Below are 144,179 nucleotides of genomic sequence, written 5' to 3' on the forward strand. Positions count from 1 at the left end.
AGAGTCAGGCAGAGTCTAGGTTTCCTGAATCCACAGCGTCATCCTGCTTGCCAATAAGCACCTTGATCAATTAAATGAAATAGTCTGACAACACATAATGCTCACTTCACCCCCCACTGAAAGGCAGCCACCTCTGAAGCACAGATCTACATGGGGCTAACACTTGCATACAAGCATTTGCAGTTGGCATTTTTATATTTCACTGACTTTCTTACTGCCTGAGGGAGCATTTACAGAGCTCAGAGGGCAAGATCTCTTCTTCTGATGGCATTTCATTTCCTACGGCATGAATTACTGTGGGAAAACCAGATCATGTGTTAATATGGACCCATAAATACCTCCCTGAGCTGTTCAAAAGCTTCTAAAAAACAAAGAAATGCTGATACAAAGATATTTGGCTTCACTCAGGTTTATCCCTCCTACTGCTTATTTTGGCTTCATTCGGGTGCTTGTGGAACCTGAGTCCTGTGTGAAAATTGGCATCTGCTTAACAGCAAAGAGCAACAGGTGCACACTGTGCATGCCGCTGATGCTGCCTGGGGGCCTGAGTGAGACAGAAGGTCGTTACTCAGAGTGGAATTTGGCCAGAACCTGAGGAGCTAACAGCTTCCCTCTTGTTCAAAAAGCCATGGCCACAAAGAGCTCCTGGGCAGGATCTCAGATGTGTGTCTCTGCACTTCCTCCCCTATGTGGGAGAGAATAAATGATATTATCAATAATGGGTCTTTCATTTTTGGATAGTCCTAAAACCGTCTCTGGGACAGGCTTGGTTAATAGAGTTTTCAGCCCCAGGGAGCCTTCCATTGTAAAACTCACAAGGTTCACAAAGCACTGAAGACGTCCCATGAAACGTTGAATTCCTAAGGAGACCTCATCCATAACTACCTGCACCTTTTCCCCCTCACCCTCTGCCAAAACAGAATGGCCCGATCTCTCTCCTGTCCATCAACCGAGAGACAAGCCCCTTCCCCAAGGTTATCCTTTTGGGCTCCTCCCACCTCTCCTTTGCTCCTCCTCTTGGATGAACCATATACTTGCCTTATGGACTAAGGTAGACCATGTTAATGGGAAGCAGGGAGGGTCAAACACAAAGACAGGAAAAGAGACTATGGCCCACACAATGTTTCCATTCACGTGTATTGCTGAGCTTTGCTTTAGAGCAGTGATCACCAACTGGTAGATCGCAATCTCCGGCGGCACAGCGGGGTTGCCGCTAAGACAGGTTCCCTGCCAGCCCTACCCCCACACTGCTCCCGGAAGTAGCCAGTGCAGCCCCGGGGATGGGGGCAGGGGTCTCCCTCTGCGCGCTGCTCCTGCCTGCAAGCACTGCCCCCGCAGCTCCCATTGGAGCCACACACACACACACACCCCGGGGCCGCAGCGGCACATTGGCCCCTTCTGGGAGTGGCGTGGGGCTGGTGCAGGCAGGGAGCCTGCCTTAGTGGCAGCCACGCTACATCACCAACTGGGAACCACTGGAGGTAAGTGCTGCCCGGTGAGAGGCCGCACCCAAACCCCCAGCCCTGAGTCCCCTCCCAGAGCCAGCACCCCAAACCAGCCTTAAGCCCCCTCCTGGAGCCAGCACCCCATACCCCTCCTGCACCCCAGCCCCAAGCCCCAGCCCTGATCCCCCTCCCAGAGCCAGCACCCCCACCCCCTCCTGCACCCCGACACTCTGCCCCAGCCCAGAGCCCACTCCCACAGCCCACACCCTGCACCCCAACACTCTGCCCCAGCCCGGAGCCTCCTCCTGCACCCAAACTCCCTCCCAGAGCTTGCATCCCCTACCCCAGGCTCAGCCCGGAGCCCCCTCTCACACTGTGAACTCCTCAGCTCCAGCCCAGAGCCCAAACCCCAACCCCTTACTCCAGCCCGGTGAAAGTGAGTGAGGGTGGGGGAGACTGAGTGACGGAGGGGGGGGAGGAGTGAGTGGGGTGGGGCATTGGAGAAGTGGGGGGTCGATCCTGGGTTACCCTTAAATTCAAAGAGTGATCTTGGGCGTTAAAAGGTTGGAGATCACTTCTTTAGAGAGAGGGATGGTCGTGTGGTTAAGGCACTAGGCTAGGAGCAAGGGATCTGGGTTCAATTTCTGACTCTGTCGCAGATTCCTTCCTGTGTGACCTTCGGCAAGTCACTTAATCCCTCCGGCTCCCAGTTCCCCAGCTGTGAAATGGGGATGAGAACACTGCCTTTGTCAGGGGCTCTCTCTTACTATGGTCTGTACAGCACCTGGCACAGGGGGCCCTGATCTCAACTACAGCCTCTAGGCGCAATGGTAATAGAAATAATTAGTAAGTGCCTGGGACAGTCCCTAAGCAGTGTCCTGAACATTTACTCTGCCCCCCTTTCCACCTCTCACTGAGGGCTGTACAGATGTATTGTGGGTGTGGGGAGCCGGTTAGACCAGGCATGTAGCCACGTGAAGGTTCTAGCCACTCCATTGCCCCGACCAGCAGTATCCTCATAACGGTCCCAAGGCAGATGTGCTGTTGCATAGTCTGATTGCCAATACAGCAGGCTACAGTACATGGTGAGTGCAAAGCATGTGCCTGAGGGAGATCCTGTCTGTCACAACAAGTAATGTCGTTCCCAGAGAATTAACAGGTGCAGTCATTGCTCCTTCTAGCAGTTGACTGAGCTGCCAGGCAGCCACGTAAAGATGTTCTCCAATGGGAAGGGCCTCTGGTTGTGGTGTGCAAGGTCCCAGCTTCAAGTTCTGCTGTTTGCGTGCGTGTGAGGGGGCACAGGTTGCTACGCTATATCCAACCATGCAGTGCAGTGACTGTTGTCTGAGAAAGCAGAGAACGTGATGGATGCTCCTCCTGCAAAAGGGTCAGTCCAGAATGGAGGTGAGGGGAGAGAGTGCAGGATCAGGAATTGAACAGTAAGGCATTTGCACTGTAATCACTGGGCGGGCTACCCAGCGGGAGCCAGAGGACGCTTTGCTAGCTGGCTAACAGACACTCCTGTGCAAGTTACTGCAAAACTTTTGTGGCTGTGACTTTAAATCATATCGAATTTTTCTTAAATGAAATCCTTTGGGATTGGCTAAAAGTCACAGCTCTTTGGTGGCCCATGTGAAGAGTGCTTGTGATCTCAGTCCAGCTTCCACATGCCCTCGGGCTCAACGTTAATTGGCAGTCCCAGCAGAAAGAACAGGATTTAAACAGGCAGGGAGACTGGTGCCTCTGGTCCAGAATCCTGTCTCTGAGTGTGGCCAGTACCAGCTGCTTCAGAGGACATATTCCAAAGTCTACTTACACCAAGGAATTCACTATTTTTAAGGGGCAAGTGGAACTATTGTGTCACGAGGAAGAATTGGCCTGTGGCTAGCGCATGTGTCTAGGACTTGGGAGAGTGCGTTCTAGTCTCTTCTCTGCCACAGTCGTCTTGTGTGATGGTGGACAAGTCACTCGGGGCTCGGCGTGCAAAGGTCCAGAGGCATTGCAGTCTTCGGCACTGCAAGGCCTAGACGTATGTGGGGGGCTCATCCTGGACACGCCTGCCCACAAGCTGTCTTTTGTATGGGACCCGAGCCTGTAGAATGCTTCAGGATCAGGCCCTCTGGTGAGATAGGTGCGGGAACATGGCCACCACCAGGGCTCCGGCTTGAGCTAGGGCTCTGAGCAGCTTGTTGGCTGTGGGCCAGCATCCGGATCCAGGCAGCTTTGCAAACTCACTGGCAGAAATGTAGGCCCCTTCAGGAGGAGGTGGAAGTTGAGTGGCAGTTTGGAGAATGTCAAAGGTGCACTAGAGCCTTCATGTTGGACTTAGACACTTAATATCTTTGTGAATATGTGTCAGTCTCTCGGGGGCTCAGCCCCCTGCATGTGAAACGGGTATTATAAGCCTGCCCCACCTCCTGGGGTGTTGTGAGGATGACTCCATTAAAGACAGAGCGATGCTCAGACCCTCTGGCAACAGGGGACGTACAAGTACCATGGCCCCATGTCTTTTCACTAGCTCCAGCAGCTCATAAAGGTAGGGGAGCAGATTTCATGTCTGGGCTGTTACATTTCCATGATATTTTTGCACATTTGGGCAAAGGGCCATTTAGGGGGAGGTGCAGCGGGATGCTTGCCATGCCGCTGGCCACAATGTACCTGGTCGGTGACGGACTTCCATTTCCGGAGCTTAGCCAAATCACTTCCAAAATTAAAACAGGGATATGCAAGTCACAGGTTTTATGACACAACTTTTTGCACATAACCCACTCAAAGTCTCCAGCGATTAAAGGCCCAGAGAGCTAAGAAGTTGGTTAGGGGAAAAGAGGAGGAATCAGACATTGAGATAACGCCAATTTGTGTTAACTATACATACCATAAATATTAAACAGACATAATTGGCGCCTTTGGGATACCAACTTTTCTCCCACTCTCAAGGAATTCCTAATGATTAATGCATGCTGGCTGGATTGTTAGCCTGGTGCAGATCACACAGACTGCCTGGCGCCCAACTGGAAGCCATTAATTATTCTTTTTATTACCAACAAAAGTAAAACAAAAAAACCACACCCACCGAAAAAGAAAGACTCTTGTTCAGTTCAGAGCCTACAACAGAAGGAGCTGTCAGGATGGGCTATTTCATGTGATGTCACAGTCATGCTCAAGCGTCATTGGTTAAGCTGTGATAATGTCATGATGCAGCAATCAGAAAACTCTGTACTCGATTTCATAAGCTGTAGCCTGTGGTAATTCCTGGCTCAATAGGAAGCATGGTCGAGTGGTTCAAGCACAGGACTAGGAGTGAGGAGATGTGAATTCTGTTCCTAACTCTTACACGCACTAGCTCTGTGACCTAATGCAAGTCATGTCATTGCGCTGTGACTCAGTTTCCCCCATCTGTACAATGGAATTAATAGCACACCCCATTGTGTGTAGAAAAGGAGGGGTGATCAATTGCAAACAACTTTGAACTCTTCAGTTGACAGATGTTACAGAAGGCACAGCATTCTCTCTCTGCTTTGTTTTATGGCAGAGAGAGAGAGAGAGGCAACCAGCTTAACCATAAAAGTTATTTATTGAATAATAGTGATAACTACACAAGGAGAGGCTAAACGAACATAACGGTTACATTATTAAAGGTTAATACCTGAGGTAGAAAGGAAAACAGAGAGAGAGAGAGAAAGAGGGGGATCTCATCCACTCCATGAGGCTTGAATTGGTCAGAGTTCCCAGGTGAAGGTGGTAGCTCAGGGTCCTGAGTGCTGGAGACAGGCAGAGCCCCCGGCATAATCAATCAGGAGAAGATGAAGTCCCAATGGAACTGATGCATAGTTTGGATCCAAGCATCAGAACACTTACTTGGCCATAGGTAGGGGTTTTTGTAGAGAAAATACAACGGTTCAAGGAGAACACTAGATTTGTTTATGGGTAAACTGATGACTCAAGGGTTTTCTTTAGGTTAGACCAGGGGTCCCCAATGCGGTGCCTGAGGGCGCCATGGCACCCACTGGGGCATCTAAGTGCGTTAGCGTACTGGCCGGCGGACAAGCAGCTGCCGAAATGCCGCCGAGAAGCAGTGTCATCCAGAGGCGTCGCTGCCGAAATGCCGCCGATTTTCGGCAGCATTTCAGCAGCAACGCCTTTGGATGCTTCTGCTTGTCGGCGGCAACGCCTATTGATGTTGCCGCTTGTCGGCTGCATTTTGGCGGATGCTCGTTCGCCGCCATGGTCCTTGTGGCTCGTCGTCTGGTGCCCGCCAGACGAAAAAGGTTGGGGACCACTGGGTTAGACAATAGGAGCTGATCACTCTTGGCTATGGGTGGTGTTTCATACCAGGGAGCTCACAGTGCAGTTAGGCTGGTTCAATAATTTGGATATCAATCAAGGATTCATTACTACAATTGGTCTGATAACTGCTGAGCTGGGTGTGTGCAGGCGTAGGTTCATTAACATCTGGAGCAGAGATCCCCCATGATGCAGTGCTTCCCTGCTTTTCTGGTCCCAGAGTTCAGTGTGGTTCTCTGTTCTCCATTCTGCATGCTAATGGAGATGTCTCCCTGTCCCATCTTTCATGCAGATGAGGCTAGGGGAGTTGCCTCTGTTCTCTATTCTGTATGCTAATGGAGATGTCTTAATCTTGTCACCCTTGTCAGGAGGGGTCTAGGTGTGTCTCCCAATGCCCTTCACTGATCTCTGCAAGCCTTTTCTCTGATCGGTTTTGGTACAGGCAGAGACTGGTGTGTGGGAGGGGTCTCTTTCATGAGTCAGGCAGGCTATATACTGTGCACTGGTTCCCCAAGAACTGGTATCCTCATAAAGTCTTATTCTAGACAGTATCCAGTACCTGAGCACTGATCATGCTGTCCCAGGACACAACCCAATTCTAACAGAGTAGGATGAGTAATAAGTGAAATGGGACAGGAAAGGGCTAAACACAATTTGATAGATTGGAGATCCCTCAATTTCAAGGATGATCTCTACCACGGATTTACATATGGGTCCTGAAATGATTCAAGAGTCTGATCCTGGAACCGCAAATCCGCCCGCAGTAGGTACAGACATTTTTGGGAGAAAGTTATTTCTTTTTCCTTCCTCCTCTCTCTCACTGCAGCTTCAAGGGCAAGGCGCTTCTCCTCCAAGCGGGCCACTGCCTGATGGAGGATATGGCACCACTGGGGTCGGTTGGTGGCTTGCTTTTCCCAGCTTGTGATGTCTACTATCAGTTTTCTTAAGATACGCTTTCAGTGTGTCTCTGACCACCACAGGATCTTTGACCCTGCGTGAGCTGAGAGTAGAGGACTTGTTCTGGGGGGCAAAAGTCTGGCATCTGCACACAAAGTCCAGCCCAGTGAAGTTGGTGCATGAGGATCATTGCTTCAATGCTGGTGACATTGGCTTCAGTGAGGATGCTGGCATTAGTGCAGCGATCTTGCCACTTGACGCGAAGGAGTTTCCAGAGGCATCGTTGGTCATACCTCTCCAAACTCTTGAGGAGCTGTTGATAGGTCACCCAGGTTTTGCACCCATAGTGGAGTGTAGGAACAACAATTGTTTTATAGACCTGGATCTTGGTGTCCTACCGTAGGTCACTGTCCGTGAAAATGCTTGGGAGCAGTTTCCCAAAGGAAGCACTTGCGCACTGGATCCGGTGCTGGATCTCACTGTCGATTTTTGCGCTTTGAGAAAGTTGGCTCCCGAAGTACAAAAGTGCTCAACTGTTTCCAAAGTCTGACCCTCGATGGTGATTTGTGCTGGGTCATGTGCAAGGCCTGAAGCAGGTTGATAGAGCACTTTAGTCTTCTCAATATTGAGTGAGAGTCCTGGTGAGAAAAGGCCAAGGAGATGGAGCTTTATGCTGCTAAACACGACATGAGGAGTTTCTTTCAGGCAATAAGGGCCATTTACGGCCCATACTCCCTTGGACCCACACCACTTTGAGCCCAAGATGGGTCAACATACTTTAAGGACGGCGAAGCCATCAAAGTCAGATAGAAGGAGCATTTTGAGTTACTCCTGAACCATGAGTCAACAGTCTCTGATGCCACTATCGAATCCATACCTCAATGACATGAAAGAGAATCTCTTGCTGACCCCCCAACCAGTAACACGAGCCATTATGCAAACTAAGAACAACAAGGCAGCAGGGCCAGATGGCATACCAGCTGAAGTCTACAAGTTTGGAGGCGAAGAACTGGAAGGAAGCTCCACAAACTTTTTCTTCATATCTGGTATAATGAGAAGATTCAGAAGACTTGAGGAAACACGATTTATAGATGAACTGAAAGCATCAGAAATAAATTATTCAAATGAAGTGCCTACCACTGCCTCCTACTGCCTGGAATCAGTCATGCCTGTGTTCAGCCCCCCCCCCCCCCCACCATCCGCCCCGGGTGTGGGGGGGGGGTGCAAATGGGTCAATTGCCCCAGGGCCCAGTGATTGAAAAGGGCCCGGGCAGATGGGATAGATACGTTTTGGGTTTTTTTAAATTAAGAAAAAAGAAATCCGGGTTCCTGCTGCTGTTGCTGCTGCTCTGTCCCGCATTGTGACAGTAATAGTTTGCCGGAGCACTGCTGCACCCTGCTGATCTGGCATAGCATCAGCAGCCTGGGAGCCGTGGCGCTTGTTGCCTCCTCTGGTTGCTGGGCCTGCCGTGCTGGCTCTCCGGCTGCGGGGCTGAGGACAGGGAGACTTTAAAGAGGAACAAGCTCCCTCCTGCGCTATCAGATTTCCTCACCAAGCAAACACAAGCCAGCAAGTTCAGCCACCCAATCGAGCCGCCCTAAGTTTGCAGAGAGGCAGCCATGGCTAGGCACCGCTTCGCTACCACTAGCACTGGCTGCCAAACCGCTATCACAAGCGCAGAATGAGGGGCCACCTCCACCGCTCAGCCAGGGAACGAGGGGCCAGTTTTCCCTCTGCCTTCGCCACGGGCTGCTTCCTCAGAGATCTCCCAATAGCTGTGGTGCACTATCTCCTCATTGCCACCTCCTCATTGCTCTGGGTGTTGACATCCCACAGCACCAGCAACGCAAATATCGTATTGTATATTTTAACTTTGTTGGTCATAGTCGGTTACATCTTGCATATCAGTTTTTTCCTTGTCTTTAGATTACACATGAATCATGATTAGGTGTTTAATTAGCCTATTTGATACTTTAGGTGTTTTCTTACTTTGTGCTCCTTTAAATGTTTTATATATCAATTAATTTCATTCCATAATGTATGTATTTAATTTAAATATATAATTCAAAACAAATTCTACATCTTATATTTAGGCTCAGGATATGTTTAATACTGGTGCTGTAACTGGAAAAAAAAAGTTAACTAGATCAAGCAATGCCACAACTTACACATAGTGGGTTCAAATGTGTTATCAATAGGATAACAAGTAGCGTAGTAAACTTCAGCCATCCCTTTCTGGGGGGGCCATTTACAGTTCTGCCCCAGGGCCCAGAATTGCTGTTGGTGGGCCTGCCTGTGTTTCATAGGCTCTATATTGTATACAGAGTCTCCTTACAGGGGCCTATACTTTGGAGAAGGAAGATCTGTGGGTTGTGTCCCCACTTGCCCCTGTAGCAAGGCTCCTCCTTCGTCTCGCCGGCCCAAGCACATCCCCCGCTGGTGATGATGGGCCTGGGGTAAATCAGCCCCACCCCAGTCTGGGCAGCATTTGTCCTCCCCTCTTCTGTGCTCCTTTGGCCATATTTCCTAGGTAGGCTTCAGGGTAGACCTATGGGGTGATCCTCCACAAAACAAAAGGGGAATAGTCTCAAACACAAAAAACAAAGGATGATACCTTCCCCTGCCTCCTCGCTGGGGCTGGATGTCACCCTGTAGTCTGCCCCAGGGTGTCAGTCCTTCCCCTAGCAGGCACTCAGGCCTGTCTGTTTCCCCTATGGGGAGGAGCGCAGCCTCCCCTCCTGGAGAAGCTTACTTCTCTGTGGACACTAGCCTGGTAGCGGCTTGTCTCTCACTCCCTCCCGGTTTTAAAAGGTTTCAGGCAACCCTTAACTGGATCCAGGTGTTCCTAATTGCCCTGAGGTAACACCTTCTCAGCTTATAGGGAAGAGGGCCTTTAACATTCTAGGGCTAACATATCTGCCTTCCTACACCCTCTTGCAGCCATCCGACCAGATTTTGTCACACCCCATAAAGTTCAGACAGGCCATGGTATGCACTATGACAAGTGGGAAGCCCTAGAAAGTCTGGCTTTATTACTAGATGAACAGAACTAGTGTGGTGTATGGCGGTTAAGTGGTGTGGGAAGGGAGAGTTGAATGATGGATGATTCTCCACCCTTTCAAAATAAAAGCTACTGCAGTGGAGGAGCAGGCTGGGCTTCTATTCTGCCTCTTGCACTCCAAGCCGAGCACCTGGTCCAGAACCTTTAGTGCTTCCGTACAAATCAGAAAGGCCAGGGCTAGATTTGGAGATACTCAGGGCTCTGAGACTGTCAACAAAAACCCTCTGCTTTGACTTGCAAAGTTGATCCACTTGACCTGGAAACCAGAGACAGAGACTAACTAAGAAGCAAGCCATAATGGTGGGTTTTGCATTCTGACCGTGACCAGCACTTAAGGTCTGAAGGCTGTTAAATCATGTGCGTCACATTAGCTGAGCAGGAGCTGTTTCGCGCTCACTTGCGTGAACTGTCCTGTACTGCTGTCAGAAACACGCTCGAAATCTGCCTGTGCTCTTCAGCAACAGTAAAACTTCATAAGGCTTGTTACAAGCCAAGTACCTGGGGAAAACTGAAGAGAAGGAAGGAGCAGAGCAGGCTGCCTGGAAGAGACTGGAGGATAGCGGTGAGGGCCCGAGTCCTTGCTCTCATAAGAATGGTAGAGATCAACACCCACTGGGCACAGCACTAAGGCCCAGATCCTTCAAGGGATTTAGGTGCCTAACTCCCATTAATTTCAGTAGGAGTTAGGCACCTAAATGCCTGAGAACGTCTGGACTTAAATGACAACCCAAGGTGCAAGTCAGGGTAGAATTATGCCCCTTACTTTGGGGGGAAGTTGCTCCCTGCAATCCTCAGCTGAATTACCAGAGCCAGCCAGGCCCATAATCACATCTGGCTGCTGTAGCTGTCACTTCCTTCTTTCTCCTCCCCAGGAGCAGATGTTTCAGTTGCTCTCTGCAGAGGTTAGTCCCATTCTCCACGTCCTCAGTACAGAGGCTGGGAAATGGGGCATGTAGGGGGAAGCGCATCACTGACTGCAGAGAGGCTGGGTCGGGTGGGGGAAGAGCTTGAGAAAACTTGCGTCAGCTCTGATGTTTTCCTCTTTTCCCCATCACAGCTCTTAAACCCTCACCATCAGCACGCAGCCTCCCTCTGAGACCGAAAGCCCCTCTGTATTCACACCCTACATGGTGCTGTAATCTTTGTACAGCATAGGACTTGTGAGGTGTCGTTTGAAAACGAATAACTCACTGATCAATAATATCATGGCGAAAAGTACACAGCAACATGCTATATAAAGTTCTGAATTCCCCTGTATGACGCTGTTAGCACATGTTTGAACCCACACAGCCCTGACGAGGCAGGAGTGGCTAAACGGGTCTGTCCTAAACAAAGGAATGTGTTTTACCTCAATTACACTGAAATAGTAAATAGGGTCCCTAAGACAGCAAGAGGGGGAAATGGTAGGAGGCAAGGCAAATCTGCATTTCAGCATACACAGGGAGAAGATTGAGCTTGGGCCCACCTTCACCCCCAGACTCCATAGGGCCTTTTTTACTGTTTGAATAAACTTTGCTTTGCCGGGTAATCCTCAGAAGAATCCACTACAAAGGGTGACTGGACTACAACAGTTAGGGGCAAAAACACCCCAGGGATCTCTCCCAATCTCACTCACCTAAGATGACAAAGGAACCAGTCCTTTGACTTTGGAGCATCCTGACCTGAGACTTTGGTCAGCAACATCACTGGGAACACGTGGTAAGGAAGTTATCTTGAACCAAGTTGAGCTTGTTAAGTTTTAGCTACTAGAAAAAGTATTTTGTCTTTATTTCTCTTGTAGCCATTTTTGACTTTAGTAGCTTCTACTTGTACTCACATGAAATCTGTCATTTTGTAGTTAAATAAACGTGTTTCATTTTTAAAATCAAAACTAATCCAGTGTTGTGTGTAAACTGACCTGTTTGGTAACACCAGTTAAAGTAGCAAACTGTTGGCTATTGCCCCCTTGCAGGGGCAACAGCCCTCTCATATCTGAACTGCCCCAGAGAGGCCTGGACAGTGCAGAACACACGTTTTGGGGAGAAGTCAGGAATGGAAGTGTGCTGGGTCCATCCTGTAAGTGGTAACCAAGGCTGGTGGGAGCAGAGTATGACTGGTGTGTTGCTGGCAGGGCGAGCTGCTGGGGCAGGACTGTCACAATACACAGACACTCAGGGCATGACCCGCTGTTGGGAGCTACAAAAGCAAAGCGTTGTGAGACACCTAGGCTTACGGGGCAGGCAGTGACAGCCTCTCACTGGTCTGGGTTGCACCCCGGAATATGCCACCTTCCCAAGTCCATCTGCCATTGTTCCCCTGCTTGGCGTTTTCCTCCTGGTGGTGATGGGGAGAGAAGGGAGCTCCCTGTGCCCCCTGCCCAGGAAAGGAGGCACTTTCTCACCTCCAACACTCTAGAACCATCCCTGATAATGACTGCGTCAGGGAGAGGCAGAAACTGCTGGAGCTTACAGCCCCCGACAGCCAGTGCTCTGACACTGCTCCCCAATGTGCGCTTGCTGGGAGAGGCAGGGGCAAGAGCAGCTGACTGCTCCTTGCCCCAGAACCACTCCCTTCAGGGGCAAGAGGGCAGCAGCTTTAAGGTCCCCCAGAGCTATTACTCCTATACCAGTCACCTCTACTGAGATAGGGCTAGCAAATTTGGCTTTCCCGTATTATTCCCCCCGTACCAGGGACTCTTGCTGCAGTATCTGTGGCTGAAGCAGTGCATCCCCCGCTAGCTCGCCTATTTGAGGGCATGTACTCCCTCAAGGGCCTGCAGAACCTATCCCACAATTCTCAGCACCGCTCCCTGGCTCTCCTGCCCAGGAGGTCTATGGGACAGGGGTGCGGCCAGAACCCCTGTGTATACCTGTTGAGTCAGGAGTGCAACAGGCACCAGAACCCCGGTTCCTTGACTCACAGTCTCTTGCTCTCTGACCACAAAACCACGCTTCCTGCTCTTTGCACACCGAGGTGGAAGGAATTGTTAAAACCATCAGACTTGTCCATTCCTGTGCGAATTAAGAGGGGAGGTGGAAGGACATGGGGCAGCGCAGGGCTGGTTTCCTGTCCTTGGTAAAATCCACAGCAGCTAGATGTCATTTCACTCCAACGGGAGCTCGTTAAGTTTTCCCCACCTTAGGGGGAAGCGTTTGCTGAACCGGCTTGTCCAAACAATTCTAATTCCAACACCCTGAGCTGGATGAGGGAAGCAGAGCCCCAGGCCTGTCTGCCTCCATATTGTCACTCTTGACAGGCATAATGTACCTCACCTCTATGCCCTGCTGCAAAGCCCAGCAGGGAACTCAGTGTATCGAGTCAGGACGTGGTGTGAATTCAGCAGGCCCTGCTCCCTCAGCCCCGTCTCCTGTCCTCCCCCCAAATACATGCACATGGCTCAGGTATGGTCTCTTGCTGTCACACATGCTATTCTGACAGCTATTATCTTGGCCAAAACCCCAGGGATTCAGCCAGGGCCCTCCATAGCAGAAAGCCTGAGCCTCTATAGCATGAACTAAAGAGCAAGACCCTTTAAGAAGCAGTTTTAGCAGATTCACAGGTGAGGTGGGGTGCGGGTGACACACTAACCAATGCCACTCACTATTATTCTCATGCTCTCCCACTAATGCTCTTGCTCATGTACCCACAGGCTTTGCCCCAGTTCCAAGCACACTGTAAAGCCCTACCAGTAGCTACGCCAGGCTAGGATGTACCCGTGTGGCCACCTGCCTGATACACTAGGCTAAATTCGACCAGTACAAATCCCAGCTCTCCTTGTCTACACTGAACATTTACATGGGTATGGCTGTGCCAACTGGTGGCCCCGATCCCCAGCTAGCACATGCTCACACCTCATGCGGACTCTCGTTCTCCAACACACTCCCTCTATTTCATACCCTTCCCCCCTTGCCAAAGTGTTCTCGTGTGCCTCGAACAGGCCTTCAACTCTCTGCGTTGAAAAATTTACTTCCCCTAGATTATATAACAGGTTCCTCCGAGGATTCATCAGGTCGCTCTTGAGTGTGGAGTGAGCTGCCAAAATGAAATAATAATGGCTGGTTTACACAGAAACCCAATTAAAGGAAGAAGGCGGTGCGGGGAGAAGAACAGCGAGTTCTAAACTGGGTGACTTTTGTTTCCTGTCAGACACCTGCCTACTTGCTTTCCGGAGACAACTCAAATTCCAGTCAGGAGAAAAATCTCCCCAAGCAGGTACTTGTTCCCTAAAGCGCCCTGTGCACTCCGACAGCAGTCTAGGTGGCAAACCAAAGGGCTTTTAATACACCTAGGAAAGGGGCCCATCCAGAGAAGGCAGTTCTGACAGATCCTCAGCTGACGCAACTGGAGCTCCATCCATTTTCACCAGCTGAGGACCTGGCCCCATATTTCACCAGCACAACTAAGTATTGATGCAGTACGGTTATCTGACATGCAATACACACCCCATACTCCTTGAGTGCACCACACAGCAAGGCTTCTACCCACAAAGAGGCCTCTTGCCCCCAGATCCTGAGCGCCCAGGTTTGCTTTCACCCAGGCCTGGGCTCCCCATCTGTCACCTCGTAACACTATGCTGCCCTTCTCTATGGCCAGTTGGGGTCAGGAAGAATGGCGCTGCATTGCTGTGCTGTGAGTCACTACAGGTGCAGGTGCTGTCAAGACTTGCTCCAAGATGGTCCACTCACATTGGTCCTGCCACTGAATGTGAACCCCAGAACCCCAATTTTCCTTTTGCTTCCACCAGCATCAATGAAGAGTAAGGAGATTCGGCCAATGCAATTGCACTGGGGCAAATCACTGCACCTGATATCAGCATCAGGCCCAAAGTGTTTCCCAAGCCGGCGCGCACACTGGTGGATTGTGGCACCTTTTTCTACACTTGTGAAACTAGACCTAGAGAGGCAGCCGGTAGGAAGGAGATGCAGATCTGGGGAGGAGAAAGGGAAGTCTAAAAGGAGTGCGATATGCATGGAGACAGAAAAAGGGAAGGATGCAGAGGGCAAGGGAGGAATAGTGACAGAGGGAAGGAGGGAGAGTATTGAAAAGAAGTGACACACAGAGGGAAGGAGAGGAAAGGCAAGGAGAGAGCTTATTGTCACTGTTAGAACAGGGAGCGGCATGGTGAACCAGTGTCAGGATTTTTAAATACCTGAGGCCAGATTTGGAGTTGGTGTAAAACTGCAGTAAGTCAGAGCAGCACTGATTTTCTCCAGCTGAGGATCTGCTCCCCTAGGAATGTTACTGCAACAAGCCTAAATGAAGAGTCACTGTGTAACCCCACCCTCCACCTGTGAACAGGAGCGCAGAACAAAATCCAGCGCAGCCGAGGGCAGTGGCCCACACTTCCGGCTTCCTCCCAGGCCATGGTCTCCACCAAAGTCGCAATTGTTGCAGGGGGTGGCTGATAGAAAACAGAATGGTAACTCACTATTCAGCCATTGCCAGCTCCTCCTACACTCACTGAGCTCAACAGAGAGCTCCTCAGCCTCTCTTTGGGGCTGGGGAAAAACCCGCGGCGCTAACAAGCAGCTTCTGCTCTGTTCTGGCCACTGTGGTAATAAGAGCTTTAATTAATTTAATTCCAGACTCCTGAGCCATTTCATTTCTTCCTTGACTGGACAATAATGCAGCTAGTCGAGCAGAACATTCAGTAGACAAAGAGAGAGAGAAACAGAGTGAGGCAGGGTGTGCGACGGTCACGGTCAGAGAGCCTGACCACTCCAGGAGAACTGTTGCTTGTATTTTGATAAACCACTGAACTGGTCACTCCCCTGATAAGACTCTCTAGGTCAGACCCTCAGCTGTTGTCAGTCAGCATAGCTCCAATGAAGTCACTCAACAAAGCTTCGTGGATCACATCTGCTGAGGACCTAGCCCAGGAGAAGTTGTATCATCCCCCCGAGGGCCTGATTCTCATCCCCCTTACTCCAGTTTTATCCCAAGCAACCCCTTTAACTCTGGTATAGATCAGGAGTCCCTGCATTACTGTGAGAGGAATATCATACTCTGACTGTCTTAGCTGGCCAAGTGCTTGCCTCTTCCCCTGAATGCAAAAAGGTCAAGTCCAGCTGGAGATCTTAAGTGCAATGAGTCTTAGAGAGGCTCCCAGCAGATGGGAGTTTGCATTAAAAAAAAAAAATCCATCTCACACGTTGCAATCTGTCTCTACATAGGAGAAAAACAGGGATTGAGCTTGTAATGGCAATAGTGCTACTTCCCCTCACCTCCATCTCGCAGACCAAGTCAAGACTTTTTCCGGAGCTCCCTTCATTATGACCAGGTATTTCAGAGGTGTCTGTGATCTCCCACACCACATGTGGGCTGCAAAACTGATCCAGCATCAGGGACCCTTTGTACTAGATGTTGTATGAACCCTTCATGAGAGGCAGTCCATCAAACGCAATGGTAGGAAAGCCAAAGAAGGCAGTGTGGTCTAGTGGGCAGGGAACTGAACCAGGAGTCCTGGGTTCTATTCCTAGTTCAGCTGCTGTGATTTTTGGCAAATTTGCCCATCCGTTATGTATTTAGATTGTAAGCCATTTGAGCCAGGTACCGTCTCTCACTAGGTATTCGTACAGCAACGAGCGCCGTGGGTCCCTAACGGTTGTGGTCTGCAGGTGTTTCTGCAATGCTAATAATGAAGTTTATGCACTGTGTTTCTCTGGATCTGCAGCAGGATGCCAAGAGGGAGGAGGTTGTGGAGATTTCTAGAAGCTTTCCCAATGAGGCAGCTAGAGAGAGAAGAGTTTTATGGAGAACACTGGTTGTGTCGAGCGGGCCGATAAACAAGGAACACATTTGGTATTTTCCTCCCCACTGTCTTTCAAAATTACATACAAATTTTGAAATATGTAAAAAAATTTAACCCAGACTGTAGCTGGTCCAAAAAAGCAAAGGAGCTCAAGGAGAAGGTTAAGGGGTGACTTGACCACAGTCTAGGAGTACTTTTCTGGGAAACAAATATGTTATCATGGGCCCTTCAGTCTAGTCAACAAATATCCACAGGCTGGACGTTGGAGCTAAATAAATTCAGACTGGAAATCAGGTGCACATTTTTAGCAGTGAGGATAATTAACCATTGGAACAATTTACCAAGGAACAGGGTAGATTCTTCATCACTGGAAGTGGATGTTTTTCTAACATAAGCGCTAATTCAACCACAGCTATTGGATTTGAAGCAGGAATTGAATCAGGAAAGTCCAAGACTGGTGTTACATAAGAGGACAGATGATCACAATGGTCCCTGCTGGCTTCAACTCTGTCAATTACAGGTTTAAAGAAATGTCACTGGAAATTTTCGCAATTTTCTCTCCCTCCCCCAACAATTGAGATTTTGAGGCAGAATTACTTTTGCTTCTGACAAGAAGGATCCGCCTATTCTTTCTGCTGGAGAGTAGCAGTAAGATGGCAGCTCAGACAGATACCAGCAATGGCCCTGTGATGGAAAACGTGAAAAGGAGGCAGGTATGTCTAAAAACTATCCCCTACCCACCTACAGAAGAATAGACTCAACAAGGATTTGGGTAATTCATGGGAGCCACACGGGAGGAGGTGATGATCCCTTGTCCTAGGTGCATCCGAAGAAGTGAGGTTTTTACTCATGAAAGCTTATGCCCAAATAAATCTGTTAGTCTTTAAGGTGCCACCAGACTCCTTGTTGTTTTTGTAGATACAGACTAACACGGCTACCCCCTGATACTTGTCCTAGGGAGACACTGACCGAGAATGGAGTGGATTTCTCCTTTTCAGGACTGATGTTAAGCGGGATGTGCCAGTGCTCCTGCACTCCCAGACAGGGGCATGCGCAGGAATTTAAATTTGAGTCCTTTTTGGGGGAGCACACTCTGTGCCCCCCCAGGAGCTCATTGCCCCCCTCCACACCTGGCCCCAGCCAGCGCTTGATCCTCCCTCCTTCCCGCTGGCCCCAGCCCCAGCCAGAGCTTGATCTTCCCTCCCTCCACCCTGCACCAACCCTGGCCCTCACTCTGGAAGGAGCTCGATCTTCCCTGCCTTGGTAGCCCTAGGGCCAGAGAAGTTCTGTGCCCCTGATGATTACTGGGGAAGCATGCCCCTGCTTGCTTCCCCTTGTGCATGCCCCTGCTCCCAGAAGAGTCCCTAATCCTATCGTGTATTCCCTGTGAGACGGAAATCCTTTCATCCCCTGCATGAGACTGTAAGTGATCTGGTGTCTCTGGATCCTCCATCACCAGGGGACTGGCTGTCAGATCATTTCTTCCTATGTAAGCTGGCACCGTTAAACATTTCAGAGAGCAGCCAGAGCCTGTGAGTCCCACTAACTAGACGACCCTCCCCTTCCCCTCCCCCCCCAGCTCCAGGGAAAGAGGCAGTGGTGAGTCTCGCTTCTCATATTCATTTATCTCCAAAGAGAGGGAAAGAACTGATCTTCTAAGCCCTGTGGAGGCCAGAGGGGCACACAGTTCCCTGTGCTGATGAGCACTAGCCCAACCCTCCTGCAGCACTCATGTTCAGCAGCGTTTAAGCAGCATCATTCCACTGGATGTATCAGATCATGGGGGGCAGAAACAGGAAAGTATTTTGCTTTAAGCACTTGATACGTGAGGCAGCATTTAAATGGTTAACAGAGAGTCTGAGGCACAAGAGCTTGGGTGACAAAAGGGGAATGTGTTAGACAGCAGGGGCCTGATTGTCAACACCCACAGCCCCCGCTGAAGTCAAGGGGGGGGGGCATCTCTGACAGTCGGGTCCTGAGTTACACAATTCAAGCAAAACACAAATAAAAATTTACAAAATTGCTAACCAACCCTACCAAAACAAACACTCCACTGCATGCACCATTCTTCCCTGGGAGAATAGACGTGAAGAGAGGGAATGAACCACACGTGACAGTTGTTAGTCACGTTGCTTAATGCACAATTGGAAGGTGCTCAGATAGGATGTCGATAAGCACAGTAGAAGAACCTACGTAGAATGTTTAAGTATGTGCACTCAAGGTTGTACTCCAATAACACCTCAAGAGAATCATATGATTTTGTGCACAATACACAGAGTGATTCTCTCTTGTAAAGTTCCCAGCCACATCCTGCGGTTCTTTTCTTCAGACAATTTTGATGAAAAAAATTAAATTGAAAATAAGCAAAAGCTGAAAGTTTGGCAGCAAAAAGGTTTTGGGGGTTCAGACACTTTCTACAAAAAATTCATTTAGTTAAAAACCCAGTTTTCCTTTGAAAAAACAGTTCTGATGGAACAATTTTGAGCAGCTCTACTTCCCACCCTCCCAACACATACATATAGCCAGGAACCCCCCTGGCTTTATACCAATATATCTGGGTCACATTCAGGGAGGTTGAACCTAGAGCATGAACTCTAAGATCCTCAATAATTAGTGCTTGGCTCTGGAAAGCTAGGCTATGATCCTGTCCTGCAACACCCGCTACCATGGTGATGAACACAGCATAAATGAACGAAGAAGGAGAGAGGAGATGATGTTTTTCCAACGGTGAATCATTTTTAAAAAAGCATTTTCCTAGCCTACGGGCAGCTTGTATTATGTATTAGGAAATGACAACCCCCCAAAGCTAATTTGGCCCCAATGAGCGCCTGCCGTATTGTTTACGTGCTATCTACTTCTATTAGAAATGTTTCTCTCTTCCCAGGAGCCTTTTCTCGCAGTCTCTTATTTGTTTACCTTTCTTTTTTCTCTTTGGATTCCCCCCTCCTTCCTTTCTCGCCCTATGCAAACCACAAAGCCTGCTGATGTCCACGTGAGATCTTCAGACTCATAATATTCCAACAGCTTCCAAAGCTCCCCAGGGCAGAGAGCACATCTCTGTGCTTCAGGCAGGGCCTTGCACAACAACAGCACTGAACAAGTGATGCTTGGCTGGTCAGGGCTGGCTCACGTACTCAGGGTCTAACTGATCCCCAGATTTGGGGTCAGGAAGGAATTTTCCCCTAGCTCAGTTTGGCAGGGACCTTGGGGATTTTCTTCAAGGGGCACTAATCACCTGCTAGGATCGTCTGGGCATATCCTACTGCCACATTCTGGGATATAATCCAACCCAGTGCAGGGGTCGGGGTGTTGTGTCACCCCCACCCTGTAATCTTGGGGGTGCCTCACAACGCTTTGCTGCTGTAGCTCCCAACCTGGGTCGCTCCCAACCAGCCTATCAGCATGCAGCTCACATCCTGAGCAGGTGCTAGACTGCTGGGGTCTGAGCTGCTGATCCAGGGCAGCCTCTCTGCAGCTTCCTCCAGCCTTGGTTACAACCAGAAAGGATGACCCCAACCATGTGCTCTGCAGTGTCTAGCCCTCTCCTGGACAACTCAGAGAAATAGCCTGGTGTGTTTCTTTAAAGCCACAAAAGCTTAACGGGGTGAACACACCCTTCCCTTTCAAACACAGCTCAGAGTTGGTATATGGTGAAAATATACATAGGATTAAGTGAGTTCAAGTATAAGGTGTGAAAATAAGAAGAGTTACAGGTAAAAAAACAAAACAAAACTACACTTCTCAAGCTTAATCTATCAAGATGGTTTCTTTCACCTGTCATTCTTCTTCCCAGCCACCGCTGACTTTCCCTCAGTCAGAACCTTCCACAAAAGTACAAGCTGCTGGCTTCCCTTTCATCTAAGATGACAACATTTTTGCCTAAGCAGGTTTCTCACCTCTATTCAATTTATGGAGACTTCAACCCCATCTTGGTTGAAGGGCCAGACTTCGTCAGCTTGCACAAGCTCTGGCCTCTTGTGTCTGTCTAGTGATGGATGCCAAAGATGGCTTATGTCTCCCAAAGTTCAATGACTGTTTCAAGAGGCAGGATGACCTCATACTGTTCTTTCCTTCTTGTCGGCTTCCCATCCCCTGATGATTTCTATGTAAATTAAGCTCCCATCCCATTGTTCCTCTTGCTGGCCAAGATGTCTTCTAGCTCCTTCCATCTCTCCTACAGAACAGAGCTTCCTGTCCTCCTGCTATGGTAGGACATCCCCTTCTCTTTTTCATAGAATTTAAGGCAGAAGAGACCATTAGATCATCTAGTCTGAGCCATTAGCAAGCGCCAGCAACCTCCACACCAAGCCCAACAACTAGAATTAGACCAAAGTATTCCAGCCCTCAGGAGACTAAACTATTGTGTGCAACAGACAGAGAATAGAGACTGAGGTGCACCAATGCCTGTTGCCCTACAGTGGGCATGGAATTGATTAGCTCAGTGTGACACTAACCACCCCGTGTTCACACCCTACACACTATTACAATAGTCTTTGTACAAAATATGCCTTGAGGTATCATTTGAAAACTAATAACTCACTGATCGTTAATGTTCTTGTATAATGTATGTATGCAGTGGGTATCGAGAGTTATGAATATATGCTGGAATTATAACTAGTGTGTGTAAACCAGGTGTGTTGCAGGGGTTGTAAAACAAGTCCATCCTAAACAAAAGAATGTGTGTGTGCCTCAACTTACATATAAGCCGTAAATAGACCCATCAAGCGAACAAGGAGAGGCAAACCTCACACTAACAAGTGGGGGAGAAGACAGCCGGGCACCTACACCCAGCGGGAGAGAGAAACTTGGTCTGGGTTTTACTTTTCAGAAGATTTCTTTTCAAAGGTTTACTGGTCTATAAAGACGGGGCTGAACATCAAATTGATTGCATACAGTATTACTGCGTTAGAGTGTATAGAGTGAGGGCTTTTCTGAAAGCTAAAGACACAGTGGTTCCTGCCCAGACAGGAGGGGGACAGCTATCTACCTGTCTACGTAGAGTAAGCATGGTAAAATCAGAAATGAATACCTCCACCTTTGCTGCTGAGCTGTATTGTGACTGAGGGAAGGCTGATGGGGAGAGGGTTCTCCTACAGAACATCAAAAAATGGGGGCGTTTTCCTTGGAAAACTCCCCCCAAAATGACACAGCCCCATATTTATTCAGTGTTCATCATTCCTTCTTGTTATGAATCCCTTACAGCTGTGTTTGTCTAACATTATACCAAGGTGAATCTGTCTCAGCCAACCCAGGCCCAAGGCTACGGTAGAGTCACTGACCCATAATCATGCATGTTTACCTCAGCTCTGCCGTTCTCTGATTCCTTAAATTAATGACTGCACAGTTATTTCCCAATCACCATGCAGTCATTAATTATGCAAGTCCCTGACCTTTGAGTGACTGGGGGAGTTCTGAGGGCAGTAGCCATATACCTACAGCATGGTTACCTGACTAAACCTGAGAGACATAGGCAGCGGGTATAATAGGCTGTCACCAGACAACAGGGTTGCAGGTTTTGGCAGTATGCATGGGCTGGGCTTCCACCAAAGGAAGTTTTTATTATGCCCCATGCAGGTTCTGGGGCAGCTAAGGAGGTGGACTCCAGAGAGATTACTGATGAACCCAGGAAGCTGAATAGCACATACCACCTCCTCAGCTGCCCCAGAACCTGCATGGGGCATATGAAAAGCTCAGGTTCTTCAGAAAGAGTTTTTGCTTTTCCCGTGGGACAGCTCGGGGTCTCGGCTCAGGTGGGCCCGGGGCTCCTCCAACCGTAGGGGCAGGGCCGCCGGCTCCAGGCACCAACCCAGCAAGCAGGTGCTTGGGGTGGCCAAGGGGAAGGGGCGGCACGTCGGGCTGTTCGGTGGCAATTCGGCAGCGGGTCCCTCTCAGAGGGAAGCACCTGCCGCCGAATTCCCACCGAAGAAGAAAGTGGCATATTGGAGCTGCTGCCGGAGTGCCACCGATCGCAATTGCGATCGTGGCTTTTTTTTTTCCCCGCCGCTTGGGGCGGCAAAAACCCTGAAGCCGGTCCTGTGTAGGGGTGGGTGGGCTTGCCTCGGGTGCAAGGGGTGGGGTGGCTAGCCTCCCCAAAGGGGAAGGTTCACCTGCTGCCCATGCCCAGAAATCACATACAGTCTATATAACCCCACCAGCAAAACCACCCTGAGGGGAGGGGCAAGCGGAGAATATTATGCTGATGGAAATGAACAAGACTGGATAGGCAGAGTGACATGGCGTGGAGAGGACCAGAAGTTCAGGCAGCCATATTTGTTGTGGTTATATAGGGCCGAATCCTGCTCTCAGTTACACCCTGCCAGCCTACTGACTTCAGCAGTGTGTCACAAGCATAAGAGAAACCAAGATTTGGCCCCTAGATGAGGAGCTCTCTAAACAGGGATTTACATTGGCCAAGTGAGATGACAAAGGCCACAGGTCAGTAAGAGAGCAACAAAAATGAGAAGAAGTTTAGAAAATAGTATCAGTGAGGAAAGAGAGAGGAGAAGGCTGGCAGGGAGGGGAGGGACCTCAATCTTCAAATCAATGAACAGTTGTTATAAAGAGGATTGGGAATCAGTTGTGCTCCCTGTCCACTGAGGACATGAGAAGAAGTCATGGGCTTCATCTGCAGCAAGGGAGATTCAGGTTAGCTATTAGGAAAACCTTTGTAACTCCCAGCACAGTTGAACACTGGGAGAGGTGACCTAGGGAGGGTGTGGAGTCCCTGTCACTGGAGGCTAGATAAACACCTGTCAGGGCTGGTCTAGGTTTACTGGGCCCTGCCTCACTGCAGGGGACAGACTACATGACTTCGAGGACCCTTCCAGCCCTGCATTTATAGGATTTCTGTAACAGTGATAGTGATCTGAGCATGCTTCTTAACTTGGTCACAACCATATCCTAGGGGAAATCCATGCATGGCCTATCTGCCCCACCCCCCAGCTCCACAGACAAAGGGGACCCTCTGCTCACAGATTGCCCCAATCCTGCATGGAAAGGGGACTCAGCCTTCCCTGGCACAGGATGCTGCATGTGTCTCACGATCATACAGGGGTGGGGGTCATCAATGGGTGGTCTAAAGCCTGGGGGAACATGAATCACACTCAGGGTAGAAATGTAAATTCCAAGGTTCATGGTGGATTCTCCATCCCTGGCAATTTTAAACTCAAGATGGGATGTTTTTTCTAAGCTCTGCTCTAGGAATTATTCTGGGGAAGGTCTATGCCCTGTGTTATGCAGGAGGTCAGACTAGATGATCACAGCCCTGGGATTGATGGACACAGCCAGTGGCAATCAGGCCTTGGAGTTTATTTGCCCTAATACATGGATCTAATATTACTTTGTAAACAGGAAGCTCTCTCACAACTTACCTTATGTCAATCAAAGGGTTGTTAGGTGATAGAAAGGCCCGTAAGAAAACCTCAGCACAAAAATGACACCACCATCACTAGGTACGAGAGCCTCTCCACACTGTGCAGAACAAAGTAACGTTGATGGCCAGTGAAAACCCCATGGAGCAATTTATCTATGTAACACTCCAGCCACGTGTGTCATGTGTCCTGCTCTGTGCCTGATCCACAGAGGATAATCCCCCACAACTGCTCCCAGCTAATGGACAGAGGCCCAGGATCCAGCAAAGCACACGGTTAACTTTCGGCTGATACGGAGCCCCATGGGAGGCAATGGAGCTATGCTGGTTTACACCAGCCGATGACCTCGCCCAGCGAGTCTAAAGCAAGTCAGTTGTTAATTCTGGTTTTATTTTTCACTTAACGTTTCTCATCCACACATCTCCTTAAAAAAGCAGACAGGCCTGGTCTAGTTTCCTTGCGTCTTGCATGTAGATCAGTCCCAGCAGATAAAGAAGCCAGATGAGTCAGCTCAGGGTCTTGCTATTCAATTTCCCATCCTTTGGCTCCTTTATCTCAGGGGCATAGAGAGGGGAACTGCACATAAATTCTCTCCTATCTCCCTTTTCTCCTCTGCACACTGTTTTTTTAAGTTAGATTCTAGTGTTGTTTTGCTGACACAATCCAAAAATATAACATATAAAATAGCCCCAGTACCCAAAGTCCAGAAAAACTATGTGAGAGACCATAAATCCCTGGGAATCTTATAGCAGCACAGAGAGATTCAACCTGGCCATACATGGCCAGACCCTCAGGTGGTGAAACTTAGCACAGATCCCCTGTAGTTAATGGGGTAAACCAGTTAACATCAGCTGAGGTTCCAGGCCATGCTGTCTGAGAATTGGCAGTGCTGTTGGGAGCAGTGCTGCCTTCCTGACAGATTCCTAGGTGACAATCTGTGATTTATCCTAATTAGTTTCTAACAGCTTTTATCTGCTAATTCCTACTTTGTCAAGGTCTATAATCCATTAATGATCAAGAGATCTTGAGGAAAACACAATGCATTAAGCAGATAGGACAGTCACCCTTTCCATGCTCCAGCAAAGTTAGGGGAAAAATCCATTTTACCCAAATCTCGGTTTAAACCATCTGCTTCTGTGTTTCATTACTGCTGATTAGCAGATTCTATGGGTCAGATTCACATGTTAAGCAGGAGGGCTGGATTCTATGAGCCACTGAACCAGGCTTACGCTGGTGTCACTCCTCTGGCCCTGGTTCTCCATCTTGCCCAAACTCCACTCAACTCAGGAATGGAGGTAGCACCTTTGTGTCTCATCACATTGGCCCCTGACATGTGAGAGCAGCCCCCCCCCCAAGGGACCATTTGCATCTACCCAAAAGGCAGCAGTGCTGTGGTAATACCTGCTCTCCCTGAATACAGTCCTGGCCCCCTACTCTGCCATTGGAGAGAAGAAATTCACATATCCTAGAAACAGAAGACACCTATTAGGTCATCTTGTCTACCCCCAGCTGATGCAGGGCTGCTCCCTAGATTGTGTGACTTAGTGGCAATGACTCACACATCTGCACCACTCTTCACCCACAAAGCACTTTTATATCTGTTACCTACAAGAATCACTTTACCGACTACTGAATGGACAGAAGCTTAACTGTGAGCAGTATCACTGCAGCACGTTTCAGGACAGGAAGTGAACTAGAATACTGGTGAAACTGGCCTACATTCTCCATTGCTTTGTCCAGCCTGGTTTCAAATGACTCATGTGATGGTGTTTTCATCTACTCAACCATAGTTCAGTGTATCTCACAGTCAGGCATCTTATCAGTGTCCACCCAGTTGTATTGCCTTGGGCCAGCAATTCACCCTGCTCAGGTCCAAATGCCATCCACAGATCCATGCACCTCTCTCCAGTTAGCATCTACACTCAGACAGATTTGGGCCTGTTACATACCCGCAAGCTATCACAGCCCCACCACATTCCTTGCTTTTCATAGTTTTTCTTATCCTGCCTCCTGAGGATGTCTCCAGTCTCTTAATCATCTCGGATAGGTTGTTTGAACAGTTTAATAGGCCTCTGATAAAATATTGTATTTTTAGGGCCCTGCTTGGGTATGCCAATGGTTGCATAAAGGGCCATGCAGCATTCCCTCCAGTCTATCAGTGAGCTGCTGCATTGAGATATGCAACAGCTGGAGCATTGGGTTTATGAGTTTCATTTGGTGCATCTCCCTTTTGCAAAGCTCGGTCTATTCTCTGATCAGGGAGTACAGGCTCCAAGCACAGGTTACTTGCAAACCTTTCCAAGCACTGTTAAAAAAAAAAAATACAACCCACACCAAAACCAGAGGCTGTTGCTGTGGCAACCAAGAATGTGGGTGCATAGATCCAGCCATCACAGCATGAGGTGAGCTCCAGACAGAAGTTTGCTGGAGGGATAAGTGGACCCTCTGAGAGAGCACAGAAATGAAGAAATCAGGACATTGCTGCTCTAATTGATGTCTGTTTTTCCTCCTTGTAACAGGGAGGAGAAATGGAAGGCAGACTGGAGGGTGAGGAAAACAGATGTGTGTTCATAAACCCCACTTGAATCAGTGTGGTAGGCGTATGCATTGGAAGCATTAAGCACTGTCACTGGATGCAGGATAAACTGTTTCAAGGAACAGTCGTGTCAAATATTGTTGTGCACCACACTAAAATACATGGCATGTTTCCTCATCCCTGGCATTGCACATTTAACCAGGTGCATGTTTGGGGAGGCAGAACTTTTCTCGACAGCATACTAAGCTGTTGCCAAGTGCAGGATACTGGATCTGATGGACTAATGGTGTGATCCAGTGTAGCAAAACGTTATGTTCTGACATAACCAATAGTGCTCTTCCCTGAATGGCAGGTACAGGGCCTGTACTTGTCTGTGGGCATATGTTCCAGCTCTATATATCTGCATATTACTGCTGCTCAGACTGTGATCTAGCAGCTGCAGAGGAGTTCGAGAGTGGATCTTTTCTAGTCTCACTTACTACTGCTTTACATCAGTGGTACTCCACCAGTGTCAAACTGGTCTAAGCAGATGGGAATCCGGTCCGCTGATGCGATTGAAGTATTCCACTTGAACTTCATGGGCTAGTTTTCATGGCTATAATTTTTCTGGGAGTGAATTTCAATGCTTGAGAAAGGTCCAAGATAGACCAATCTAGAGAATGAAATAACCTACCCACCAGCACTGCCTGGCCAATGGCACTGCTAATATAACGGTGCTGATAGACTTGATCCTGTGTACATGCACAGAGCTATTTTCCCTGAGCCAGGTCTTGAAGTCCCTACTTAGTCCTTACTCAGCAAAACGTCCATAGATTTCAATAACAGTTGTGCCTCTGTGGGAGTAGAAGCTAGCCACTTTAAAATAACTGTGCTCTGCTTTTCCAAGTCCAGTAGAGCTTCTGGACAACTTACCCAAAAGACAATGAAAGACAACGTGCTGACAATGCTTATAGAGGAAAGGAAAGGCCAAGAGTGGTATAGAAAACTACTTGCCAAGTGCATCGGGCACTGCTTACCAAACACACACATCTGCATGCCAGCTATCCTACTTGGAATCTTATCCTGGATTCTGGGGTTCTAAACTGCAGGACCAGGGCTTTGCAAGTGAACCTTATTGGGTAGGAGTGATTGGTAGAATGGCAATGCTATGCCACTTCTGGTGCTCTTCTGGTCCTCAGTACAACACTACTGCGATAGCCATTGGGTTCCCACTGGTTTTCATTAAATAGGAATGTCACTTGGGCTCGCTTATCCAGGGCAAGATGACAGCCAATCCTCTTGAAAAAGATGGCACACCAAGACAGCTGCTACCTCTTCCTTCCCTCATGATCAGGGTGGTTGCAGGGACAGCATGCACTGGACATGGCTTCCTCACTCGCAGGCTGATCTTGCACCAGTGAAGTCAACAGAGCTTCTTCCACTGACTTCAGCATAAGCTGGCTCCGGCTCTTTTGGAGCAGCAGACATGGGCTGGGCCCAAAAAGAGGTTTAGTCAGGGACACTTCAAGAGCAGGGACCAAATGAGAGCTGCCTTCCACAGCATTTTTAACATGCCCCCTTTGGAGGCCACAACAGCTAGTCTATCACGTTTGCCTGAGGGGGGTTACAGGGTGCTCTTCTCAATGCTACATGCTGGCTAGCACGAGCCAGATTGGAATACGGAGATCACTTTGGTGTCATATGGACAAACACACAGGTATTGGAACCAAATTCCATTGGGACATATGCTCCTTGGGGTCCAGGTCTGGTGTAACTGTCGGGGGGCACTGTGTCCATCGCAGATTTTATAGCACCATTTTCTTGGAAGAGGCCAAATGTCTGCTATGGATTTGAGCCCTCTTCCTTTTACTGTGTGCTTAAATATCAAACACTGCATTTCCAGCATGTGCCTCAATGAAATTATCGCATCAGAACTGGCAGGTATGTATGGGTACTGCAAAACTGATACTATCTGGGCAGTACTATTAGGCATGACACATAGCCCTGTGTGTCAATTCAGTCAACACAGGAAGGCTTTTCTGCTGGGGCACCTCAGATTTACCCCAGTTGTTCTAGGACAGTTCCTCTCCTGGGATAGTGAACTGCAGTCATCTGCCATACTCCCACTGCCTGTCTACCTGCTTCTGCTGATACTATCAGCCACCATTACCTCTGAGTTATGCACAACAGAGATCTTTCACAGCTGACCCAATTGCAGGTAACCATAGCAATCTACTGTGTTCTGTCTCTCCAGAAGCCACAAGCAAGGGGTTTCTACAATAATATTGCCTCTTCCTTACATGCAACATCCATCCCCACTGACTGCAGGTAGATTTGAAGGGAGGAGAGAGGGCAGTTTATACTTCCCAGTCTGATATTTTTGGGTGCTTTGGTCCCCTGGGTTGCATTTCAACTCCTAAAGAGGTGGAGTTAAACCTTGGTTACTCCAGGAGTTCTGAATGGGAAAGGTGCCATGCTGAAACAGTATTTAGGAATTTTTAGTGCGGGCACAAAGAGAAATATACCCAGACACACACAGTACATAAAACTACAGTCTGTTTCCCCTCTAATTGGTAATAAATGTAAATGTTTAGTTATGCCTGAATTGGGAGCTATGAACACCACATCTGCCTGGCTGTTTCTCTGCCTTCACAAGGACTGCAGCATTTATGCCATCTGTAGCTTGGGGACAAGGAGCAAAAGCATGAGTGGGGAGTCTGTGTGCACACGCACAAACCTGAGAGAAACAGCAGTGGGGGTAGGAGGAGAGGGGAGACGCGTATGAGACCAGGGGGCAAAAGAGTAGGAATAGGGAGAGTAGGTGGAGAGAGTACAGGAAGGAAGAGAGGCATCAGAGGGAGAAGGCAGCTAGGGAGAGCAAAGGGCACTAGAAAGGCAGGGATAATAGGAAAAGAAAGATGGAAATTCGGAGAAGAGAGCCACCCTCCTTGAAACATCCTCCATAGATGCCCAGTGTGCACCCCAGAGCAAGCAGAGATGAAGCTAAATGGAAGGAGACTGAGTTGTGGGCCAGATCCTTAGCTGCTGTGAAACAGCATCAAGGCCAGAGCTATGGCAATTGATACCAGCTGAGGGACAGGAACATGGTGGAAGTAATTACTCCTCTTCTTGCTCATTCCTACTTTCCACATGCTAAGGCCCTTAACCTCACTCCCCCTATAGAGCTATGTAGTGAAGCAGCCTACAAATTGGGGCTCTCCCTGGTTATCACTTTCTTGGTATTCAATTGAAATGTGTGTACAGCGCATTGCACTGCCAAGCTCGACTGCTGACAGAAGCCTCCAGGTGCTGCTGTAGTCACAATACATAATGAAGGACATGGTGGGGCTGTCCAGAAGGCACAGCAGTTCCCACCCTCCCTCCCAACACACACCCCAGCCCGTGCACAAGGCCCAATGCATATGAATGGAGCCAGCCACTGGGAGCCCTGGTAAAGTGCTCTGGGCTGCTCTTTTTCCCAGGGCCCCCACAAGCAAACCCAGCTTCAATACTGGGGGGAGGGATAGCTCAGTGGTTTGAGCATTGGCCTGCTACATGCAGGGTTATAAACTCAATCCTTGAGGGGACCACTTAGGGATCTGGGGTAAAATCAGTACTTGGTCAGGCTAGTGAAGGCAGGGGGGCTGGACTCAATGACCTTTCAAGGTCCCTTCCAGTTCTAGGAGATAGGATATCTCCATTAATAATTATAACTCCCAGCAAGCAAAGGGAAGTCCCTAGGCTCTAAAGATGCCACCTCACACCCAATCTGCCTGGCACCATATCAGGAATTATGGGTATGTCAGCTGTGTTCAGAAGTCACACCACCGCATTTGCTAGGTGCTGTCCATTTGCACAGTAAGCTATGATCCAAGGCAGGAAAGGAGGAAATGTTATTCCTGCTTTTCAGTTGGGAAACTCAGGCACAGTGACCTGCCCCAAGTCATGCATGCAACCTGGGAAATAAGCCTATTCTCTTGCTGTCCCTCTCCAATGACTTATTCACAAACCCCGACATAAGGGCAGTGTGAAGTTACTGCACCAGATGAATTACCACCATCATCTCTTGGCTCCTACCCCAAGTCCCAAACGGTTAAAAGAAAACATAATGTGCTAGGAACAAAGGAGATGTTTATGGGCAGAATAAGTTGGTGAAGAAAATTTAAAGCTCTTTTCTCCCACAGAGCTAGCAGTTGAATCCAATGCAATTTCTCTCCCCCCCCCCCCCCCCCACATAAGCACCTACTTCCTATAGAACAATATTTACAGTATATATTGGGCATACTTGTTGCTATCCTTGGTACTGAGCAGTCCTGTTCCATCATATTAACACTACTCTCTGCAGTAATTCTTTTCACGGCTCTCTTTATGCTGCCCTTTTATTTCCTACACTTCCGGGTTCTGCACTTGTTCTGGCTAGACCTGTTGAAATGTTGGCATCTTCTTCCTTTTGACAGGCCTCCCGTTTGACTCTTATTCTGATGCGGCTGGCTTTTACTTTGAAGACAGAGGCTCCTGGATACTGATCTTCCTAGATTCTTCCCAAGGGTCAGAGTATTTTTTTTCTTGATCAAGGCTAAAGCCTAAAATCCAAATGTGTTGATCAAAGCAGCATCTTGGGGTGAGATTTACTGGTAAGAAATAACAGTTGTGTTGGAGCCAGGCCAGGGACGCTAGCAACGAGAACTGTGCAATAGACATATGAAAAAGACAGCATCTGCATTTACACTAGTTAAGGTGGGACGTACGAGAATGATCAACCTTCATGCTCCAGGATGTAAAGCGATCAGCTGTTGTGGTTATCTCAGAGAATCCCCATGGTATATAGGGTTGTAGAATTAGGTTTATTATGGGAGAGGAAGGGGAAGTTTTCTGCTGAAGCATCTGGCATTTTGTCAGGATGCCAGACTCAATGGACCATCAGCCTACTTCAGCAGTGGGGAGAAACCCTGCTTCACAAGTGACCTTGACTGTCTCATGACTGGAGCTGGTGAAGCACAGGCATAAGCTGTGATAACACCCTGGGCCTCCAGGGGGCAGTGCCTGGAGACTAAAAGCAGGGGTGGTGAGTTATATGGGCCTGTGATGCCTGTGCTCCAGGAATATTCAGGGCCTGGGGACCTGGCTCCAACAATGTTCGGGGCAGAGTCTCTCCCCCAGCCCCACCTGCTACCCCCATGTACTTCCCCCAGAGTGTCTCCTGCCCTGGTGCAATTTAAAAGGGCCCGGGGGCCCCCAGCCACTGCCTCCAGCAGTGCAGCAAGGATAAGGTGGCTATCTGCCTGCCCTCACTCCGCACCACTCCCGGAAGCGGCCAGCACGTCCCTGCGGCCCTGGGAGGTGGGGTGTTTCCGTGCGCTGGCCCTGCTCTGAATGCCGACTCCGCAGCTCCCATTGGCCAGGAACTGTAGCTAGTGGGAGCTGCAGGGGTGGTGCCTGTGGGCAGCAGCGCACGGAGACCCCCCTGCCTAGGAGCTGCTGCCAGAGGGGTGTGCGGGTTGCTTTTGGGAGCCACCTGAAGTAAGCACTGCACCCTGCACCCCATCTCTCTGCCCCAACCCAGAGCCTTGCACCCAAACTCCCTCCTAGAACCCTCACCCACTCCTGCACCCCAACCCCCCTCCTGTACCCCAACTCTCTCCCAGAGCCTGCACCCTGCACCCCCTCCTACACCCCAACTTCCTGCCCCAGCCCAGAGCCTGCACCCAAACTCCCTCCCAGAGCCTTAGGCAGGTGTGTGTGTGGGAGGGATGGGGGGATTTGGACCTGTTCTGGGCACCACCAAAAATTATACAAACCTGCTGCCCCTCACTAAAAGAGCATGGCCTGAAGGAGAGGCTGGTGCGTCTAGCAGACAGCATGTGGGTCTAGGAACCAGGTGCTCCTGAGTTCTGGTTCCAGCACTGCCACTGGCCCCACTGTTGTTTTGAGCTAGTCACTAGTTTTCAAGAGCGTCCTCTGCTCTTGGGCAGCCCTGTTGTTGTTGGGTGCACAGTGAGTTGCTGTGCAAAGAGACAGGAGTGGAAGTGAGGAATTGCAGGACGTGGGCATGAACTGCTCACTCAACATGCTTAGGAATGGCAAGAGAAGAGGGGCAGTCCTTACAGAACAGGTGTGAACATAAAGGCCTGAGTGAAAGCAAAAGGAAAGGAGCCTGAGGGAACAGAGACTGGGGCTACACTACCATTTTTTAGGAGCTCTCCTGCCTGTGCCTGATGCCACTCCACCAGAAATAGCAGTGATGGGGGTGTCAGGGTAGACAGCATGCAAGCTCTTACCAGCCTGCTCAGAGCAGGTCTGGATCACATAGCAGGAAGAGTCCAATAGTGCTCCTACCACTGGTGGAACTGCAATGGTGGCAGATGTCCTGAAAAGGGCTAGTGTGGACAAGGCTAGAGTGCTTAAGGTGGGGGGAACAAGAGGGGAAGTGATGATGAAGGCAAAGAGATGTCTGATTTGGAGAAGGGGTAATGGAGGAGAGACAGAAGGTGCTTTCCAGAGGAGAAGGTCCCTGCAGTGCAGACAATGGCTGGGTAACGGCACACAGATGTGGCCCCTGCAGAGACTAGTAAGACACACCCCAGAGCTGCTTGGCCATGGTAGCTGTGGCACAGGCGTTAAAATCCCTTGTGCAACACACTGGAGAGCCACAGGTACTGCCAGGGCATGACAAATCCCTTCAAGCTGCCTTAGTGGGAACATGCAGCATGTCACATGCACTATGAGCACAAAGAAGAACAGGAGTACTTGTGGCACCTTAGAGACTAACAAATTTATTAGAGCATAAGCTTTCGTGGACTACAGCCCACTTCTTCGGATGCATATAGAATGGAACATATATTGAGGAGATATATATACACACATACAGAGAGCATAAACAGGTGGGAGTTGTCTTACCAACTCTGAGAGGCCAATTAATTAAGAGAAAAAAAACTTTTGAAGTGATAATCAAGCTAGGCCAGTACAGACAGTTTGATAATAGGTGTGAGAGTACTTACAAGGGGAGATAGAGTCAATGTTTGTAATGGCTCAGCCATTCCCAGTCCTTATTCAAACCGGAGTTGATTGTGTCTAGTTTGCATATCAATTCTAGCTCTGCAGTCTCTCTTTGGAGTCTGTTTTTGAAGTTTTTCTGTTGTAATATAGCCACCCGCAGGTCTGTCACTGAATGACCAGACAGGTTAAAGTGTTCTCCCACTGGTTTTTGAGTATTTTGATTCCTGATGTCAGATTTGTGTCCATTAATTCTTTTGCGTAGAGACTGTCCGGTTTGGCCAATGTACATGGCAGAGGGGCATTGCTGGCACATGATGGCATATATCACATTGGTAGATGTGCAGGTGAACGAGCCCCTGATGGTATGGCTGATGTGATTAGGTCCTATGATGATGTCACTTGAATAGATATGTGGACAGAGTTGGCATCAGGGTTTGTTACAAGGATAGGTTCCTGGGTTAGTGGTTTTGTTCAGTGATGTGTGGTTGCTGGTGAGTATTTGCTTTAGGTTGGGGGGTTGTCTGTAAGCGAGGACAGGTCTGTCTCCCAAGATCTGTGAGAGTAAAGGATCATCTTTCAGGATAGGTTGTAGATCTCTGATGATGCGCTGGAGAGGTTTTAGTTGGGGGCTGAAGGTGACAGCTAGTGGTGTTCTGTTATTTTCTTTGTTGGGCCTGTCTTGTAGGAGGTGACTTCTGGGTACTCGTTTGGCTCTGTCAATCTGTTTTTTCACTTCAGCAGGTGGGTATTGTAGTTTTAAGAATGCTTGATAGAGATCTTGTAGGTGCTTGTCTCTATCCAAGGGATTGGAGCAAATGCGGTTATATCTTAGAGCTTGGCTGTAGACAATGGATCGTGTGGTGTGTCCTGGATGGAAGCTGGAGGCATGTAGGTAAGTGTAGCGGTCAGTAGGTTTCCGGTATAGGGTGGTATTGATGTGACCATCGCTTATTAGCACAGTAGTGTCCAGGAAATGGACCGCTTGTGTGGATTGATCTAGGCTGAGGTTGATGGTGGGATGGAAATTATTGAAATCATGGTGAAATTCCTCAAGGGCTTCTTTTCCATGGGTCCAGATGATGAAGATGTCATCAATGTAGTGCAAGTAGAGTAGGGGTGTTAGGGGATGAGAGCTAAGGAAGCGTTGTTCTAAGTCAGCCATAAAAATGTTGGCATATTGTGGGGCCATGCGGGTACCCATAGCAGTGCCGCTGACTTGAAGGTATATATTGTCCCCAAATGTGAAATAGTTGTGGGTGAGGACAAAATCACAAAGTTCAGCCACCAGGTTAGCTGTGACATTATCAGGGATACTGTTCCTGATAGCTTGTAGTCCATCTTTGTGTGGAATATTGGTGTAGAGGGCTTCTACGTCCATAGTGGCCAGGATGGTGTTTTCTGGAAGATCACTGATGGATTGTAGTTTCCTCAGGAAGTCAGTGGTGTCTCGAAGATAGCTGGGAGTGCTGGTAGCGTAGGGTCTTAGGACAGAGTCTACATAACCAGACAAGCCTGATGTTAGGGTGCCAATGCCTGAGATGATGGGGCGTCCAGGATATCCAGGTTTATGGATCTTGGGTAGCAAATAGAATACCCCTGGTCGGGGTTCTAGGCATGTGTCTGTACGGATTTGTTCCTGTGCTTTGTCAGGGAGTTTTTTTAGCAGATGGTGTAGTTTCTTTAGGTAATCCTCAGTGGGATCAGAGGATAATGGCCTGTAGAATGTGGTGTTAGAGAGCTGTCTAGCAGCCTCCTGGTCATATTCCAATTTATTCATGATGACGACAGCACCTCCTTTGTCAGCCTTTTTGATTATGATGTCAGGGTTGTTTCTGAGGCTGTAGATGGCGTTGTGTTCAGCATGGCTGAGGTTATGTGGCAAGTGATGTTGCTTTTCTTATGAGCACAGTGCAGGGGTGATAAAGGCAACAAGAAAAGTAGTGTATCCCCACCCACCCACGTGCTTCACTTGGAAGAAACACACCGCATACAGACTCTGCTATGCTGTCTAGAGCAGTTCTCAAACTTTTGTACTGGTGACCCCTTTCACACAGCAAGCCTTCGAGTGCGACCCGCCCCCCCACAGTAAACACAATTTTATATATTTAACACCATTATAAATGCTGGATGCAAAGCTGGGTTTGGGGTGGAGGCTGACAGCTCACAACCCCCCATGTAATAACCTCACGACCCCCTGAGGGGTCCCAACCCGCAGTTTGGGAACCCCTGATCTAGAGGTTATAGTGCATGCTGTGGGGCCTGTATCTACATGGTAGCACAGGCAAAGCCTATACAAATGCTGCTCATAGCATCACATAAGCCTTAGGAAGTATGCTTATCTGGCCCTGTGTGCATTGCACTGGTAGATCTCGAGCCAGTTCATATGTATTGGATGCAGTCTAGTCCTGAACGTTACCTGACACACGGCATTTGAAATGAGTCTTACACGTATATCCCACCCCTGGGGCCAGAGCCTCTGCTGGTATAAATCAGCATAATTCCAGGATCTGCTCCTGGAACACAATGGGCCTGGGGGCACCATTGCATTAGTTCACAGTGATCTGGAAGTGACACGACCAATTTCACCCAGATTATACTGGCTTTCCGCTGGAGTAGTGCAGTGGTGAATGAGACTCAGTGGGCCACTTTTTCAGCTGGAGTAGGTCACCCAATGCAATGCTGATTTACACCAGCTGAGGAGCTGGCCTCACACATGGCCAGCCATCGGCTGGGTGTGCTAGTCCTCATTCTTCACTTGTGAAGGATCTCTGCATGTGGGGTGCTGGTACTTCTGTCAGATCCAAAGCAGCAGCAGCTGGCTTCAAGCACTCTTCGCCTAATTCAGTGAAAATGAGATGTTCGAGGGAAATGAAGCTAATTTAATAATGAATACCTCTAACTTATCAGAGAACCTCTCCAATTCCTTTTTGACAGTCACTGCCTCTAAGTGCAATTTAATAAGGGAATTGCAGTCACTCAGTCATTTGGAATGGAAACAAGGAATGAGGCTCTGCATTTTTTCTAAAAGCTGACACCACCACCAAAGAAGCCTAAACAAAACAAGACAACCGCCCACCTCCCCCACCGCTTTTAGCAGCATTGATGTAATTAAAAATAAAAAGCAAGCTTCAGCCCATAGCAAGCAGGAGAGAGATTTGCAAGTGAAGAAAATGGTGTCTGAGAGCTTAAGAAGCAATGCCGCAAAAATTGTTATAATCGGCAAGGAAAGGTCTGGTGGATTTTTTAAAAACGAATATTGCAAAAAGCTTGCTAGTAGCCATGTGCCCTCATCTGGATGGAGCTGGAATTACTCAGCTACATGTTATAGTCTCGATCCTGCTGATGGAGATTCTCCTATAGCTTAAGGGAAAGGGGGCTGTTATTTTGGGGCAGGAGGATCCAAGTTCTCTCTCTACTTTATTTGTATTGCTGTAGCACATCAGTCATGAACCAGGACCTCACTGTGCCAGGTGCTGTACAAACCGAACAGGAAGTCCCTGTCCCAGTGTGAAATTCTGAATGGCCACCATGTGTAGCACACCACCACTTTAGGTGGCCACAGACTGGCTACACTTGTGAGAGCCAAGATCTTCTGACCCCTATGTGCTCATTACCTACTCTCCTAGGTGGGCAGTGTCTATATACAGATGCACTTTATTGGGCCAGTTTAGAACCAATAACTAGTGTATCATATGCCCTATACACAGGGGTGAAAGTAACGTAAAAGACTTACCGGTATGCCGGAGTCCTGAGCAGGAGGGTGGGGCCTCAACTGGAAGGGGCGAGGCCCTTAAATCCCTGGGCCCTTTAAATCTAGATTTAAAGCGCCCAAGGCTCTGACAGTGGGGGCTGGGAGCTCCGGGCCCTTTAAATCACTGCTGGAGCCCCATGATAGCGGTAGCTGCGGTGGTGGCTGGGAGTCCCGGGGCTCAGGCGGCAATTTAAAGGGCCGGGGCTCCCAGCCACCCCCTGGAGTCCCAGGCCCTTTAAATTGCCGGCCTGGGGAAGCTGCCCCCTGCAGGTACGGTCGGCTGTGTACCGGCTCTTGCTGGTATGCCGTACCGGACCGTACTGGCTTACTTTCACCTCTGCCTATAGAGCTAGCAGCAAATCTCCATTATGCCAAGTCCTGTCCTTTAGGAGGAGGAGGGTGGTCTGATATCTGCCCTGATGCTGCGAAAAGTTCCAAGTGGCTGCAGCATGGAGCATAGTGGGGCCTCATCCTCAAATCACTTTACAAGCGGGGGCCAGATCCTCAGCTGGTTAAAATCAGCCAAATCCCATTGACTTCAGTAGTGCAGCTCCACTGAGCATCTGGCTGTGTAGGGAAAGCTCAGGCACAACTGGAAAGCAGACAGTTGTGGGGCTGAGCGCTAATGCAGGAGTGACACTACCCCATCATTTAAGACAATGGAACCAAGTGCAGTGGCATCTGCGGGGGGAATTTAGGTCAGCAGAAAGTGAATGGGAATTTGTCCTGGTCACTGGGCTCGAGCAGAGAAGGGCCACTAGTGACTATCATGGCCACAAGATCATGACCTTGGTTTTCCATCTCCTCCCTCTGTCACTTCTCTAAAGCAAGGTGTAGGATGTTCTAGGACAGTCGGGCATGAACCTTTCAGTCAAACTTCCTGTCAACTATCACGGGACCTACTCTTCCCGTTCTGAAACATGCCACTACGAGCCTGTCCTTACTGGACAACCTGCTTTTTGCAGTTTTCCTCCCCAGACTGTTCTCAGTATGCAGCACAGTCCAGGGCCCAGTCCTGCGAGATGCGGAGTTTCCCGGGAGATGCTGAGCATCTTTGCTTCCCACTGACGCCTGCCTGAATTGGATCTTAAATTATTAATTGTATTTCCACTAGGAAACGTTGTTTGTTCAGATTTAGTTGGACTAGATATCACAACCTATTAGGGAAACCTCCATTCACATTTAGCTGCTCCCTTATTAACGTTCAGATCACATTCGCCTCAGGTCACCAAATTGGGGGGGAAGACAGAGAGCTGAGGAAATGTAAACAGGGTCATTTCCATGGCTTCTCCACCCCTTCTGATGAGGTGAAAATGGGTAACCTATGGCAGGGCTCCCCGAAAAGCAGCTCTGAGGAGAACGACAGGCAAGTGCCCGCATTCCTCTGGGTGGAGAACCTTGGAGGGGTGTCATATCCCTTATCCAAGTGGACCTGCAGGCGCAATGCAAGTAGGACAGGAGCACATGGTACCACTAGGCCTGATGAAGAGGTAGGGCATCGTCCGCTCATAGGGTCAGGGCAGCCAAGGACTGAATTGTGGCTCAAAGTCCTAATTGAATCCCTGGTTCCCCCTTTCTCTTTACCAAGCCGCAGGCCAGCTCACTTGTACTGGCCAGCACATCAGAGAGGGTTGTGGGGGCTTGGTCAAAGTTCCACCCACTCCTGGATCTTCCCCCCCATGCTGGATCCTGCTCTCCTACAAGGGCTGCAGCCAGCATCACGGGTTACCTGTGTGGGGACACATTACCTCCTCCCCTCTCACACGCTCGTGTGGGCACTTGCAGAGTGCCAGAGGATTTCCAACAGTTCCCAGCGGCCTCTTCCCTCGCTTCCCAATCTCATGTGCGGGAAGAAGCCCATTCCCTGGTGAGCCGGGGTAGCTGGCATCTTTAGGGGACCGTTACACTAGCCTGAAGGAGCTGAGCTCAAAGGTTGCTTTACCTTTAAAGCCCCATTAAAGCAATAGTAGGGAGGGACATTTGGGGACCCTTCTCTGTCCCCTCTCCTTAGAATGCCATTTGTACCCTGCAATGTTTATGTATAGTCACATTTACAGAGGCTGAGTTCGATCCAGTCCTGGCTGATGCTGGGGGAGCAGGAGAGAGTCTACAGCCTCGAAGGCCAGGAGAGGCTGGTCTAAAGCCCACTGAGGCCAATGGAAAGGCTCCCACTGACTCCAGCAGGCTTTAGCTCAGGCCCTTCTAGTGTGTGTATTTTCATAACACTGCTGTTTTGACATGTGCAGGGTTGCCTTCAAGTGGCCTTGAGCCAGTCCTGTATCCCACTCTTGTGCCTGACTATTGCTAGCCCTGGGAGCCAGCCTCCTGCTTTGTGGATGCTAGATGTTGGCTGCTTCCATTTGTGTCATAGCAGAGAGACTGGTCAGTAGAATCCAAATGGGCTTTTCCTTTTTATTGGTACATTGCAGAGTGAGGGCAATTTCCAGAGCTTATTTTCCACTCCATTGAATGCCATGTTACTGCAAATGAAGATATTCCTCGGTTGGGATGATGGAAGATACAGCTGTAAGTGCTTTCTGCTTCATTTGGATAAAGAGTCCCGGAGATTACAAAATATCCCGAGAATGAGGGCCACATTTCATTAAAAGAGCTGTTCCCTGCTAATGAAATTCAGCCTGCTGATGGGAAGCCTGAGGCAGGGATTTCAATAGAGCTCTGCTAACCCAGTCTTTCCCTGGGTACCTGGGACTGCTCATCGCCCCGCTGGCAGCACTCTTGGGGACAGAGCTGAGTGACGTGTGTGGAGGGAGAGGCAGGGTTCTTACTGCGCAGCCTCTGATCCCCTGGCTTGCGTACTAGTTTGGGTCTGAAAACTGTTCTGCTCACCACCATATTGCCCCCTAGCCTCAGGTCATGGCAGTGCAGGGATCTTCACTAGAGCCCCCCCATTGACTGTTTATCCATCCCCTAGCCCTCCAGCCAGATCACCTGTTAGCTCAGTCTCTTCCTGGACAAGAAGAGTCCAACTGACCAACCAAAGACACCTGAACAAACTATTCTGCGGTCCTCCCAACTCTTCACCCCTGCTCCCAGAGACTGCAGAGTTCCTTCTTTGCTCCTTTGGCTGCACCTGGCCTCCCAGGGCCGTCTCCCTGAAGACTTCTTCCTTGCAGTGTTCCCCACTACCCTCAGCTCCAGGGACTCCTGCAGCTTTTCCCAGGAGCCTCCCTTCTTCTTACAGCCTTAGCTCTGGGCCTCCCACAGCAGCCTAACTGCTCCCTAGGGTTCACTCCAGCCTGCCTCCAGGCCCTTCCCAGAGAGCAGGGAACTGCCCTAGCTCCTCTCTCCTGGGTCTTCCCCTTGCTGACTACTCTTCCTTCTCTGTAGTTCACCCTGGCCCTTCTGCAGTTAGAGTCACTAATTGTAATTGAGTCCAGATCAGGATCATCTGGGGAGTGAACTGCTAGGTCACAGGCAAGGCTCTGCCCAACTCTCCTTAAATGGCCAGCCAGCCAGGACTGGATCTAGTTGATAAGTGCATCCCTGCAATTGGGTTTAGGGATAGGATGGTTTATTGGGCATTCAGTCCCATCCCACTGAAGGGCAATGGGAAGCCCTACATCCATGTGCTGTGCACCCATAGTTAAGGGATCATGCAATCAAAGGGCATACAGCATATCACCCTGCTAACTAGTGGGGATGGGTGTTGCTTTAGAGAGTCCAGTATGGCAAACTAAGGGCCTGATTATGATCTCCCTCCACTGACTTCACTATTAATCCTGACTTACATCATGAGATCAGAACAAGACTCAGGCCACGTTTATGTAACACTGACAGACCTCAATCGTCAGGATCGAACCTGGGCCCTTTGGAGCTTAATGCATGAGCCTCTACTGCATGAGCTAAAAGCCACATGGCTCTTAGTTAAGACTATAGAGCAGCACACACACAGTGTGTGGGTTACATCTACAGTACAAAGTAGGGTCAACACAAGTTACAGCAGCATACTGCTGGTGAAGTTGGCATATCACTCATGTGTCCTCAGCTGCTTGTGTCGGTGCTGTGCACACTCACCAGGAGTGCTTGTACTGATGCAAAGAGTGGTGCACCATGGTTAGGTATCCCAGAGTGCCTGTGCATCCATCAAGCACAGTGCCTTTTGGGAAATTGTCAGTGTGTTGTGGGATAAAACAACTCACCCCAGCACCTTTGGAAGCTAGGGGTCAAGCTCCTAGCATGAAACTTCCTTCATTCCATAATGCCATCAAGATCCCATAATTTTCATGCCTTTAAAAAAAGGCCATAAACTCATATAACACTTTCCAGCATCTGCCATCTCTGACAGAAACATGGAGCCCACAGAGCTTTGCTATGTTTATGAAGGTTGCAAATACAGGACACACGATTGTCCTGTATTTGCAGACCAGCAGCAAGCACCACAACAGGCGACATGAGGATTTCTGAATGCTATTTTCCACAGGTGGTGGGGATTTTAACTGATCTCACTCACTCCTTAGGGTAGCAGGAACAGAAAACATAGCTGCTGCTGGCATCCCAAAGCTGCCCAGGTCTGTATGCTGCTAGCCTGTTTACTGTAGGGCTACCATATGTCCGGATTTCCCCGGACATGTCCGGCTTTTCGTTCTATAAATAGCCATCCGGGGGGGATTTTTAAAAATCTAAAAATGTCCGGGATTTCCCTCGTCAGCTATTTATAGATCGAAAAGCCTGGGCAGCCAAAGCCCCTTCCCGGCTCCCCCCATCCCCTGCAGCCTTACCACTCCGCCGGCCCCGCAGCTGTCTTCCCCCTTCTCCACTCCCTGGAACGCTCCGCCCACCTGCTCCTCCCCCTCCCCTGCTTCCCGCCAATCAGAGCTTCGCGGGAAGTGTGAAATGAAGCAGGGGCAGGCCGGCGGCAGCAGCAGGTAAGCTGGGGGGGAGGGGGCGCGAGGAGGAGAGCTCCGGGGAGGTGCGGCCCTGGGCAAGCGGCGCCCGGCGGCCCCAGCACCCCCGGCCCGGACCTGGCCCAGGCCCCAGCACCCCGGCTCGGGCCCCAGCAGCACCGGCCGGGACCCGGCCCGGGCCCCAGCACCCCCGGCCCCAGTAACCCCGGCTTGGGCCCCAGCAGCGCCGGCCCGGCCCTGGCCCGGGCCCCAGCACCCCCGGCCCGGCCCGGGCCCCAGCAGCCCCGGCCCCAGCACCCCCGGCCCGGCCCAGGCCCCAGCAGCACGGGCCCCAGCACCCCCGGCCCGGCTCGGGCCCCAGCAGCGCCGGCCAAGCACCTCTGGCCCGGCCCCAAGCCCTGCAACCCCGGCCGGAGCGCAGCCCGATTCCTGGGCTCTTTAAAGCTGGCCCTGGTCAGGGGACAGGGAGGGGGGGTTGGATGGGTCGGGAGTTTTGGGGCGGGCTGCCAGGGGGCAGGGGTGTGGAGAGGGGTTGGGACAGTCAGGGACAGGGAGCAGGGGGGGTTAGATGGGTCTGGGAGGGCTGTCAGGGGGGCAGGGGTGTGAAGAGGGGTTGGGACAGACAGGTAGCAGGGGGGGTTAGATGGGTCTGGGGTTCTGGGAGTGCTGTCAGGGGGACAGGGGTGTGGAGAGGGGTCAAGGCAGGCAGGGAGCAGAGGGGGTTGGATGGGTCGGGAGTTCTGGGGGTCCTGTCGGGGGCAGGGAGCAGTTGGATAGGGCATGGGAGTCACCGGGGGTCTGTCTGGGGGCAGGGGTGTGAATATGGGGTGGGAGTGTGGATAAGGGTCGGGGCAGTCAGGGGACAGGTAGGGTTGTAGGGCATTTTCAGGAGGGGGCAGTCAGGGGACAAGAAGCAGGGGGGCTTAGATAAGCGGTGGGGTCCTAGGGGGCAGTTAGTGGCAGGGGTCCCAGGAGGGGGCAGTCAGGGGACAAGGAGCGGGGGTTGGAGGTTCTGAGGGGGGCAATCAGGGGGTGGGAAGTGGGAGGGAGTGGATGGGGGTGGAGCAAGGGCGGGGCTAGAGCGGGGCTCCTCCCCCCCCAGTGTCCTCTTTTTTGCTTGTAGAAATATGGTAACCCTAGTTTACTGCCATTACGAGACAGCTTCCCACCCACAAGAGGAAGCTGCAGCCAGAACCTCCAAGGGTCTGGTGCAATATCCTAACAAAAGGGATAGCTCAGTGGTTTGAGCATTGGCCTGCTAAACCCATTTTTCCATTCAGTCCTGCAGCAATTTCATAAAAGAATTACAGGCGGCAATTCTGCTGCCAGTGATGGAGAAGAATGCTACATGCCCCAACAGCACCTAGACATGCCACCAGCAGACCAAGGGAGATACTTCCAAAAATAAGTTTGAGGATACAAGATTTATATATGAATGCTCTCAAACATGCATGCAAGCATCTGCAGAAGCCATTAACCAGGATAGTGCCTATCTGTATGAAATACCAGCTTTCCAGGATTTTGAAAGAGGAATTGAGATGAGAATTTAGTCAGAGGAATCAAAGACAAAAGGAGCTCAGATAAAAAATGCTCAGAAACCCCACATTAACACTAACAGGGGCCAGAGAAATGCGTGAAGTGAGCAAACAAGCTCTCGCGCAAATGAGGATGATAAACACAGGAGACAGCATACACTAAGTTTAACCAAAAAAAACCCCCAACCAAAGAAAAAACCAACCAACAACAACAACACACCACACAGTACAGTAACAAGGCAAGCACACCTAACAATGAAAGCTGTGACTATATAGGACACGAAGCAGGCAAATGCCCATGTCACTATGTGCAGAAACTGCCGAAAGAGGAACCACTATGTAGGACAATCAAAGGAAAGCCACAAACCATCTAGTAGAGGTGAACAAGGATAAGTTGCACAGCAATCAGGGCTGGCTCCAGGCACCAGTCGACCAAGCACGTGCTTGGGGTGGCACCTTGGGGCAGGGTGGCGCTCGAATATTTATTTATTTATTTATTTTTATTCGGCGGCGCAGCGTACGGAGGGGGGGCGGGGCTTCAGGCAGCGTGGTGCTCGGAGGGGGGGGCGGGGCTTCGGGCGGCGTGGTGCTCGGAGGGGGGGCGGGGCTTCGGGGGGCACAGTGCTCGGAGAGGGGGCGGGGGATTCGGGCGGTGCTCAGGGGGGCAGGGCTTTGGGTGGCGTGGTGCTCAGAGGGGCAGGGCTTCGGGCGGCATGGTGCTCGGAGGGGGGGCAGGGGCTTCGGGCGTCGTGGTGCTTGGGGGGGGCTGGTGCGGTGCGGCGTTCGGAGGGGGGCGGGGCTTTGAGCAGCGCCGCGCTGGGGGGGGGCAGGGCTTCAGGTTGCGTGGTGCTGGGGGGGGGCGGGGATTTTGGCGGTGCTCACGGCGGGGGGCGGCAAAAAAGTTAGAGCCGGCCCTGATAGCAATCCAGATAGTGAGACGCTATCAGCCCACCACATGCTAAGAAAACAGAATTGTTTGGTAAGCTCATGCTAGCACCCTGCAAAGTTACACTGAAGCCCTGGCACGAGCAGGAAATAGAATGCCAAATAGAGAGTGGAGCATCTGTAAGTGTAATGGACGACAAGGACTTCCTCATCTTGCAAGATGGAGCAGCAAATCTGCAGCCAAGCAATACTAAATTAAGACTATGATGCACCATCCTTACACCGCTAGGGTCATGTGTGTTATAGATAGAATGCCAAGGGAAGGTACACCAGCTAGAATTTCAGGTTGTGAACTCCAGAGACACACACTTCTGTCAGCCAGAACACGTGAACCTTGGGACATTACTGTGTGAATTGTAGGTGAGAGGCTTAAACTCAATCAGAAGGAGAGTGATGCACACAGCCAAACACAATCAGTTGGCATCTCCAGGCCTTGAATTCTCAGGGACTACAATGATGCTTTTGAAGAACTAGGGTGCCCCCCCAAGCATACTACACTTAAACAGACACGACCAGCCAGCCAGCCAGCCACACCACCTACCACGCAAAATCCCCATCGCATTAAAAGAAGAAGAAAAAAAGAAATTATATACACACACATATACATATATATTACACACACACACACCCAAAAGCAACAAAAATGGAAAAGGGTGACGTTGCCAAAGTGACCGAGCCTACAAAATGGATAAGCAACATTGTATTTTCCTGGCTTTTCTATGGCCACAAATACCCCCCCTCCCCAAGCATTACCCAGATACCTATAAACAGAAGAAATCTTAACTGACCTTGCTAAAGCCAAGATATTTTCAAAGGTGGATGCAAAAAGATGGATCCTGGCAAGTCCTATTAGAAGAAAGCAGTTCTCATCACCTTCCGTATCAGCCTTGAGGTGTCCAAATGGAGGAGAATGCCAGTTGGAACCAAACTGGCTGCAGAAGACTATCAACACTGCCAACAAGCTGTATTACCAGGTCTCAAGGGGATTAACGTTCCAGCTGATGACATTTTAGGGTAGAGGTGTGGAGACACAATGGAAAAGGCAATATAAGATCACAATTGTAATCTCACGGATCTCCTAGGAAGAGCCAGAGGCATCAACCTAAGACTCAACAAGCAGATGAGACTGCAACTCACTGAGCAGCCACACATGGGACACTGACTTCATAAGGCTTGGACCCAGAGCCAGAAAAGGTGGGAGCAATAAAGCAAAAGCCCAAGTCTTCAAACACCAAGTTTCAGCAATGACTATTAGGATTTTTAAGTTACCTAACCAAATTCTTCCCTTGTCTCTAGGACTTATGTGAACCTCTTAGACACTTACTTGATACAGGCACAATGGGGATTTGACTACCCCGGCATGACAACTCTCAACCACATTACACATTTGGTCACCATATACCCTGTGCTAAAATACTTCATGTGAAAGAAGCAGTTACCATACGGTGTGATGCCAGTGAAACTGGACTTGGAGCAGCTCTCTAGCAAAAACAAACAAACAAAACCCACGCTAATAGTCTTTGTAGCAAGATCCTTATCTGACAGAACAATATACACTTACATTGAAAGAGTGTCTAGCAATTGTACGTACAGATCAAATTTGTCACAGGCAAATATGAGGACAAAAATCCATACATAACGAAAGTGATTATAAGCTACTTGAAATTATATCAAGAAACCACTGCTATCAGCTCTCAAATGCCTCCAACGTATGCTATTAAGACCACAATATTACCACTGAGATGGACACTATAAAAAAAGGAACCGACGTTTATATAGCAGACTCCTACGCTGAGCAGCTCTGTCACAAGAATCTGATACAAACAAACAAACCTACAAAATCCCTAACCTAAGAAACACAAAAGAAATAGAAAGTATCAATCAGGCCAGCTACATTCCTATTCCCAGCAAGGACTACAGGATATCCTGTAGCATATGCTCAGGGACAAAGCACTACAAATTCAGACATCTGTTATTTTAACAAGGTGACCAGACACAGGTGAAGAGGCTCTAGAGGCCACTCATGAATACTGGAACTATTGTGATGAACTCAGTATGCAAGACACTGCGCTCAAAGGCAACTGAGTACTTATACCTAATGCCTTAAGGAGGAGGCCCTATTTTGAATATGTCACAGCCACTTGGGGATAGAAGCATGTCTACAAAAAAGCTAGAGATGAAGTATACTGGCCAAATATCACCAAAGAAATTAAAGACCTGATAAGAAACTGCAATACATGTGTGGAATCCCAAGCAAGTTAGTAGAAGGAAACTTTGCAAATCTACAGCATTCCCAACAGACCCTGGAGCAAGGTGGGAATGGATCTTTTTGTTGTAAATAATACTGACTGCCACTCTGACTTTTGGGAATTAGATGAACTGTCAGACACTGCTGCAGCAATGCTAATACACAAATCAATGGAACACTTCAGCAGACGTGGCATACCAGATTGGGTCATCTCAGATGATGGATCACAGTTTACCAGCAAGGAATTTATACACATCAAAGATTGGGAATTTAACCACATCACAGCCTCCCTGTACAGTCAGTCCAATGGGAGAGCTAAGTCAGTCATCAAAATTGCAAAAACTCTTAAAGGAAAAAAAGTGGCAAGCCATCCTAGAATGGCATGACCAGCAACACTGTGCAACGTCTAATGTCCAGATGCACACTGGTACCTCCCGCCAATGTACTATTAAAACCTGAAGTAGTGGAAGGAGTCACAGATCAATTAGAGAAGAAGCACAAAGCTAAAACCTGCTATGACAATCAGGCCAAAGTCCTTCCAGAGATACAACCTGGAGCTCCTGTAAGAAGTGTGACTATTTCTTCAAGAGATCCAGCACATGGAAAAGGGCAACATGAATGGAGCAGATAAATCCCTGCTCCCACTCTGTTGTGGTAGAGGGACATGCATGTTGCCAGCACTGTAAATTCAGCCATCCAATACAATATCCTACAGCCAATGGAAGCCTGACGTGGGGTGAAGAGGAACTGTGAGATCGTCCTAACAATGAAAGATGAAATACAAGGAATTCACTCCTGATCACCCACCCACCCACAGAAGGTGGAAGCTGTAGAACATGCCACCCAACAATGTGAAGGGACAAGCAAAACTAAGACCAATGACAAGCCTAACCAGTAGACTTGCCTGGCACCATGAACAGTACTCCTAAATGACAAGCCACCCACCAGATACAAAACCTTTCTCCTGAATGAATGATAGATAATTGACCTTCCCAAACTACATCAACCGTTGTTGCAAGTTCTGTTAAGTACTGTTCCAGTATCGGTTTTAAGAAGTTATTACAGAACCACATTTTGTTACTTAGGTATATTGTTTTCAACATAACAGGCAAAGTTATAAGACACAGCTTCCCACCCACAAGCTAGAACTGCCAAAGTCCTGAGTTGCACATAGTCAACCCCAGGTCAGAGGGCAGATGACAGAGACAAGAGCTAAGGAAGCAGTCAGCACTGCAGCCCTGTGTGTAACATCTCAGATATATAGAAGAAAGGTCTGTTACTGCAAAGCCTCAGGGATTTGTTTTGATAGAACCAGAACTGCAATAATGCCAGCTGAACTCATTGCAGATTGCCGAGTGGTGTGGGAAAGCATCCTATTGTGGAGGAAGGAATAAGGCAGCCAGTCCTAGAAACCTTTGGGAGAGGGTTGCAGGCTCCTGATGAAAGTTTCAGCACCATCATCCAGAAGGATAAAAGGGAAATCCCTATGTCCGTAACCCACCCCCCACAACCTAACTCAACAGGGAAATGAAAAGCAGATGCCAACACCACCTCTGTTGTACCTCTACCTCTTATCGACTCTTCATTGTCTTACTCGTACGAGATCTTTGTCTTGTTCACTTGGGATGGACCAGGCACCATCTTTAAATGTCAAGATCATAAGGAAAAATGCATGCACACACTTATCCAACTTCTCCTGCACTCCATCAAGCTCATCTGCACTTGCCTGGTGGGACTGGCTAGAGCCTCAAACAGGTCCTTGCTTTCAGCTTGGCTGGAGTTCCCTGCCATGTCTCCCCCCACCCCACTCGCTGTTCCCAGCAGGGGTCCCAGTCTCAGGCTTCTTGGAGGTATCCATGGTGGTTTGTGGGAGGCCGTTGGGGTCTCTGCCAATATGGAGCACTGTTAGTTGTAAAAGCAGTAGGTTTGCAGGGCAGCACCAGATTGCCTGTTGGCCTCCCTGACCTTGTGGGACACCTGCCATGGTTTCTTTGCTTTCCGCTGCTGATCCCGGTCATACACCTTTGCCTGCATCCCCGGTGCAGTCTGGTCATAGATGTCCACATTTCTACAGGTGGTCCATAGCTGCGTTTGCAAAGCCTCTTCTCCCCACATGCCCAAGAGATCCAATATCTCCAGTCTACGCCAGGCAGGAGCATGCCTAGTGTGTGGAGCAGGCATGGCTGGCTGGGCAGTTGAACACAAGAAAGGAGGGCTGCTACATGTGCTCGCCAAGGTGGGCAACCAGGAAAAGGCATTTTAAAAAAATGCATGGGGGAGTTTAAAGGAGGAATGGCTTCCAGTCTGTGTCCAATAGGGAGTGGAGTTTAAAATTGTGCCCAGAGCTATCACAGTCACAGGGAACAGGACATTCTGGGACAGCTACTGGAAGACTGTTAGGGTCAACACAGGTCATGAAGTGTCTACACTTGCTCTGTGTCAACCTCAGTAGGTTGACCATGGTTTGGGTAGCTGGTTTCACTACATTGCTATAATGGGGTGCCTACATTGGCTGGAAACAAATTTGAGTGTAGATACATGCACACGTAAGCACACTAGCCCCTACTTACGGCCTGATCTAACTCCCACTGAGAGCAATGAAAAGTTGCCATGACTTCAATGAGCTTTGTATCGGATCTTAGGACCCAATCCAGCTCCTACTGGATCAGTGACAAGGCTTGATCTCTGTGGGAGCTGCATCAGGCAGTTATTGGAAACTGAACAATAGGTTCATCTGGATTTCTGTGCCCTCTGTTAGCACCTGCCCTTTGAGGAGAAGAACCTAGATTGGAATTCAGCATCCAGCTGGTCTTCTCTTGTCACATCAGGATCCATAAATACACCTGTGTTAGTGAGAGGCAACCTGAGCTGCATGTGTGTGTGTGTGTGTAGCCTGATGTACACCCAGTGCTCTTGTACATTCATCCAGATCTCTGCTCACCATCATCAGACTGGGACTCACATGACAACAGGGTCTCTCTAGGATTTTCAATTCCTCTGGTTTCCAGTTGGGCTAGAAACACTGAGAAAGTAGGTCTGAGCTAGAGTTTTCACTTAGACCAACAGGTGATCTTCATTGGGAGGGATTCTTTCTTCATTAAAACAAACTTTTGGGCCAGTATCAGAATACAAGGCCAGATATCCCTCTCACTTTACATCAGTGTGAATCAGGAGTCACTCCATAGGTCTGAGTGGAGTTATTACCTCTGCCAGATCAAATTATAACTGAAGGAAGCAATCTATTCTAGACTTGCAGGGCTTTAGAAACAGACAAGAGACTCAAGGAGGCTTTATTAGACCCCAATATGAGTGATCACAATTCGCTGCTCAGTTGACATGCGACTAGAAAGTAAATAGATTTCATTTGCCTCATAAAATCACCACCTGTTGCAGTTTCACTAAGTATAAAATTGCAATTTTTAGAAGATTTAACTGTCATTGATCAGAGTGAGCTTTATAACCTGACTGGAGTTAATTCCGCTTTACATTTCCTTATGCAAACATTTATGGAAGTTGGTGATAAATTGATACACGCTCCTGGAACGAAGAGGACAGTTAGAGGATCAAAGTGCATCAACACTTGGATCAGTCTGTGCATCAGGAGCAGGCCTGGCTGGATTAACAAAACATGGGCTGGAGCTGCTTGTGTACAAGGGTATATGAAATAGGGACAAGTAATGGGAACATGTGGCTCATGTGTTCCAAGAGGGAGGAAACGTCCTGCCCAAGTTACAGTTGGGGTGATTCCATTCTGCCCACCACTCCTGCCCCCTGAATTTTCATTGGGATGTAGATCTTCCTCCTGTTCTGATTGTTGTTTAGGGCTAGATCATTCCTTCACCATCTGCCTTGAGCAAGGAGCCTATGCATAGGTATGCTGCCCCAGGAGGAGTCAAACTGCCTCCTGGTATCCACCCTGCCCTGGAGAGGAAGAAAACTGCACCAGGTACATCACCCAGCAAGCTGTGCTGGCTGGCACCTTGGGGGGGGGGGGGGGGGGGGGTAGGAAGGGAGTAGAGCCAAGGCTCCACCCCCTCCTTGCCTAGGGTGACCAGATGTCCCGATTTTATAGGGACAGTCCCGATATTTGGGGCTTTTTCTTATATAGGCTCCTATTACCCCCCACCCCCATCCCGATTTTTCACACTTGCTGTCTGGTCACCCTACTCCTTGCCCCATCTGTCTCCTCACTCCCCTCTATTCAGTGGTGGCAAGTAGCAGCTCTGCAGAGCCTACTTCCCCTTCTCTGTTGTAACCTGTGACACAGGTAGCCCATGCAGGAGCCTGCCTTATTTCCTACCCCCCACCCCCCTGCCTTAATCTCTTGCATGGCCTCAAAGGGCTAGTGACCTTAATATTCACACTTCAGTAGTGCTTACATGCCCCCCAGGTGCTAGGGGCTATACAAACATGGACAGAAATATGGTGCCAGCCCTGAAGAGCTCCTGTCCCATACTGGTAGCACTGCCATGTGCTGTCACAGCACCTGCCCTCATCTGTAAGATACCCGCCCCTGAAACGCAAGCTAAGCAATTCCTATGGGTCCTGTCAGATGAAAGGAGCTATATAATGGTTTCTTAATTTAGAAGCTATAAATCCAAACTTTTCATATCACTGCAGTCTACGTTTGCTCTACTCTAAACAATAACTTTGTTACTGCTGGAAAAGGAATCACAAAGATTGACAGCCATGCCTTTGTGGTTGTGCTTTCACGTACTGCATTTCTCTACAGTAATTGCCTGTTGCTGTGTCCCTTTAGGAGCAGAAATTGGCAATCCTATTGTATCGCAGGAGGGGCTAAGAGTCCCAGTCATGGACCAGACTCTGATGTGCTGGGTGCTATACCAACAGAACACCAAGATGGTGCTTAAGATCCAAAGGTGAAATTCATCCCCCATAAACAGGGCTTAAGTGGGACTTAAACCTTATGCTGCTTCTCTGCTCAGGGAGTGAATTCCACCTCCAATGTTTAAAACAAGGAGACGTGTTTGCATATGCAAACAAACATCTTTGTATACCCAAGAAGCCATGCATGCAAGCAATTGCATGTACAAATATATCCATGTCATTACAAGTGCCTTTTAGGATTTTGGCCCTGCCTTTTTAACATTTTGGCCTCAAGACACTTATCTAAAATTGACAGTTGTGAATTTAAATGGAGTAGGACAGATCCTTAGCTGGTGTTGATTGGCATAGCCATACTGAAGTCCTTGGACCTTCAGTAATTCCCACCCACCATGGATCTGGTTTATCATTCATATTTGTAGAGACAGGAAAACTTGATGTTCATGCACAAGTAATATATGTATATACTGAACAAGCCTTTCTTGGCCACGGGTCAACGATCTCTGTATAATGCTTATACAGTACTTCTCATGAGTAGATCTCAAAGCACTTCATCATTATTGGCATTTTACAGCTGGGGAAACCAAGGCACAGAGAAAGGGACATGCCCACGGTCACTCAGCATTCTAGTGGCAGAGTCGTGACTCTGGAGAGTCCCAATCTAGTGTTCTCTCTACTAGGCCACGCTGCCTCTGCTTTTGCATTAGGTTTGGTTTTTTTATTTAGCATCTCCTGTACCAGCAGGTTACATGCCAGTACTTATATTGCATCCCTTTACTCTGGGTATAGTTTGAGCCTATTGGAAGCAGGGCCATGCAATTCCCACAGTGAAATCTGGATCAAGGACAATGATGTCACCAGACTGTTTCACCGCTGTAGCTGAAATATAAATAAAACATCTGAGGAGTCAGTTTAATAAGCACATCATCTAATACAACAGGCTCTTTGAGGGGCAGCACAGCTTTAGAAAGGATTACAGTAGCTTTACAGCTTGGCTTAGCTTTACATGGGATATTTTACATACACCTCTATCCATTGCATGAGCCAGAGATATGTGAATGCCCAGATAGCAGCCATAGGCAGAAATACTACCTCCCATCTTTTGTTAAGTGACAGATTATGCCCTTACCTCTCAAATATAGAGAGGTAATGCATGATCCATGGTTTGGAAGCTTGAGAGCTGGCCTATTCATAGATTCATAGATTCATAGATTATAGGACTGGAAGGGACCTCGAGAGGTCATCGAGTCCAGTCCCCTGCCCGCATTCTCATAGATCCTGACCACCATCCACAAACAGCTGGGTCACTATCCAGTAGCTGTCTCACTAGGTGAAGCAGACCAATGTTTAGTACTCTGCACTGGTTGCCTATCCTGGGTATATTTCCAAGTCCTGGCCCTTGCCTTTAAAGCTGTAGAAGGGTTTGGCCCAAACTACCTGAAAAACTGCCCCTGTCTGCATCCTCATCACAGACGCTGCACCGGGTGGAAAGAAGGCTGATGGACTCTAGGATCCAACTCATTTGGACACCTGAATGAGATACTTCCCGCAGAGGCTCCCCAACTGGGAATTTACAAATGCTGGAGATCAGGCTGAGGTTCAGGGCAAGAATAGATTTCTAACTGATTGGCGTGGTGGGGGTAGGCAGGAAGAAACTTGTCCAGGAGGCAGCATATCCCATAACTGCTATAGGTGCTGGAACTAGGGGGGCTGGGAGGCAGACACACCCCCTGACTTGAAGTGGTTTCCATTATATACAGGATTTACAGTTTGGTTCAATGGTTCCCAGCACCCCCACTATAGAAACTGTTCCAGCACCCGTGCTGCCAAATGCAAGGTTCTTCCTCTGAACATAAGAGCATAAGAATGGCCCTACTGGGTCAGGCCAAAGGTCCATCTAGCCCAGTATCCTGTCTGCCGACAGTGGCCAATGCCAGGTGCCCCAGAGGGAATGAACAGAACAGGTAATCATCAATTGATCCATCCCCTGTCACTCATTCCCAGCTTCTGGCAAATGGAGGCTAAGGACACCATCCCTGCCCATCCTGGCTAATAGCTATTGATGACCTATACTCCATGAATCTATCTAATTCTTTTTTGAACCCTATTATGGTCTTGGCCTTCACAACATCCTCTGGTAAGGAGTTCCACAGGTTGATTGTGCTTTGTGTGAAGAAATATTTCCTTTTATTTGTTTTAAACCTGCTGCCTATTAATTTCATTTGGTGACCTCTAGTTCTTGTATCATGAGAAGTAGTAAACAACACTTCCTTATCTACTTTCTCTACACCAGTCATGATTTTACAGACCTCAATCATATTTCCCCTTAGCTGTCTCTTTTCCAAGCTGAAAAGTCCCAGTCAAGATTAATCTCTTCTCATACGGAAGCCTTTCCATACCCCTAATCATTTGTTGCCCTTCTCTGAACCTTTTCCAATAGGTCGTTTTTGAGATGGGGCGACCACATCTGCACACAGTATTCAAGATGTGGGCGTACCATGGATTTATATAGAGGCAACATGATATTTTCTGTCCTACTATCTATCCCTTTCTTAATTATTCCCAGCATTCTGTTTGCTTTGTTGACTGCCTCTGCACATTGGATGGCTGTTTTCAGAGAACTATCCACAATGACTCCAAGATCTTTCTTTCTCTGAAGCAGCTGATATTGGCCTGTGTTGGAGACCAGATACTGCTAGATGGTCCCCTTCTCTGATGCAGCCTGGCAACTCCCATGTTCCAATAAAAGTAACTGATACCCATACACTACAGTGGGGAGAGGCTTAGAAATAGTAGGTTTCAGAGTAGCAGCCGTGTTAGTTTGTATCCTCAAAAAGAACAGGAGTACTTGTGGCACCTTAGGCCAGGTCTACACTAACCCCCTAATTTGAACTAAGGTACGCAACTTCAGCTACGTGAATAACGGTAGCTTACCTCGGTCCACACGCGGCAGGCAGGCTCCCCCAACGACTATGCGGTACTCCTCTCGTCTAGCTGGAGTACCGCAGTCGACGGCGAGCACTTCCGGGTTCGACTTATCGCGTCCAGACAAGACGCGATAAGTCGAACCCAGAAGTTCGATTGCTCGCCGCCGAACTACTGGGTAAGTGTAGACCTACCCTAAGAGACTAACAAATTTATTAGAGCATAAGCTTTCGTGCATATATATGCATCCGAAGAAGTGGGTTGTAGCCCATGAAAGCTTATGCTCTAATAAATTTGTTAGTCTCTAAGGTGCCACAAGTACTCCTGTTCTTTTTTAGAAATAGTACTACTTCTACTAGCCATACACATCGATTTTACTGCAGCTTTAGAACCAGCAGGGCTGCTGTTAATTAATACAGTGCCGAAGTTATGTTTGGGGGATTACCAAGGTTTATTGGGTAGAAAATTTCAAATACAGAAAACAGGCTGTAAAGATCAGAAATATGGCTTCAAGTATAAACCTAATTGCTACAGAGAATCCCTCAGAGACCCATTCAGAGTCCTTTTTATTTGCTTCATTCATTAGTGATGTGGCCAAGGTTTGGAAAGCAGTAAATGCACAATTATATGCAGATGATCTGGTGCTCTACATGTCTGGCAGCCCAACTTGAGGTAAGGAGCTAAGATGCTGTTTTGCAGCATTGGGTGGGTACTCAGAATGGTCCCAAAACCTGTGATGTGCTGAGCACTTTCAGTTCCTGTTGGCTTCCCCCTCAGGAAGCCGAGCTCAGCACGGAAATGGAAGTGCATGCTGTTTGCTTGAGAGAGACAAATTTGTACTCCCGGAGAGTAACTGAATACTGTTAAAATGGTGCTGCTTTGGATGCAATTACGCATGCAGACACATCTGGGTGGTGTGCACTATAGCTCTGTGTCTCGTTCATCAAGTTACATAATCAAAGTTAGTGCAGTGAGTACAGAGGACAACAAAATAGAAGCTAGAATAGCGGAACAAAATACAGATAGTGAAAGATGAGTGTTTTAAAATTCCTGCAGACTTAGGACCTGATCCAGCAAAGCATTTAAACATGAGAATAAAACTTTGCACACAAGAAATCCCGACTCCTTTGAAGTCAGTGACAAAACTCCTGCTGATATGCTTCCTTCCCCCTCTCTCCCCCGCACAAGATTTCATTCCTTGATTTCCAAGGAGTTATTCATGCCCTCAGAGCTACAGGTCTGCTTAAGTGCTTTGGCTGGATCAAGCCCTCAGTGATCCACAGTATTATTGGTTACACACATGTAAGGAATTTTTTTGTCTGGTTAAGTCTAAGTAACTGCAGAGATTGGCTTCCCCAAGTAAGGCACTAATCCACAGTTTCATTTTCTGTTCCTAGACAATTTCACTCTCCAGTTGTCATGGTCTACTTTATTTAGATTGCTAATCTAAGCACCTGTCCACAGAGGTCAAGTTACTTGCACTTCATTTAAAATAGTCTGAGCTTTGACACTGCAGAGTTTCCAATGGTGGCCCCAATCCCACTCTTACATTTGTGTGGAGTCTGCCTGAAATCAAACAGGGCCCCCACACAGCTGCAGGAGTCTGCTCACACTGACAAGAATGCCAAGTCACACCCCCTAACAGCCAGGGCCGGCTCCAGGCACCAACTTGCCAAGCAGGTGCTTGGGGCGGCCACTCCGGAGAGGGGCGGCAATTGGGTAGACGGTCTTTTACTCTCGCTGGGAGCGAAGGACCTCCCACGGAATTGCCGCCGGCTTTTTTTTTCAAGATCGCGGCTTTTTTTTTTTTTTTGCACCGCTTGGGGCGGCCAAAACCCTGGAGCCGGCCCTGCTAACAGCAAACCCACTGTAAAGGGCCCAAGCAGAGGAACGCCAAAACACAAAGCAACAGGATCTGTCTCTTCCTTCTATAGGTCACAGAGAAGGAGCAGCTGTAACAGTTTATAACAGCCCTTACCTCAGGATCCTGGTTCAGAGATCCCAACCTTGAAGTTCAAAGTCTCTGCACACAATCAGCCTGAGAAAACCCCACCCATTGTCTACTGTATCTAGTTGGATTGCAAACCTGTCACTCACTATGTGTTTGTACATTGCCTAGCACAATGAGGCCCGAGACTCAGTAGTGGCTCTAAATGCTATTGCAATGCTAGTGAGAAGCCTGCAGGTTCCAATCACTGCAGGGGCCTATATAAACTTAGAAGAAAAAAGGCAAGATCCATAACTGATGTAAAATTACTGTTGCTCTTGTCACAGTTCAGGGCAACTGCACCTGTATTCCCCCTCCTGAGTCCAGCAGGGGCACCTACTCCCAGGCTTCTGGCTCCCAACCATCCCTGTCTTGGGTGGAGACCCTAGTCCCTCTTCCTTCTGACTGGGGTTTTTCCAGATGACACAGTTCCCTGCTTACACTGTGTTGTTCTCCAGCAAGGCAGACCATCTAACCAGGCCTGCGTCTGCACTTTGCTTACTCTTTGAAGGCTACAAACAGTGTAACTGCCAAGGTTGTAAGTTACCACACAGCTTTTTTTGAGCAAGTATATTTATTCTTAAGGTGAAAGCATTACAGAGAAAACAGTAGAAGACTCTACATGCATGCTACTAAGCTCACCAGCGATCACCCCCAACTCCCCCAGGGGTTCTGGCTGCTACACAGTCCTTCAAACTCCACCCAGAAGTTTTTCTGTTTACAAGTTCCCAACCTCCATGGCTCAGAACAAGCACTTCCCCAAATCAGCCAGGCATTTATCCAGTTAGGCCTCTGGTCTGGTCCTCACATAAACAGGGGATCAGCAGACAAAGGGTTTCTCTGCAGGACGCAGCTTCAAAAGGATGGCTCCAGAGGTGAGATATCACCTTCCCTGCTTCCCGAGTATTTCCTAGGAATCTCACTTAACTAGATACAATCAACTCAGGATTGAATAAGGACTGGGAATGGCTGAGCCATTACAAACATTGAATCTATCTCCCCTTGTAAGTATTCTCACACTTCTTATCAAACTGTCTGTACTGGGCTAGCTTGATTATCACTTCAAAAGTTTTTTTCTCTTACTTAATTGGCCTCTCAGAGTTGGTAAGACAACTCCCACCTGTTCATGCTCTCTGTATGTGTGTATATATATCTCCTCAATATATGTTTCACTCTATATGCATCCGAAGAAGTGCGCTGTAGCCCACGAAAGCTTATGCTCAAATAAATTTGTTAGTCTCTAAGGTGCCACAAGTACTCCTGTTCTTTTCACTTAACTTTGTCGGTCTACACATTGTAGCTCACAGCACTTCAAAGTTCACATTAGTCACATCTCCTAGAGAAGTTACATACAACACCACAAACATTTGCATTTTCAATACAATGAGCTCTTAAGATAATAATTCAACAAAGGTTTGTCCAGGATATTGCAGGAAATTGCCACCTTTGTCCTAGCTCTATTGAAGTAAAGGGAGCTATGCCAATTTCCACCACCTTAAGATCCGGCCCTCAATTTCTTTCTGAATATTCTAGGGAAATTTTAAACACATGTTGCTTGATGTTGTCAAACCCCTCTCTAAAGGGAACCAAGCATGAGGAATCGAAGCTGTAGTTGAGAGTCTAGAGCACTGGGCCTGGTCTGAGGCCTGAACTAGAGGCTGTCAGGCCATGTATTAAAGCAGATACTTACAAGTTCATGTTTCAGTTTGTGAACTTGGCAAAGTTGCTGCTAATATACTAGGCACTAGATAGTTACATAAATATATTCCAGCTAGTACAGACACCCCCCCCAAACTAGCACAAGATAGATGGTTTGACAAAAAAAAAAATGAATAGGGATATTTTGTTCAAGATATTAGGAACAAGGGGAGGTAACAAAGATGTCTTGAAACACGTAAGGTGGTACATAGGTTGTTTATCTCAAATCTATACATATTGGGGAACCTCACCTCAATCTTTTATCCAGCCTCGGGGGCAGCAGAAAGTCCCACCACTGACTGAGCTGAGTCCCTTGTAATGAGCATACACATGTTAGTGTAACTGTAGACATTGATCCAGGGAACTAGGACTGTGCTTTGTTGACAATAAATCTGTTGAGTGCCTTTGCCACCAAACCATGTCTGTGGTCTTCCTTTTGAGTCCCATCAAGGTCTGCTGAATTAACATGTTGCTCTATTTACTAACAACATTGAAGTTCCAAGGACAGAAGCACCGAGGCAATGATATTCTGGCCTTCAGTACTTAACCACACCAGGTAGCACTATCGGAGTCTGGGACAGCACACGAAAACCACACACACACGCAAGCCAACGGACGACACAAGCTATTTCAGTTTCCTTTCAAAATCCGTTTTAAACATCTGTCTTTTTTTGCCTTAATGACACCCAGGTTGGGAGTCTGGTTTGATATGGGAATAATGCCATTTGAAGTGTGGATTCTTTAGGCTCCGTTCCCCGTGGCTTGTGCCATTGTACCTTGATCACTGGTATGGAGCCTAGCACTCAGGTCCTGGACAGTACATACTCCTTGAGATCGTGTTATTCATCAAAATTCATTGTACTATGCTATGGCAGAAACCATAGGAACCTTCTGTTTTTACTGAGCCTCACTTACATAATATTAGGCAGCCAGATGCCATGGTGATGAGCATGGGGTAGATGCCAACAGAACCCCTTGAATTCCATTCCAGGTTCAGAAAACTGGTTCAGGGAGACATTATTTAAACCTCCATGTGCCAGCAGATTTCCTTGCACTCCATGGGCGACTCACCCTCAGGGAGAACAGATTACAGTAGCACTTAGAGGTGCTATAAAAAGCACGGCCCCATTGTGCTACGTGCTGCCTCTGCCCCAGAGAGCTACACTCTAAATAAGACAGACCAGGGCACTATTAGACTATAAGCTCTTAGGGGCAGGAACTGGCTTTTTATGTTTCTGTACAGCACCTAGCACATGGTCCATGACTGGTGCTCCTAGGTGCTACCACAATACACATAATAAATAGCCCTGTTTTACAGATGGAGGCCCAGAGAAATGAAGTGACTTTTCCAAGGTCCCCTAAGGAGCCTGTAGCAGAGGTAGGAATTAAACCCAGAGCTCCTGATACTAGTCCAGTGCCGCAGTCACAAGCTCCACCCTTCCTCTCTCTAATCTATTGCTCTGGTGGGCATGCAGCTTTAACATCTGCTGGAGACTCCATACAGCTCCGTAGGCCGGAGTCGCTGCAGCGAAGTGCTGAATCAGTGCACAGCCCAGGCACCGCAGCCTTGCCCCTTCCCAGTTTTGACTGCCCTGGCTTCCTATGGCCCTTTCCATGGAAGAAATGGTGAAGTTGCACCTTGCTGCTTGCAGACTTTCCACGGCAGGTGCACTCCACCAGGGCTCCAGCAACCATGGGGAATCTGGTCTTGTGTCTACTGGACTCTGCAAGGATGTTTCAAATTCAGTCTGAGATTGACTGGGCCTGATTCTCCTCTTGCTCAGATAACTGGGGAGTCGTTCCATTGAAGTAAGTGCAGTTACACCATTGAATAACCAGGGTAAGTGTGAGGAGAATCAGGTCCCTTGTATGTGTGCATGTATCACTATCATCTGGGCTTGCATTTTATGCCTGTTCCTTACTGCATTCATATTTCTCTATTTCTGTTTATGATAAGATGTGTCTGATGCTGGCAGACCGCCCAGATGCCAGCTCACGTCAAGGCCCCTGGGCCTCACTGAACACTGACAAATACATGGCTAGAAACCAGTCTGGCTCACCTGTGTGTTAGTATTGTTAAAATAGAGTTTAGACTTAAGTCTGTTTAGACTTAATGAAATGCTTGCAGGATGCTGCATGTATTAATCTTATTTATAACATCTGTTTCCCAGGTTATAAGGTAATTAAGCATTTGCTCTGTAACTAAGAGATTTTACTAAAACTGTAACCCCCCCAAGTGTGAAATATTAGTTTACCACAAGAGGTGTCATCTCCTCCCCAACAAGAGAAGGAGTACAGATACCAGACAAACTGTTATGGAACATCAATGGACAAGAGACTGTCAATTGCTTCCTCCTCACCCATGAAGAGGGGACGTGCACAAGCCCTTGTCCCATCACAGTCTGCAGTCAAATCTGTGTGTCTATATTTACCTGCTTTAACCTTGCAAATAACTTATTTCTTTTTCTTAGTTAATAAACCTTTAGTTAATTATAGGATTGGCTACAAGTGTTGTCTTTGGTGAGAGATCTAAGGTACAAATGACCTGACGTAAGCGACAGGTCCTTTGGGACTGGGAGCAACCTGAACACTATAGGGATTTTTGGTGTAAAGGACCATCTATTACAAAGGCAGGCGTGCCTGGGTGTCCAGATAGACCGGAGTGCCCAAGGGGACTGTCTGACTCCATGCCAAGGCTGTTACAGTGCTTGGGGTGTTCCCACTTGCTAATTGGTTGATGAAATCTAATTCTAGAACATACAACCAGTTTGGGGTTTTGTGCCCTGCTTCTTGACAGTCTGCCCTGAGGTTGGCACCCACATTCGGGCGCCACTCCAGACAGCCCAACCATGTTCATTGTCAATTCATCCAGAGGCCTTGGCAATTAATTGGAAAGAACACAACACAAATTTAGTAACATTTTGCCAGCAACTAGCAGCTTCAACAAAAAAGCCTCTCTAAGATCTCTTCCCCAGCTGCTTTCATAGAAGTACAAGCTCACAGCAGCTTTCCTGTGCAATTGTCCAGAGAGCATCCTTCAAACAAACATCCTTTGTATTTAACCTTTGCCAAGCAGAGACCCGAACAGACCTTGAACCCTACACTGAACGTTGGAACACTCAAAATCTACAGGCCAGGCCTTCAGGGAGCAACTGAGGATTCCCACGTGACGTAAAACCAATGTAGCCAGCTCTGCCTTATCCCTCCCCCTGCCCCCATGTCTGGTGTAGGCAGGCGTGGCCAGAGCAACTTGCACTCCCACAATCACCAGCTAGCAGAATGATCCCTAAGACTGCTCTATGTTATGCCAGGGGATAAATCAGCCATTGATCCGGTGAGTTGAAAGAGGTCTTAGAACTACATTTCTCACCCGGCTCTGTGCTTAGCACAGCTCAGTCCAACCCAGGGATGTGTCCCCATCTATTGAGGTCTTTATATAACCCCTCCGACCCCGCATCGCATTGTCAGGCATTAAACCTTAGCCCTCCCAACCGCCCTGAAAAGGAAGTGGGTATTATTAAGCCCAGCTTACAGAGCAGGATTAAGTGCCACACCCAAGGTAGCACAGGCAGTCAGTGGCACAGCTAGGGTTTGAACCCTGTTTACCCACATGCTAGTCCAGTGCCAGAACCACAAATCCAGCTTTCTCTAGCAAGTTAATTCCAGTGCTGAAGACTCTCAGTGGAACACCCCCCGAGCACCACAGCAAATCACAGGCATGGGGAGGGTGCAGAGGAGAGAAACTTTTCCATGGACTCATGGCCATTAGATCAGAGTAGTGGTGCCAAATTCAGCTCTCAGTGACACCAGTGTAAATCTGGAGTGAGTTTCAGTGGTGTTACTGCAGCAGTGTAACTTAGAGCAAACTCTGGCCTTTAGCTTGGCTACAAGCAGGGGCAGTGGGATCATAGTAAGAGGCAGACCTGGCACGTCGAGCCATGGAGCCCTACAGAACCTTGGTCCATAATAGCATGGCTCTCGGGGCATAACTTCTTTATGGGACTGTCCTATTTCAGGGCCACTGCACCTGTATTTCCCCTCAGTAGTTCAGCAAAGGCACATGATCTCGGGCTTCCAGCTTCCCAGCTGTTGCCTTTCTTGGTGGAGACCCATATCTCCCTCCCTTCTGACCGGGGTATTCCCAGGCTGCACAGTGCCCTGCCTTCACTGTGCATTTCCCAGTAAAGAGAGTCTGCCCACACAGACCTGCTCGCTTTCTCTTCAGCCACTGATAACAGAGTGATTGCCACAGATATAAAAGTTACCACATGTTTTTTTCTAAGCAAGCCTCAAGGTCAAAGCCAACTCCATGCTTCAGACAGTTTGGCTAGAAAAAGGATTAACAAAAATTAAAGATATAATACAAGATGATAGACTGGCCTCCTTTGATTGCATTAGAAACAAATACCACTGTGTCACAGCAGCCTCTACTCACCACTGGAGCACCTCCTTCTGGTCACCTCTGGGGATTAGCTCAGCCGACCCAACGTGCTCTTCTCACGGTTCCCTGGCTGGCTGTCTCACTCTTTTGCTCTGCAGCCACTCTCTTGCACCTCAGGAGCTGCTATGCCTCATCTTCGTGGCTTAGCCCTCCGGCCACATCACAAGAGTCATCTCCTTCCAGGGTGCTATCACCATCATCCACACCTACCCAGACAGTCCTTAACTCCACTGCCCTGGCTGAGCTACTCCCCCAGTGCCTAGAGCAAACAAGCCTAGACAGTCATCAACTTCACGGCCCAGATTCTGTCACTCATTCAGTGGCCATCAGGGTCCAGCCTCTACTCAGGGCTCCAGTCCAAGGGTCCTATCTCCAGCAGCAAAAATATATACTAGCACAAACCCTCCTGACACTCTCATGGAGTGCTTCCTACAATGCCTATCCCAGGTTCACATTCTTCACCCTTCTGGCTAAACCCCTATTGCCTGGGTCTACTAGACAAACCCTTCCTCTTGGGGTCAAATCCCTTTCTCTCCATCATCCAAGGGAGAGTGAATGCAGCTCCTTGGTTTTATAGCAACCCCGCTGTTCCTGCACAGGCGAGCTTCCATTAATTAGGTCTCTCCTCTAAGGGTATGTCTACACTAGGAAATTAGCTCAAATTTATAGAAGTCGATCTTTAGAAAGCAATTTTATACAGTCGATCGTGTATGTCCCCACTAAGCGCAGTAGGTCGGTGGAGTGTGTCCTCAATACCATGGCTAGCATCGACTCACAGAGTGGTGCACTGTGGGTAGCTATCCCACAATTCCTGCAGTCTCCACCACCCATTGGAATTCTGGGCTAAGTTCCCAATGCCTGATGGGGCAAAAACATTGTCGCGAGTGGTTTTGGGTACATGTCGTCAGTCGCCCCTCCCTCCGTGAGAGCAACGGCAGACAATTCTTTCGCACCTTTTTTCTGTGCAGACGCCATACCACAGCAAGCATGGAGCCCGCTCAGCTCAGCTCACTGTCACCGCTGCTGTTGTGTCCTGGGTGCTGCTGGCAGCAGACGGTGCAGTAGGTCTGCAAACCATCGTCATACACCGCTTCCGCTGCAACTCTGCTCTCCTGCTGTTGTAAATGAGCTCAGTCTCAATGAGGAAATGATGACTGAGCTCAGTAGAGTAAATGAGCTCAGTCATCCACCACTTGTGCTGCAACTCTGCTCTCCTGGTGCCATGAATCCACCTCGCAGGTCCTCTCGTCATTCGGTATAAATATCTATTCTTGTGGCATCCGTAGGCATCCACCACGTCCACTGCAACTCTGCTCTCCTGCTCTTCTGCAGATGCCATACCATGGCTAGCATGGAGCCCGCTCAGCTCACCGCTGCTATTGTGAGCATTGGAAACACCTCACGCATTATCCTGCAGTATGTGCAGAACCTGCAAAAGCAGGCGAGGAGGCGATGACAGCGCGATCACGATAGTGATAAGGACATGGACGCAGACTGCTCTCAAAGTACGGGCCCTGGCAATTTGGACATCATGGTGGTAATCAGGCAGGTTCATGCCGTGGAACGTCAATTCTGGGCCCGGGAAACAAGCACAGACTGGTGGGACTGCATAGTGTTGCAGGTCTGGGATGATTCCCAGTGGCTGCGACACTTTCGTATGCATAAGGGCACTTTCGTAGAACTTTGTGACTTGCTTTCCCCTGCCCTGAAGCGCAAGAATACCAAGATGAGAGCAGCCCTCACAGTTGAGAAGCTTGCAACGCCAGACAGCTACCCGTCAGTCGGGAATCAGTTTGGAGTGGGTAAATCTACTGTGGGGACTGCTGTGATGCAAGTAGCCAACGCAATCACTGAGCTGCTGCTATCAAGGGTAGTGACTCTGGGAAATGTGCAGGTCATAATGGATGGCTTTGCTGCAATGGGATTCCCTAACTGTGGTGGGGCGATAGACGGAACGCATATCCCTATCTTGGGACCGGACCACCTTTGCAGCCAGTTCGTAAACCGCAAGCACTGGTGGATCACAAGGAATGTTTCACCGACATCAGCGTGGGATGGCCGGGAAAGGTACATGACGCTCGCATCTTCAGGAACTTTGGTCTGTTTGAACAGCTGCAGGAAGGGACTTACTTCCCAGACCAGAAAATAACTGTTGGGGATGTTGAAATGCCTACAGTTATCCTTAGGGACCCATCCTACCCCTTAATGCCATGGCTCATGAAGCCATTCACAGGCACCCTGGACAGTAGTAAGGAGCTGTTCAACTATAGGCTGAGCAAGTGCAGAATGGTGGTAGAATGTGCATTTGGACGTTTAAAAACACGCTGGCGCAGTTTACTGACTCGATTAGACCCAGGGCCGGCTCTAACTTTTTTGCCGCCCCAAGCACACAAAAAAGAGCACCACCTTGCCATAACACACACCCTCCGAGCGCCACGCTGCCCCACCTTGCCCCGCCAAAATAGTCCCCCGAGCGCTGCATCGTGCCGCCGAAACACCCCCCGAGCGCCGTGCCGCCGAAACACCCCCCTGAGTGCCACGCCGCCAAAACACCTCCCCGAGTGCCGTGCCACCGAAACAACACCCTAGCACCACACCGCTGAACACACCCCGCTGCCAAGCGCTGCGCCATGCCGCTGAAACAAAAACACCCCACCCTCCTGAGTGCCGCCCGGATGAAATAAAAACAACAACAAAAAAAACCTCAAGCGCCGCCCCACTGAACCAAAAAAAACCCAAAAAACTCCGAGCACCCCCCGCCACCGCAAATTGGCCGCCCCTTACAAGGTGCCGCCCCAAGCACGTGCTTGGTCGGCTAGTGCCTGGAGCCAGACCTGGTTAGACCTCAGCGAAACCAATATTCCAATTGTTATGGCTGCTTGCTGTGTGCTCCACAATATCTGTGAGAGTAAGGGGGAGACGTTTATGGCGGGGTGGGAGGTTGAGGCAAATCGCCTGGCCCCTGATTATGCACAGCCAGACACCAGGGCAATTAGAAGAGCACAGCAGGGCACGCTGCGCATCAGAGAAGCTTTGAAAACCAGTTTCATGACTGGCCAGGCTACGGTGTGACAGTTCTGTTTGTTTCTCCTTGATGAAAACCCGCCCCTTGGTTCACTCTACTTCCCTGTAAGCCAACTGCCCTCCCGCCTTTGATCACCGCTTGCAGAAGCAATAAAGTCATTATTGTTTCAAAATCATGCATTCTTTATTAATTCATCACACAAATAGGGGGATAACTGCCAAGGTAGCACGGGAGGGGTGTGGGAGGAGGGAAGCACCGGGTGAGGTGGTGGAGGAGGGGAGGAGGGAAGGACAAGGCCACACTGCACTTCAAAACTAATTGAATGCCAGCCTTCTGTTGCTTGGGCAGTCCTCTGGGATGGAGTGGTTGGGTTCCCGGAGCCCCCCATGTTCTTGGACATCTGGATGAGGAGGCTATGGAACTTGGGAAGGAGGGTAGGCAGTTACACAGGGACTGCAGCAGCAGTCTGTGCTCCTGCTGCCTTTCCTGCAGCTCCACCAGACACCAAAGCATATCAGTTTGCTCCCCCAGTAGCCTCAGCATTGCATTCTGCCTCCTCTCATCGTGCTGCCACCACCTCTCAACTTGCTCCCGCCACCTCTAATCTCGCTCATCCCTCCTGTCCTCGCGTTCATTTTCTGCTTTCCTGGACTCTGATATTGTCTGCCTCCATGCATTCTGCTGAGCTCTTTCAGTGTGGGAGGACTGCATGAGCTCAGAGAACATTTCATTGCGAGTGCGTTTTTTTCTCCTTCTTATCTGCGCTAGCCTCTGGGACGGAGATGATAGGAGGAGCGTTGAAATATTTGCAGCTGCGGGAGGAAAAAAAGGGAGAGTAATATTTAAAAAGACACATTTTAGAGAACAATGGGTAGACTCTTTCACGGTGAACCAAGCTGTTAACATGACATAACACATGTGCTTTCGGTACAAGGTCGCATTTTGCCTCTTATATTGAGGGCCTGCTGGTTTGGTGTGAGAGATCACACACACAGGGCCGGGCAACAGAATTAGGCTTGCAGGCAGCCATGGTAAGCCGCAGTCTTTTGCCTTCTTCAACCTTCATAACATTTGGGAATGGTTTCAAACAGCAGCACCCTCCTTTCTCATACTAAGCACCCATTGGGTTGGCCATTTAAAAGTAGGAGCTGTACTGGCTGCGAATGCATCCCAAGTCTTCAGGGCAAATTAATCATTAAACATTCTTGCTTTTAAACCATGCATTATATTTACAAAGGTACACTCACCAGATGTGCCTTCTCCAGCTTCATGGTCCATGATCCTGCCTTGGGAGAGTTGGGAGGGTATTGGCTGCAGGGTGATAAACTGTTCCTGGCTGTCGGGGAGTTTGCTTGCATGCTGTGCGCTATCCTCCTCCTCCTCCACCACCTCCTCATCTTCCTCGTCCCCAAAATCCTCATCCCTGTTGCATGAGACTCCCCCCTTGCAGGTGTCCATGGACAGGGGTGGGGTAGTGGTAGGGGCCCCCCTAGAATTGCATGCAGCTCATCATAGAAGCAGCATGTCTGGGGCTCTGACCCGGAGCGGCCGTTTGCCTCTTTGGTTTTTTGGTAGGCTTGCCTGAGTTCCTTAATTTTCACGTGGCATTGCTGCGGGTCCCTGTTGTAGCCTCTGTCCATCATGCCCTTGGAGATTTTTTCAAATATTTTGGCATTTTGTCTTTTGGAACAGAGTTCTGATAGCACGGATTCGTTTTCCCAAACAGTGATCAGATCCAGTACCTCCCGTTCGGTCCATGCTGGAACTCTTTTGCGATTCTAGGACTGCATGGTCACCTGTGCTGATGAGCTTGCCACTGTCGAAGAATAACAGAGTTCTCACTTTTTGTTTGGGTACAGCAAATCAGATACTTTATTTTCTCTCTATCAATTGCATAGAGGGAGAGAGCTAAACAGGTCTCTCAACAGGTAAACAATTACAGCAAGCATTTATACCTTTCGTTACAGACAATAATGAGCATAGGTCATTCTGATATCTTGTTTTGCTCACTAATGTAGACTCTTAGTCTACATTCCATATTATCTACACAAGATTGCAACAACTTCTCACACAGTTCTTTCCCACTCGCCTCACACATTCCTCGCTTCTACAAATCTCGCGTTATTAGGGTTACAGTTAGCCTAACTCTTGCTAACGTACTGTCATGCATTGCATCCCCTTCCTGTCAGTTCTTTCTCTGCTTCCACAACCCCCCCTTTTGTACTACTAGTACAACAAACATTTTCAAATCTCTATTTGCATTAAGTCTTGGAATTCAGATTCTACTTCAGATGCTTCAACCTTAGGGGTTTTGATTGGATGTAATGACAATGCATGATTAGCATGGACATGAAAGATACTACTATTATTACGTCCTTTACAACAACAATAACATGCTCCTACACTAGCTAACAACAACACAAGCAATAACATTCCCATAGCGATAATATGATGGGGTTGTTGTACAATCTTAGTCATATAACACAATACATCATACTTAGTACATAAGGTGGATACTCTATAAGCTGTCTGAAAGGCATACTTTTCAACTTGATATATAATTTGAAGCATGTGAATTTGCCCTTGTACTTCAGAGATTTTCTGAACCTCTGGTAACAGTGAAAGCAAATTTTGAAATCGATCAGGTACTAAACTAGTCCAATTAAAGGGTATCTGGAACCTAAAGACTACTTGCAAAATTCTATCTGCAGGCCAGTAAATAATATGATTGCCTGCAGTGGTAATGAGATTAAAATATATGTCTTGCAATGTGGTGGTTTTAACATATACACAGCTATCATTAGCTTGAAAAAAGTAAGTGTCCTGTCAGGGTAGTTCCTTGTCCCCTACCCTCCCAGCAAACGTAGTCATGAAGAGTAACAACTTCTCCTGGCTTCAGTTTACGGATACACTGAAGCTGTGGGGGTTCTAACGTCCATTGACTCCCTAACCCCATCCAAATGTCAGATGTAATCCCAGGAGCACTGACTAAAAATCAATTGGGCATACCAGGAGGTCTAATTTCCCAGATGTCTCGGTGAATTACCCAATCCCACATGCATCCTCCCCATGGACCCAGCAGGATTCAGTATGTGGGAGCCCACAACCCCCCAACCAATCCATATGCTTGGAAGGAGCACTGAGAACGTCTGCACTTCCACCCAGAAAGTCTCCAAGAATGTCTCCATGGCCACAGATCAGGTGGTACTCCTGATGTGTCTGTAAGGGCAGTGGGCCAAGCCTGATGCTCTAGATCATTCCAAATGGCCATTAGCGGGTCATTCAGGAAATCCTGAATTTCTGAACATGCTAGATGCCACTGCAATGCCTTCCCAGCCTCAGTGATATTCAATACCATCTCTGTCAGCAACTTCTGGGTCATTGAACTAAGGGCGGAAATAACATGTAACTCACCAACTCCAGCCTGTACCTGCGTTAGTTGTGCTCCAGAAACAAGGCCAATGGCCTTCTTTAGTTGCCCCAATTTCTCATCATGTTCTTGGTTCTTAAAAATATTCCAAACTGCTGCTGCACTATTGGCCCCATCCCATAGGGATCCGGTCAAGTCTCTCTTCTTTCTAGAAGAAATAACCCAAGCCCTCTGTTGTGCTAATCTAATGGCAGCCCCCTGTGAGCAATTTGGGTATGTAGAGGTAATCTGGAAACTGGATAAGGGCAATGAAAATTTAACAGTCCCTAGTGTAGTGTTAATCACAGTCCATTGATATCCTAATACATCTCTCTTTGGTGTAGTACTATACCACATCTGTTGGTTGAACACCTTTATGTATTTCCGGGAGGCATTGATATTAATGGCATAAGAAGGGGTGTATTGCAATAAGGTACAGGTCACATTATTAGTCACTGAAATAATTTCTATGCAGGTAAAATTTCCAGTGGCAAAACAAACTCTGGGTATTCGTTTAATTGTTCACTAATTGGGTGACCAAATAACAATAAGGGCCTCTCTCTTTTAACACAGTGCAAATTCCAGGAACATTCGCTATAGAACCCATCAATTGCAATTACAGATTCTTGGGGTTCACTGGTAGTGATATCATATACTTTTATCTTCCCTGATCCATTCAATTGTTCGCTTATATGGGATATCCTGAACCTTAAACATATTTTTTTCAAACAATATTTAAATAAATCACTAAAGTGTGAAGGCCTTAGTCATTGGTTTTATCAAATATATGACATTGTCTGTATTTGGATGTGTTACAGGGGTAATAGTGTAATGGAGGAGATGGCAGGGGCAATGGCAACAAGGTGCCTTTGATACTTATCATTTAAAATCCAATTAGGGAGGGCAATACATACTGAAGGACTTATCCAAAACACAGGGTGCAGCCTGTAGAATAAACCCCAAAATCCAATCAATACCACGTTCCCAAGCATGGGCCCCACAAGTTTCTTCCTGCCAGTGTATAACTCTTTGTTTCTTCACCAGGGTCAGTACTTAATGTTGCTTGTAGTCAGGAATCCCTGGACTTTGTGGTTTCAATGAAGCAAGTGTTTCTTCTTCTCTTTTCTTGAAACAGTGTGGTTTAGCATCATACAGGGGAGAGGTTACTAGCACATCACCTTGTCTTTTTTTTTCCTGCTGTCCAGAAGGCACAGCAGAGCTAGAAATAGGCTTATTATCAGTCGGAGAGTCCTCCCGAGGTGGAGGGGTCTTTTTACAGTGAGAAGCATGGGTCCAAGCAGGCAGTCCTTGGCACTTCACAGCGGTGTTGGTGGTTAACAGGACTTGGAAAGGGCCTTTCCAGTGTGGAGCCAAAGTAGTCTTTCGTTGATGGACTTTACGTAGACTCAGTCCCCTTGTTTCAATGAATGGCAGGGCTGCTAGGGTCTTTGGTTAGCACTGCTTTTATCTGTGAGAAAAGAACAACCTAACACATTTCATTAATGCCTGGCAGTGTTTTGCAGATCTCATAGTTGCTTGGGCACATTCAGGCCCCCCTTTTCTTGGCTGTCAGCCAAGTCTTAGCTGTGGGCAGTGCCCTTGGATGGGGCCAGCGTCTTATCTTTGGACTGAGCTTGCTAGCTATTTTTTCCAGTTAACTCGTTCTGTTCTTTTTCCTTCTCCCCTCTTGGCTTCTTTTAACCTACAAAGGAAACTTCCACTCTTCACTCATACACCTTTTCCCAACAATGAACACATACACATTGCCATTATACAGTACATTAGTCTTATTATTCAATGTATGCCATGTACACCCTTCCAGTAAAATAACTTTATTACAGAGCTTTGGAGCAACAAACCAGGACAAGCACACCCACTTTTGAGGAGTCCACTCGGTACAACCTCTGGTGTCCAATAGCTTTCCTCCCTCCCCAGCCTCTGGCTAGAAATCTGAGGTAGCCAGAAGGATCCCATGGGCAATATGGGGAGTGGGTTAACTTTCCATGTCCTTGCTTCCAAAGACTGTTGGTATGCAAATTTTAACAACAATTTTTCAATTAAAAAAATCTGGCCAATGAAGTTTCTTTTTCTTACTTAAGCAAATGTATTAGACTTTAGTATATCACATTTTCCTGATTTATCCAAACACTTTGTATTCCAAGTTGAATAAAACAAGTATCTGCTTTTTGATTTAACCCTTCTATTTAATTTTCTCTTGTGGCAAACACACTGCTGTTACAGCATATGCAAACACAAATGGTTAAATTCTGACAAGTCCCTGAAGGACTGGTACTTGCTTAGCTAGTGCTTCCTTTTCTGCCTGGAAGTCCTGTCTCAAGGCTTGCAACTTGCCCTGGGCATAGGTTTGAGTTGCTGCCTGGTTCATGATCTATGCTCTTAATTGCTCAATACTAGTTATCAAGTACACAACTCTTCCCTTGTCTCCAACTTCTCTATTGCCCAGTCCTGCTACGACTGGGGTAGATCCACCTGACACCCTTCCCGGTCAACCGGGGTGGAGAGAGGAATGCTAAACCCCTCTCCGGTTCTCAGACTTACTGCAGCTGAGAGTAGGCACACTTTCATACTCACACACGTACGTCCAGACTGGCCACATCTGTGTATAACATTCAGAGAAGGTGCTGTGCAATCTCCAACTTGCTTCCTCTCTTGGGAGGGCAGTGCTTTTACACCCTGAGGTCTCCTGGGGCATCTTTTCAGTGATTCCAGTCCAGGCTGGCTGCCTGTGGCTTCTTCAGCGTCCCCAAACCACGCCGGCTCCAGGGTTGCAAAGGCAGACTATTGGGTCTCACTGGACAGTTAAGCTTTGCAAATGTAATCTCAGCACTGTAACTTGTATTGCCTTTGGTTTGACTATGTCTATATTTTTCACAGCCAGCTGGGGCCGAAAGCAGTTTTTCTTTGTACTTAGCCTGGTCTGCATTGATTTTTGACCTTGAACGCAGATTAACTTTCTCTTTATCTCTGGACCAAGCTGAATTTCAAATTAATCAAATTTCGGATGCATAGATGTCTCTATGCATTCGAAGAAGTGAGGTTTTTACCCAGGAAAGTTTATGCCCAAATAAATCTGTTAGTCTTTAAGGTGCCACCAGACTCCTTGTTGTTTTTCCGTTCCTTTCCTCAATAGACAAATTGCTCCCATTGTGTGTCAGAGGCTTTTTAGTGATTAAAAGCTCCTCTGAGATGTATGATCTTATCTAGATTGAAGGGACCTTCTAGTGGGCATTGTTTAGATGAATTTTCACGCGTGTAATGATTCCAATTCTCTAAATACCTGCAGGTTTTAGGACCATAATGTACGTACATGAAATAAGCTGGGGTATCCTTAGAGGGTGAGAGGGAATCCTTAGATTGTCCTCCACCCATTTTCCAATTACACACACAGGGAGGATGCCCTGTCCGCTCTAGCGGCACATAAACTAAGGATCTCTCCCTACAGGGTACTCACACATGAGAGGCTAACGAGGATGGCCATGACCCTCCTACACCTCCCTTCAGCAAAGAGCATCGGCTAGTCTCAGAGAGACGGCGCCGCTTACTCTCGTTGCATCCAGTGAGATGATCAGACTGTCAGTGGCTCACACAGAGAGGAAAAGGGGAGGGAAGATGGGTTCACACACTCCTAGATCCAGGTAGCCTCCTCGACGGACGATGCCAGGCAGAGTTAGCCCACCGTGGGTCGGATCTCCTAAAAGATCTTCTAGTTACCAGGCTTGCGTTAGAGTAGTTCTGGTCACGAGCCAAAAGACTTTGCAGAGTACTCTGGGCGTCTTCCGGTAACTCTCAACACACACACACCAAGGCCTCTATTCCAGGTACTATTCCCAAGTACCTCGATGCATCACTCGAGGCGGTAACAACCCCTCCTGAGGCGGTAACAACCCCTCAGCTCCGGTGCATACCTATGCACCTCACATATGCATACAGGGGGCGGTAAACAATTCCCCTAAGCCGCTCTGCATCTGACCTGGCTGCACAGTCAATAAGTTCGGATGGCGTGAGCCCAACAGGGACAGACGGCCCCACGGACAGTCCTCCTCTGACACCCCAATAGAGATTTCAAAAGGTCTCCTACCTCTATTGTGGCGCCATGAGGTTCTAAGGGGAACGATCCGTAGCAGCTGCCGGTACCTCTGCGGGTGTTGCCATCCCGGACGAGCCCCCAAATTGTCGGAGAATAACAGAGTTCTCACTTTCTCCCTTTTTTTTTTGCAACTTTAAACAATACCAATTCATCTCAAACTTATAAAACACAGATCCCACAAAAACCAATAATCTATTTGTCCCGGTGCCTGGTTTTCCAGTACCAGGCGCAAGGGAGTTAAGTAAGTCGGAATGTCAAAAGATCCGGATTCGGGCCAATCAGTGCACCAGGGCTGGCCAATCCTGGGTGCAAAGCTGCAACAAGCATCTCTTCGACATTCTTTTCTGAACACCGGGTAAAGGCCATTTACTTAACATATAATTCAAAAGGCTATCCTTAGAGGGTTTTACCAGAGACCCACCCATCTGCCTGCTGACACTCTAACAGAGAATTACACAGAGAACAGAGGGAATTATGGCCTAATAGGATCCTATTACAGGAATTTCTACTAATACTGACCGCTACAGGGGACGGGACAGAAGGATCCCAATTTGACCTCAGAGCTTCATCGCACGCGATGGCTTCCACTCTGAGGAATTACGAATGAGAGGCTCAGTTCTGTCCACACACCTAACGCCCAAATGTATAAGACAGAAATTCTTTAACCGGAGTCGCCAGTAACTGTCACCGAAATATTGGGTCCACCTAGCTGAGAGTCAATAACAGCCAGACAGGGATAAGGAAAGGTTGCTTTATTCTTGCACCTTGGTACAAAGACTCTGTCTTACACACATTTTACCATTCCAATTTTATCCTGGGGATTTGAAATCCCCATGCTTATAATTACTTACTCCTTTCCTTCCACTATGCCCTCAAAGTTTCCAACCTGTTTTTCAATCTCTCTATCTATTGCCTGCCTGCTTGGGCCCGATCCTGCTTTTCTCACTGAACTGTCCCTTCCATGGGCACCGGCTTTTTCATTACCAATTTAGATAAGAGGGTGGGCTTCTCAACTAGCCCCCACCCTTCCTGGTCTAGGGGTATGAGTCTCGCTTGGGGTGCAAGAGGTCCCGGGTTCAAATCCCAGACGAGCCCCCAAATTGTCAGAGAATAACAGAGTTCTCACTTTTTGTTTGGGTACAGCAAATCAGATACTTTACTTTCTCTCTATCAATTGCATAGAGGGAGAGAGCTAAACAGGTCTCTCAACAGGTAAACAATTACAGCAAGCATTTATACCATTTGTTACAGACAATAATGAGCAACAGCTGCATTTTGTTTATACATAGGTCATTCTGATATCTTGTTTTGCTCACTAATGTAGACTCTTAGTCTACATTCCATATTATCTACACAAGGTCGCAACAACCTCTCACACAGTTCTTTCCCACTCGCCTCACACATTCCTCGCTTCTACAAATCTCGCGTTATTAGGGTTACAGTTAGCCTAACTCTTGCTAACGAACTGTCATGCATTGCATCCCCTTCCTGTCAGTTCTTTCTCTGCTTCCACACCATGCTGGCCAAACAGGAAATGAAATTCGAAAGTTCCCAGGGCTTTTGCTGTGTACCCGGCTAGTGCATCTGAGTTGAAAGTGCTGTCCAGAGCAGTCACAATGGAGCACTCTGGGATAGCTCCCGGAGGCCAATACCGTCAAATTGCGTCCACACTACCCCAAATTTGACCCAATGTTGATTTCAGCCCTACTCCCCTCATCAGGGAGAAGTACAGAAATAGATTTTAAGAGCCCTTTAAGTCGACAAAAATGGCTTTGTTGTGTGGACGGATGCAGAGTTAAGTCGCTCTAACGCTGCTAAATTCGACCTAAACTCGTAGTGTAGACCAGGGCTCAGCCTAAATATCCCCAGTTTGTCGCTTAGTAGGATAATTGGCCCATCTGGCCTACGTTAACCCCTTCTGGGTGAGCGTGGGGAGCACACCCCATCAGACACTGTCTCACACACCGTTCCTTCTCACGGCTCAAGAATTCATACATAGATGTGGGGACAATTGGTCTGTTTTAACTCTCTCCCCTCTAGAACATATTAAGAAATATGGAAATAAAAGTCCCTTTGTAGGAATTACTTACACGTGGCTTCATGCTTTGCAGTACCCTCTCAATCTCCGTCTCAGAGGAAAATGGGGAAAAGAACTTACCCGTATTACCACAACAGAAACCTGGGAAGACATCTGACCTAATATGGATACTTCACATTTTGGATTCTTGTAACTCTTCCAGAACCAGATGTTAAACATGTATGACTGGACTCCAGCGCATTTGTTTAAAGCCAGATTGCATCTCCAACACTCTGCACATTGCCAAACAGCCACATGCCAGCCTTTTATCCAGTCTCTGTGCCTGTCAGAAAATGCATGTGTTCTGGGACACTAGATTCAGTGCTCTCTCAAAAACTTTCAGTGTCGCTTCTCCAAGCGTGTGTATTTCAGGGGTGCTGGATGAGTTGGCATTACCAGTTAATGTTAAGAAATGGATTGCATTAACTAGTCTAGTGGCCAAAAGAGTTATTCTGCAGTTCCTCCCTCATATACAGACTGGCTGAATGAGCTCTCTACTACCACATTAATGGGAAAAAATGACTCTGTCTAATAGAAACGCTTGGAAAAACTACAGGGATGTCTGGTCACACATGAAACTATTGCATGCCTTTGCAGCTTAGTATATATGAGTTGTGGGACTCGTAGACTGTGTTCTCACTTATTTATCTATTTAGTCACTTTAATAATGAATGCTCTGCATGACCTTTACCGATTCAGCTTTTGGTTTTTTTTTTTCAGTTTTTTGCAACTATTAACCACTGGACTTTTTTATATGTGATTTCCTCCTTGTGTATGTTTTGTGTGCTTATATGCTTATATTTTATATAAAAACAATAAAAATCAAGCTAATAAACAGTAAAAGATCCTACGTGCATGCTAACAAACTTACCAGAATTCATCCCAACTCTAACATGGGCTTGGGCAGGAGCAGCCTTTCAACTCTCCGCCCTAGGGTTTCCTTGTGGTTAAAAAGTCATCACAGCTTCAGCTCAGAACAAGCACTCAGTCCTATGGGGCCTGAGTAGGCCAAGTCCTTCCTCAAGGATTGGTGCCCTCTGTGAACCAGAGGTCCTGTCTGGTGGCTAGCTCAGGAAGGAAGCCCTGAGTCAGTTTAAACTGAAGCTATTTATCCAAAAGTCTTTTCTTTGTCTGTTGGTCTCTGGAGAATCCAGTTTGAACTAGTGTATGCGTATCTCTCCGGTGGGTGGCTTCAAAGACTGATAATGGAGAAAGTTCATTAGCATCCCCGTTTCTATTAGAGAAGGTACATTCAGTGCCACAGTAACACAGACACAACTGCATTTTTAATACAATGTATTCCCAAGGTATTAATCCGAATTCAATAAGGTTTAACTTAATTCCATAAAGTTCGGTCAGGATATTGTCAGTCTGTCACAATGACCACACCCTATGGCCCCTCCACAGCCCATACTGCAGGGGAGAAGATGCTCCTATACCTTAAAACCATGTCACTTTCGGACAATTTCCATCTCCTCCATGCTGCTTTTATACCAGAGGGGGAACATCTGTTTTGAAGTCCTTTGGAAAGAAAGAAGATCTAGAGAGGATCTGAAAAAAGGTTTGTAAGGGGGAGAGTAAGCAGTGAAAAGAGACCACCACACTCAAGTTAAGCTTTGGGGCCAGATCCTCAACTGAGGTAAATCAGCATAGCTCCACTGAAGCCAATGGAGGAGCTACAGATCTTTACACCAGCCCGGCCACTTTCTCAGGAAAGACGGCACAACAGGGCAACTGGACAAAGTTTTAAAAGTGCACGAGACTGCTTAGACCCCAGGAAACTCTGGGCTTTAGATGCTCAGCGATGCAGTCGGAACAATTTCCCGCTGCCCTGGCAAATAATTTATTGTGACAGCCATTTTTTAAAAATCCCATAAAAGACCCATAAAATATAGTTATCACAAAAAAAATTCTCCTCCTACCCACAAGCTGCAAAATTGTATATATACTTCACTGCACATAAACTACCCGATGCTCTGTGACAGCTTTAATCTCTCTCACTCTCTCTCTCTTTCCAATTTTGTGTGTCTTGCGGGGGGGGGGGAGGAAGGGGGATTGAGGACCGAGGTTTAGAATGGGAGGGGGGTGCAGGCACCCCTCATTTTCCTGACAGCTGGCAACTCTACCAATCAATTCTTCCTGAGCTGCTTTGCAGGCATCTTTTTAGAGGAGTTGTAAAAGCCAGATCTGGCCACTTGTGATTGCTATAGCTACTTCTTTATTACTTGTATTACAATAGCACCAAAAGGCATAAAGCCTGCCCCGTTGTTGAAGTATTGGCCTAAGCTTCAGGAACTGTAAGTTCATATCTGCTGCAAACTCCCTGTGTTACCTGAGTGAGTTACTTAATAATCTATCCATGCCTCAGTTTCCCACCTGTAAAATGGGGATAGAAGTTCTCTCTTTGTCTGTCTTATCTATTTAGATAGTAAGCTCTTCAGAGCAGGGACTGTCTCCTATTTCTTTCTGTACAGTGCCCACCACCATGGGGCTCTGAGCTTGGTTGGGACTTCTTGCTGCTATTACAATACTCATTATGATAATAAACCAGTAGTGAAGTGTGCATGGCCACAACTGGAGTGATTCAACTAGCGTGACATATTTTTAAAGGAGTCAGATGTGTATTTGGAGCCAAAGGTCCTGACGCTCCTCTTTCTGACACTGGAGTAAATCAGAAGTAATGACTTTGAAGTCAATCTGGTTACCCTGATGTAAAATTGATGGGAGAGGGAAGCATCCCTAAGCACTGTATAGATCACAGGGACCCAGGTGCTTGGCCTTCTGTTTGTGCCTCTGTGCTCCTAGGTAGGAAGAATAAATTAACCAGGAGGATACCAAGGTTTTAATGAACTTTTAGGGCCATCAATCCCTAGCCTAGAATTGATTCTTAGCACCAGGCATTTTCCAGTGCAGTAATCTCAGACTGCCTGGCCAGCTGCCCCACATAAAGAGAGAATCCCCAGCAGCAGTGCTCATCAGTTATCTGCGATGTGTGGCACAGCAGGAGGGGAAGAGACGGGAGGATCCGGGAGAGAACAGTGCTCTTCAGGGTCAGTCTGCAAGGAGAGGCAATCAACGCTCCTGCATGAAACCCACGCTCAAAGGCAGGCAGGGTTCTGTACATCAGCTGGGGGTTAATAATAACAATGATTCTGTTTTCACACCGGTAGCATCTTTCACCCAGAACCATCCCCAAGCGCTTCCCAGGCTATGGCTCTGCACCTGCAACCTGCTCTGCCAGCACGGAGCCCTGTGTGCCGCACTGGAGCATGGTGAGTGGACTGGAGCTCTCAGCACGAAGGCTGGCCTCCTTGCATGCTTCATAACGAGCCCTTTCCTACAGCCCAGCCACATCCCGTGTGGCTAATGAAACATGAGGAGAGCCCCGCTGAAAGCAAGGCTGCAGGGTCCACATTAGCAGAGTCTGGGCCTAGAAACAGACCCCTCCAGGGTGGAGGGTGGCAGCCAAGGGGAATATCTCACTGCACAACACTGCACAGATTGGCCAAGGAAGTGGGCCAAACCCAGACTCTATGGGAGTGTTGGGGGATCTCTAACATACCCACAGGGCAGATGGGACCTCAGGGGTCCTCTGAAGACAGCCCCCCGCCCCATGCACTGGACATTTTGTACTCGGAGGGGTCTCGGATGTAGGACTAATACACACAGACACCTGACCATGGGCCATGATTTTGCTCTCATGTAAAGCAGAGTAAATGTGTTGGCTATTGTGGAATCCCCCAGCGTCCATGCTGCTCTAACCACAGCCACCATCCAGCCCAGCAGCTCTTCTTTTCTCAGTGCTTGGGAGCAGGGACAGGCGCTAGCCAGGTCCCCACTGGCCCTTAATTCTGTGGTACAAGAGGATCCTGGATCCAGCTGGTGAGGCTTGAGGATATTCAGGACTCACTTGTGCCTTGAAGGGGAGCTCAGGGTGGGATGGTGCCTCTCGGCTCTGGGCAGTGTAGCGGGAGCAGAGCTGCTGTGCTACCCTTTCAGAGGGTGCAGCATGTGTTCCAGGGTGGGTGGGGGGTCAAGGTGGGGACCATTCTACTGGGCAGTTACAAGGCTGGTAGATCACTAGCCGGGCACAGCCCATGTATTCGCTGAGTGAAAGGGCTGGAATTGTGCCCAGCCACTGCAGAGGGGCAGGTTTCTTGTGCTGTCCCCCTGCCCATTCTGCATCTGAAGGGGCACAATCAGGTCCTAAGCTGTAATTGTGCTGGTGGAAGGCAAGAGATTGCCCCCCAAGCCATAATGTTAATGGAGCTACCCCAAACGAAGAGCACTGCTGTGAATGGATACCTAGGGCCAGGTGGTTGCCCAGGACTCTAGGAGGAGTGTACTCCCCTGCACAGTCTCCCCTGAACTTGGGTGAGTGGGTGGAGCAGAGATTGGAGGGCAGGGGAGCCTCAGGTCTGCCAGCAATGCCCCAGGTAACACAAATGGCTACTGGTACTGGGCTTGCTATTCCCCACTGCCCGGAGCTGAGATCTCTGAGGACTAGTTCTTTGACGGCGGCATTCCTGGGGCAGTGCAGCAATGTTCCCCCACCCCTCTCACAGGGCCGACTGCAATAGTCCCCTCCAGCCCATGGGGAGTGGCTAGAATGAACAGTGAGATGTTGAGCCCCTTTCTGGGGCCTCAGGTTTCCCCACAGAGCAAAGTCTGGCAGGCATCCCCCCATGCCTGAATGAGGCTTTGGCGGATGGGTCTCCACAAGGGAATTTCGGAAGAAAGTCCCAGCGGTACTACCCCTTCCTCAGCTGGAACAATAGCAGCCCCAAGGGAACTGTTCTTTCAAAAGCAAGGCTGAAAGGACTCGCATGATGCTCTAAAAAGAAGGTAACAAAACTTCACCTCAGAGCCCCCCGGACAAGATAACTCAATGACACTTTGTTAGAGTGGGACTAGCTATGCCAACGTGTGAAAAAAGAGACAGATCCATGCAGTGTGTACACACACACGTACACACACATTGCCCTCGCATTTCCAAAGTGCTTGCTTGGGTCCCAGCTCCAATCTCTCAGTGCCGCAGTAAATTTAACAGCCCTTTCTTTACGAGGTCACACTGTATTGTGCTCTGTTCTTCTTGTCCTCAGCGGTTCCCCGAATGCCTCTGCAGGCTGTAGCTGCTTTTTATATTGCCTTGAAATAAAAAGCTCTCTCGTCTACACCAGCGTGGTGTTCTCCATAATATGTAACCTCTACCACTGCTACTTACTTTATAAGGGCAAGAGATTGCGCACACATGCACTCCTGGGGCCCAATCTACACTAACACTCCCACCCCTGCTGGAGTGGCACTGGGGTTAGCAATGGGTGGATATTTTTCACTGTCATAGACACTCAGGCAACACCATGTTTTGTTCAGCCCAGTTAGCATATGCTTCTGTGCACAGGGGCCAGCCAAACTGTGTTATAATCTGGCCACAACTGACTTTCAAGTGCATGAGCTTTAAACCCCATTGGGAACCCCACGTAGACGTGCCTAATCCAGCTAACGGACTCCTCGATTCTGAATTGCAATATGCAGAACAGCATGACCTGAAAGCAAGCTCACTTCAGAGCACTATTCCCATCCAGTACAGCAAGGATGGGACACTCGTGGTAGCAGCTCAGGGCACTCCTGTTCCTCCCTCCAGGGCATAGAAAGCAAAGGCTAGGTCCTTCTCCATTGCAGTCAATGGGAGCTTTGCTACTGACTTCAATGGAAGAAGGATCTGCACCACATGAAATTAATAGGCAGCAGGTTTAAAACAAATAAAAGGAAGTATTTCTTCACACAATGCACAGTCAACCTGTGGAACTCCTTGCCAGATGATATTGTGATGGCCAAGACCATAACAGGGTTCAAAAAAGAACTAGATAAATTCATGGAGGATAGGTCCATCAATGGCTATGAGCCAGGATGAGCAAGAATGGTGTCCCTAGCCTCTGTTTGCCAGAAGCTGGGAATGAGCAACAGAGGATGGATCACTTGATTACCTGTTCTGTTCATTCCCTCTGGGGCACCTGGCATTGGCCCACTGTCAGAAGACAGGATACTGCGCTAGATGGTCCTTTGGTCTGACCCAGTAGAGTCATTCTTATGTTCTTATGTAAGATTGGGCAGTGCCACTTGCTCTACCATGGTCTGGATGTCAGCGTTTAACTGGGACAGAAACCAGGGCAGGCACTTGGTAGGAGGAAATCCTGCCCTGCATTTTTCATACCTCTCTGGAATGGCCTTTCAATGCATTTCCTGGGAGATGAAAACCCAGACCGGATTGCTCTGCCCATCCCCAGCTCCCTGGATTGCCATTTCAAAACTCACAAGCCCAGAGGAGTCTTAAGTTAACTACATTTGCAGATTTCAAAGGTCAAGCCCTGCCACAAGAAATTAAAGCTAATGCGAGGACTTATTTAAAAAATTAATCTTTATTACTCTCGGTGCCTGAGCCACTAATAAAAACGTGCTCCTCGGTTACCCTCCATAAAAGCAGATGATAAACAGAACAGAGGAAAGCAGATGGTAAAAAAAATCTCCCACATCCAGGATCCTAGACTGTAGCAAACATGTAGCAGGAACAGCTTATTATATACCCTCACCCGTCAATTACCCAGTTACTACGCATCCTTCACCTTTCTCAGTAATTATTCCCCAACTCAGCGTTTTCCCCTTAATCACTTCCTCCTTGTACCGTCGTTTTATGTCTCTAGGAGATCATCATTCCTTGATCCACGGAACAGCCAAGATGGTGCTTTTATGCAACACCTTCCGTGCTTCAGGGAAGAGCACTGTATAAAACAGTGATTAATGATAACTCATTACTGGGAGTGAAGTGACTATAGAGGTAAACAAAGCAGCTATTACGTTCAGGGCAATAGCTCATGATACTGAGGCTGGGCTTACAGAAGGGGGGATGTTGGCCAGGACACTGGGGGTATCTTCTACTCTGTTCAAATAGTACCCTAGGGTCTTTGACTTCCATCTGAGCTGCTGCTTATAGAAGCTGGGAGGAAGGTTGCGATTTTAGGGTTTTATATCATAAAATCATCAAAGGTTAGGGCTGGAAGGGACCTTGAGAAGTCATCAAGTCCAGGCCCTTCTGCTGAGGCTGGACCAGTAAACCTAGACCTGGGGGGACAAACTACCGCCCGCAGGACCCTTCCCTCTGGCCCCCGAGCTCCTGCCAGGGAGTGGGGTCAGGACAGGCTTGCGAAGGAGCCAGCCCAACTCCCCAGCAGCATGGTGAGCGGGGTGGAGGCTAGCCCCTGGCCCCTCCCCTTCTGCTCCCCTCCCTTCCCTGCCTCCCTCACAGTCACAGTGCCTGGGCAGCGTGGCTGCAGCTTCGGTCGGGTGGCACGGCTATAACACCACCAGACCTGGTGCTCCAGGGCGGCGCAGTCAGGGGGCGGGTAGCAGGGGGAGTTCTGGGGGAGGGGGCGAAGAGCAGGGAGAGGTTGTAGGGGGGCGGTCAAGGGGCCTAGGCCCTGCTGCCGGGGACGGGGCAGGGCATGCCAGGGCAAGCCAGGGCCCCCCTGCACCTCCAGCATGCTTGGCCCCTGTCCCCAGCAGCCAAGCCCAGACAGGTAGCGAACCCTGCCTGACTGCCAGGGAGAGCAGCCAAATGAGCACAGGAAATGCACAGGGAAAGGACTGAGCCTCTCCTTCCCCCCCCACAGGTAACGTGAGGCAGGGAGAGCAGGGAGGGTTGGATAGGTGGCGGGGGGGCTCCAGGGGGTTGGAAGCAGGGGAGATTGGATGGGGGCGGGGGTCCTGGGGGTGGTCACGGGTGGGGAGCAGGGGGGATTGGATAGGAGACAGGAATCCCAGGGGGATGGTCAGGGGGCAGAGAGCAGGGGTGTTTCGATAGGATTTGGGAGTCCTGGGGGAAAGTCAAGGGTGGGGAGCAGGGGGGGCTGGATGGGGCAGGGGTCAGGCCACGCCTTGCTGTTTGGGGAGGCTTAGCCTCCCCCAGACTTCCCTACCCATCCCTCCATACAATTTCTGTACCCGATGTGGTCCTAGGGCCAAAAAGTTTGCCCACCCCTGACCTAGATCATCCCTGACAGGTGTTTGTCCAACCTGTTCTTAGAAACCTCCACAACCCCCCTCGGAGGCCTGTTCCAGAGCTTAATGACCCTGATAGTTAGACAACTTTTCCTAATCTCTAATCTAAATCTCCCTGGATGCATATTAAGCCCATTACTACTTCTCCTACCTTCGGGGGACATGGAGAACAATTATCATTTTCCTCTTTATAACAGCCCTTAACATAGTTGAAGACTGTTATCAGGTCCCCCCTCAGTCTTCTTTTCTCAAGGCTAAACATGCTCAGGTTTTTTTAACCTTTCCTCACAGGTCGGGTTTTCTAAACCTTTTATCATTTTTGTTGCTCTCCTCTGGACTCTCTCCAATTTGCCCACATCTTTCCTAAAGTGTGTCCCCCAGAACTGGGTGCAGTACTCCAGCTGAGGCCTTACCAATGCTGAGTAGAGCAGAACAATCACCTCCCATGTCTTACATACAACACTCCTATTAATACAAACCAGAATGAGATTAGTCTTTTTCACAGCTGCATCACACTGCTGACTCATGTTCAATTTGTGATCCACTATTACCCCCAGGTCCTTTCCTGCCTAGCCACTTACTCCCCATTTTGTAGTTGTGCATTTGATTTTTCCTTCCCAAGTGAAATGACAGATAGTCCAGCAGCAGCATCCTTTTCCCTCCAGCAATGCACCATAAGCAGTGCCCATGGACCTAGGCTTGAACCTACTGGTCTAGAGATGAGAGTGCTATTAACTGAGTCATGTTTCAAGGCACACCTGGAAGTACCTGTGCTAGGAAGACTTTCTGCCCTGAATCCAGATCCTCAGCTGGGGTAAAACAGCATAGCTTCATTGGAGTCAAGGGAGCTATGGTTATTTATAATAGTGCACAATCCGGCCCCTGGTTCTAGACCAAAGAGATCTGGATGAGTCAGAACATTCAGATTCATTGGGACCACGCAGCATGGTTCAGTTGAACAAGTGCTCAGTTGCTTTGTTGGACTGGTCCTAAAGCACTGTTGGGGAGAGGCAGGCCAGGGGAGAAGAAGGGTGACTGAGCATAAGGGATTGATGGTCACCAGGCACCTACACCTGATGATATCAACCAGCACCTTCAGGCGTACCGCAGTATTCTGTGCTCAGCATTCTGTGCAGCATTGTGCCCACAGCCACACTGCAGCTCCTCCCTGGCCTTTTCTCCTGCTCCCCTAACAAGGTGACCCCAAAGGCACTCAGCCCCGGGGTGTCTCAGAGCTACCCCCCACCCAAACAACACTAGCTAAACACAGACTAGAAAGAACATGCAGCCGGGAGACAGCGCCTGAGAAGGGGGGAAGTGTGCTGGAAACAGCAACTCTGCGGCAGAAAACATTGCCAAAGGGGGCGGGATTGTAGCTGTACAGGAGGCATCTGCTTTCTTAAGCCAGGGGTAGCCACGAGGAGGGAGTCGTTGCAGAGGAGAGCGAGCGAGAGGGGGCTTTCTGAACCGGTTTGACTATGATTGATGGCACTGTGCTGTATTCTCACTGATGTAGAAAATTAGAGAGAGATCGCTTCAGATATTGGCCCGTCTGAGCGACTTGTTGTGTCCATCTCCAGTACCTAGCAGAGCCTCCGGGGAGCTCACCCTCCAGCTTGTCGGCTCATTATTCAGAGTGCTGAACTGGGAAAAGCACCACGGCTTCTCTTCTTTGCTCTTCTGCTTGTCTTGTGAAAGGCGTAAGAAGCTTCTCATGGCTTTCTTAACTTAACCACTTAGGGAAAATTCATTTTTCCTGCTGGGCAAAGTTATCTTGGGTTTGTTGTTTTTTTCTCCAGGGTTCAGAAGTGACAGGAAGCATTTTGTGTGCAAGAGTCTTCCTCAAAAACAGTGGCTCAGACTCAGACTTGTTGGCACAAGTACAAATCATGCAAATAATAATAAATAATAATGATAATTAATAATGGAGTTACACTCAGGATGAATTTGTTCCAGCCAGTGTGTTCCAGCTCTTTTGTACTTTCCCTTCCTTATTCTGTCTGTCCCCTGTGGCTCTCTGTCTTTCTTTCTTTCTCTGCTGGTAGCCAGCTTGTCTTTCTGCCCCTTTCTTCACTTGATCTGTCTGTCCTGTTCTGCCTCCCTATGCCCATCTGTGGCTCTGTCAATCCCGGACTTTTCTATCACATACTGAAGATGTTTCGAAATGTTCCATCATTTTGGAAAGAAACCAATGAAATCACACTCGGCCTCTGCATGCTGCATTTCACCCCTGGATCTCAAAAGCACTTTACACGGGAGGGTAAAGATCCCCATCCCCATTTTACACCCAGGGATGCTGAGGCGTGGAGACTCACCCAAAGTAACACAGTGCGTCAATGGCTAAAAGAAGACTAGAACCCACAGCTCCTGATTCCGCACTTTCCACAGGTCCACACTAGTCTCATCAGGAAATGAGTTGAACTTGCTGCAGATTCCTTGACAGCTCCTAAAATGATCAAATATACATCATACCTTCCAGTTGTGGCTCACGGTCCCCTTGTCTGTTACCCCTCCTTGCCCCTGGCTTTAGTAGCTGTTTAGCTCTCACCGGGTTCCATCCGTCAGTGATGCTTTCTGGATCCTTACCATCTTCTGGATCTCATAAGCCAATCTTGCCTTGTCCTCTGGCACCAGGCCTGTCTGTGCTCTCTGCCGTGTCATATATTGGATAATGAGCAAGGGCAGGAATCACGAACAGTGATTTATTTGTTAGGGGAAACTCATGGGCATTCCCCTCCACTCTCCACATTAGCTGTTGTTTGGGCCACATGCAGGCTGTTAGACTTGTAACTGCTCACATCCAGTTTGAATTTGGCCCCTCAGTTTTAAACACCCAATATCTATCCAGGCAGGACTGTATCTCCTTCCCCCCTCCTCTAGATTCCTGTGGTTTCCATTATCCCCTGGGGCAGGATGTGGACAGAGCCGGGCAAAGACCATGAAGCGATTAAGCTTGGTCTGCAGGTTTGAGATCTCTGTCTGCTCCCCCTAACACTCATACAGCTGCCATCAATAGATCACTGGGTGTAAACCCTGGATATCACCACGCAACATGCTGGGAGCCTCAATGCAGCATTATGCATGACATATGCACTTTAAAAATAGCTTCTGCTTAAAGAAATATTACAGGCACCAGCAAGAGGCCAGACCAGGACATCTTACACCTTGACAACCTCCAGCTGATGGGATGCCCCTTTAGGGCTGCTGTCACTCAGGCATACGTCAGAGCAGAATAACAGGATGTAAACCCTGCCCCTGCTGCCGATGAATTCAGCTGGGTTGGAGCTGAAAAATCTGGGCCAACGTATATAGGATGGACAGGCAAGCGCTCCAAACACGATCTGCCTATTTGCACGTGAACACGCCGCTGTGCACGCCATTCCCAGGAGCACCTCAGCCACTGGAACTGACTCCAACCAGGTGCCTGAATGGAGGGAATATGGACCAGGGGAGGCATTGGGCCACGAACATACGCACAAAGACCTTTGACCGCTCCTAGCCCAGCTCTCCCCAGATATCAGGGAGAAGTTAGAAAGCAGAGGAACACAGAGGAGGGGAGAAATAAGATTAGACGCATCCCCTGGCTGGGAAGATATTGGACATTTACAACCAGCAGGTGAAGTTAGGACTGTGGAGCATTTATCCAGCTAAAAGACACGAGCACAAAGGGGGCCCACCGTCTGCTGTCCTTCGCCCCCCCCCCCCAGCTGAAGTCAGTGGAGTGAGCCAGGTGTATCGAGGCCAGTCTCTGGCTGCAAGAGAGGCTGGAAGACATGTGGCATTTGCAAAAGAAAGGAAAGAAGGAGACAGATGAGCGTACAACGCAGTGTAGCATGCAGGGCTGCTCGGCTCAATCAGACGTAATGGAAATCTATGGCACAGAGCTGGCAATTACACATGTATCCCTTTCTGGCCCATTTGTTATAGCCGCTGTGAGTGTCAGCGCTCCAGTTCGGAGGGGAGGAGAGGGGATCATTAACGGAGAGCCGTCAGCAGGAATGCGTCCCCAGCTGGCCCTTATGCCTCTACTGCTGCTGTTCAGCCCAGAGCCCGTGGCGATCCCTTTTCTTTTGAGTGTCTGGCCACCTGTGGTGCGTCATCCATCAGGTGACTTTCTGACTGGGGGGCGTCACTCCCAGTGGGTCAGGCACCTGCCCTGCACACATAGCTCTGTGATACAAGAGTCCGGCTATGCTCTTGTTGTCTGCGCCATTCTCGGTACTGGGTTTACAATGGTGCCAATGGCACCATGGCGCCGAGCCCACACTCAGATGGGACCTCGGGGCAGAGCACAGGTGGGGCCCTCGGGGAGAAGAGCCTGAGTGGGGGGCGGGGCCACAGTCCAGGCACCGGGGTCCACAAAAGATTAATCCAGCCCTGACTGTTCTATTGCACACTCTAAAGCCATGGCCAAAATGAAAGTAGTTTCCCAGTCTTCATCATTATGACGTGTATCACAGTAGAGCCTAGAGGCCCCAGCTGAGATGAGAGCCCCATCATGTTATGCTGTAGAAACCCACAGCAAGGCAGTCCCCACATCAAAGAGCTTACAATCTAAGTAGGCAAGACAGCTAAAGGATAGGAGGGGAAACTGAGGCATGGAGCTGTACAAGGACTTGCCCAAGGTCACATGCAGATCTGGGAACAGGTCCTTGACTCTCAGCCAGGGGCTCTTCCCACTGGGCGTGCAGCTCTCATTCTGAAAATTACCTGGGAGTGTTTGAACAGCCAAGAAGTAGGAAACGGTTTAGAGGCAGCTGATGTGTCGCCAAGGGAGTGAAGAACCCCCAGTGACAAAGGGAGCAATGGTGATTAGGCTGCAGGAGGAGAAGTTATCTGAGGCTAAAGGAGAAGCATGGGCTGTGTCGAGCTCTTGGCATACAGTTCTAAAAGAGCTGTGCCCGGCCCCAGGAAGCCTGTGGCAGAGACAGGGAAAAACCTGGGGTCTCTTGACTTCTACTGCTGTTCTCTAACCACTAGACCCTATTTCCTACCATTACAGAGGCAGCATCTAGCTTCATTGGAAGCGGAGAGTCCCAGAAATGGCACAAGAGCGCCCAGTCTCTAGCTCAGTTTTGTAGATCTTAGAGGCTCTGATAGTCTGAATACACAACTGGGGCCAGGTTGTCAGCTGGTGCATGGTAGCGATGCTAATTTACACCCGCTGAGGATCTAGCCCCTAGGCTTTTTGGTACTCACCTGAACTAAACTTCTGAGATGCCATCCTTGAAGCACACCTGTGCAGTGGAAGTAAATACGCTGGAGAACTCTAAGGCAGGACTTGGCTGCCATCACTGAATTCCTGCTCTGGGGTGGAGCAGAGGGGTGGGGAGGAAAAGGAAAAGCCCTTGGAAGTGCACACAATCCAAGGTGTTGCAGTTCAGCCCAGGAGCTGGGATGTGAGGCAGGGACGGGATCTGGAACGTGGGGCCATGAGATGTAGTTTCCATTGTCAAGGCTCTGAACACTGAGCAGGGCTAGAAACTGGAGACTCACATCCCCTATAGCTTCCATAAGAGCCCACATGTTCCCCACTTCCCAGTGCAACCGCCCCTTTCTTTTGGAACTCCCCAGGGGCTCCTAAGCAGCCACACAGCCAAACCATGGAGCTGTGAGAGCTTCTCCTGCTGAGCAACCATTGCTAGGGAAGGTGGCCATGAGATATCAGCAGGAGCTCTGCCTGGTGTGACACTGATGTGCTTCTACCTACGGAAAGAAAGGGGAAACAATCCATCCACACCAGGGATTTTCATCCTCTCTCTCTCTCTCTCTCTCTGCAGCTCCAAATTCACCTGCTGATTTCTCCCTTGACCCCCTCACCCACTAATGTGTGACCCAGCTTCCATGGCACTTCCAGGGCTCCGGGCAGGAGAGATGTTTCTCTTTATCTTCGTGGCCTTTTCTCCTCTCCTGACTGCTAGGAGAAGTAGACAACTCCACTCTTTAGCTCTCCCTCATGGCTCCCTGGAGCAGGGAAAGAGTCTAGGGACTGCTGAGAAAAGCAGGAACTTCCCCACTGTACCCCACAATTACCCAGAGAGTCTCTCTCTCTCTCTTCCCCCTTCCTCACAGGGGCAGGGTCCATCCCCTCTCAGGCACTGCCCAAGTCACTCCCACTCTGCCTCACGGCACAGAGACCAAGCAGATTCCTCCTGGGGCTAGTTTACTGCTCACCCTGCTTAAGAGGAGGCAGAACAAGAGACGTACCTGTGAGCAATGAACTGGCGGGGGATGATGGAGCACCCTGGTTAGGACCCCCGACAAGCTGCATTGGGATCACCATCCCAAGGTCAGAAAGCCCAGGCTATGGAATGGGGAGCTGTTGTGACCCACTGATGGTTATGGGACCAATTCTCCTCGCAGACTGGTGTAAATCAAGAGTAATCCCACTGAGCTCCATGGGTAACACCAGCATGAAAGCAGGGTCAGTGAGAGGAGAATCAGGAGCTCATACCAGGCTGCACCCCTCAAGTGGATGTAGTGCTAAGGCCTGGGTCCCATGCTTGGGCACCTTGAATTTAGATGTCTGACCCCTCATGTACCTACACCAAGGCAGAGTGCAGAACTGAACAGAACATGGGTGTGGGTGCCAAAGACTCCTGGGTTCAAACCCTACCTCCACTCACTCTGACCACGCTGAGATCCTCAGCTGGGGTAAACTGCCTGTTATAGAGCTACACTGATTCACACCAGATGAGGATCAAACATTAGTGCCCTAAGTTTGGCACCTTTATACCAGGTGCCTGATTATCAAATGCCTCGAGCAGCCTCAGCTCCTCTGGCCTCCCATTCGTTTTCAGCTTCCCTGCAGCTCACTTTCCCAGGCTGTGAAATGGGGATATACCTAGGCCTTAATTCATCAATATTTGCAAAGCACCCATCTGGTCCTGGAATATGGGGGTGCTGGATAAATGCAAAGTCTCAGGATTTGTAGGCAGTTGTGGGACAATATAAGTAATTATTTCGGTATCTAACTTTAGACACTCCAGCCAAGATTTTCCATTTGGGGGGTGGGGCCCAACATGGGGCTTGCTGATTTAGACTGGGTGAGTACTCCGAATTTCCCAAAGATCAGGCCCCTTTAAGGTGTCTCAAAAACGGAAGCACCGCCCCCCACCCCCAAATCACTGTGGAAATCTTGGCCTCTGTGTTACAAAAGCTAAGGGGATGCTAGGCAAGCTTCCAGGGCCTTTATCACACAGGCAGAACAATAATAAATAGTGAACAAAGAAAATTAAACTGTAGCCAGAGCAGTTAAAGTAAATGCAAACCATCACAAGCAGTAAGGCTTTGAAAACAAACACACACACTGGTGCACCAATTCTCCTTTCTAAATGGTGGCGGCCAATTCTCCTATCCCCAGGGGATCCCCACTAGGGATGCTGGGTCCCCCCCACCTCCCACCACCTCCCTTCTCTCCCATTGCTAATGAGTATCTGGGCCACCTCCTCCAGCGCCAGCTAATAGCTGGAAATTAGCATGGAATTGATAGCTTGCTATTAATGACATCTTGGCCTATCAGGCTCACAGCACAGCAAGTGACAGGCTGTGATTTTCCCCCATGTGGTACAGGGCAGAACACAAGACAGCATTAGACATGCTGAAGTTATACTGGTTACTCGGAGAGTTTTATACCCACCTCTGCTCCCCCATCACACACAGAAGCTCACCCTGTGTCCACCATGCAGAAGGTTGCATCTGTTTGGGAAAATACGACAGTGGCCCCTACCTGTGGGAGGACTGAGAACATGCAAAGCGGACCGATGCTCCCACGCCGAGAGCACAGCGGTGCTTAGATGGCTAAGAATCAGGTAGCCCCTCTCACAGCCATTGGGGTCTCGTCAAGGCTTGACCAAGATGCAGCAGAAACAACAGCAACTGCCTCTTCCCCAGATGGGCATGGCGGGAGAGCTGCCCAATGAGCATGCTCCCCAAGAGATGGTAAGCTGTCTGGGGCAGGGGCTGTCTGTTCTGGGTTTGTACGGCACAATGGGGATCCAGTCCATGGTTGGGACTCATAGGCACTGTGGTAATACAGTCATAATGTATTGAGCCAGGTCTTCAGCTTGTGTAATTCAGCATCGACTTCAGTGGATGCCAGCTGAGGATCAGGCTCTTTATCCTTCAGGATCAACCTGTTATTTGGAGGCCTTGTTCACAGTGCAGGTCAGAAGTGACACGAGTTTGGTGGGTCTCAGCCTGGTCTCTGCTCATCATTCATCCGCTTCTCAAAACCTCTGCCCAGCTAGTCCTGCCTGGCAGCTTCTCCAACCCATTAAACGATTGACCCACCCCTCCACCAACTTCCAGTTATGCTCCAGCTGCAGCTGTGTGGGCAAAGGGACGTTTATTCATCTAGCCTGCCCTCACGCCACGTGACACTTCCTGGGAGGTGAGGGCAAGGGGAGCAGCCAATGAATCAGACTGTAGGGGGCAACAGGATGGGGTAGAACCAATGTACAGAGTAGTATATCTATCTATGGTGGCCCCCCCATCACTGCAGTATGGCTAAGCCATGCCAGTACTGCCCAGGCTACCACAGCTACACAGCTAATTATACCCATGCTGAGCATCATACCCCTTGCTTGTAGTGTAGACGTAGGCTGTCAGTGGCTCTCAACCTTTCCAGACTACTTTCCAGTGGCCTTTCCGGAGTCTGATTTGTCTTGTGTATCCCCAAGTTTCACCTCACTTAAAAACTACTTGTGACACTGTATGGAATCGCGGGGACAGTTTAGGATATTATGAATACCAATATTGTAAAATGGCAATGTGTTGTGCCAGATATGCCGTGTAAGGTATCTGCAAAAATGTTATAATTTGCCAAGTATGATCGTCTTGTTTATATGTTTGTAGTACCTTTGTATTATGAGTTATAGATATATAGGGTATCACTGTATTTCCAAACTTGTGCTGTGTTTCAGGGTGACACCAGCAGAGGGAATGGCTGCTTGATGGCCCATGAAGGGACATCAGATGTACAATGAACCCATTGAAGGAGCCAAGGGCTACACCTTACGACTCAGCAAGGCATGCAGGGGCATGCCTATAGAGAGAACTCTACGGCCTTTCAATGTATGTGCTGGGCAGCTTGTGGTTGAAACAAAGGAAGTACCAGACCAGACACATGGCAAAAGGATGATAAAGGGCAGCTGCATCATCTCCATTTTGTCTTCAGTCCTACTTCTTGACTTGTCTTCAGTCCTGCTTCTTGCTTCTGGAGTAACTTTTCTACAAATGAAGCTCTGAACAAAGGACTGAATGACCCATCCAAGCTGTGGATGTGTTCCAGAGGGACTTTCAAGTCAACAAACCCACCAATACTGCTAAGGACCTGATATATGGACTTTGAAGTCTTTGGGTAGGTCTACACTTACCGCTGGACCCGGAGGTAAGCAATCGATCTTCTGGGATCGATTTATCGCGTCTTGTCTAGACGTGATAAATCGATCCCGGATCGATCCCGGAAGTGCTCGCCATCGACGCCGGTACTCCAGCTCAGCGAGAGGAGTACGCAGCATCGACAGGGGAGCCTGCCTGCCGCGTCTGGACCCGCGGTAAGTTCGGACTAAGGTACTTCGAATTCAGCTATGTTATAACGTAGCTGAATTTGCGTACCTTAGTTCGAAATGGGGGGTTAGTGTGGACCAGGCCTTTGTATATATGTGATTTAACAACTCTCTTCTTGTTCTTTCTTTTTTCTTTATAATAAACCTTTAGTTTTAGACACTAAAGGTTTATCTGGCAGCATGGTATTTTGGGTAAGATCCAAACGTATACTGACCTGGTAACGTGGCTGACCCTTAGGGATCAGAAGAACATTTTGTATATTTGAGCAGAGTTTTTTAAATAACTTCTGACTGTACTGACCTAGGTGCTGACTGGGAGCCAGGGAACAGAAATGCAATAAAGGAGGATGTGTGATTTCTTTTTTGCTTCTTGATAACCCGGGTGGGGGATCAAAAGCACAGTTTGCAACTGGTTGGGGAGTTTAACTTCAATGTTACCCACCAATCTTGGGAGTATCTGCTCTCCCTTTTGCAGCCTGTCCTGACCTTGACATTTCCAGTGAGGGCTGCTGTAGGTACAGCGAGTCACTACTTGCTTACAAAAATCAGACATAAAAATACAGAAGTGTCACAGCACACTGTTACTGAAAAACCTTTTACTTTCTCATTTTTACCATATGATTATAAAATAATTCATTTGGAATATAAATATTGTACTTACATTTCAATGTACAGTATATAGAGCAATATAAACAAGATATTGTCTGTATGAAATTTTAGATTGTACTGACTTTGCCAGTGCTCTTTATGTAAAACTAGAGTTGATGTACCCTGTCGAAGACCTGTGTACCCCCAGAGATATGCATACCCTTGGTTGAGAACCACTGGGCTAAGTGACTTGCCCAAGGTCATACAGGATGTCTGTGGCAATGCAGGGAATCGAGGCCAGAACTCTAAAGTCCCAGATAAGTGCCCTAACCCCTGGGCCATCTTGCCTCTGAGACAAAGCAAGGAGCGGTGCAATGTATTTACCTGCGGGTATGGCAGGAGAGCGACATGGGAAGCCCCATCACTTCTTACCTAATAGACCATGGGAAACAGATTCACAGTGGGAGGAAGATGGAAGGACAGGCCACATCTGCTTCTAACGTCTATTAGAGACAGATGGTGGGTGAGGTAATATCTTGTACTGGACCAACTTCTGTTGGTAAGAGAGACAAGCTTTTGAGCTTACACAGAGCTCTTCTCCAGGTCTGGGAAAGGTACTCAGATTGTCACAGCTAAATGCAAGGTGGAACAGATCATTTAGAATAAATAGTTAACACGTATTTCAAGCAGTTAACATATATTCAAGGTGAAGTGGCCAGTTTATACTCTCCAGTCATAGGGAAAAAGGAGAAAAAAAAGCTGTTATAATAAACCATAAATCCAGCATCTCTATTCAGTCCATGATTTTTAATGTCTGGCAAAGTTATGAATTTAAGTTCCCAGACTCATCTTTTGAAGGTGCTGAGTATGAGGACTGAGAAGTCAGGTATAGAATGATCACTTTGTAAAAAGGGTTCACCCCCAGGTGATTATGGGGTTTTTGTCTTTTATCATTTTCCTGTGTGAGTTCCTTCCTGACACAAGGAAGAAAGAAAAGAGAAGAAAGGACAGCTGCAGAATACGGACCCTGGACTTCAGAAAAGCAGACTTTGACTCCCTCAGGGAACTGATGGGTAGGATCCCCTGGGAGAATAACATGAGGGGGAAAGGAGTCCAGGAGAGCTGGCTATATTTTAAAGAATCCTTATTGAGGTTGCAGGAACAAACCATCCCGATGTGTAGAAAGAACAGTAAATATGGCAGGCGACCAGCTTGGCTAAACAGTGAAATCTTTGCTGACCTTAAACGCACAAAAGAAGCTTACAAGAAGTGCAAGATTGGACAAATGACCAGGGAGGAGTATAAAAATATTGCTCAGGCATGCAGGAGTGAAATCAGGAAGGCCAAATCACACTTGGAGTTGCCGCTAGCAAGAGATGTTAAGAGTAACAAGAAGGGTTTCTTCAGGTATGTTAGCAACAAGAAGAAAGTCAAGGAAAGTGTGGGCCCCTTACTGAATGAGGGAGGCAACCTAGTAACAGAGGATGTGGAAAAAGCTAATGTACTCAATGATTTTTTTGCCTCTGTCTTCACGAACAAGGTCAGCTCCCAGACTGCTGCACTGGGCAGCACAGTATGGGGAGAAGGTGACCAGCCCTCTGTGGAGAAAGAAGTGGTTCGGGACTATTTAGAAAAACTGGACGAGCACCAGTCCATGGGGCCGGATGCGCTGCATCCGAGGGTGCTAAAGGAGTTGGCGGATGTGATTGCAGAGCCATTGGCCATTATCTTTGAAAACTCATGGCGATCGGGGGAGGTCCGGTATGACTGGAAAAAGGCTAATGTAGTGCCCATCTTAAAAAAAGGGAAGAAGGAAGATCCGGGGAACTACAGGCCAGTCAGCCTCACCTCAGTCCCTGGAAAAATCATGGAGCAGGTCCTCAAGGAATCAATTCTGAAGCACTTAGAGGAGAGGAAAGTGATCAGGAACCAGTCAGCATGGATTCACCAAGGGCAAGTCATGCCTGACTAACCTAATTGCCTTCTATGAGGAGATAACTGACTCTGATGCGGGGAAAGCAGTGGATGTGTTATTCCTTGACTTTAGCAAAGCTTTTGATACGGTCTCCCACAGTATTCTTGCCACCAAATTAAAGATGTATGGGCTGGATGAATGGACTATAAGGTGGATAGAAAGCTGGCTAGATTGTCAGGCTCAACGGGTAGTGATCAATGGCTCCATGTCTACTTGGCAGACGGTATCAAGCGGAGTGCCCCAGGGGTCAGTCCTGGGGCCAGTTTTGTTCAATATCTTCATTAATGATCTGGAGGATGGCGTGGACTGCACTCTCAGCAAGTTTGCAGATGACTCTAAACTGGGAGGAGTCGTAGATACGCTGGAGGGTAGGGATAGGATATCGAGAGACCTAGACAAATTAGAGGATTGGGACAAAAGAAACCTGATAAAGTTCAACAAGGACAAGTGCAGAGTCCTGCACTTAGGACAGAAGAATCCCATGCACTGTTACAGACTAGGGACTGAATGGCTAGGAAGCAGTTCTGCAGGAAAGGACCTAGGGGTTACAGTGGACGAGAAGCTGGATATGAGTCAACAGTGTGCCCTTGTTGCCAAGAAGGCTAACAGCATTTTGGGCTGCATAAGTTGGGGCATTGCCAGCAGATCGAGGGACGTGATCATTCCCCTCTATTCGACATTGGTGAGGCCTCATCTGGAGTACTGTGTCCAGTTTTGGGCCCCACACTACAAGAAGGATGTGGAAAAATTGGAAAGAGTCCAGCGGAGGGCAACAAAAATGATTAGGGGACTGGAGCACATGACTTATGAGGAGAAGCTGAGGGAACTGAGATTGTTTAGTCTGCAGAGGAGAAGAATGAGGGGGGATTTGATACCTGCTTTCAACTACCTGAAAGGGGGTTCCAAAGAGGATGGATCTAGACTGTTCTCAGTGGTACCTGATGACAGAACAAGGAGTAAAGGTCTCAAGTTGCAGTTGGGGAGGTTTAGGTTGGATATTAGGAAAAACTTTTTCACTAGGAGGGTGCTGAAGCACTGGAATGGGTTACCTAGGGAGGTGGTGGAATCTCTTTCCTTATAGGTTTTTAAGGTCAGGTTTGACAAAGCCCTGGCTGGGATGATTTAGTTGGGGATTGGTCCTGCTTTGAGCTGGGGGTTGGACTAGATGACCTCCGGAGGTCCCCTCCAACCCTGATATTCTATGATTCTATGATAAGAGTGTAGTGGTTGTCAGGTTTCACCCACCTAGTTGTTATTGGGGCATTTAGTGCACTGGATTAGGTACACCTCATGTTGTGATAGGAATGTGTAGGACCCATGGATCCTGAAAGGTGTGTTGTGGGGAGTGTTGATCATTTACTCCTGAGGGAATTAAACATTCTGCACCAAAAAATATTTTAAACTTCTGCAGTGGAGATAGGTCTACAGGTTTTACATCTGTTGTTCTGGCAGGGTCTGGTGCCACTTTGAGATGATCTGTGAGGAGCTTGCTTCTGCTGATAAGCTTGGATTGGTTGGCGGGTTATTTGAAGGCCAGAAGTGGGGATTCAGGAAAGATTTCTTTCAGGATGGGGTCCCTATCGGGTATGGATTGTAGTTGTTTAATGAGACCCTGTATGGGTTCCAGCATAAGGTGGTAGGTGACAACTAGGGATGTGCAGTCAAAGGGAGTTTTATTTCCGTATTGAAGCAGGTTCTCTTGGGGGATTTTAATGACCTGTTCCATCATGTGATCTACTTCTCTGGTAGAGTGTCTTTGTTTGGTGAAGGCAGTTGTAAGTGAGTTATGGTGTACACCCCGGACTTTCTCCTCAGAGCATATTCTGTGGTAGCTGGCTGTAGCTAACAGATTTCTTGGTGTGTTTGAGGTGGTTACTGGATCTGTGCCCCGCTTGTGAGAATGGTCAATAGCATGGTGCAGACCTGCTTCTAACAGACATGGTGAGAAATGGGTGTTAAATCCAATACAGTCTATAGTTTCCCTTGGCCTTGGGCTAGCATGAGTATAAACCTTGCTCATAACAGATGCGTTCTCGGTTTTTACTGGCATTGTGGTGTGTGTCTGGCCTGAGTGTGGTTTCTATAACCCAAACAAACACAAGAGCCATGTGTCATCCCAGCAAGAGAGAGAAGCAGGACAGCCCTTATGGACTAAAGAAAGGCACAGATCTGACCCCTTTAAGAATCACAATTGATCTCAGCCTTAGTATCCCCATCACGGTGTGAAATGCAAGTTGACAATGATACTGTGAAGGAGCACAGAAAGCCACAGACTCCGCTCAATCCTCTTGGTGATCTGCGGGGCACACATAGCAAGATCTCAGTCAGTTTCTGGCCGAAGGTCTAGTGGATAATTCATAGCAAATAATTCAGTGGCTGGATTTCATCCTTTTTCTGACCAGGGAGCTCTCTTTCCTTGAATGTATTCGCTATTTCAAATTCCAACTGGTTAGTTCTGCAAGTTTTATTTTCATATGTGGCTTGACTGCCAGCTGTTTGCTATGAATATTTAGTTCTCAGTAATAGCCATTCAAGCAGAGGTCAGTCCCACCCCAACTAACCTATAAGAAGTGCATGAAACTTACTTACTGCTATGTATTGTCTGCATGGCTCCTGGTGTCACAGCCCAGGTACGTGCGTGCGCGCACACACACACACACACACACACACACAAATTCATGCCCCCCTCCATTCCCTTCTGTAGGCTACCCCACTTATTATGGAAACCAATTTGTCTTTGACCTCACTGGGAGATGCATCAATGCTAGCAAACCACACACGCTCATCCACTCTTCCCCTAGGCCCTGTTACTGCCTAAGCATACAGCTCCCTAAAGGGAAGAGAAATGCCGAATCAGATGCAGGGAGAAGGTAGCAGGGACCCGTGGGCATTGCGGTGTGTGAAGCTTCCTCTGACATAAGACTCCCTCAAGGAACAGACACAGGAACGAGCAGCGAAGCGCAACTAAGGTTACCGTTGGGACCTGGTAGAAATGTCACCCAACAAGAAACATTTCAAGAAAGTTGCCTGGGAGGGAATCTTCACTCCATAATAAAACTATCACCGCAGCCACTTTGGCTCCTCCCTTCCCTGTCCTTTTATTGGCTTCCTTTCCTTTAATAACCCAGCAGTTCTTTTCCGGTGAATGCCTCGCCTCTGAGCTCAGCTGCCTGAGATTATAGAGCAGAAACAGGCCTACCACCAGAGGGATGTGCAAAAGCTACCTGCAGTGCTGGACTCAGGGGTGGGAGTGGGGGGCAAGATTTTCCAGTGATTCTGGCTGGCTTAGTTCTTGGAGGCCCAGTTTGAGATGCCTTAAAGGGGCCTGATTTTTCAGACACTGCGGAGCATCCACATTCTATGCATCCAATAAAGTGGGCTGTAGCCCAGAAAGCTTATTCTCAAATAAATTTGTTAGTCTCTAAGGTGCCACAAGTACTCCTGGTCTTTTTGCGGATACAGACTAACACGGCTGCTACTCTGAAATGTACCTTTAATGACGCTAATACACAGCTCTGACCTAGCACCTTTCATCCACAGAGCAAACCAGTGTTTTCCAAAGAAGTCCGTATCATTATCCCCATTCTACAGAATGGGAAACTGAGGCACAGAGCTGCAACATGATTGGCCCAAGATCACCCAGCAGGCCAATGGAGGACTGGAACCTAAGTTTCCTTAGTGCCAATTCAATGTGTGATCGACTAGGCCACACTGCCTCCCTTTGGGATCCAAACATGGAGGAACCCAAAATCACTTGTGAGAATCTTGGTCACACAGTCCTTACGCTGAAGAGGCCCAAGAACTATGATTGCACTTGGGTGCAAGGATGCATTATGCCCTCTATACCCCTGTATGCCGCTCTACAGCCTAGCCCCTCAAGTGCTTTGGGATCCTCCTGGATGGAAGATGCTGTATAAACCTGACAGAGAGGAGGTAATGGGAACAATATGCAGGTAAGAAGGAGGATGAGAATCACAAGGGAAAGGGGAGAAAGGGCAGAGGAGGGATGCGGAAGAGTCACAGTGATGCAGCCTTTGAAAGGGCGTAGGCTCACCTTCACACGCCAGGGAAACGTGCTGTGCGAGTGCAGTACTGCAGGCCACCCCAGCAGAACAGGGCTGGGGGAAAGGCAGATATGTTAATAGCCCTTTGCAAGGAGTTAAAAATCTCCAGCGTGGCCTAGCCTTTTGCAAAGGAATGTGACATGCAAATTAAATGCTTGCCCTCTGCCTGGGCGGGGCGGAATTGGACAAGGCGTCCTTCAACCTCCAGTGAGAGAGACCGGACTGTGCTATCATCCCAATCCTCCAACCCCAGGGAGGCAGGGAGGCTGGGGACATCGGAGCATTTACAGCAGCAACCAGGAAAGGACATGCTGTGTCAGAGGCAAAGCCAGCCTGCCTAAGGAGTCCCCATTGCCACAGGAAGCCATCCCTGGGCCCGTCTCCCTGTGTGGGCTGGGGCCAGAGAGAGAAGATTGCCTCCGGTCCCAGCAGTGAAGGGGGAACGTCAATTGCAGCAGCTCAGTATAAAGAGCTCATAGGCCACTATACCCATTCCTGTGCCCAGGGAAGCCAGTGCTTCTTTGGTCTGGTGGGTAGGGCAGGGACCTAGGAGACCTGTGTTATATGCCTAGCTCTGCTGTGAGACCTGGAGCAAGTCATCTGGCTTCTCTTTCTGCATCTCATCCTGTATCTGTCTTGCCTGCTAGATTGCAAGCTCTTGTGAGCCAGGACTCACTCTCGCTCCATGATCATATGCCGCCTTGCCCGAGGAGACCCTGATCACAGCGGAGGCCTCTAGGAGCTACCATACTATAGTCATCATCAGCTCCTCTCTCTGGAACTGAACACAGGACTTCACAGCACAGCCTAGTTACGGCCGTGTGATAGGCAGATAGTGTAGAGGTTGGGGCAGTGTGCTAGGAATCAGGAGTGTAGCTCTGCTCCTGATTTGCTCTGGGACCTTGGGTGAGTTACCTAACTTTCCTGTACCTCAGTTTGCCCCCTCTGTACAATGGATACAATATGTCCCTGCCTCACAGGGATGATGCGTGGCCTAATTCATAACGGCCTGTCAAATGTTTTGGAGGTGCTAGAGAAGCACAAAGTGTCATTACTACAGGCAGCCTCTCCAGGACACACTTCTCTATACCATGCCCCTTGTGACCTACACCATCGTCTCCCTCCCAGTGACAGCGTGGGCTGGCAGTAGTAAGGGGGTTAACCCAATTCTGCAGGAGTCGGAGGAGCTGGAAAGCTTGGGGAACGGCTTTGCCATGTGTACTATGGCTGCTGACACGCTATGAATTAAAGTTAATGGGTTTGGGGCCCCTGAATCCCCTAGGACACTGAAAGTCTCAGCCTGGAATTCCATGTCTTGTCACTGGAAAACCAAGTGTTGAACCAATTGACAGAACAGTGACAATCAGAGGGCCTGAGAATCCCCTATGTAAAAACCGTGCCTTGGTACGTTCTCCCTGCTGCCCCAGGGGAACCCCTTTGGAGCACACAGCTCCCTGACCGCGACGCGCTCCCAGCGCATCATTTCTCCAGCTCCCAAGTGATCGATGGAGCGATGAAGAAGGCAGCTCGACTCCTAGCGTGAGTGCTAGCCGGCAGACAAAATCCAGTCCAATCAACCCCGTCGGGCTATAAACGTGCTACTTATCCACTCCGCAGCTGTTTCTTGCATCTGGATGTGCCAAGCACTCAAGAAGCAGCATCTGGCAGTGACTCCTTCATTAGCTGTTTCATACATGTGCTCACATCAGTCACAGGGAGCTGGCCAGGCCGCTGCTGACCATATGGGGCTAGAGTGTGCTTCATCTATGTCAGATTCTTCCAGCAAATGAAAATGTTTCTCCTGCGCGTCCCCAGGACCTGTTCCTTCAATCCCAGCCTAGGTGTGATTGAAGGCTAATCTCCTTCCAACTCTTGGCAAAATGGTGTGCGTGACAAGGGTGATATATGAAGCCTTCCCTAGAGTCAGCCCTTTAATGGCTCTGGTAAGACACCTCCAGATGTTTTCAGATTATAAATGAATTCCTTTTGCAACTAAAGATGAAGCTGGAATGTGTGTCCTGAAAATCCACTTAAACTCATGCCGTCTGTGACTAGAGACCAATCTCCCAGAATTCGACCCTTTCTGCTCCCCCTCAAAGCTGTTCTCGCATTGGGCTGTTGATGCTTAAGGATATGGATGGGTCACATACTGCGCCACACTCCCGTCTGCTCAGTAACCAATTAGAGAGAACAAATAGCTCTGCATGTGCGCACACTGCTTCAGACCACCTGGAAGGGATGTGAAACCTGGTCTTCCTTCGAGATGGAGCGCAGGTGGTTTGTAGTTTATTACTGTGTAAGGAGATAGAGGAGCGGGGACTAGGGGGGTGAAATAGGATGGAAATTGTAAAAATAGCTGGAGTCCTTGGCTAGGTAAGAGTTGCTAAATGGAAAGAAACATTAATTTCCTTTTCCTGTTTTCCTTGTTTTCTGTGAAATTGTCTCTTTACACATCCTCTCCGTTTGGAAGAAGGCATGCATGCATCCGACGAAGTGGGCATTCACCCACGAAAGCTTATGCTCCAATACATTGATTAATCTTAAAGGTGCCACAGGACTCTCTGTTGCTTTTTACAGATCCAGACTAACACGGCTACCCCTCTGATACTTAGCTCATACATAGCATTTCCCATCCCTAGATTCCACGGGATCATCAGGATCAGTACTGCCATTCTACAGCTGGTGAAACTGAGGCAGAAAAGTGATACACCTTGCCCAACCTCACCCAGCCAGTCAGTGTCAGAGGTAGGACTAAAACACACATCTCAGTGCTCTACCCACGGGACCATACTGCCTGTTCTGTTTCTGCTCTTTCCCTTATTAGCACCTTTGAGGATGACAGGGAAATCAATCTAATTGCCTTTCAGAGTAATTGACATGTCTACCCATTATGCTCTGCATCTTTTCCCCATAAACTTGTGCTTTCTAGAGGTCACCCTCCCTTAACTGAGTCTCTTATTTCATTCCCCACCCCCACCCCCATTGAATTAGTAACTATTTCTGACACAGCCTTGTCTGCCTTTCACATTGGACTTCGGGGGCATTACTGTGAGCCAATGGAAATGCATCTTCTGACAGCTTGAGCCTGGTGGAGAGGGAGAAATTAAGGAGGCAGAGGGAAAAAAAGCTTTCCAATTACAGGCAATTAGTGCTAATTAATGCTCACCTACTGTGCACAGTGCTCCAAATGCAGTCACTCCAGTAGGTGAAGAGAACTCAGCCCTGGGACACCACAGACTTCTAGTTAAACAACCTGGGTTTATGCAGTATGCACCCTCTGGTAACTAGGAAGCGTTAATTAATCTAGAGAAAAGGAAACAGCATGGGTAATTCAGAGCCTCCACAACCTGGTTGACTCCCATTGATTTCAAGAGGCTTTGGATCTAGCCCCTAGAAAGCTGTGGTGGAGCTGGGTTTGGTCTGGAGGTGAACGTGTCTTTTCACTCATGTCACACGAGCCCTTTTCACAATCATGTGGATTGTTCGCCTAACTCCTTGCTGGCTGGATGGCACCGCACAGGGCCGCCCAGTGGGGGGGGGGGGCAAGTGGGGCAATTTGCCCCGGGCCCCCAGCCCCGCCTCCGCCTTCCCCCATCGCCTCAGCGCGCCGCGTCAGGAGCGGCCCTGGACAGCGCTGCAGCGGCGTGGCTCCGGCGTGGGCCTGAGCTCCTCCCACTGAGTCAGAGCCATTTGGTAAGGGGGCGGGGCTGCGAGCTCCAGTCCCGCCGGAGCCACGCCGCTGCAGCGCTGTCCGGGCAGCTCCTGGACACGGTGCGCTGAGGCTCCGAGAGAGGGGAGAGGCAGTGATAACCTAGGAGCGGCCATGGACAGCGCTTCGGCGGCGGGGCGGTCAGAGGACGGGGAATGGGGGGTTGGATTGTGGGCGTTCTGGGGGTCTGTCAGGACTTGGCAGGGGGGTGGATAGGGGTCGGGGCAGTCAGGGGATAGGGAGCAGGGGAGGTTGGTGGTGTCCTGGGGTGGTGGTTGGGGGTGGTGGTGAGGGGACGAGGAGCAGGATGGGTTGGAGATTCTGAGGGGGGCAGTTGGGGGGGGCAGGAAGGGGTGGGGGTCGGATGTGGGCAGGGCCAGGCTGTTCGGGGAGGCACAGCCTTCCCTACCCTAAAGCTCATTCAGCAGTTTGAGGCTTGCAGACAGCTATTTAACACAAAGAGCCAAGCTGTTATCTTTTCCCTTAGGGCTACCACCATCCCTTTCACTTCTCAAATGCCAAATTATAGTCTACATTTAATTTCAGTGCCATAGGGAGATTCATGTCAGGGGAGGGTAGCTTGAGTCAAGGAAGCCAGCAGAGTATCAGAAACCTGGAAAAATCTCTTGACTGGATGAGCTCAGGCGTTTGGTCACAAGCTGAGGTGGTTCAAAAGTTTTGGATTTTTTTTAAGCAGAATTTTTTTATTGTTTCTTTAAACAATCAAACTCAGCAAGCAGCAAATATTTGGCCACACACTTCTGAAACCCCAAACCATGTTCTGGTTTTGGCAGACTAACTTCAGTGTAAGGTGATGCATTTAGGGATGACTAACAACAATTTTATTTACAAGCTGGGGACGCATCAGTTAGAAATAACCGAGGAGGAGAAAGACCTCAGGGTCCTTGTAGACCGCAGGATGACTGTGAGTCGACAATGTGACGTGGCGGTGAAAAAAGCCAATGCGGTCTTGGGATGCATTAGGCGAGGTATATCTAGTAGGGATAAGGAGGTGCTGCTTCCGTTGTATAAGGCGCTGGTGAGACCTCATTTGGAGTACTGTGTGCAGTTCTGGTCTCCCATGTTTAAAAAAGATGAACTCAAACTGGAACGGGTACAGAGAAGGGCCACTAGGATGATCAGAGGAATGGAAAACCTGTCGTATGAAAGGAGACTAGAGGAGCTCGGGTTGTTTAGCCTGACCAAACGAAGGCTGAGGGGGGATATGATTATTCTCTTTAAATATATCAGAGGGATAAATACCAGGGAGGGAGAGGAATTATTCCAGCTCAGTACTAATGTGGACACGAGAACGAATGGATATAAACTGGCCGTGGGGAAGTTTAGGCTTGAAATTAGACGAAGGTTTCTGACCGTCAGAGGGGTGAAATATTGGAACAGCCTTCCGAGGGAAACGGTGGGGGCGAAGGACCTGTCTGGTTTTAAGATTAAGCTAGATACGTTTATGGAGGGAATGGTTTAATGGAAAAACATGATTTTAGTCAAAGGAATACTGTGCCATGGCAGGTAAATAGTATAATGGCTAACAAGGGTCAGGCTGGAGACTCTTGCCTACGTGCTTGGGGTTTTACTGATCGCCATATTTGGGGTCGGGAAGGAATTTTCCTCCAGGGTAGATTGGCAGAGGCCCTGGAGGTTTTTCGCCTTCCTCCGCAGCATGGGACAGGGATCGCTAGCAGGAGGATTCTCTGCCAATTGAAGTCTCTAAGCCACAGGATTTGGGGACTTCAACAGCAGAGTCAAGGGAAAGGGCAGGGACGGCTTTGTGGCCTGCATCATGCAGGGGGTCAGACCAGATGATCATAATGGTCCCTTCTGACCTTAAAGTCTATGAGTCTATGAGTTTTCAATTAAAAAAAAACCACAACAAATGTTGAAGGAAAGCAGACATTGTCCGTGATTTTTTCCGCTTTTTAAAAACCCCTAGTTTTCGATCCAAAAAAGTTTTGATGGAAAATATTTGTCCAACCCTTTTAATGAGCTTTAGAGCCTTTTAGCACCAGCTGATGCTAAGAACCAGTGATATCTTGTAAAGGTGATTTGAAAAGAAGTTTTCTCAAAACTGGGTTTGTGCCGAGATGCGGAAGGTTTTTAAATGTTTATTTTTCCCAGGGCCGCCCAGGGGGGCAAGTGGGGCAATTTGCCCCGGGCCCCGCAGGGGCCCTCATAAGACTATAGTATCTATAGTACTGCAACTTTTTTTTAATGGAAGGGACCCCCAAAATTGCTTTGCCCCAGGCCCCCTGAATCCTCTGGGCGGCCCTGGCACCGCAGGCAGCTGCATGCCTACCGCTCTTCACCCGGCTGTTTTCCACACCCCTTCAGAAACATTTTCACCACCTTCCCTTGCAAAAACTTGAGACTCGCATCATGGGTTTTACAGCTAGCCTCATGGGAGGGACAACACGCAGCTGTGCCATCCCAGCAGGAAACCAGCTGAGAAGGCACTCAGAAAGGTGCAATTTCTTTTCCTTATTCCCAGAAAGTACTACTCTGCCATTGGCCCTGACAAATAACAGTTCACTTATCTCCTTGTGCCTGCTCAGCTGTGCCAGCCAGTGCATTAGGGGACCAGAACCAAGGTTCCTGCTATTTCTTGCCCCTCTACACTCACTCCCCACCCACCTATGCATAGCCCTCATGTTCCCCCAGAGCTTGAAGAGGAGATGTAGGGTATCCACATAAGGGCACGGAGGGTGGGTCTTACTCCCCTTTATGCCCCTCTATGCTGTGTAGACTGGCCCACAATATGGCCCATAGAGATTGTAAGCTTTTTGGGACAGGCACCAAGTCTTTGGGGCTCAGATCCTAACCAGAACCTCTGGGCACTACTGTACTATAATTGTTGTGTGAGAATAACTCAAGTGCTTGTTCCACTCCGATGCACCCAGAATCCCCAAACACAAGGAAATCAAGGCAAGGCATGCAGGTAGGTGGTTAATCAAAACATCTAATAGCCATGAACCAGTTAAGTCAATGTTAAAGTTAGACTTAGGACTTACAATTTGTTAGACCACTCTGTTTATTAGCAAAGCGCTCTGCTAATACACCCAGATAATGTGAGCACCATGCAAGACTTAAACTATTTTATTTATACAGATAAAAGGGCATGAACTTAACAAGATAACAAAAGGAAGCAGAACTGATAACTTTATCTGGGCCTAGGCATACATATTTTATTTTTTTACTATTACCGATCCCCTGTTAATGTCCCACCATTAGCTTAAGTGGACCCATTGTTTTATACCTTAATGTTTCTTTTCCTGACAACTATATTTTAACATTCCTTATTCCTACTTAAAGGAACATATGGCATTTCTTTAATCCATTCTATTTTAACAATATAATTCATTCTACTTTCACAATCCCTCCTTTTGGTTAAGCTACGCAATGACCAACAATTACTGGGTTTTACATATTAATTGTTTTTTATCTCTTTGTTTATTAGTGATATTTTAAATTATTATATTAGCACTATGGTTTGGGGCAGCTATTTGCGTGGCATGTTTTACACAATTTTGGATGCAACAGGAGATTAACTGAAAACATACAAAAATTATTCGGATTTTAAACAAGATAGTTAGGGCTTCCTGAAACAACCAGTTTTCTATGCCAGAAAAATTGAACAGGTTACTTAGCCACTTTCATAAAGAACTTGGCTCTTTATGGGGAAGATATGCAATTTGTTTTAAGTGGCTAGCGCGATTTATTACCTTTTTGGTGTTGTTAGGTATATACACACAACATTTTTTTTTAATGAGAGCACAGGTTTCTTTTTTGGCCGCCAGCACTATGTTTAATGCCTGACGGTTTTGGAGGGCCATTTGTCGGATTGCCCCTGTTTTTTTGGCCAGGGCTTTTAAACTTTTTTCGGTTTTATTTGCCATTATTTTAACTACTGCTTGTAACCTTAGGAGCCTTTTTGCATGGTGTATTACTCCCCTAAAGGGCACAGGATAATTTTCCTTACGAGGAGTGGTGTTATTGAAAAACTATTGTTTTTACTAAGGTTACTGTAGGGGGAACATGAGAGTGATTTCTCTGTTTGATTTTAGGTTGAGAAAAAATTTATATTCCCATACACCACTGGCCACAATATGCTGAAGGCAACGGCTTTTTTCCAGATCCAGCCCTGTTCCATTACACACCCAACACCAATGACCTTTTTCCTTCACCACACTTATTTATTTAGATACATTTATTTCCACCATTTCCCAAGCGTCATTGCTGTTCCATGTTTTGTTAAACGGACGAGGTCCTTCAGTGAGGTCTGGGGAATTGAGTGGGATTGCCAGGACAGGAACACCAGTTTGAGAGTGGGCTGGGATGTGGCTGCAGACCCAGCAATTAGAAATATTAAGGGTTTGAGCTATTTACACTTGCTGCTGGATAAAAGAATGGTCATTGTGGACTCCCCAGACCTTAAGACACCAGCAGCCGAGGAACAGGTGCCACCAGAGGCATATGTTGGAGGCAAGGCCCTTCTGGTTTTGACAACCTCAACTGGGGGAACCGCACTTACAGTTTTACGTCCACCAGGCAGCAGGCGCTAGGCTCGCTACTGTTTCTTTTTTGGGCTTGCTTTAGGTTGTTGTTTGCTTTTGGCAACCCTTACTAGAGCGTAGATTGTAAGGTATTGCAGGCTGTTTCTCTACGTCTTCTTCTGGAGTTAAAATTGACTTTGCGTGGTCTGAGGTGATGATTGGTTTGCTAGGGGTGGTGCCTTTTTACACTTACACAACATGCAAAACACCATGTAGCAGGGCGGCCAGAGGTGGGTAGAGTGAAAAGGGAGCCACAAAGGCGCTGGTAGGTGAATGCCAAAGGGAATCAGGATGTAGAGAACAACCTTGGGCAACCCAAGAATTCTTTTGGCTTCTGGAGCAGAGTCTTGGAGCAGGGTGAGGTTAGTGAGGGACTATGAGGGTAAGAGGAGAGTGGAGGACAAGGGATTTAGACATTTTGTCTAGGCACGCCGCGGCACCCACAGCACGCAGGCAGGGGGGCAACAGGTTCAAAGTGGCAGAGAAATAAGCCATGGGACGGTTTTTGTTCTTGTGCATCTGAGTAAGGACTTCAAGTGCACATCCAGTTTGTTTGTGGCAGAAAAGGGTAAAAGGCTTAGAATAGTCAGGTAGCCCTAAAGCGGGGGCAGAAGCCAAACCCTGTTTGAGGAAAACAAAAGCAGAGTTGGCCTTAGGGGGCCACGGCATGGGGTCAGGCACAGAGAATTGAGTGAGTTTTCGGAGAGGTTTTGCACAGGAGGCATATTGGGGAATTTATTGCCTGCAAAATTTAGCCATGCCCAAAAACTTTTGAAAGCTAAGGATAGCTTGGACGCAGGCAGGAGAAAGTGTACGGGAACCCTGGGAGAGGAGAAAACCATCGTATGTGACAGAGGCTTGACAGAGCTGTAGCTTAGAGTGAGAAGCCTTGTGATCCTTGTTTGCTAGGGCAGTAAGGAGCACTAAAGAATTAATTTTTGAGGCAGATAACGAAGGGAAACAGAGGAGTAGATTATTTACATATTGGACAGTGTGGACCCGGACGGGAAAACAAGGTCAGTGAGGTTTTGGGCTAATCCCTGGGAAAAGTAAGATGGGCTTTTAGTATACCCCTGAAGGAGCGTGGTTCATGTGTATTGTTGCCCCCTGTAAGAAAAGGCAAAAAGATACTGGGAGTTAGGGTGAACTGGGACAGAAAAGAAAGCAGAGCACAAATTAACAACAGTAAAATGAGTTGCACTTGTTGGGATAGAAGCCAGAATTGTTGCTGTGTTAGGAATAACAGGAAAGGGAGAGAAAGATTATTGATAGTTAAAACACATTTACCCGTGGGAGTGAGAGGTAGTAAAGGAGCAAAACATTTTTGAGGTTTCCCGGCATCCCGTTATTGCTGTGGGACAAAGTAAGGCTGGGGACTGTCGGGCTGTGCCGACAGGGGGGTTAGATGGTTGTTTACAGAGCTATTAGGCCAGCGCGGACACTTGTTTTTCCAATGTCCAGGCTGCTTACAGTAATTACAAACATTTTAAAAACCCGAAAATTCAGTTTCACAGCCCCTCCCCCCTCTTCCGCGACCACGTTCCCGTCCCCGGTACTGTTTGCCCTGCCCTGGGCCATTAAATTTTGGGAGGACTGTTGTGTTTTTTTAGAGTGCAGTGGCAGTGCAATTTGTTTATGGTTTCGCGTTTTTTACCCAACACTTATTTGCTTTAGCATACTGCCAATAGCAGGTAGGAGGCCATTAACAAACGCATGAGCCAGGGCCCCCTGTTTATTTTCACCCGGCTGCTGAATACCAGAATGTTGCAGAAAAACATCAGTCAGCATAGTCACCCATGTGCGATAGTCACCCAGGCTTTCTTCCTGTCGCTGTTTACAGCAATGTATGGGTGTTCAGTTGGTTTTAGGAGTTTATACTTGAAGGAGCAACATCCGACGAAGTGGGCATTCATCCACAAAAGCTTATGCTCCAATACATCTGTTAGTCTTAAAGGTGCCACAGGACTCTCTGTTGCTTTTTACAGATCCAGACTAACACGGCTACCCCTCTGTTACTGTACTTGAAGGATGGCCTTATGTAGGTTTTTAGCTTGGTCTTTACCATTTTTTTTTTTTCAGTATTTAGCATCAGGACCGGTGTCTGGCAAGGTAGAGTGTTGCTCAGTGACGGGCCAATTGGCTGCTGTGAGCCATTTTTCATGCTCGCTAGGGGTTACAAGTAGCTTGCACAGCTGCAGGAGGTCTGCTCAGAGGCTTTATAGGCGTTGCACATTAACAAAAATTCCTCTGCAAATGTGGTAGGATTTTTCAGGGGCTTTGGAAAGCCTTTTAAAATTGAATGGAGCTTTGTACGAGTCCAGGGTTTATAGCTCCAAGTGGGACCCTCCTGTTGGCCCCCAGTATGCAGGATTCGGAGGGGAACCTGGATAGTTTTAGAGCCAGAGCACAAGCGTTGGGCCCAATCAGTATCCAGGCTATCTTCGCATGTATGGGGGAAAGCAGAGGAGTCAGGCAGATTGGAGGGTTTTGGGGGAACAGGGCTTTTTTTTCTTTGTGGGTCTGAGCGGTACCAGAGGAATGGGTCTGAGCAGTATTGGACAATCCGGACTGGTCTGAACTGGAGACCCCTGGGAATTGTTCCTGAACTGGGGAAGTTGGTGACCGTCTATTGATCAGACACAAGGCTGCCAAGCCAATTAATGAGTCCTTCTTATCGTCATCCCCTTTCTTCGTCCACTTTTACAATGAGATGGGAGTATGAAGGAGGTTGGGATCGATCTGAGTCTTCTCAGAGAATGGGGTAAAGGGGAGCGTCGGTCTGGTGGTGGGAGAGGAGGTTTTTAATAAAGCTTTTAACTTATCATTTGAATTTTTGAGAAAGGCGAGTTTTGATTTTGTTTACCTACGATTTGCCTTTTTCCACCACTGCATGAAACAATCAACCTCTCTTTTAGCCAATTTAGTTTTAGGTTGGCCGAGTTTGTCTTTTAAGACGTCCACTCAGTCTTTGTTCCAAGATCCTAACAGTGGCCACTGAGTTTTGGGATTCCCCTGAGTTAGCCTAGACCATTTTTCCAGAAATTTACAGGAGTCCGGACCCTTCCTAAAATGAGCCGGTGTTCCTTTAGGGAACTGTCCCGACTTAGACGTCTGGTTACCCATACAGGAGGACTTTACACACCAATCGCACAGGAAGGAAATTCGGATTTGTTAGAGCGATGCCCGGTGCAACACACAAAAGGAGCCCACAGGCTACTGCCTCAATCCCCCTTGCTTTCACACCAAGGGTTTTACCCAAGGCGCCGTGCGGCTACAATTGTGCAGATTTCACTCACTCAGACCGTGGGAACAAGAACCCTTTGGTCGGCCAATCCCCGGATGGAGACGCGCCCAGACTTAAACACTTCCACAGGGAGGACGGATAGACACAGAGACAGGACAGTCCTCAGTCCGGACAAAACACAGAAATAATTACCTGACCAGATTCCTGGTGTCAGATCCCAGGATTTCTACCAGAACAGAGTGGGAACCAACAGGTTCGATGGCGTAGACTTCACTGTGGTCGTGCGCGCTTCCGTTCCGGTGGAGGACTGCTCGGGCCAAATGCCCAGGTGCTGGCTGCCACGGTTGTCCTACAAAAATGGTCAGGAATCACATGGCCCCAGTGAAGACGATTGCCATCTCAGTGGGACCTCCAAATTGTCAAAGTCAGACTCAGGACTCACAATTTGTTAGACCACTCTGTTTATTAGCAAAGCACTCTGTTAATATACCCAGATAATATGAGCACCATGCAAGACTCAAACTATCTTATTTATACAGATAAAAGGGCACAAACTTAACAAGATAACAAAAGGAAGCAGAACTGATAAGTTTACCCAGGCCTAGACATACATATTTTATTGTTTTACTAATTATTACCAATCTCCTGTTAATATCCCACCATTAGCTTAAGTGGACCCATTGTTTTATACCTTAATGTTTTTTTTCCTAACAACTATATTTTAACATTCCTTATTCCTGCTTAAAGGAACATACAGCATTTCTTTTAATCCATTCTATTTTAACAATATAATTCATTCTGCTTTCACATCAGCAACAGTCTGAGCAAAATGTAACACCAGTCCAAATGGCAGGTATGTAGCAGCAGGCCCCGAGTACCTGCATACACCCAACGCTATGTACACACATGCACGAACAGCAACAATGAGTTCAGGGAGCAGGAAACAATAAGTGGGAAGGCAACACCCCCCCCCCCACACACACATCGACTGTTCTGATAGTCTGCTTGGTGCTATCCAGGAGCTGAAGGAGGATGTGATCCCTGCACCAAAGCGCTTACACTCTAAACCAGATCTTTATGTGCAATTGCTATTGAGGTCAAAGGGGGCTGTGTGTAAATGGCTCAAGGAGTGGTATGGGCCTTAGTTCAGATGGGCAGCCAGTGGCGTTAAGGGCTCTGCTCTCACATGGAGCAACCATCTATCACGGAGATGGTGGTGTCCACAGATAAGGTTGGGTGTGATAGATACTGCTGCTAAAGAAATGTCTCTCACAGGTCACCGGGAGACTTGTTAGCAGGGCCATAAAGGTGATGGATAGCGTCAGAGAAACATTCAGTCCCTTCTGTAAACAATTCTTCACACCAGTCCTACATTCTGGGCCTTCTCACTTATCCAACTTGTTGCCATCCTCTAGGGCATTAGGCAGTGGGGCTTTTGGAGTCAGGAGACGGAATTGGATGGATCACTGAGCTGAGTGCAATCCCATCTTCCTAACACGTGGCACTGCAGCACTACTTAAGGTGGCTGGTGAAGGAGAACAAACAGGTGTAAGCAGATCTCCTGAGTCACAGTTTGGTGCAGTGGCAGCACACAAGGGCAAAGTCCTTCTTTTGCTAGTCTGCAGCAATGAGGCAGCAAGAAGAACACAGAATTAGGGGTGGAGACACCAAAACACATGTTTTCAACAATTTTTTTCTAAATGTGATTGTGATGGTGGGTCTGGGGACCTGACCCTAATTCTTTTTGCCTGGCCAAAGAAAAACTGTGCAGGGAATTTTAAACAAGAGGCCTGACAAACTAGATACACCCAGTCAAGGTGGTCTGTGAAGGCCTTGACAGGTCATTAAGCATTAGAAAGATGGCTATTGATCATCATTACTGGGGCTCTGTATCCTCAGTGATCCATCTCCTCGGAAAAGCATTGAGTCCAAACCCAACTGGGTGTGTGGGTAACTGGAGATAACTGCTTTGGAAAGTGGGAATAGCTGCCTTGAATCAGCAGCGGCATATCTAGACATGCAAGCTTACCCTGTTGCAAGGGCTTGACAAGTAAGATCTCTGGACACAGTAGAGGGGTTGGCACCTAAATTGCAAGCAGCAGTGCCAATCCGACCAAAAGGACCGGAGAGGAGATTGCTCTTGGGAAATGTAGACTATTCACTTCCCAGTTTGTTCCCTCTGCCTGTCTGCAACCTCATCTAGTTTGGCTCATGAGAAAGGTAAATCTAGAGATTTTAAACACGCTACATGTTTTGCTTTCACTCCATTTTCTCCCTCTTTTTAATACATCTGGTTTCTGTTACAATCTCTGTTGTCTGGGTAATTTCACACAGACACCCTAAGAGGGAAGGAGAAGTGCTGAAGGGTAAAGAGTTCTTGGAACCTCCCTACCCTAATCCGTTTCACTCAAGGAGCATGGACAAAGGTGTCTGCTCCCTGTGAATTGTATTGTTACCAGGCTGCAGCAGGGGACGAGAAAGGAGGAAGCCAAAATACCAAGGAGGAGACAGGCGTTGGTGGGGTGACTGCAGTGTTATTGTGGATACCGCACACTTTTGTACAGAAGTGAGACATGGACCTTATACTCTCATCAGGAAAAGAGGCTCAACAGCTTTCATATGCGTTGCCTTCATCAAATCTTTGGAATCTCCTGGAGGGACAGAGTCACCAACACTGAGGTGCTCAAACGGGCCAGCATACTCAGCATGCAAACACTCCTCAAACACAGACCTTTCCACTGGCTTGGGCATGTGTGCTGAATGAATGATGGGCGCATCCCAAAGGGCATCCTCTACAGTGAATTGGTATCTGAAAAAAGACTCAAAGGATGCCCAACATTGTGTTTCAAGGATGTGTGGAAGCAAGACTTCAAAGAAATGGACATAGATGTGGGCAACTGGGAAGATCACACTCAGGACTCGGAAACAAGAGCTTAACAAAGGTCTCCGGAGTGTCTAGAGGAAGGCATCCAGCCTAGCAGAGAAGAAATGAGCTCACAGAACGCAGAGCCCAAAGGGTCGAGACACCACCTTTAAATGTGACAGATGCGGCAGAGATTGTCTCTCTCGAGTGGGTCTCTTCAGCCACGGCTGCCATAAAACCACCGGAGTAAATTTGTTACCTCTCCGGGTCGCACACTCATGGTCTCGCGAGACTGAAGGATGTTTACTACCTGGATACCTCAAGCTGCTTACCAATGTTTGGTTCGATAGTTGGGGATAAGAGTGCGCACTGATCCTTTCTAGTGCTTAAACGTTGGAGAGGGATATATCTAGTAGCATCTCATGTAGCATCTCAGCTCTGATAGAATGTGAAGTCTGGGTTGGGAGCTGTGTTCTCACATCACACTCCCCATGAGCAATGTACAGTATTTTTAACAAAGAACCTGCAAAACGTGGTCACTGTCAATAGAGACTCTCCTGCCACTAAACTAGAGACATCCCCAAAGTCACTCTATAGAATGCCTGAAGGTCAACAGACTAGGGCTCCGAGGGTCCAGTGGGACAAGCAAACTTCAGAATGAAGTGTCACCACACGGGGCTAATCCTCCCATTGTGCCCCTTAGTGACCTCAACTTTTCTGGCAGAGCAGAGGGAGCGAGGAGTGTCACCAATTTGAAAGCATGTTGAAAGCCAGTGCAGATTTTGGAGATGCCATGATATGATCCTAATCATCAGCGCTGCAGCATGTGACTTCCCACTGCGCAAGAGTGCAGCTTCTGAGTGGTCTTCACTAACAAGCCTCATTTTAATTATCCAATCAGATGGCCCATCTGTCTTAATAGGATGTTCACTTATAGTCCCTCCTTCCATGGAACTCCGCCCACTGACGACCAAGGAACACTCAGTTAGATTAAAGGCAAGTAAATTTAGAACCCCTTAAAGGCAAATATTCTTTACATAGCGCATAGCCATGCTACGAAGGTCATTCCCACTGCAAGGTCATTGAAGCAAATACCGTGGCTGGATTTTTTTTAAAGGCCTGGATAATTCAATATCATCAGTAATATTTGTAGATGCTGGTGTGCAAGCTTAGGCCCCGATCCTGCCAGGAGTGCAAAGCAGGCAGCCCCTTTTGCTCAGGTAGCACCCCATAGATTCAGGGTTCACCCACACGAAGCACCATGCAGAACTAGTGCCTGATATAACCAAGTGAATCAGTCTCATGCTTCAGAGCTTAAAATGATCCCCTGGCTGGGGCTGTGTGGTAGGAAACAGGAAGGAATTCTGCCCTGCTCACATGTACAGTGTTGTGGAACTGACCAGATACATTATGGGAGATTTTCTCGGAAACATCAGGTCTGGTGCAGGATTTGTTCATTTTATTTCTTTGTGGCCATTCCTGTGACCCAGATGGACCAAGTATGGCCAATCTGATGTTGCTATTAGGGCCTCAAGTCAGCAACACATGTAAGCACGTGTTTAAGTCAATCTTTATTCAGGGATGCTTTTAAGGACCTGCTGAAGTCCCTGGGTGAACTAGTGAATTAAGACCTAGGATTTAAAAAAAAAAAAAAAAAAAGTGGTATTTTTCCAGGCGCCCCATCACTACCAATCTAAACTGGTTATTGCAGTATTACCTTGAGCTAAAGGGTTGCGCCTGAGAATATGCCTGGCAATGCATGAAATGTTAATGGAACAATCACATCAGTGTGAATAGTGCAGCACTAGTTCAATGTAAGTCCGTTAAATTTGAGAAAATGAGTTCTGCTAATTAAGTGTAGCCCAGTAAGTCAGCAATCCTCAAAAATCTAACAGAGGTATCAAAAAAAGTGTATATTTGCCTGCTTATTACCTGCCAGGAGGATCATTAATGTTGCATCATGCTGAGAGCACAGGTCAGACCTGAGACCTTATTGCACATCTAGGGAAAATTATATTTTTAATGATAAAACGCACCGGTCATGACCCCTCAGTTCTTAGGAGTCTAGGAGGGATGCAAGGCTGACAGTTTCTATATTCAGAATCACAAATCATACGTATGATTGTGAATGGTGAATTAAATCTGGGTTAGTGAGATGCAAGCTGTGGGCCCCGTTGTGCTAATGTAAGCAGATTCCTTTCCGCTGACACAGTTAGATTTCTCGGTGTGCATGTGGAAGAGTTAGCCCTCAATTTATAACAGCACCTTCCACGTTGTGTTTGTTGGAACAATTAAACAATACATAAAATAGCTTAAATGGGTTACATTTGAAATCAGGGTACGTAGGAACAAGCATAGTGGATAAGATGTGTCAGATCTAGTACCATGCTTCTTGCAGTGGCCAATAACCAATATTGCAGAGGAAGATGACCGCTCCTGCATAATGTACCTGTCTAATGATGCAGAGCTGTTCCTTGGAGCAGAACATTCCTTCCTGTCCACTGGATTTGTCAGTAGTTGCCCTGAAGCATGAGACCTTTTCTTCATTAGTTGTATCGTAATAGGGCCTTAGCAGTCCCAACTGAGATTGTGCTTGGTGCTGTACATGAGAGACAGTTCCTGTCTCAAAAACCTTGCACTCTTACTAGACAAAGAGTAGAAGGGGAAACTGAGGCAAGGTGACTTGCCCAAGGTCACCCAGCAGCTCAGTGGCAGAGCCAGGACTAGACCCCAGTGCAGAGCTCTTTCCACCAGACCCCATCCCTTCTCAGTCAGGTTATCCCTATCTGGGCATGCACCTTATTACAAACATTGATCAGAAACCCAGCCTCCCTTTCTGAGGCTGTAAACTGTCCCCTGCAAGACTGGAGGCCGCATCTTTGTGCCTGCAAACTGATCTGCAGGTGCAAATCTCAGTGCTCGTGTCTCTTACTTTCTGATCTGCACCTCCAACTGACCATCCCTGTAAAAGGTGTGTGCGGGGGGTGTCGCCTTTATAAAAATTTGACCCCAATTGTCCATCCCTTTTTAACACCAGACCTAGTAACAAGACTCTGTGACCTTCCTGTGTGAGCTTCACCAGCTGTCTGCAGGCTGGATGATCCATGTCCTCCTTTGATTGGCTCTAATTTACCTGCTATTTATTTCCCAGAGTACCTCTGTGCCTTCGTATTACGGGAAAGGGGAGGACACTGAGCAGTTTGAGTGTGCCCTTCACACAATCCTGACTGCCTCCTTCCAACGGAATGAGCTGTGAGAGGGACAAAAGCATCTTGTGGAGTCCTGGCTCGGGTTGCCCTCAGAGCGAGGGGCTTCCTACTCCCAGGGGAGGCTGCAGTCTAGAAACCAACCCGGCAGAGTTGGAGGAGCATGAGGGGAACCTGAGTCTGCAAGTGCCAGAGCATCCATCTTCTCCCCTGCAGGAAGAGAGCTGCTACTAGCTCTCCCCCCCTCCTGCTCAGAGGAGCTAGAGAGGGAAGTTATTGCTCCATCTAGCAGCACTAATCACCATGTTTCTACTTGGAAATCTTCCCCAGCTCGAGATGAGCGTGACCTAGACAGAAGTTTCTCCCTGGCTCTATCCCAAACTCATGGCAGCCAGTCCGGCCATGCACTATGCTTGTGCAGAGATAAGTCAAGATGCAAAGAGGAAGGGTTGGGAATGTGCCCCTGCTTTTCCCTTTCACTGCATTTGGGGGCGTTTCTGCTTCTTTTTAGCTCTCCTTTTCTTCCCTCAGTAATGTGCCCAAGAGGGCAACTGGTTGTGAGTCTCTGCCATGGCTTCAACAAAGCACACAGGCCTTGAGTGGGTGTACAAACCTATCTGTCCTGACCAATCAAAGGCAGTCACACCGTCAGGCCACGTGACACAGTCTAAGCTTCTGCCTTACATTTGGCTCTTCTTAGGTTTCCCCTACAAGACCCTCTCGGGGCTGGCTCCTCAGTACTGCTGGCTGACATTTTGCATTCAAACCATTTGTGGGGGAGGGGGAGAGAATGAAAATGGCCTTTTCCCCAAAAAAGCAAAATTTTCTGGGTTTCTGTCAAAATTTCAAATTTTGGGTCCCCCCCTCTTTTTTTCCCCTCTTTATTTCTTTTGGACACACAAACCAACAGAATGCCCTATGTCTAGGGGTTTTCACTCTTTTTTTCAGTTTTCCTTGTGCCACTCAGTAACTTTTCAAATGCTGAAGAAAAATGTCAAAAGTTAACAAATAACTAAAGGAAAAATGGAAAAAAAAAGTTAAACATCATTCATTTTATTGCCTTGAGTGGCAAAACAGCAAACAAGAAAAATACCAAAATTTGGAAAATTCAATTTTAAAAGTTATTTGGGGTTTTTTTTTTTACAAGTGAAATTTTCTTTAATTCAAAACTGTGAAATAAGTGACCTCAACATTTCCCCCACAATGGCTTTTCCATTTTTTGACAAGCTCAACTCACTAGTTCCAACATCCTAATTCAACCAACCAGCTATCTAGAATAACCCACCAGCAGTCGGGCTTTTTCACAAGGCCCCATCCACAAAGGATACACATCAGACAGTGCCACCTAGAGAGTTTTATCTCAAGCTGTAGTAGTGCAGCGCCCTTTTAGCTCTGGAAATCTCTGGTGCGTCAACAAAATAACACCCATAAAACACCAGCAACGGCACTGATTCTCAAGGCAGAATTTCAGCCCCTGAACCAGGGTGACTAAACAGAGTAGGTCTGTGTTACTAAATAGAGTCCGCCATCGTGTTACACTATCCCATTAATTAAATGCTTCAAGCAACATATACCCACTTTCTTCTTTTAAAACCAGGTTAAGCGTCTTCCATTCTTTCATCTGTCATTGCAGGGAAACTTGGACTACATGCTGAGCCCCATCGGACCACCGGCTACCACAGAAACAGGCGTCTGCGCTGTGCCAAATCACACCACCGCCCACACAGCAGAAGCAAACTAGGGTTACCATACGTCCGGATTTTCCCAGACATGTCTGACTTTTTGGGCTCCAAATCCCCGTCCGGGGGGAAAGCCCAAAAAGCTGGACATATCCGGGAAAATCGGGACATGCCGGCCAGCGGTGCGGATGCTCGGGGGTCGGGCCGGGGGCTCGGGGGCCGGGTCGGGCCGGGGGCTCGGGGGCCGGGCCGGGCCGGGGGCTTGGGGGCCGGGACGGGCCGGGGACTCGGGGGCCCGGCCTGGCACCGCTGGCNGGTGGTGCCTGGTAGGAACCAGAGTGAGAGCCACCAACTCTCGCACTGTGGGAACAAGAGACTGGATGAAGAACAAGCCAAACCTGCCAGTCACTGTACGAAGTGTCACCACCAGCCCTGCTCCAGGGAATCAAACACCAGCTGCTCCTCAGCATCTTCCCTCCAAGGCGATTTTTAATCCAGGCAATGAAAATGGGAATCTGTGGTCCTTAAAGGCCACATGCAAATACAGCACAAAGGAACCGTAGCACTTCTGGGTCCTCACCAAATATCAGCTAAAACTTTTGTATGAGGAGAGACGGCCCCTCACGCTCCCCCCCCTCCCCATTTTCCGACAGGCACCGACTTGCCGCTACAAAGTGTCTGTTCTGCAATCTAGAGCAATAAACATGCCAGAGTAATTAATGTCTTAACAACTTATTACAATCCTCAGATAATTAATCACAAAAGCTAAACATACTGTCTCACCCTCCTAATGTGTTAATGCTCTAATTATTATGCCTCAATTAAGGGGAAGTCAGTGCTCCTTGCTTAAAAGTGCATGTTTAATCAGGGCGCTTGAGCACAGGCAAGCCGGGTGTGGGGGGGAGAGGAAGAGGAGACTGTTTTTAATGAGGTTTCATGGCTGGCTTTAGGCAAGGAACTGACAGCCTCTGTCTTGAGTCTCACACTCGGCTGCGCGTGGAACTCTGAGCCATCTGCGGTGGCTTTGCGCTCCGTCTCCTGCCGGGCTATTTTTAGAAGAGGTGGCATGTGTGCACGGGAAGGCAGGGCTGTCGCATGAGCAGCTAAGCAGTGGAGTTGGCGGGGCTGGGAAACAGAAGGTGGCCAGCCTGCTCAATCTGCCAGCCCATGCAGCATTTGGCTACTTGGGAGATGGCTGCTTCAGCCTGGCAAGCATTTCTCCTCTACTGCACCAGCCCCACAGCTCATTGCCATAGGGGTGGTCCCTTATGCCTGCGCCTCCGAGCTCAGCATCTGTTCCCAAAGGTGCTTTGCCTGCGAATGAATTTCCAGTCAGGCAGGCCTAGAAATCACACTCGGTGCTAGGTGAGACTTGCAGCTTAGGGTATGTGCACATTGAAGTCTGCCCAGAACCCTTGTAATAACGTGCAGAGCTAGCCAACAGGAAAGCCTGTGCTGCCACACTGCTACAGCTATCCAAGTTAGCTACATTAAAGTTTGCTTGAGTATGTCTGCCCCACCCAGCGTATGTAACCACGCCCAGAGATTGCAGTGTAGACATAGCTGAGAAATACACAGGTACATGGAGGGTGTGAACGGACCCAGCCCCACTGACTTCAACCGAGCCCTGGTGATTTACACCACCCGTTGTTGTGCAAATGCATAACAAAACACAGTCCTTGCCTCAAAGAGAATGCAGCTGAAATTGACAAAGAACGACTACCCCACTGTACAGACAGGAAAGTGAGGCCCAGAGAGACTGAGTGACTTGGCCAAGTTCACATAGAGGAAGCCAGCGGCCCACACAGAAAATGGAGCCCAGATCTCTTGAATAGAGCTAGTCAAAATTTTGTAATCAAAAACCTTTAAAGATGGGGAGGAGCAGCTTTTCGAAGAAACAAATTTGCGTTTCCATCAAACTTTCCCCAACGTTTCAATGATATGAAACAAAATGAACATTTTGAACTTTGTACCAAAAAATGGCATCTCATTTATCAAAAATGAAAATGTTAGGGTTTTACTTAGGGTCCCTCCCTTTCTCTCTCATCTCCCCTTCCCCCCCCCCAAAGAGGACGAGAACAGAGGGAGTAAGGAAAAACCCACCCTTTGAAACTAACATTGTTTTGGTTTTTCAAAAATCAAAATGACAATTTTTGTTTCATTAAAAAAGACTGGAAATTTCCACAAAAGCTTTCAAAGAAAACACGTTTTTGTTTTGTTTTTTGAAAAACTCAGAACATATTTACTCTTTATCAACCAGTTCCCAATTCACTGACTTTCACACAAGAACTTTCGTCCTCTCAGCACCCGCCAGTGTTTTCACTGAAGAAGGTGTTTCCACACAGCCCTGTGTAGTGGGGTTCACATGGGGTATCTCTAGTACTGAGGCTCTTGCTTCAGCATTGGCCACCATGGGTATGTCAACACAGCATTTTGGAACAAGCCTCCCAGCCTGGGTCAACAGGCTTGGGCTAGCCAGGTTCATGCTAGTGCTGTAAAAACAGCTGTATAAACAGCGCTCCGAAGTTGTGGCTCGGGCTGGAGCTCAGGCTCTGAATCCCATTCCCCGCCTTAGTCTTCGGAGTCTGAGATGCAACTTAACCAACCATGTTGTCTATACAGCTATTTTTAAAGCACTAGCACAAGCCCAAGTCTGTTGACCCAGGCTGGGAGGCTCACTCCAAAATGCTGCATAGATTTACCTTACACTGCCTCATGAATGGACATCAGTGATGTCACCAACCCTGCACCCTTTTCTCTGATCTTGGAGAGTCCTCTAGTTGCTAGAGACATTTATCAGGGCACCTTATCTCAGGGTCTCCACTGCGGGTGGCAGTCATCATTTGGACTTCCCATCTTTTCTCTGTTCATTTTTTTTTTTGGATCTTAACACTGCCTTCGGTGTGTAGCCCCTCTGCAGGGAGTGGAGGGAGAGGTGAAATAAAATGACCACAGCTCAATGCCGTAGGCTCAGGGATTTTCAACAGCAGGGCAAGCCAGGGGTGGTGAGGTGAACTCAGGAATTCTCCAGTGCACTGTGCTCAGCAGACAGGAGGCTGCTGCTGTTCTGTACTGGGCACCCAAAGCCAGTGGCCACATTTGAAAACATTGGCCTTCACTTTAAGCCTGGGGCTGAGAAGTTTTCTTGGGTTTGACTGGGCTCTGAAAATCCTCTGTGACTCAGCTGAATTTCTAGTGCCAGCAGCTTGGGTCTAGCTGACCAGTTTGCATGACCAGGTGCAACATGCAATGTGTCCATTCCCTGCCCTCCACCCAAAATACAGTTGTAGTGCTCCATCTCCTCTGAGCTTTGCCCTCTCAAAAACAACAGGACTGAACACTTGGCAGCCAAATCTGTTTTCAAATGGGCTTCCTGAGGGGATGTGATGTGCTGTATCTTGGGGGTGAGTGCATTGGCTTGTGTGCTGCTGCACTGAAGCAGCTGTGTGGTATACGAGGAAGAGCTAGTGTTCTAGTCTAAATGCACTGCTAGCTTCAATGACTAGGAGACTCATGTTCCTCTTCTCCCTGCCAAGAGTGCCTGGGCAGAGTTTGACAGCTGAATGCAATGGAGTTCCCAGGGATTTACATGTGGGAGCAGCAATAAAATGACAAGCAAGCCTCTCTCTCAGGTCATCACTGTAGTATGTGAGCCTCTGGTAATCTTTGCTGTATTTATCCTCACAGCACCCCTATGAGGCAGGGCAGTGCTATTATCCCATTGTACAGATGGGGAACCGAGGCAGGTCACACAGGCAGTCTGTGGTGGAGAAGAGCCTTGAACCCAAGTGTGCAGCTAGCACCCTAACCATGGGCCATCCTTCCTCTCTCAGCTCTCATCCCCATCTGTATTCAGGAAGTGGAATGGTGCTCTTTTCTCCACAAGCCTGTTGCATTCTCCGGGCTCGTGTTTGTGCTGTGACTCTCAGAAGGTGCAGCATGGTGGGGGTAAAGGTAGCTTTCATCTGGGCTGCTCTATGTATGGCCCTGACCTAAATTACAGCAGCTTTGGGGGTGCTTTACATTTAGGACAACCACCCCACAGCTGCACCTGGGCTGCTCCACAGCCTGGAATAGGTGTAGTGCTGAGTGCCACTGGAGTGGGATATAGGGGCCAAAACAAGGACCAGAATCTGGACCTCTCCCCCTTCAGCGGGATTCCTTGCTCTGCTGAGCATACTCTGTGATGATGGTGCTACCTGTACCACAAGAGAACATTCCAGTCAATCTCTCCTTCCCCCAGTCCAAGAATCAGCTGCTGTTACTTCCTATCCCTTTGCAGTGGGACTAGCCTATGCAGATCATCACTGGTTACTTAACAGCACCAGCTGGGGAATGCATCATTAAGCCCCTCCCCAAAATGCTGGGAATTAATCCCACATCTCCTGAATCTCTGTCCAGCAGCTTACCCACCTTTGAGCTCTCTCGCTCCTCTGCCACCACAAAGCTCCAAAGAGCCATGCAGCACAGAGACAGCTGGAAGTCCAAACTGGATCCAGATTTGTTACAGCCTCATTCATTTTATCCTTGTTATTGGCATTAATTTTAATGTCTTGCTCCTGTGATAACTTTCCTCTGGAGCAGTTGGAGGAAAGTTCTAATTCAGTTGCCTGCTGGAGAACCATTTGTTTGTACAGTATTTATTTGTTAAATAACTGAGAGCCAGGGGATGCTCCGGGACTTGGCCTTGCTGTGTTTGTTGTTGAGGGCAATAAACTTCCCAGATGAAAGACGTTAGCACACTGTACTGCCATCTCTTCATTCTGCTTTGCCTTCTTCTGGGAGGAACTCACTTGCCCCCACTGCAGGATAAGCAGGAGCTATTTACCTGCAACAAGCAACCCACCCCCGTAAAATTTAAGCTATCTGAATAGAATGGGACCCAGATCTGGACAGCCTCTGCTTTTGGTTCAGTTTGCAAACCCAAGCCACCTGCTGTGTACCCCCTTCCCATCTACATTTTCATTGAAATAACTGAAGATAAAAAGGCCCCATATGCACCTTAGGCAGAGATACTGCACTGAGCCATGGTTGGGGAAAGAAAAAAGTACCCTTGGTGTGTTCAGGCTAGGCTCAGTCAGGTAAGGAGTGCAGTCCTGACTTTATCTTCTCACTGAATTCCCTAAAACCAAGCCTTGCCGTAAGCAGAATCCTCCCCAGCATACACAAGTTATGCAAAGTTCTGCCCATGTGATCCAATGACTAGGAGGAGTGCAACTCTCTCTTCCCTGCTAAAAGCAGTGGGTGACCTCCCCCTTCTCTGGTGGCTTGGCTAAGCAGTGTGCCCCAACCCGTTTCAGTCTACTCATCTGTAACCCCTGTTCCCAGGCATTCGGGATAATTTCTCGGAAGTTTGGCTTCAGATGAATTTCACTCACTATCCTCTGAATCTCAAGTCTGAATGAATTCAAAGTGACTCTGATGACTCATCTGAAGTTTGGCCAAAATGTGCTGAAATGTTTGCAAACTTCACCACAACCCTGGCCCAGGTTTTGGGTTCATAGCAAGTCTCTCCACCCCACCCACCCATAGAGTGACCAGATATCCCGGTTTTATAGGGACAGTCCTGATATTTAGGGCTTTGTCTTATATAGGCACCAGTTACCCCTCCCCCCCCCCGTCCCGATTTTTCACACTTGCTGTCTGGTCATCCTACCCCCCACCATTCACCGTAAACTCCATGGCAGAATGGTGGCATGAAGACCTGGAATCCTAGAGTGAAAACCTGGTTCTAATCCCAGCTCTGCTCTGGCCAGCCTATGTGAACTTGGGCAAATCACACTGGTGCTCAATGTTTCTGGTCCTCCATCTTTAACAGGGGGTTAATATTATTTCCTTAGAAGTGAGATGAGGCTTTAATTGAGCTGTAAAGTGCTTTGTGATCCTCAGACAGCACCTGCCAGAGAAAAGTATTACATGCATGAAGTAATCGAACACAGTGTCATGGGCACTTTAAATATTTTACCTATATATATTAGATCCCCCCCCCTCCACCCCCGTCCTTCACAGGACAAGGTAGTGGGTGGGAAACCTGAGACAGGGGAAGGATCTGTTGGAATAGTTGTTGATAGTTCACATGTAGATCCCAGTACATTTAGCATATAACACATCTATTGTTATACAGAGTGTTGCCATGGAAAGCTCTGAGATGTAATTGTCAGTAGGAGGCTTGGGTGAATTATTCACAGCCAATAACTTGAATTTTGACTCTTCTGTGTGCGAATTGTCTGCAAACAGATTATGATGTTCTCAGATGCGTTACTTACTCAACATTAGTGGCTGAAGAATTCCTGTGACTAATCCTCCCTGTTTAAGCATTTGATATTGTTATGAGCTGGGTGAAACCTTCTTGTGGGTTGAGATCAAACTCCATTGAGACTGGCAGGTGTGAACTCACTTCACTTAATGTAACTGTAAGCATAAGCCCCGCCTAAAACAAGAGGTGGTGTGTGAACCTACCCAGGAGTTTGTGGCTCAGTACTGTTTTGGGGAACAGTGTGGGTGCATGGAAAGAGAGATCTCAAAGAAAATGAGGCCAGAGAAGAACACATGGCATCAGAGAGACAGCCTGAAGAAGCAGCTAAAAGCATGTGGCTGACCCGTTTTTTGGGTGAGGGGTGCAAGTGAAAAGTTTACTCTTGGTCCCACAAGCAAAAGAAGCTGTTTCCTGCTATTTGATTCCTTCTGCATTCAGAGACACAGGGCTTTCTATCTTCTGTGTAAATAAACAATCACATCAGAGAAATACCTGACTACCACCAATTTCTGCTCCCAGCGGGAACATCCTCTGCTCCCCAAACATTGGCTAGCCATTCAGGTCAAAAAGGGGCAAGAATAGTCCAGCTGCATTAGTTAGTCTGGATTGGATGTGAAAGTCACATGATAGGTTTCCTTTGCCTGATTGGATGAGTCTTTCTGCAGTTTGTTCCCTTTGAATCAGGGTTCCATGTGAATGCTCCTTTCTACAAACTGTGACTTCACTTTTTCTGGCTGATCAAGCGCCACGTACAATAGCCCAGAATTCACCCAAAATAGGCAGTTTCCAAGAACATTCCTGCCAGCCATCTTGAACAGGATGGGGCAGGGGGGTGTCCTGGCATTCTCCTTCAACATCCAGCATTGGCTGACGTGAGGGAGGGGAAGTTACCCCCTAGAAAGGGAGTGTCAGTAACTGACACGCTGAGCTGTCCTCATGCCATCCATTAAACCTTTGGCATTAATGGATTCCCCATTGATCTTGCCCTAGCACTGCCATAAAAGCCAGAGCTGCGTGCAGCAGCATCCTAAACTGCCCGTATAAATCTCAGCCACCCTATTCATTAATTACAGCCCAGTGACAGCTTGGACCATTCGTTCTGAAGAGTAACTTCATTTATTTCCACATTAACACTTTACAGCAGTGGAGTTCTCAGTATCGCTACATTTCATGCCCATTTAATCCTGATACAAAGGGCAGGAGGAGGTGCAGCATTGTCCATGTATTTGTGGGAAGATGCTACATCCAGTGTAGTGTACTTAACATTCCCAGGCAAAACGCTTTGTTAATCTGCACTTAAGAGTATTTTCCTGATAGAAATTCACAACCTTAAGATAACATAATTTTCTCAACAAACACAAAAGGAAAAAACTCTGGAAGTTCAAAGTTAAAATTCCACTTAAACTTTAAACAAACATCAGCAAGTAGCAAAGTAGATAGATAGAAATCACCTAAACAACCTTAATTCTGTCCCCATCCTCTACTGGCTCTGCACCTTGGGCCAGATTTTCAAAAGAACTCAGCATACTGAGTGCTAAACTTTTTTGAAAAATCTGGCCACAAGTGCTGAGCACTTGAAAGCCTGGGCCTGAGCTCTTCTAAAAATAAATCTGGGGCCATGCATGTAAGATGGAGACATCTGGATGAAGGAAGATTTGATAGACATCTTAAATATCTCTGCTCCATTGTGTTGGCATAGTTAGCTTGTGCAGTCAAGGAGGTCTAGAGTACATACTTCGGTAATAGCTACATGGTCTAATGGTTCACCTGCTATGAAAGCTAACAATTCTAATCTTTGGCCTAGCCCCTTAAGGGCTAGCTTTTCAGAACAGTCAGTCTGCCTGTAGCGGGGTGGACACCTGCTTGAAACCAGCCCTGAAAGAGGGCTGCAGGGGTTAAAAGCAGCCTTGAAAGAGGGCTGCAGCTCTAAAAGCTGGGCTGATTGGGGAAGCGGCTGCAGCTGGGCCACACCCCAATCAGACCACAGCTGGCCTGTATATAAAGGCTGGGAGCCAGGAGCTCAGAAGTCTCCCTCTGTCTGTAGAGGGAGAAGGGCCTGGCTACTGCAGGATTAGCAGGAACCTAGATTTGGAGCAGGGCTGGGGAAGGGTCAGAGAAGCTGGGAGCTCTGGCCTAGGAAAGCCCCAGGCTGCAGGCCTGGTAAGGCCCATTAGGTATTGGGTTGCAGAGGGGCAGCCCATGGGTAGGCAGAGGCAGCAGGTCCAAACCCAACCTTGCCGATGATGAGTGGCTTACACTGCAGTCCGCCCCAGTGAGCGGGGGACTAGATGGGGACTGGCAGTAGCTGAACACTGAGGCGAGGTGGGGCTAGTGGGTGGGGGTTCCCCTGGGAGGGAGAGACCCTGAGGCTGTAAGGGGTTACTGCCAGAGGGGCAGCACCCCAGGTAAACAGGGCACCGGGGTCCTGAGAGGGCCATGGGGCCACAGGTAAGGCGAATCACCAGCCTGCAGGGGCACTCCAGGATGCTGGAAGAGCTAATACCCGAGACGACCAGCAGGAGGCGCCGCAAAGGTGAGTCCCACTCCTCTACACTACCACTTTCACAGAAGATGATCTTTTTGTTAGAAACGAGGCGCCATGTAAATAAATATAAAACTTGCAAGAGAGAGGTCTAAAATTCGCTGGGGGAAGGCAAAATACTTTTAAAAGTTGGTCTAAGATTCCACTGACGAGAGCTACTTAAATAAGACATGAATGCGTCTTTCAGTAGAAGCAGGGTTGTCATAGCTGTGGACAGAAGTCTTCTAAAGAACCAGGCTGTGGAGTGAAATTTATACACACACACCAGTAGAAGGGATTAAATGCCTTTATGTGTGGAGTGAAATTTACACACACACACACACACACCCGTAGAAGGGATTAAATTCCTATATGTGGGGGAGAAAGCATCACAAGGGGGAGAGGAGGCAGCCAGCCATTTGCTGTGTGACATCAGGAATGAAATATCAATATTTCCTTCTGTGCTCTGTAAATCCACAGCTAACAAGGCTGCGCTGACAGAGGTGGGTTTTAATAACTGCAATGGAAAAGCCAGCTGGTCACCATGATCAGACATAAATTGAGCTACCTTCGCCGTCCTGCACTCACGACCCCAGCACAGAAATCTACTGCTCGGATGAACAGAAAGCATCTGTATGTATATTGTGCAGGTTGTTTTCCCAAATCCCTGCCCTTTCCTCCATGCTCATTTACTTTGCATTTGGACTCATTTTACTTTGCTGTTGATTAAACATGGTCATCCCCTGCATGAAGCTGAATGTCCCAACTTGTAGCAACTGGAGAGTGGTAGACATACGCCGGAAGTTTGCCACAGTCCTGCAAGTGTAAATTTAGGATGACTTTAGACAGGCCTGGTGCATATCTGAAGGATCCTGAGGCAGTTTTCACGCTTATGAGATTTCCAGTACTTCCTCCTTCTGCTCAGACAAGAAATACCATGAGCATAGCCTGCCTTGATGCTTCTAGTTCAAAGTAATCCCAAATTCCAAAATAATGGGGATGGTACGTAACTAGCCAATGGTGCCGACTTATTTTTCAAGTACAGTACCTTTAAATTTCTAAGCCCTCTCAATGTGTTCAGAGCAAGGCCGGCTTGGGGCGGCGAAGCGAAAAAAAAAAGTCGACCAGCGGCACTTCGGCGGCAGGTCAATTGTGCCGCTCCATTCTTTGGCGGCAGGTCTTTCGCTCCCTCTCTTCCTCTTCGGCGGCACTTTGGCAGCAGCTCAAAGAGGAAGAGAGGGACTGAGGGACTCGCCGCCGAAGACCCGGACGTGCCACACTTTTCCATTGGCTGCCCCAAGCACCTGCTTCCTTTGCTGGTGCCTGGAGCCGGCCCTGGTTCAGAGCTATATAGTCACACCGCTACTGCAACCTGTTACATAGGCAACACACACTGTGCTCTCCCGAGGGGCTTTCATCAAATGTAAAGGCCAGTTTAGACTGAAAGGATGTTTTGGTTTTTGTGTATGAAAACATAAGAGTAATTCTAGTGATCAGGATGGGATTGTAAATCAGAAGCATCACACTTTGATAGCTGCAAGCACACAGCAATTGCCAACTCTCGTGATATTTGGGGATTTTCTGAAAGCCCCAGATCCTGGAGTCAGATGATTGCATGAGAATCTCAACTTTCATCTTAAAAAAAAAAAAAAAAGTTTTAAACCCTCATGGTTGAAAACATGACCCCTGCAGTCTCAAAAACCAGGAAGCAAATAACACTCCCACCCCAACATTTAGTATTTTTAAAACCTCATTATTTTTAAGCCAATCTTATGATCGGGGGAGAGATTGACTTACAATCATAGAATGCTTGCATCTGATAATATTGGAGACAGACGCCCCCAGAAGGAGATCATACATGTTCCATTCACTTTGATTATAGACCCTTTGGGGCAGGAAGTATCTCTTTGTTCTGTGTCTGTATAGCACCTAGCGCAATAGGGTCCTGGGCCCACGACTGCAATACAAATAACATTCAAACCTGCAAGAGGGTTTCATTGGCCTGGTGCGGAGTTACGGTTCTTTGACTCCTGAGTAAATCAATAGCAAGTTGAACCAATCCCCAAGCACGGTGCAAATGGATCTCCAGTGCTGCTGGAGATGGCAGCTTTCGGATTAGATGCAAAGCTGGTGTTCTGATAACAGAGTTTTTAAAGGGCCCTAGGCTCAGGGATAGGGATGGTAATGCTGGTATCCTGGCTAAATTCCAAGTCAGGAAGTTACCTAAATCCCCCTCCAATTTCAAACAGACACGGCACTGCTCTTCACTTCCTGCAACGCTGCTCTAGACCCTATCTAGACTAGAAAAAGATGGAGTATTTTAAAGTAGACTAGCTAACACGTTTTAGTTAACTCGTTTGTAAACACCAGTTAGCACCTTGTGTAGACAGGGTTTAACAGCTTTAAAAGTGTGTTCCCTAGTCCGGGTCGGCCCTAGAGAGAAGTCCTGGTTTTAGCCCTATTAGCTCCTAGCTAGCACCCCCGATAACAAGGTTCCAGCAAAGGGCTTGGGGAACTCTCTCCCCACTCCCATCCCATATAAAATGAGCCAAGTCCACTGCCCTTCCTGCCCTGTGATTTTCTGGCCTGTCATTGACCAAAAGTAGATGCATGTGCCACCCAGGCTGAGGAGGGAGCAGTCAGACCCTGTCTGGCTCAGTCTTTGGTTGGTTTAAAATAGGGGTGGGCAAACTTTTTGGACCAAGGGACACATCTGGGTATGGAAATTGTATTGTGGGCCATGAATGCTCACAAAATTGGGGTTGGAGTGCAGGAAGGGGATCAGAGCTCTGGCTAGGGGTGTGGAATCTAGGGTTGGGCCAGAAATGAGGAGTTCAGGGAGCAGGAGGGAGCTCCAGGCTGGGGCAGGGGGTTGGGGTGCAGAAGAGGGATCAGGGCTGGTGCAGGGGGTCAGGGCACGGGAGTGGGTCACGGGTGCAGGCTCTGGGCAGCACTTACCTCAAACAGCTCTTGAAAGCAGCGGCATGTCCCCTCTCTGGCTCCTATGTGGAGGTGCGGCCAGGTGGCTCTGCATGCTGCCCTGTCCGCAAGCGCCACCCCTACGGTTTCCATTAGCCACAGTTCTCGGCCAATGGGAGCTGCGGGAGTGGTGCTTGGGGTGGGGACAGCATGCAGAGCCCCCTGGCTACCCCTAAACATAGGAGCTGGAGAGGGCACATGCTGCTGCTTCCAGGAGCCTTGGCACGCGCATGCGGAGCGGTCTCCAACCCTACTCCCAGAGTGGAGCGTGGGAACAGGGCAAGCCCCAGACCCCGCTCCCCAGCGGGAGCTCAAGGGCCAGATTAAACAGGCTGGAGGGCCAGATATGGCCCTCAGGCCATAGTTTGCCCACCCCTGGTATAGAAACTGACATTTGTGTTCTGAAAACAAAATGCGACCCGCTCAAATACGCTCAGGAAACAAACACAATCCTGGTCTGGCGGTAAGCAATCGATCTTCTGGGATCGATTTATCGCGTCTTGTCTAGACGCAATAAATCGATCCCGGATCAATCCCGAAAGTGCTTGCCGTCGACGCCAGTACTCCAGCTCGGCGAGAGGAGTACGTGGCATCGACGGGGGAGCCTGCCTGCCACGTCTGGACCTGCGGTAAGTTCGAACTAAGGTACTTTGAATTCAGCTACGTTATTAACGTAGCTGAATTTGCGTACCTTAGTTCAAAATGGGTGGTTAGTGTGGACCAGGCCCAACTCAAATGGGAGCAAATATTCCCAGCAAACCTTGACAGCACTCATCTACCTCTATAGTCATGACCAACAGGAAATGACACAGGGAATAGCAGAAGTAGAACAATAACATACACATTACCAGAAGAAACTACCCCACACACTATATGCAGGGATGAGGAAAACCACTTCACCACTTCATAATAAATTCTTATTAAACAAGATCTCATACTGATCCTTAGCAAGCCCTATTTTGTTAAAGAAAACTTAGACTCCCATAGCCTCTGTGATCACTCAGGCAATGTCCACTGGCCACTTATGTAGATAGTTTTCAGGAGACCCCAATAAACCTTGTGACCAGGTTACCTCTGCAGCACCCCTTCATGGCCCATCAGGGCATAACTCACCCAGTAGCAGGTTTCCATTCCTAAGTCACTGTGAGGTCTAAAGAAGTGGTTCTTTCGCTCTAGCCCAGGCACACTTCAGTCCTACCACTTCTGGGGTGTTGAGGTGCAAAGAAAAAAAAATATCCACAACTCAAAACAGGGGTATCCAACAAACCCACCGTGGGACCCACCCTTCTCTTCAAGGCTTGTCTCCAAACAGTCTGTGTTTCCACCAATCCCCAGGATCTGGTTGTCCCTTCCAGCAGGGGCTCATCTGGGCTACACCCATGCTCCTCTCTCATCAGGGGAACCAGAGCTGTGCTCTCCTTTCTGGTCAGCCCTGAACTGGGTTAGACTTCCTCCTCCCTCTCCACACCCAATATTTGCTGCAGGTGTAGCGGGACGGCACCAGCTGGGCCCACAGGCTTTCATTGACCCTCATGGCCCTATCACAACCCCTTTCTTTTCTCGGGCAGCATTAGATGTGCCAGTCTAAGGCTCCAAGCACCCAGTCAGTCAGAGCCCACCTTCTCCCAAGCATCCCTGGCATGAAGCGCCTCTAGGGCCAATTAGTTTCCCCACCATGAATGTGCATCTTGGTTGCCCTGGACATGTAAATGTGACCTCATTACAAGTTCTATATCACCTGGGTGGAACTTCCCCATACAGGCTCTTTGACGAAGGTCAGGAAGTGACCTGACCTTCATCCAGGGGAGCGCATTTAAAAAGCCAATTTGCTCAAAGCAGATTTTGTTCAAAAAGCAAGTAAATGGGCAGGAAGCTCCCTGCTGGGCTGAGGAATTCCTAACCCAGATGTTTATCTTAGGGCCTGCTCTTACACCACTGAAGTCAATGAGAGTTTTATCACTAGGAGCTCAAGCTAGACTGTGTTCAACCCAGTGCAGGTATGCAAGGGTGGGAAAGAGAACACAAGGAACGATGGGAAGTTCAAGCCTCCTTCAGAGTTTGACAAATCCACAGAAGAGCAGCCTGCCCAAGGGCCAGCAGATGAGCTCTGGAGCCCTGATTCTGGAAAGCATTTTAAGGACATACTTAAGTGCTATTGACTTCAATGGGACAGAAACATGTGCTGAATATAGAGGCTTCCTTGAACTGGGGCCTGGGAACTGGGTCTTGCTTATAGCTCAGCCAGTGACATGCTGAACTGCATGGCAAGCCCTTGGGAGGAAGAATGCCTTGTCTGTCAACTTCCCCACAGGTAACAGATCCTGTAAAAATACCTTGAACAAACCATTCCCTGTCCAAAAGTCATTATTGCACGAGTCCATCACATGGCCCCATGTTCACCTCAAAATACATTTGACTTCATGTGAATCTGACAGAAAAACCATGAGCTGACAAACACCACAGTGGGAATGGAAAGAGTTACAAGGAGCCCTCTTGATGAACTCAACATTTATACATTGATAAATCATAAAAATAAAAACAAAAACCCCAACTCAGCCTGTGTCATACATTTTAGAAAAATCTACAAGCGGGTCCCTTTCAACTCTCAAACTTCACTCATCACTTTGCTCGTGGGAGCTGGAAAGAAAGCTAGACTCCACCAAAGAGTCAAAGAAATTTTAAAAAAGGATAATTTTAAATGCTTATAACTCAACCTAATTAATAGATTGACTTGGAAATTCTCCAGCATTATCAAGAAGAAAGTGCTGCCTGTCTGAGGAGGCGACAGCACTTATTATTCACACATGACAGAGAGATTTAATCCCTGCTTGATGTGCAAATCTCAGGGCAGCCGTTGGAGCCACTCTGGCACCTCCACAGCACCATACACTGTGAGGTTGGGAATTATCAACCCCTTGTACAAAGGGGAAACTGAGGCAATGGAATTTCCCCCACCCCCAAAGTGTTCAGCATCCAGCAGCTCCTATTGTAGCACTCATGACCAGACTGTCACATGAGTGCAGCACCCAATGTTCTGAGCTCTTTGGAAAATCTGGTGTCAGAACCATTTAGAACCCAGATATCCCAGTTTCCAGGCCTGTGTTTTAACAAGTCTGGTTGACACAGATCTGTTTAAAGAATCCATTTTTCTTATTATTTCACTTGCACTTGGTTTGTTACTTAATTTCTTGTCCTTCATTGGATTATTTTATATTTAAATGTCTCATCTCATTTTACTCCTTCCTTTTTATAGTCTGGTAATCCAAGTCCCTTGGCATGGCAGAATAATCTGGTATTTAGTGTATTTTGAAATCAACAGAACAAGTAATATCCTCAGCTGGTGCATATTGATACACTTGAGCTATGTTGATTTACACCAGTGGAGGATCTGGCCCAGTAGCTTTAGAAAGGAAGACACATTTTCTGTGCATCAAACAATGAAAAAAACACAGTGAAGGCCTGTTAAATGAAAGGAATAAACTAGCACAGCACCCAGGAGTTCTGAACTAAAATCCCTTGCACAGAAATGAAACCTCTAAAATGAAAAATGGAGTTAATCCCAGATTTCACTACTGAAAGCCCCTTATCCAAACCGGGAGAGGGCATTCCACACAAATTAAGTTTCAAGCAACCTTTTTTTTAAACCAATTCTTTTTCCCTTCTGTGAAATCCCACTGATAATGCCGGGGGCTTGCTGAGGTTACCCAGAGTGCATCATTCTTTGAGATGGCCCAGACCACTTGAATTTCCCACTGTTAAGAGAGTACGGATTTTCTCCCAAGCAGTTTTGTCCAATCCCCATCTGCTTCCACTCTGAAATGACTCTTATTGTCCAGCTTCAGGATGGGTGCTGATAGTACTGCCTGAAGCATTCAAAAATCATGAGATTGCCTTAAAAATCATTAGATTTTGAAGATACTAAATGGTGGGTTCTTTTTATTTACCTCCTGGCTTTTGAGCCTTTAGAGGTCAGCCCTTCTAGCTTTTCTGAGCAATCATGAGAGCTGGAAACATACTTTGCACCTATGAAGAAGCTATCTGGTGGCATTCATATCTGTCTAGGCCAATATATATGGGAAATAGATGGAGGAGAAACTGGCTCATGCACCTACACGGAAATATATTTATTACTCAGTTTTTTTTAATAGATTTTAAAAGTTTCCCTCTTTGCCACATTTGCTTCCCCTGCTCCAGTCCCTCTGAACTTCAGGAATCCTCAGGTGGTCCCTTTAAGAGGATCTGTGTTGGTGTAGGGTGACCTCACCAATTCCTCTCAGTACGGTACGTAAAAGGCGAAGCCAAGCAGAGCATGCTGCTGTCCAGAGACCAAATCCCCAGATCTGAACATCCCCAAAGCTGAATCCAAACTTCAGAAGGATTCTGTCTCTACAAGTAAAAATCCCAAGCCCATTCACCCCCACCACTGCACTTGAGGGAAATTCAGATCCACATTCAGACCTCAGTAATTTGGGAAAGGGCTGGTGCCGTCTGAGACAGACCTAACCTCACGGAATCTGTATGTTGGGGGAATGGGAAGGGAAAGCAGAGTATCTGAAGGGAAGCAAGGAAAAGAGATGGCATGTGCCAGTTATATCCAGCTCAGCAATAAAGCAGTTGCCTTGTGAGTGACCCTGACATGCGCTACGAGTCTGGCCTGGGAAAGCAGCAGTTTATTAAGGTTTACCCCCACTACCGAATCGGTAACCTTTATTGAGCCTTTACAGGTGCCTCACACTGGCTGTGTCTGGTTAGACAAAGTAAATGACAGGCGGCCTGGGTGCTAACTCGAGCAAGACATCCCCTCTGACAGGCTCAAGGTCACCCCATGGGCAATCAGTGACCTCAAGTGAGAATCAGGAGCAGCTGCTTGCAAAAGCTCTCAGCCAGGGGATCCTACGGCGAAGCATGGTTTTCAAGGGGCTGGTGCAAAGGCTGGGAGGGAGAGGCCTGTAACTCAGCAGCACAGCCATCAAGGGAGAATTATGGGCTCTTTCTGGAATGTGGCATGCGGGAAACGTATAGTCTGATGCCACCGGATAAGAAATTAATTTCCAGCTCATCATAAAAAACATGCAGCAGTTGCCGCTTAGAAACACATTTCAAAACCTTTCATTTCAAAAAGATACAGTAGGGAAGACAGGGTTCACTCCATTAAAGTGCCATTAAAGGAGAGGTTAGCAGGGGAAAAGGGGGAAGAAATAGCCATGAGGAACTGGGCTAATCTAGAACAAACAGCTTCAGACTGAAAAATCTGGTCGGCAAATCAAGGTGACTCCAAATGAAGGCAGGAGTTTTCCTGATGCAACCAAGGATCCACTAACTAGCAGCATTTGTGCTCGTCACCGTGGTAACCAAGCCCTGGTCTACATGGGGGAGTTTTTGCACTGGTGTAGCTATTCTGCATTAATGTAAGGAGTGACTTGTGCCTAGGTTTGAGGCCATCCACTAGTGCAAGTCACTTTTTACTCCGATTCAGAGTGGCCACACTAAGCATTTGTCCAAGAACAGCCTCACTGGTTCAATAATCCCCTATGGACCCACGTAGCTAGTTGGGCCATATCCACAGAGGGCTTTGAAAGTCGGGACCAAGGCCTCAAGCCTGACTCAGTATTTAAGAGGGACCTGTGTAAGGCAAGACGCACTGAGGGGATGTGCTCCCAGCTGTCCATGAAACAACAGAAGCCTAGAAGCCAAGATGTAGCCAAAAAGACAAGAGGGTGGTGCATTTCCAAGTACATCTCTACCCCAAAATAACGTGACCCGATATAACACGAATTCGGATATAACGCCGTAAAGCAGTGCTCCGGGGGGGGGGGGGGGGCTGCGCACTCTGGCAGATCAAAGCAAGTTCAATATAACACGATTTTGCCTATAACGCGGTACGATTTTTTGGCTCCCGAGGACAGCGTTATATCGGGGTAGAGGTGTATATGGAAGATCTTAAGACAAAGAAGGAGTTTTATTCTGAAGCAGGCAGGAAACTGGTGAAGATTTCCAAGGATAGGGATGACTGATTTCATTACTGAATGTTATTTTAGGTGTATACATTTTATTTAAAAATGGGTTCAGATCAAACCCCTAGATCTGAATGCACCCAGACTCTGAGGAGTTTCATGAGTTTTAGGCTTTTGTTTAGAATTTTACTTCAATTATATAAAAATAATAATAAAATGGAGGGGTTCTGCAGGGGGAAGGGGAGTACGACCAAAACAATTTGGCAAATTTGACACAAATTCTTGTCAATCTACATTTTTTTGTGAAAAGTTGTATCTAACAAATTTCCCCCAGCTCTAGTCTGGCTCAGAACTTCAGGGCCCAGGCCTGATTCTCCACCGCCCTACACCTCGTGGGGTCATTCACACCTTGTGTTTGTGAGGGAGTTCAAGCTCTTTTGTGTACGTGCTTGCAGGTACCAACCTTGTTACTTAAGTCAACACACAACCCAGTGCTCTGTGTGCTTTTCCAATGGCAGCTGTAGGTTAAGCTGACTGTTTTACAGTCTTGTCCCCTCACATTCCAAGTCCTTCCCCAGCTCCGTGTTCTGCACAAATGGCTTCCTTCGAAGTATTTGCAGTGACTAGTTCCCTCTTTGTAATCTTCCACTTGTCTAAACTGAAACTCAGGAGACATTTCAGTGCTCTGCTCCTATCCTGAGTCTCCCTAGATTTGATCTCTCTCTTTGTACATTTTGGCTGAAGCTGTGGAACAGTTGAGGAATTACTAAAACCAGGCACCCTATGGGCTTTCTCTGCACAACTTCGCCCATATGCCTCAATCCTGACCTGCAAAACAGTTTGGTATGGGCCTGAGATAGAGCTAAATTAAGTCAATGGAAATTCTCCCATTAAAGTCCATGGGATTCAAGCCCTATTTCAGGCCTGTCTGCTAATGCATCCCAATTCTGAACTGTGACACCCCCTAAAATTCTGCCCTTGAATTTCTCCTACCAGTTGTCTCACATTGGATGGTGTCGGTGTAATGGATGAATACTGTGACAATCAGGGTCCAGATATTCCAAGGGGAGAATGGGTTTAACCCCCTGAAATGAGCAGTTGAAGCAACTGATTGCATACTGTATTTTAATGCTCTGAACTTGACGGCCATTATGAGATATATATACAGATTGTGATTATGAACCTATGTATTTATACATAGAGAAAGCCGGTTTATAACCTGTAATACACCTTCAAATAGACCTCACAGGAGGTGTTCGGGAATTGAACCACAGCTGCACAGAATAAGGGCTACCAAGGTTACAGGACAAACGGTAGCAGAGGTGAAGCGTGGGGCGGTCACGTGCCCCCCCACCCCATCAAGAGTTATGTGTCGCCTCTGCTGACTTAGGAGGCCATTCGTCTGGTTTAAAGCCAGACAACTCTAGTTTTATGGAGCACTGTTCCTTTCCAGTAGGGACTTAGCATCGGACGTGGCTTTGTCCAGTGAAAATGAGAGGAGGAGACTGGGGACACAGGAGCTGGGGCATGGCTGGACGAAGAACCTCCATGCAGAGTGATGCCGGCGGGGACAGGCTCATAGAGGTGGGCCCAAGCAGGCTCACGCCCCCTGTATTCTGGGGATGTGGATGCAGCCTTACCTGTCTGGGTGGTGCCCAAAAAGTCACAAATACCCCATGCTGACATGGCTGAGACTATCCGACCAGGAGAGCAGTCAAGCCCAGATGACAGCTTTGGTGGACTAACCCACCTTCCCTTTCCCTTCTCAGTCTGCACTGCACTGTGCCAACGCTTTGATGAACTGTTTTATTCTGCACTTTGCATCCTGCTTTGTTTATGGGGAGCTTGGGAGATTTGTGGGCTGCGTGATGAATTATATGAAGGAATACAAACATTTTTTACTGTTCTGGGTGATGAGCGCTTGAGTCCTGTGGACAGCTGGAAGAATTATTTGCAGGAAATTAACACCGTTTGTCGATTGCATGATGAACTCCTGCATGTGAAATAAATTATGGGAAGAAAGTGGTTAGGGACAGTCGTTATTCCCTCTGAAGCAAAGCCCCTCCGCTTGGTTGTAAGGTCGCCATGATATATGTGCTGCAGAATGAAAATTCCCCAAGCGCTTTGGAATTGAACAAACCAATATAACTGGGGGCGTAAGCGATCTGCCACATTAAATTCCAAGGCGTTAATAATTGTCCCTGGCTCCTGATTGCTACATTTTTTGGATACATTTGCTCTGGCTGCTTCCCAGAGGATGAGATTTAACTCTTTCCTTACTCTTGCTCTATGATTTCATGGGATCGGATATGCAATTACAGGATATCAAGCATTCAAAACAGTGGTGATGTGATGGGGCCATTTTCTCTCTCTACATTCTACGGCGCGTATGTCTATATGGGGTTCTAACCCTAAAAGTAGAGGTCAGTATGGGTAAATGTAGTCTTTAAAATCTACTCCCTCTGTGGCTCGCTGCCCTTTGGGCAAATGATGTGCCACTAAGCCATGGAGAAGGTCTGTGGGTGGGACACATTTTCAAAGTTGCCCATCAGCCACATTACGAATTAAAGGCCTTCCACTAGTCACCGAGCATCCCCTTCCACCACCACTGCAAAGGAGAAGTTCAAGCTCTTAGGACAAGCGTTTCCCCCCCAGTACAATGAGGGGTATGCGTGAGTGTGATCCTTTAGGGGCTGTCTTCTTTCTCCTAGCTCTACCCTGCACAAACTCCCTGTTCCAGCTGGTGGCTTTTTTTCTGAGCAGAGATTGCTGATAGTTTAGAGGAAGGAGGGGCTTGTGGCACTGGATGGGACTGAGGAGATCTGCGATCAGCATTGTCATTTCTGCTCTCTGTGCCTTACTTCCTAAAAGCAAAATATCTTGCCATGAATTGCTGTGGAGGTTGTGTTCCTAAATCCTTTAGGTGCTTTTGTAAAACCACCCTTTTAAAATGTCCTTGAAACTCAGTTCCCCATCTCTACCATGAGGACAATAGCACTTCCCTGTCTCCCTGCTGCTGGAAGGAAGTCACTGATGCTGAGGCCCTCTGATACCCCAGCAATGGGGGCCCAAGAGCTACTTAATAACAGAGATCAAGAAACCAAAAAGCAGAACAGGTTTTGTACCCCAATTTGGTGCCAAGCTGACGACTCTATAGAAAGTGGAAGCTAAGACAGAGGTTCTCACACTATGGCCCACGCACTCATAGGTCACCCCTGCAGAGCTGGACTGGCCACAAGATGCTGGCTCCCCTTGGCGCTGGCTGCTCAGTCACATCGTAAGGCAACTAAAAATGTATGGAACGTGTTTCTTAATCTCGTCCATTATATCAAAGGCATCTAGGTGCGTCTCTCCTATTACTTTCAATGGGAATTGGGTGCATAAATACCTTTGAGGATCTATGCCAGTATTTTTCAATCCGTGGGTTACAACCCAGTACTGGGTTGCGGCATGTAAGGCGCTGGGTTGCCTTGCTCTGGTCAGCACCGCCAGCCGGGATGTTAAAACCCTGTCGGCGGTGCTGCCCAGCTAAGGCAGGCTAGTGTCTACCTTTTCCAACACCACGCTGTGCCCTGGAAGCAGCCAGCAGCGGTCTGGCTTCTAGGCAGGGGGGCCAGGGGGCTCCGCGTGCTGACCTGAGCATTGGCTCCCAACTCCCATTGGCTGGTTCCCAGCCAATGGGAACTGGGGGGGCGGTGCCTGCAGGCAAGAGTCACGCAGAGCCAGACCTGCTGCTGCTGGCTGCTTCCGGGGTGCAGCGTGGTCCGCAGTGCACCCCGGCTGTGCTGCTGAACGGGAGCCACCGGAGGTAAGTCTGTGCCTGCGCCCCAATCCCCTGCCACAGCCCTGCACTCCCCCAAACCTGGAACCCCTTCCTGCACCCCAAATGCCTCATCCCTGGCCCCACCCCCGAGCCCGCACCCCCCCCCCACCCCCCCGCCCCACCCCTGAGGCCCCCAAACCCAGAACCCCTTCCTGTACCCCAAACCCCTCATCCCTGGCCCCACCCCAGAGCCTGCATCCCCAGCCCAGAGCCCTGACCCTCTCCTGCATCGCAACCCCCTGCCCCAGCCCAGAGCTCCCCTCACACCCTGAACCCCTCATTCCCGGCCCCACCCCACAGCCCTCACCCCAACCCTCTGCCCCAGTCCTGAGCCCCTCCCCAAGCCCCTCATCCCTAGCTCCGGAGGATCACGGGCATCAACAATTTTCTTCAACTGGGGCCCCAGAAAAAGTTTGAAAACCACTGATCTAGGCCACAGTGCTCTGCTGGTATAACTCCATCGGAGCCAGCTGAATTTCACCAGCAGCCATGGTAGGCCGTCCACGTACACCAGGTATCAGTTGCATGCCTTGTTGGCCCAAGTGGCTATATGCTATCCAACTAGTGGCCTGCAGGCTGAATCCGGCCTGGGGGGTTATTCCATCTGGCCCCACTGGAAGACACCACTTCGTAAAACAAGCCTCCACCCAGCATGACCTTGTGTGCACATTACATGTGTGGTTATGCCACATGGAGGACACCGTTTTGGATCACCTAAGGAATACAGGTGAGTTGTTGCATGCCTGACTAACACAGTCTCAGCACACCATGGACCAGCAGAGAATCTGGCATGTTACTTTGTCATGGAAGCAATTGGTGAACCAGAGGGGAGGTGGTCCAGGCATTCAAGAACGGGAGAAGAGGCAAGGACACATTTGCTAATAGCCTCATGCTCCCTCACCGCTCCTATCTCTATCTATCTGAGGTGTGCTCTGTAAGATGTGTCACTGGCAGTCTCTACACTACAGTGCTCGTATGCCACTTCCAGGATCACTGTTGATATTAGGATGAAAAATGAGCGTCTGAAAGTCCACATAAAGGAGCTAATACTTTGGGGCTGTCAATCAAGTGCTAATATGCTTAGCTAAAGAAACATATTGATCCTGAGCGCCTGGAATTGTACTTGAAAAGGGCTAGTGACATTTCCAGGGAGTGACACGATCCATTCAAGTCAATTAGCGGCATCAGAGGAGTCATGCTGAGAGGACGCACTCACCTCCGAGGAATGCCAGCAGAGAATATGAATTGATTTAAGTATTTTTATATGCTGAGAAATAAATATTTTAATGGCCCACAACACAGGAAGGGAAGCCCAAGGCTGTCAGTGGCACCATCAGCAGCGTCTGGACCAAGGAGCTTTCTGCTGCAAGGCAAGAAATCACAGAGCAGCTGGAACCTGACTCAGGAGTCTAGCAAATGTAATTGCTTCCCAGGTACTGCAGCAGGACTTTACATTTCAAGGGAAAGCAGCATGTCAATGAAAGTGAGCCAAGTGAAGTGCCCACAGTATCCCAGAGTTCCCAGCACCTGGGTTTACAATGAGTTTGGCTGCTGTTCTAGCATGTGTCATATAGCATATATATGCCATTAAGGCCCGGAAGCCCCAGCTGAGATCACAGCCCACATTGTGCTAGGCGCTGTACATACACATCATAAGAAACAGCCCCTGCCCAAAGGGCCTACGCACTAATAAAGCAAGCTGGGATGTTATAGAAGGGGGAACTGAGGCACAGAGAGGCTAAATGACTTGCCCTAGGTAACACAGGAATTCTGGCAGAGTCAGAAACTGGATCCAGATCCCCATCCAGTGCCTTAACCACAAGTCCACCCTTTGTAATCTGGATTAAAGAGACACATTGTCACAGAGTTTGGCACCCCCAGAGTAGGTATTTTAACCAGTAAGCCATGTCCTCAGATGGTGTAAATTAGCATACTTCAATGGAGTATGGCTGATTTCCAGCAGCTAAGGATCTGGCCCATGGTTTGTTTTCCTGATTGTTACACGTTTCTGTAAGAACAGGGTTTGCGTGTGGGGACGAACATGCCTGTGCAGAGTTAGGATGCAATTCTTTAGTGACTTTCCTCTCAGGAAGTCATCGACAACACTTCTGCACACTAAAGCCTACACTACTACTGCCCACGTAAGCAGGTGGAGTGCTCTGGATTTGGTACAGGTGGAAGTGATCACATAGGATTCAGGGCAGTGGAGAATGAGCAGGCTCTTCGAATCCAAAACAAATCCTACTTGTGGTAGCATGTGAGAAGGAACCTGGGAAAGGGACCCCTTGAATTTCACTGGGGGGGGGGGTGTGAAAGGCTGAATGAAGACTTTAGAGATGGAAAGAGGGGCCAGTCCTGAAGTTTGGATCCATGCTTTCCTGATGGGATCTGGGCCCATCTCCAGCACAAGTGGTGGAAACAGCAGTAAGGGCCTGCTTCTCCCATGTTTAGCACCTCAAGGAGGGGTTGGTACTTGGAGAAGCTGGGTGTAAAACATCACCAAGCCCAGCTGTTCCTTTTTTTTTTTTTTACCCCCAGTGGCAGACAGTCAGGCCTGGTTTCGAGAGGTGCTGAGCACCCACCACTCCCAGGGGCTAGCATAGAACCACGAGCACTCAGCTCTTAAGAAAATCAGACCCATAGTAAAGACACTGCCTATCACAGGGAGCTTACAGTGTAAAAGATGGTGGCGGCACAGGTGAGTACCAGGCCCGGGTCCACCACCAGCAGGCTTGGGGGATAGAATGATCAAAAGCCAGGAATGAGACACAGGGATAGTGACTTTAACAAGTTGGCTATTTCTTCCCCTTATACCTTCATAACACTATCATTCTGCCTGACCTGTCCCTGGGAACAAACTGAGGGTCAGGTATCTCTCCCATGGGTGCTAGTTTCGTACCTGCTGAGTGACCCTTCTGATCATATCCAGGAGTAGCCCTGCCTGTGGAAAGCAAGATGATAGCACAGGAGAGCTCTGATTGGCTGGCACCATTGCAATGTCCTACACAGAGGTCCTAGCTTCAGAGGCTGCTCTGCAGGAATAGTATCCATTGGCACAATCTATGCCATGTGCTAACCGGGGGAGGGGCAGGAATTTGTTATCTGGCTTGCCTCTACCTCAAATCTTGCAGGATTGGCACACCCCTCCCACCCTGGCCCTGTTCAATGAACTCATCACCCCCACCCTATATATCAGCTAGAGAGAAGGGGACCACAAGAGAGTAACCAGAGATGCTGCTCCCTCCACTCTAGGACTGCCCCTAAAGTATATCCACGGTGACTCAAAGCTTACATGCCCGCCCCCCCCTTCGCCTTTATGGCATAGCTGCTAGACCACAGGGCTCCAGGTTTTCAGGCAGGGCTTGGCACTCAACAACAGGAGCGCTGACCATCTTTTATTCACAAGGACATCTCTCCAACTTCTCCCAAGCACACTGAACAAATGGAGAGAGGGGAAAAGTATGAGTTTTTCCTTCCAACTTTCCACAGCTGCTCGAGTCCCCCATCATATTAGATTTGTTTCTAAAAGATCTGCTCCAGGAACTACCTGGGGGGAGCTCTGTGGCCATTGTTATCCAGGAGGGCAGACTGGATGACTGCAATGGTCCCTTCTGGCCTTGGATTCTATGAATATGACACGGTATCGCTTCAACCCCAGCTTGACTGGGACTCGGGAAATCAGAGCAATACCCTTGACTCTAGTGGGCCATGTGCTTGGCATCTCTCTGCCCCATCTGTAAAGTGGGGATATTAATTCTTCCTTTCCTTCACCCTGTGTCCGTCTTGTCTATTTAGAATGCAAGGTATCCAGGGCAGGGTTGGTCTCTCACTATGTTTGTAGACAGCACCTAGTACAATGGGACCACTAGGTGCTACTGTAATACAATATGGTAAAATTCAGAGGCTCCCTGCCTTGCACCTTGTGTTGTCATCCTCTCCTGTGTACAAACGCTACCTGGTAGCACTGAATA

The sequence above is a fragment of the Trachemys scripta genome, chromosome 8 (genome assembly GCF_013100865.1).
Source record: "Trachemys scripta elegans isolate TJP31775 chromosome 8, CAS_Tse_1.0, whole genome shotgun sequence".
Taxonomy (NCBI): domain Eukaryota; kingdom Metazoa; phylum Chordata; order Testudines; family Emydidae; genus Trachemys; species Trachemys scripta.